Source organism: Hyla sarda, chromosome 6 (assembly GCF_029499605.1).
Source record: "Hyla sarda isolate aHylSar1 chromosome 6, aHylSar1.hap1, whole genome shotgun sequence".
NCBI classification, from domain to species: domain Eukaryota; kingdom Metazoa; phylum Chordata; class Amphibia; order Anura; family Hylidae; genus Hyla; species Hyla sarda.
Genome location: NC_079194.1, coordinates 44,938,333 through 45,049,507, shown reverse-complemented (window position 1 = coordinate 45,049,507; position 111,175 = coordinate 44,938,333). Strand labels below are relative to the sequence as shown.

Here is a 111,175-nt window from a genome sequence, read left to right as displayed (position 1 = left end):
GGCGTGCACTGCGCATGTCCAAACTGCAAAATCGTATTGTACAAACCGGATGGAACCACGCGCACATACGCTTCAGTACGGTTCCCATGCTCTCTTGTAGGTTTAGCTATTATATACCTCCAAATCACTTACAGAAAATATTTTGATTACATAATGTAAATTAAGCAGATCAAAAACATTCTATATTATTTAAAAAAAATTAAAAATTGACATACAAATATTTGGTGAATTTTTTTATTAAAAGAATGCCTTTTAAATACAATAGACAAAAAGATTTGCATAAATGAAGTGGTTAAACCAAATAAAAGTACAAAATAGACATGTTACATACCAATGCAATGTTTAGTCTAACTCTATCATTCAGAACACTCTATCCTACCATTGTATTGTCATCCAGAAACTCACACAATCCCTAACACTAAAATAAAAGTGATTTATGTTAAATCTGAACAAATAACTAAAGCATGGGAAATATTTAAAGGGGTACTCCGGATGGCAAAAATTCTAATTCAAACTGAAGTGAAGAAAAACCTGTCATCCTCTGTCAGATCTGTCTTAACCCCACCCCCTCCAACAGAGACAAAGATCATGTGACACTTTGTCCTGGATTTCAGTGTCCTTGCCTTGTAAGCCACCTCTCTTTTTGACACCGCACCGACAAGCCGCGCCCTCTAAGATCGTCTAACCAAACCACCTCCTCTATCATAGCGTGTCATGTTACGCCCCTTTTGACATAGCAAACCACTCCCCTTTCTACCATTCTCGGCAGTGAGGACTGCTGGGAAATGCAGTTTTAATGGGGTGTGCAGGAGGAAGGAGCAGAGAGAAATTGGAGCAGAGTGGGCAGAGGAGGACGGTGCATCAGGGAGCAGTGAATGGTGAAATAAGTCGGGGGACTATGCAATTACATCCCACACCATGGAGTACTTTTTTTTTTTTTTAATAAGGTCCCCTCTTTAACTGAGGCATTTTTTCTATGAAAAGAAATTTTGGCTGGCCATCTGATCAGGGGAGTGAAGGACGTTACAGCATGATTCATGTGGCTATTACTGGTGATTGAAAGTGGAATCCGCCCTTAAGACCCTGGCAGATCTTTAAGGGATACTCAATACTTTAAGATGTAAGCCCTATCTGCAGGATCTCCAGAATGGGGCCCCATTTCTCTCTGTGCTTGGAGGCCCATGTCAGTATGCGCTCCATGCATTGACTATGGCAGCACTGTAGATACACGAGTCCCCCAACTACCTCCAGAGCTCCCATAGTGTGCTGAGCGCGTGTGGATAGGGAATACGTTTAAAGTAGTGGAGTACGCCTTTAACTTTTGACATGTCAAAAGTTATTAATGACTATAACTCTTTAAACACAAGGTTACTAAAAAAATTTACATGTCCTGTAGGATTTCAATGACTTGAGAAATTACTTAACTTCTGACTTTAAGATGTCATAAAAAAGATGACATATCTTTATACCAAGAATTGTTCCTTCAATTTATGCAGAGCATTATGTATTTATCTCAAAGTATAATATATATATATATATATATATATATATATATATATATATATATATATATATATATATATTATACACACACACACACACACACACACTATACTACTGTAAATCCCATACCCTTATCCTATACAAACCAATGACTAAAAAAGTGCAATAAAAAATCAGCAGGATACGCACAGTGGAGCAGAGCACATCACGGCCATACTCACTATATGTATATGTTACAGAAGGCAGCAAAACAGTTTTGTCAGGTCACATTATGATATTTACTGTTAAAGAGATAACCAGAATGAATCCCTGGTGCCATCGGCTCATAGCCTTAGGTCCTATTCCCAATGAAAGCTGCATCCAGCCAAGCCTCAGATCAGGTATTACATTGTGGTCATTCAGATAAATAGGCGCACTTGTAGTACAAGGCCAGCTTGACTCTTTTAGAACGGGAGCCGCTCGTACAGAACCACTTTCCATTGTGGTCCATAGAGAAGGGGGCCATCCCTTTGTGATGTCTATGTGCCCAAATAGGGTACATGACAGAGAGGGTCTTCATGAGAAAACACCTTTAACCCCTTAAAGGGGTACTCCCACCCTAGACATCTTATCCCCTATCCAAAGGATAGGGGATAAGATGTCTGATCGCGGGGGTCCTGCCGCTGGGGACCCCCGCATTATTGCATGCGGCACCTACCTGTGTTCTCACCGGAACCGCTGGAGGGTCTGAGTCGCGACTCCGGGAACCCCGTGATCAGACATCTTATCCCCTATCCTTTGGATAGGGGATAAGATGTCCAGGGTGGGAGTACCGCTTAAGGACTAAGCCCATTTTCACCTTAAGGACTCAAAACAATTTTCGTTTTTGCACTTACGTTTTTTCCTCCTCATCTTCTAAAAATCATAACACGTTCAATTTTGCACCTACAGACCCATATATGGGCTTTTTTTTTGCGTCACCAATTGTACTTTGTTAGGACATTACTTATTTTATAACAATCTGCGGGGTAAAAGAAAAAAGAAAAAAAAACGCCATTTTTCAACTTTTTGGGGCTTCCGTTTCTACACAGTGCACTCTTCGGTAAAAATGACATTATTCTGTAGGTCCATACGGTTACAGGGATACCCAATTTATGTAGGTTTTATTTATTTTACTACTTTAAAGAAATTATAACTACATTCACCAAAATTAGTATGTTTAAAATTGTCATCTTCTGACCCCTGGTCTGTAGTTGGCTGGGTCGTTCCCCCTGTGGGCATGGTGTCTCTGAGGAAGTGGTCGTCGCCCGGCGCTACACCAGTGTTAGGTTAGGGACCCACTCTGACTAGGTGGCCTTGACGTGGCGAGTGGGCTTGTACTTTTTGATCACTATGTATACTTACAACCTGTTGGTTTTTAAAATTATGCTGAGAAGCAAGTAGATCAAAATACAAATGGTGGATGTGCGGCTTTGTTTTTCTATCTGCTTCCTCAATTCAAATCCCCATCCCAGAAGGTTGTTTTATAACAATATACTTTATTACATATGACAGGTTTCTAGTCCACACTGGACAATTCTTCAGATCGTGCTGACCTGAAGAAGAGCCCGATGTCGGTGTCTTAACATTGGATCTAACGAAATGGTGCTCCTCCCATTCAGCTCTCCAATGCGGGAGTTGCTGTATAATATACTTGACACATTTTTAGTCCACACACACACACCGAGCTTGACCTGAAGAAGAGCCTGATGCAGACTAGAAATGCGTCATACGTGCTTTGTGTAATAATTATTATACAACAACCTCCTGATTGGGAGAAGCACCCTATGGTTTTATCGAATTTCAAAACACCCATCGGGTTGCTCATCTAGTTTCCTGCATTCGCACCACTCTGGTTCCTGGAGATCGAGTGGATCAAAGTCTGTTGATCCTTCTCCGCTTTGAATGTTACTAATGGGGTTGTTCTCGGGCTGTAACACCCTCCAGTAAGTGTACAACTTACTGTCTCTTTGTGCCACTATTATTAACAATAATATACTGGGAGGCGTGCATACTTTTTTTTTTTTTTTTTTTGTCACCAAGTTATCTTTTAGGCCCCCAGGGGAAAAAAAAAAAAGTAGTAGTTCTTCTACAGAAGGAACAGTGTGTTTTGCTGTAGTGCCACCTATTGAAGGCAGCTTCCCTGTAAACCAATGCCTGACCCCAGGAAGAGCCTTAGTACAGAGAGGTAGTTAAGCAAGTCAGATCTAATGAACTAGTAAAGATTAAAGAGTGGTCTCCAAAATATGGCCATCCAGCAAGCGCAAAGCTACAACTCCCAGCATGCTGGGAGTTGTAGTTTTGCAACAGCTGGAGGGCCACAGTTTGGAGACCACTACTTTAGGATTACAGGTTGTGCAATAGACAATTTACTAAACTCCTTCACATATATTCATTTTTTTCTTATCATTCCCTGCAAGTGCGAAGTTTGGAAAATGCCAAAGTTTTTGTGATTAGTGACCGGATATTTTATGAAAAATTTAAAAAATAAAAATACCCAGACACTGTATATGCCAGTAAATCACTGGTCATGCAGATGACTTCAGAATATGGATGTCAGCAATTGTTCTGCGAGGCTGCTAAGCACAGGAATGAGATTATTTATTGCCAACATAGAGGATATAAATAGATAAAATACTGGACACGTATTCACACTACTTATAGCCTCTCCTCGCAGAAGAGATTCTAGATTCTAGATTTTTTTATTATAGTGGAGACTCTGTGATGGTGCTTACAACATGAGCATGCTCCGAGCCAGAAGAGGCAGAGTTATAGAAGGTATTGGTTTGGTTCTCGCGCTGCTCTCGGAGGAACGGAGGGATAGTTGCAGACTTTACATGCAAAATCCGCGTGTCCATGACTTCGCAGTCTATCTGCATCATCACTTCATATTCTTGTTCGTTGATCACGTTGTCTATAGAGAAATACACAACACGATAGGTTGTCAAGAAAAGGAAGACAATCCAGTAAGACCAAACAGTATATAAATAATAAAAGATCTTACCATTCACAATAGATGAAGTTCAGAGCTCAGCCTCCCCCTCCCTGTAGAATGACCTCTGTACAGAGCATGCCCAGAAAATGATCACATTGATGCAAATAGGGTCTGGACAAATCTATCCTGTTCATGGGGACATCTCTAAGGCTAGGTTCACACTACAGAATTCAATTTTGAAATTCTGGTGCAGCAGAGTCCCACTGCTGGCAATGGGATTCCGCTGCACAGCGTACACTACGGAATTTTAGTGGCGGATATTCCACCTCTAAAATGCCACTGTCAAAAGAATGGTCTCGTCCATTTTTTCGTCAGAATATGCTCCACAGACATGATCGTCTATGGCAATCTCAGCGTGGTCCTAGCACTGGCTGCTTTTTTGATTTAGTCAGCGCTGGTCGCAGTCGGAAGCTTCAGACAGAACTTCCTAAATGTGAAGCCAGCCCAAATGCTGTTAAAAACTGCTTAGGGAAGGTGGCAGCCCCTATAGTAATGTACAAAAAAATAAAATAAAATAAACAAAAAACAATAATAATTTAATATCTGTCTCTAAATGGTAACAAATAAATAAAATAAAAAACAAATTTCCATCTTGGCAACATTTACTTTAACGCCACTTCCTCCATTATTTCAACCTATAATATTTCTCAAATAAAAAGCCCCACCAACAGGAAACTGGGTCAAAAAATAAACTTGTTGCTACCAATATAGTGGAGCAGGGCTCCGTGCAGTGGGGACAAGCAGGGCTCCGTGCAGTGGGGACAAGCAGGGCTCCGTGCAGTGGGGACAAGCAGGGCTCCGTGCAGTGGGGACAAGCAGGGCTCTGTGCAGTGAGGCTCTGAGACACGCTTCCGGCTCACACATCAGGATGATTGACAAGCCAGAAGCCTGCACAGAGCCCTGCTTGTCCCGCCCTCACTTCCTCATAGAGGCACAGAGCTGCAGGGACAGCATTTTTTCACCCAAAAATATACACATTTTTTAATCCATGTATATTAGAATTATGTAATTGTATTAACAGTGCTATAAAGTATTCTAAAGGCCCCAAGCTTCATCCAGTTGGATAAAAAGTATATAAAGCTGGAATTCAATTTAATAATATCAGCTTTTCCTTGGATTAGGACAATGAATCAATTTCTGCCTCCACAGCTGTGGGACTCAAGGCTCATATCCAAAAGTCACAAAGCAACTCTATCCAGCTTCTGCCCAAGACCGGCATGTAATGATGAACGAAAGCTCAAAACTGGATCCTGGAAAGCAGCAGATACAACTAGGAAAACAAAGGAACCAGACGAAGCTTCCGTAACCTGAACATGTCCTCCTCATATATCCAGGAGCCGCAACCTGCCTCACCTAATAATATTCACGAACAGAAGATAGGATTACAGGGTTTGAAACAGTACGGACAAATAAATGCGGGTCCCTGGGACTGGCACCTATCGAGTTCAGAGGCCCCCACCAGCCTAGTTTTTGGTTGCCAGAGGTGGTTGGGAAGGCGAAAATGAAAAACCCTGATATACAGTTTATAGTTTAAGACATCAGTATAGTTGTGTCTCCACTCAGTAAAGAAAGGATAGGTAAAGCAGATCTGACACCACCTTTTCAGGTAGCTTTCCCTTAAAAGACAATATTTTACTTAAACTTGGAGTCTTAGAAACTGACTGGGAATTTATGCCAAGACAGAAATCTCTCCAGAAGGAGTGAGTACCCATTTTGCTCACAGCTGTTTTGGGGTTATTGCCCTTTGTCAGTACAGAGCAGGGTACTGGCTGGCTAGTGAGAGGCCTATCACCATCGGACTAAAGGGGGTAATGTTTCCCCTTAAGGAAAGCGTCAGTCGTTTGGAGACTTCTAGTCCATTGTGGCCCCACTGAGAATTCTGGGAAGAAAGAATAAACAAAGCAGCTCTCATGCCAACTTTTGCTTTAGGTAGCTTTCCCTTACAGTCAGTGTTTCATTCCAACTCTTAGAAACTGACTGGGAATATAGGCAAAGGCAGAAATCTCTCCAGAAGGAAAGAATACCCATCATTCTTTATGACACTTTAAAGGAGAAAAATGACCACTTTAGTTCCACAATGATAGGCCTCTTACTAGCCTGTCAGCATCTGCTCTGAACCTGCCAAGGGGAAATAACACAGAAACAGCTATCTGCAGATGGGTATGAGATTTCTGCCTTGGCATACTTTCCCAGTCAAATTCTAAGACTTTGAGTTGGAGTGAAACACTGATTTAAGGAAAAGCTACCTGGAAATCTGGTTTCAGAGTTGCTTTACATATCTTTTAATTTGAGAATTCCCAGTAAAGCATCAATGGCCTAAAAGTTTCCACACTTCCTTATGACACTTTCCCTAAAGGGGTATTTCATCATTTTTTTATTTGAATGTGCTACAGGGGCTGTAAAGTTCTCGTAGTTCACAATATAGTGTCTGTACCTGTGTGTGATGGATGGTCTCATAATTCTTATGTAATCTTTGCCCCGATGTTCATTTTAAGCAGATTACAAAATGAGTGTTGTCTCAGCTTCTCCCAGGTTGCAGAGCAGCCCGAGACATTACATCCCTAGTCAGGTGTTGAAAGGGAGCCTGTCTGCTTTAATGGGTGGAGTGACCGCTGGGTGGAAGGGAGATCATTCTCCACAGGGCTGCTGGGAATTGTAGTTGCAAACACAGCACGAATGAAAGGGAGCTCAGCGCTGCAGCACCGGGTGAAAAATGCCCACTCACCTAGAGAAAAGGAATCCAGGGACTTTTAGTTGGAGAAGGAGCTCCAACAGGAAATAGCCATTTCATAAAAGTATGCAGCATTATGGTGGACTCACCATTTAGCCCTAAGACGAGCATGAATCCTTCCTAAGCATGTCTATTACTGTCTGGCAGGTCAGTACTAAGATCACCTTAGGTTGAATAAATCATTTAAGGGGAAGCATAGCCCCTTTAGTTCCACTCCGTGCAGCACAGTTAAACATGGTACCATAAAGTTATCAAATAGCATTAGGGCCCATATAAATAGCCAGGCACATTATAAATATACTTATCAATGAAGCAGAGGAGCTCGTAAGTGAAACAAGAAACCGGCCATAACCATTCAGACATATGTCGTTTCTCAAGCACTCCTAAGCAGATCTGGCTCCAGTTGTGCCTGATGTGTGCCATGTTTCCACAAGTGTGAAATGGACCCAGGTTTCACATGAAAAAGTGGGCCAGGTTTCAGCTGGACCTTGGAGCCGGAGGCCATGCCTTTTAGAATTACATTTCCTGTGGACAGTTAAATCGCCCCAAAAACAATGCCCCACTATCCGATTATAAAGAACAGTTATGTTTTATTACAGAATCGCTAAAATATTTTCATTTAAGATGCAATAAATTAACTTATTGGCTGTAAAAATGGTGATGGGAAGCTTTACTTCTGACACACATTCTAGGAATGGTAATTGTGATTCAGCCATAGTCTGCATAGTTCAAAGAAAGACTAAACCAAATCCCTTCCAAGGGTCAATTTCTCAGGACTCAAAGTGCAGCAATCAACCCGGCAGAAGAAGAATGCGGCTCCTTCTACTCCCGAGGGGTAATAATGGTAATGACTGGAAGTCAGATTTTAGACAGTCTAGGTCTGTAACAAGATGCTGACATTCCAGACAAGTTTTTATACAAAACTGTAACTGTACTTCTCACATGCTACTTCCCCCGTTCAATGATTTTCTTTAGCCATAAATACTGGCCAGAATGATCAGAAATGATGGCTATGACCTGTTAACACCAAGGAGTCGTGATTGTTTAATTCCTCTGATCCAGAAATCGAAATATAGGCTGGAAATAATTTTTGGAAAGAAGTTCGAAATAATCTGAAGCCTAAAACCGGGAGAGCCAGAATACCGAGCAGTAGGGAAAACTATAATGCCTATGTAATGTCCGTATTCTATGCTGCCCTGTTTTCCTCTGAGTTATAACCTAATAACATTTTGGCCCAGATTTATGAAATGTCTATGGTAGAGCTATTTTCCCACCTTTATTTGGGTGGTGGGTTTGACTAGCGTGCATCTTATTTATCAAGAAGGTGCAGCAGGATGATGAATTTTGTGCAGCTCTGCTGTGGTGGGAAAAGCTCTACCACATACACTTTTTCTAGACGCTTGTGAGGGAGGGAAGTAGACACTTTCCTGGGTCCTGAATTTGGCAGGTTAGGTGTTTTTACTTACTTTCACAGAGCTACCAGGACATTTTTACTTGCATTTTAGATGCTACAATCAAATTTGATTGCGGTGTCTAAGGGGTTAAAGCCGGGCATCACAGTGATTAGAGATGGGTTCTGGTGGCCACCAGGACCACCCAACTGACCCACGCTAAGCTCCTGAGTGCGTGTCATAGAAGGTGAGCGGGACGCTATCGTCCACAAGGGGTTAAAGGTTGAATTGTGGAAGGTAGAAATTATTCTCACGCCTAGGCGGTGTAGCTTTGCGCCTAAAAAAAGTACCTTTGCGCACAAAATAGCGACTTTTGACAAGTCGCAAATTATAAATATTGTTACTTGAAACCAGATTTAACATACAATGTACAGACAGTCCAGATCTGCGAAACGTGTCAATGGCTGGAAGAACCGACCAATCAGAATGGACATTTCACAGGAAAAACCGCTGTATTACTGAAGGGCATGCACTGACTGGTGTCTGGTAGCGCCCCCTACAGTACAGGGAGGTATTACATGTTCTGTACTCTTAACCTGTGCCAGGGTTAGCTGCTCTTTTGGACACCAGGTGAGGGCGGCTCCATGTTACTTTATTAGGACATTGTGTTCTGTACAGGACCCTGAAGAAGCTCCTGTCCTCTACATAGACAGTGATTACAGCTCCAACAGATCTTTATTACTTTTATATGTAAAGACTTGCTTTATCTGTATTAGTTATCTACCCATATTTCCTAAATCCTCTCTTTTTTCTATTTTTGTACTTCAGAACCAATTACCAGGTTTCCATAGAGTTTTGTTCTCAATATACAATGGTTTTAACATACAATGGTCGTCCTGGAAACGATTAATATTGTAACTTGAGGGACCACTGTACAGTGAAACCACTTTGAGAATACCACTTAAAATTGCAATGAAAATTGGTCTTCTGTGGAGGGGGGGGGGGGGGGGGGGGGGTTGGGGGGGAGTCTTGTCAAAGAAAATGGCCATTATGTATGTATGGTGCTCTGAAAGGCAGTCACACGAAATCTAGTCTGGATAAGTGACAACATCACGCAGGTTTGATGAAGGGGGCTCAATCACGCTAACCTCAACCACAGGGTAAGTCAGTGTTTCCCAACCAGGGCGCCTCCAGCTGTTGCTCAACTACAACTCCCAGCATGCCCGGACAGTCTTTGGCTGTCCGGGCATGCTGGGAGTTGTAGTTTAGAAACAGCTGGAGGCACCCCGGTTGGGAAACACTGACTTACCTGGGGTAAGTGTTGCTAACCCTACGAATCACTAATACAGGGCTCCTGAGCCCACCTACTACTTTTCTTTATATGACTGAGAAGAAGTTTGTAAAGAGCAGTGGTCACACATGCTTTGCCACTTCAATCATTTATATGGGGCTGACCGAAACAGCAGAACACCAGAGTTCTTCCTTCATACTTTTCCTTTCTTGTCTGGCTATGACTTTATGAAACCACAATAGAAAGGCTGAGATGGTCTTTAGGGGGCTTCAGACATGACATTTTACAACATCGCTGCAGCCAGAGTTGAAAGGAAGTTGAAAGGAAGTTTGATGGCATTTGGGGACCCTGGGTACACCATTGTGACCCCCCGATGACTGATTCATAATTGCTTGCATGCCCTCAGTCTGTACTTGATGTGGTGTGAATGGCTTGAATATTGGGGATCTGTGATTGTGGCTTCACTCTTTTCTTTGCCCGTTCTTTTATCTCTATCCCTCTTTGGTGGCTTTGTTGGAGTACCTGTAGGTATCGCTTGCTGTGGTTCTGTGTACAAGGAGTGAGGGAGTATGCCCTTCGGGACCGAAGTTTATTTAAACCTTTAGTTGCTGCAAAGGGGAGAGACGGACTGTTTGTTTGTAAGGCGGGTGGGGTGGGAGGGATGGATGGAGGGGGGTTTACTGTTTGTGAACTGTTTCTTGTAAAAAACGTGTTTAGAACTTTAATAAAAAAATATCTGATTTAAAAAAAAAAAAAGGAAATATGAAAAGCCACATCTACACTACAGTTTTGGTTGTGGTGTTTTTCGGGGGGTCAGTGCTTGTTTTAAATGCAGCATGTATTACTATGGTGTTTTTTTTACCTAGTTAGGCCCCTTTCACACTGCTGGTATGCCACGTCAAATTTGGCAGTCAAACTCCCTTTTTTTGCAGTTTGGTCGGCCGTAATTCTGACGAGTCAAAACGGCCAATAACGGGTCCCGATGGACCCCATTATAGTCAATGGGGTCCGTCGGGTGCTGTTATTTTCGGAGAGAATAGCGGGAGAAAAAAAAGACGATGCAAGTGCTATTTTTTCTCCGGCTATTCTCGATCCTAAAATAACAGGCAGTGTAAATGTAGCCTTAGGGTATGTTCCCACTGCAGAATTCCGTGAGCGGAATTCCACGAGTAGAATTCCGCGCTGTGAAAATTATCATCAGTGTGAACGGGTCTTCCACGAGACCCGTTCACACTGCGGAATTCCACCGCTGAAATTGTTTGGTGCAAAGAAAGAACATGTTCATTCTTTGCGTAGAATTCCGCGAGTACTGCATAGCCGTCAATGGTGGTGGTGCAGTGCCCCGCGGTCCTACCCTGTGCCTGACGGAATTCCGTGAGCAGAGATTCCGCAGTGTGAACATACCGTAAGTGTTGTTTTTTTCTCTGTAAACCTCTAAAGGATGATTTCCTATATCCTCCCATTCCTCAGCAGAAATCATATACTAATAATACACACTATTTTGTGAGTAGAAAACCCCTCAAAAAAATTTAATCATGGAGGACAAAAAAAAAAAAGTGCAAAAAATGTCACGCAAACTCCAAGTGAACTACAAATCCTTATTAATCTAGTTGCCCATACTGTATGAATTATGTTGACATGGCTACAAGAGTAACTCCTAAACCCAGACATAACAGAGCTTTTAGATACAATGATGGAAATTTAGCGTGTTGCCATGTATTATTATCTTTTCCCATTTGTATGGAAAACATAGCAGCCAGTAAGGGCAAGGCATTTGCTTCAGGTCTATGGAATTTTATAATCAGTTGGAAAGATTTCCAATGGTTTCATAGTTAGGGGGTTGAAAAAAATAAAAAATAAAAAAAAGACCTAAGTTCACGAGTTCAAACTTTCATACAACGGAGTGGAAAATTTCCTCCCTACCAATCGGACTAAATTCGAGCACCGTGTTTGGCACCTACTGAATTGATTTAACCCCTTAACGAGGCAGAACATAAATGTACGTCCTAGTGCAGTGGAACTTTACGCACCAGGACGTACATTTACGTCCTGTACATGACCGCGAGCATCGGACCGATGCTCGGGTCATGTGTGGCACTTATCCACACCCCAAAATGCAACCAGACCAACAAGAAACAAGCGCTCCTAAGAACGTGCACAAAGGATGCGGTCTATCGTTAAGCGCTAAGGAGAGAGGCCCCCCAACAAACCTACCCTTCACCTCCGGGCCAAAAGGCACCTGCAAGGATCCAGGTTCAATGCCCCTTTTCGCCGAAGCTACTAAGGTGCCGAAAATGCTCCTGGCTTCAACCTAGGCGTTAGCCAAGGTATCAGCCGAGGAGCCGTATACTGATGGCATCTTGACCAAAGCCAAGATGCCCAGGGGTTGCAGGGAGGTGAGGAACCTAACGGCCACACACACCTCCCCTAGACCGCCAGGAGGGACACCCAGAAGGGCTACCGCATCCTGACAATCCTGTGTACAAAACAACACGTAAAAGTGGCACAGTGACAAAACACAAAAAATAAATAAAGTGGATAAGTGCAGATATACTGCCCGGTCATCCAGCCAGATCTATAAAAATTTCCCGGATCCTAGCCAGAAGGCCGGGATACCAAGGGTGAGTGCCAAAGGTGAAGAGTAATGGTGCAGTGCTTTCACTCAGTGAGTTTCGGCACCTCAGGGTCACCACTCCCCGAGGCACAGAAGTACCTCGGCTCTACACCCCTCTACCTCATGGTGAGACCCGGAGGAAACGGGTCACATCAGGGCAGCCGTCGAGCTGATTCCTCAGAACCAGCCCAGTAACGACCCGGTACACCTGCCCCCTCCATGCAGCACACATCCCGACCAGCCCCACACTGATGGGACTTCACCACCAGTATGAAACTGATAAGAACAGATACTACACTTGATCTTAGCCAAAAGGCCGAGAAGACAGACTTGTCCAATGTCAAAGAGCCTGCGACAGAAATCCGGCATTGCAGGGTGTAGGTTGTAGATTTGGAGGTGGTGGACAAGGATTAGCCACCATTCATTTACGCTAGGGGTGGGGAAACTTTTTTTCTTCCAAGGGCCATTTGGGCATTTATAGGATCATTCATGGGCCATACATAATAGTTCTGTCTCACACCGTACAATTCTAGGGTCGCGACGTCACTCCACGCCCCCTCAATGGAAGTCTACAAAATGTTCTGAACGCCCGGGCAGCGGAGTATTCCTTTGAATGGGCACTCATTAAAAATCATTTTTGATATTGCTCTCCTTATGGCTAATAAAAAATATTTCTAATGTACTTTGTTAAAAAAAAAAAAAAAGTTTTATTTGCGTTTAAAAGAGTTGCCACAAGATGTCTCCCTACTTGTCCAGAGCACATTTCCCCCCATCTCTTGCACAGACTTTGGACTCCTGCTGGCTTGGCTGAAGTCCAAAATCAGAAAATGCAGTCCGTAGTGCTGAGAGGGGGGGGGGGGGGAGCCTTATCCAATCATAGCTCATCTCACACTGAACTGCTCTGGTCTGTGTGTAGCAGAGTGAGGGAGGAAGTTCTCCCCTGTACGGCTTCAGATTATGTCACACCTGCTGGGGAACGCCCCTTCCCAGTCTGTGAATCTGACTGAGACTGAGCAGAAAATACAGAGAAATATCAAGGTAGAAAACTAACAAATAATAAAAATAAAGGCAGGGGGTGGTTTATCATGATGGGGCAGTGATCTGGGAGGATTATAAAATTTAACAAGATCATGAGAGGTACTCTTTAAGTGTCTGTGGGGCTCATCCTTCACTGAATGGGAATCCCGAACATCTTTGTGTAGGTTTGTGCAGATTGTGAAATAACATGGCTGACATCTGATTACTGTAGGCAAGGTATGACATAGCAGATTAGAGAGGATGACTAAATATGAGGGGAATATTTAACATTAAAGGGGTACTCCGCTGCTCAAACTGTTCCGAACACTGGAGCTTCTGACGGCATAGCCCTGCCCCCTGTGACGGCTGTCACACCCCCTGCCATAGACTTGCATTCAGGGGGTGGGGGATGACATCATGAGGGGGCGGGACTATGACGTCCCCCGGCACTGGCTCCAGCGTTCGAAACAGTTTGTTCAAAACACTGAGCAGTGGAGTACCCCTTTAACATTAGTCTCAACCACTATTTAGATGCTTCCAAGTGTCGATCGCTGGATTTACTGTACGTGTTTTCTGACTGCTGGGGAGAAAATGTGAGCTAATGCTTCACCCTAAACCACTTAAAAAAAATTTAAAAAAATCATATCCTAATTTTTCCCATATGTACTACTAAACTCACCATGTACATTTGTTGACGGCAAAATAATAGACATCTTTGGTCGGCTGGTTTTATTTCTGTTGGTTGCTGGTAACAGCAAGTGGTCCTGCAAAACACACAAACATCCAGAAAATAAATAACTATAGACAAAATTATAAGATCACCTCTGAACAGGCACCACATAACATAATGCAGAGATAGAAACCTTAGCAGATGCACAAATAGTCCCAAGTACTACCATTAGGCTACCTTGTGCGGTGTAGTGTATGTTAACCATCGTGCCAGGAACAATCCCAAAGTATAAGTCAAACATATCCCTCGCTTTCATCCAACTGAGGCCAAAAGTCTGATCTTCTAGTCCCTGTTAAAGGGGTACTCTGGTGGAAAACAATTTTTATTAAATCAACTGGTGCCAGAAAGTTAAACAGATTAGTAAATTACTTCTATATAAAAATCTTAATTCTTCCAGCACTTATCAGCTGCTGTATGCCCCATAGGAAGTTCTTTCTTTTTGAATTTCCTTTCTGTCTGACCACAGTGCTCTCTGCTGACACCTCTGTCCCTATGCTGCCCTGGACAGTTCCTGACATGGACAGAGGTGTCAGCAGAGAGCACTGTGGTCAGACTGAAAAGAAATTTAAAAAGAAAATAACTTCCTGTTTAGCATACAGCAGCTGATAAGTACTTGAAGGATTTTTAATGGAAGTAATTTACAAATCTCTAACTTTCTGGCACCAGTTGATCTGAAAAAAAATAAAAAAAATAAAAAATAAAAATGTTTTCCATCGAAATACCGGTTTAAGTCAGTATACCTCACCATACCCTTGTTTGGAGGATAGAACATAGCAGTGGATGGCAATATTCCATACAGAGGAATACAGTTAAGGAATAGTTATCGGTTAACAAGCGTTCTAATGATGCGTATGACCAGTCTTACTCAGATCAGTCATCTCTAGAGTCACCTCCACCCTCATTACACCAACATTACCTGATCAAATAACACATCAAACAACAGGTGTACAAGGGAAGAGGAGAAAGGACGGAACAAATACCAAAGGTTGGCAGCGTGCACAATGAACAAAGGGGGAAGGAAAGCCCGACATGAAATCGTGAAGCCATTGAGCGCAGGTTAGATCTATAGTATCAGATAAGTGCACAGAGGAAACAGAAAGGAACCAACAATTGGTCTAAAAGGCAGATACTAGTAAGATAATTTCTTCAATGGTTAATGAGCTAAATACATATAATTACAACAAAGAAAAATAGAGTTACTTGCTAAACAGATTACACATTCTTTATTAAAGGAGATCTGTAGTGTACATTTTTTTTTTTTTTATAATCCCGTGCCCAGGCTGCAGAAAGTAACAAAACAAACTTTAACTCACCTTCTGACGTTCCTCCTGTTGCACAAATATCAGTGACCTGGTCCTCTGGTGCTGGTCTTCTTCCTGGGAAAGAGGAGTCATACTGCGCTCAGCGTATGGACGGTTGCAGAGATGTCCCTTCTCGGCCGGTGATAGGCTGAGCACACGGTCATGTAACGAGCCTAAGCCCTGCCTTCTCCCTGATGTCTGGGCTTGTGTAACGAGCCCGGACATCAGGGAGAAGGCAGGGCTCAGGCTCGTTACATGACAGTGTGCTCAGCCTATCGCCAGCCGAGGCGGGACATCGCTCCGGCTGGCGATACGCTGAGTGCAGTATGACTTATTGTTCCCAGGAAACAGGAAGAAGACCGGCACCGGAGGATCAGGACACAGTTTTAGGCACAACAAGGGGAACCTCAGAAGGTTAGTTATAGTTTGTTTTGTTACTTTCTGCAGCCGGGGCACAGGGGATTATAAAAAAAAATTACACAACAGATCTCCTTTAAGACATAAAAAATTACAAATTAAAAAATTATTATTATTATTATTATTATATCCGTATTGCAAGCAGAAAATCAGACATCAAAAAAAGCAGTCACCGAATCCGCACAACAATAGAAATAACATATACAATAACAGGTCAGCAGAGTAAATATGTATAGCAAATAAGAAAAATATATAAAGCGACAACAACAAGACTGGCAACAAAAAGGAGATGTGAATTACACAAGTCCCTCAAGAAAAGTGCCCAATCCAGATAAGAGAGACCATAGAGCGAAGTGCCAGATTACATAAATGTGCAAAACCGCAAACCAAACAGACCAATATAGTAAGAATCAATTGATGTGCGATGATTGGGATAACGCCACTCCAAGAAGTTGTACTCCAAGGTGACGGTGTGATGTGCCGAACCGTGCGTTGGAGTGGTGCTATACAGTGGACGGTCCCACCATACGTGGAAGAAGTCTTCGAACCCAGCCTTACAAAGGGGGAAATTTATCAAATCCTGTCCAGAGGAGAAGTTGCTGAGTTGCCCATAGCAACCAATCAGATTGCTTCTTTTATTTTTAACAAGACCTCTGCAAAATGAACGAAGCAATCTGATTGGTTGCTATGGGCAACTTTTCCTTTGCACAGGTTTTGATAAATTTTCCCTAAAGAGTTTAGTATAGACAAGTCCATTATGTGGAATGGTAGAAGATTACAGAATACATTCATTTTTACCCTAGAATTCAATTTATTTTCAACTTTTCTGCAATGCTAAAATTTTTAGCCCAAGAGCATCTTACAATATAAATGAGAATAACAGGAACTATGATTCTACAAGACGACAATTCCTGGGACTCATTTAAGAGTTCAATAAATATTTTGCATCGCCTAAAAGAAACTAAACCCAATTACAATGAAGGCTCGGCCCTCACACAACACCCCAGGTGGTGCCTCATTACAGGCATTCACTGTGTTCCTTACATGTTAGGGAACTATCCGGCCCTCGTGTCTGCGCGCATTTAACGGTATAATTGGAAAATAAAGAACATGAAATGTGTTTTATTTTAAAAGGTTACATTTTTGGAATTTACACGGCCGTACAAACAAAGGCTATTGTCTCATGGGCTTGACATAACACTTGTCATCTGTGTAAACAGGAGTACTTGGGCATGGAGTAAGTACATGTTTAATGATGCAAATACTTTTGAAGTCATAAGTTTGCATACACCTTAGCTACATTCATTAAAAATCAGTTTAGGGGTAGGGTCACACACAGCGTGTTTCACGCTGCAGATGCTTCACTGCTGTAGCCCGGTAGCTCTGTGTGTCTGCTCGTGACTGCCGGCGGGTTTCCCGACAGCAGTTACGAGCGGACACACAGAGCTACCTGGCTACGTGCGTCCGGCTACCTCGCTCTGTGACTGCCAGCGGTGCACTCACGCTACGGATGGGCTGTGTGTGACTCAACCTTAAATGGGCACTCTCAGTAAAACTAAATTTTTGCTGTTGCACTCCTTATGGTAATAAAAAAAATCTTTTTAATGTACTTTGTTTAAAAAAAAAAATTGTGTTTACAAATACTGCCACTAAGAGTCTCCCTACTTGTCCAGAGCACATTTACCCCCATCTCTTGCACAGACTTTGGACTTCTGCTTGCCTGGCAGAAGTCCAAACACAGGAAATGCTGAGGGGGTGCAGCCTTATACAATCATAGCTCATCTCACACTGAACTGCTCTGAGCTGTGTGTAGCAGAGTGAGGGAGGAAGTTCTCCCCTGTATGGCTTCAGATGATGTCACACCTGCTGGGGAACGCCCCTTTCCAGTCTGTGAATCTGACTGAGCAGAAAATACAGAGCAATATCAAGGTAGAAAACTAAAAAATAATAAAAATAAAGGCAGGGGGTGGTTTATCATGATGGGGGCAGTGATCTGGGAGGATTATAAAATGTGTCAAGTTAATGAGAGGTACAAGAGTGTGGTAGGTGAATGTCTTTTTTAGAGATGAGAGAACTTACAGTAAATTCGATTCGTCACAAACTTCTTGGCTCGGCAGTTGATGACTTATCCTGCATAAATTAGTTCAGCTTTCCGGTGCTCCAATGGGCTGGAAAAGGTGGATACAGTCCTAGGAGACTCTTTCCTGGGACTGTATCCACCTTTCAGGAGCACCTGAAAGCTGAACTAATTTATGCAGGATAAGACATCAACTGCCAAGCCGAGAAGTTCGTGACGAATCAAATTTACTGTAAGTTCGCTCATCTCTAGTCTTTTTACCCCATTAATTCATGTGGTGGAAATTGATTAAATACACCAAATATATTACATTGTGCAGGGCAAGAGATAAATCTGGTGCTGATCACATTTCTTACATCAGTACTCCACTTTGTATGGTGCACCTCTGCAACTTTTTGTGCAACTTTTTATCCCGTGCGACAAAATGTGCGACTCTTTAATAATGCAAATGTATGAAGGTATATAAACGTAATTTATATAAAACCAGTCCTCAAGGCACAATTTGAAAAAAGAGAAAAGAAAAAAGAAAAGAAAAAGGAATATAAGAAATAAGAGTTGGTCCAGAAAAAGTTAATATGTGGTATTTATTGATTGCAACAATTATTTAAAATATATTATAATATAGGACAACCTATTAAACCTCAGGTTTAATAGGTTGTCCTATATTATAGGTTTAATAGGTTGTCCTGATACACAGGGGGGAGATGAAGGGACAGTACTAACTGACACACAGAGGGGAGATAAGGGGACAGTATTAACTGACACACAGGGAGGAGATAAGGGGACAGTACTAACTGACACACAGGGGGGAGATAAGGGGACAGTACTAACTGACACACAGGGAGGAGATAAGGGGACAGTACTAACTGATACACACGGGGGAGATAAGGGGACAGTAATAACTGATACACAGGGGGGAGATGAAGGGACAGTACTAACTGACACACGGGGGAGATAAGGGGACAGTAATAACTGATACACAGGGGGGAGATGAAGGGACAGTACTAACTGACACACAGGGGGGAGATAAGGGGACAGTAATAACTGATACACAGGGGGGAGATGAAGGGACAGTACTAACTGACACACAGGGGGGAGATGAAGGGACAGTACTAACTGACACAGGGGGGGAGATGAAGGGACAGTAATAACTGACACACAGGGGGGAGATAAGGGGACACTATTGACTTGTGATATGACATTACAAGCAGCATCCTGCCTCCTAACTATTTTATTTTTATTTTTTTGCTGGCTCCTAGATACATAAGAGATTTGTCTGGGCATCCATGTAAAGAAGAACACTGCCCGATCTGACAGGTTTGTAACCAGCACACCACTACCAAGTGCGATATTCATTAAAGCCGAAGTACTAAGAAGTGCTGTATACACTGTACTTTATTTATTAAGCATTCTCAGTAACTGTAGAAGCTGATAACTCAATTCTTTCCCTATTGCTGCCAGTCCAGACTAGTGACCTAATGCTGGCATGTGGGCATAGTGTCAGCAACAAGATTTTACTTTTTAAAGGGAACTTGTCACCTATTTTATGTTGCCCAAACAGCGGGCAGCATTATATAGGTGCAGAGAGCAGAGTTTTGAAACACTTTGATTTACCAACCAGGGTGTCGTCACTCAGCGCCTGCGGAATGGAGAGAAGCCATGAGAACTTCCCCCTCTCCCCGGGACTATTTACCCATAATTATTTTTTAATACAATGATTTCTCTGAAACACCTGAACATTTCAGAATAAATCATAGAGTAACAAGACCCTGCTTTCTGCACTTGTTTTACGCTGCCCACGTATCAGGCAGCATAAAAAGGTGACAGGTTCCCTTTAAAGCGGTACTCCGCTGCTCAGCATTTGGATCAAACTGTTTCGAATGCTGGAGGCAGCACCGGGAGCTCATGACGTCATAACCCCGCCCCATCATGACATCACACCCCGCCCCCTCAATGCAAGTCTATGAAAGGGGGCATGGTGGCTGTCACGCCTCCTCCCATAGATTTGCATTGAGGGGGCGGGGTGTGATGTCACGAGGGGGCGGGACTATGACATCATGAGCTCCCGCTGCCGGCTCCAGCATTCGGAACAATTTGTTTCAAGTGCTGAGCAGTGGAGTACCCCTTTAAGTAAAAAAAATACTAGGCTAATTGTGGACAATACGAATATATTAAAAATTATATATACATATTTTTTTATAATGTGTTTGCTATATTTTTATTGTACAAAATACAATCTCCCGGAGGCTCCGAGGCAAATAATAGAAAAACAAACTGAGGGAAAGAAAGCCCTCAGATAATATCCCCTATCTAGGAAACCCCCACCTTAAAATAGTGAATCAACTTTATTATACTCCGTGGAGTGTGTGACCCAAATAAAAGAAAACTTATTTAAAAGCACAGTGTGCTGCCCATATTGTGCAACTGCACTAGTAGTTACCGTATTTTTCGCCGTATAAAACGCACTTTTTCTTCCCCAAAACTGCATCTTATATGGCGAATACACCCCTATCGCGGTGGTCCCTGCGGCCATCAACAGCTGGGACCCGCGGCTAATACAGGACATCACCGATCGCGGTGATGCCCTGTATTAACCCTTCAGACGCGGCGATCAAAGCTGACCGCCGCATCTGAAGGGAAAGGGACACTAACCCGGCTGTTCAGTCGGGCTGATCGGGACCGCTGTGATTTCACCGCGGCGGTCCCGAACAGCCCGACTGAATAGCCGGGTTAGTGCTCACAGGACACCGGGGGGGACCTTACCTGCCTCCTCGGTGTCTTCTCCGTTCAGGGATCCCCTGTATGGCCGGCATTCTCCTTCCTCGTCATCACGTCGACGAGTACGTGCGTCGGCGTGCGTAACAACGTGATGGCGGCGACGGAGAGCGAGGATACCCGGCCGGCAGCAGAGACGTTCTGGAGCGACGGGGACACGGCGACAGCGATGGAGCGACATCCAGGGCAGCGGTGACTGGTCCGGAGCGGCGGGGAAATGTGAATATTACCTCCTATGCAGTGGTCTTCAATCTGTGGACCTCCAGATGTTGCAAAACTACAACTCCCAGCATGCTGGGAGTTGTAGTTTTGCAACATCTGGAGGTCCGCAGGTTGAAGAGCACTATTGGGTTCAAAATCTTTATTTTTTTTAGATTTTGCACCTATAAATTGGGTGTCTTATACGCCGGTGCGTCCTATAGGACGAAAAATACGGTATATGAGACTGCATGCAACTCCGTTCATTTATATGTGACACACTGTGAGCATATCCATTTATTAACAGCGGTCACAGAGGAGATGCATCCACAGATAAGCATATGCTTTAGTATGTTTATGGTTCGGCACACTGCTTATTAAAATAGCATGATTAGCCTGTCCAACGTTTCGCCGATGGAACCGGCTTTGTCAAGGGCACAGAGGCTACTGCCGGCGTTCACGTCTGCTGGCTCTTATAAAGCCTCGGTTCTGCGTCATGTCCTGATCGCAAACTGAAAAATCAGGACCCACTTACTGTAATCTCGTAGTATCTCGCGCATGTCAGCAGACTTTGATGCGATAGATTCCGTGGTGTCCGCATATCCCGCGCATGTCTGTGCACTTAGATTACATTCTGTAACCCGTTGTTTCATGCGCATGTCTTTAGACTTAGAAAAAGTTTGGTGTTATATTATTGCAATTATTCCTGGCATTAAGGGACTCATCTGGAGTTCTAATGTAAGTATTGCTGGACTATAAGGAAAGAAAGGAAAGGCAATAGTTACCAGTAACCGGTATTTAGTTATTACCTTACTAGGGGAAATTTTTGGTCAATATTAAAAACCCCTTGTTACACTTGAGCTCATTCTTATATTAACTCTTTAGATCCTTATTACTTAAGTCTGTGTTTTACATTATAATATTAGTCTTAGGCTGAATGATAGTGTTATATGAAGAGTATCCTTGTCTATTATGTAGTCTTAGTGGGCCATATGCCATAATTACCGGTATAAAGTTGCCTATTGTCACCTCACTTGGAAATACATTTTTAGGGTAATATTAACCTATTGTAAGAATGAACTTTTCCTTATATGGTTAACTCTTTCGATCCCTATAAGTCCAGTCTATATTTTTTACATAATGATATCAGTCTTGGACTGTGTATTGATGGACTACATGTCATAATTGTAAAGTATCCACTTAATGCTCTGTAATTAACACTCAATATAGGATTAATCTACTTGTATAGTGTCTTTATGGTGGTAATACTTGCTGTTATTTTGTTTTCCTAATAGTATCACCAAGAGATGTATCCACATGTCTAGAGGTATGGTAAGTATTATAGGAATATTAGTTTTCTTATTTCTTATTCATTTTGTTCGATATCTGCCCATAATTGATGATATTATGGACATTAGACGCAGGGTTGTAGGCTTTCTTGTTTATTTGTTTAAAAAGTATTAATTCTAAAATCAATAAGGCCTGCAGTTCTTTTTTATTTGGGTAAGTAGAATTGAATTTCAATAACAGTGTTTATTCCAAGAATGCCGAAAAAGAGAAGCCCTCATTTAGTCCATGTGGATGTCTACTGTTGAGTCGGTAAATCCATTTGGCTTCTTCTTTGAGCAACATTTTGTCCATGTTCCTTTTTCTTGGGCCATATGTCATTTGTCTGAGGCCCCAAAATTTCAGGCTTTCAATCTTCTGGTGTTTCAGTCTCACATGCTTTGCCAGGGGTACATCTATTCCTGTTCTTATAGTACTAATGTGTTTGCTTATACATTTTCAGAGCGCTTGTATTGTTTGCCAAAATATATGAGCAGGCATGAACACATTGCCAAGTAAATTACATTTTTACTACTACAATTCATAAATTGCCTAATCTCATATTGTCTGCCATCTGGTGGGTTGGTGAAGCTCTTGGTTTTGGACATATATTTGCAGGAGGCACAATGTCCATATGGATATGAACCATTCGGTGGTTTTGGTAACCAAGTGCACCAGTAGGTCACGGAGGTTGACCCCTCTTCTGTATGTAATGTTCGGGCCCCTCCCTAGTAAGGCTGGGTTCACACTACGTTTTTGCCATACTGTTTTCAATCCGTTTTTCTAAAGAAAACCGTATGGCAAAAAAACGGATGGAACAGTATGGAAAAAAGTAAACCGTATGCGTTTTTAAACAGTATACTATTTTTAAAAGTGCATACAGTTCCGTCAGTTTTTATAGAAAAAAAAAAACATACGCTTTTGAAAATTGTCCATTTTTAATGGGAGGGGTCTTGGGTGGGGACTTTAGAATTCAAATGCGCATGTGCAAAGTAAAAACGTATATGTTTTTCCCGTATGGAACAGTATACATGTGCGTTTCCCATTGACATCCATGTTGAAAAAAACGTATACGGTTGCAGTACGGTTTTTAAACCGGAGTCAAAACCGTGGTTGACCACAATTTTGTCTCCGGTTTAAAAACCCGTACTGCAACCGCATACGTTTTTTTTAACATGGACGTCAATGGGAAACGCACATGTATATGGTTCCATACGGGAAAAACGTATACGTTTTTACTTTGCACATGCGCATTTGAATCCTAAAGTCCCCACCCAAGACCCCTCCCATTAAAAATGGACAATTTTCAAAAACGTATGGGTTTTTTTTCTATAAAAACTGACGGAACTGTATGCACTTTTAAAAACAGTATACTGTTTAAAAACGCATACGGTTTACTTTTTTCCATACTGTTCCATCCGTTTTTTTGCCATACGGTTTTCTTTAGAAAAAAGGATTGAAAACAGTATGGCAAAAACGTAGTGTGAACCCAGCCTTAGCCATACAGGTCTGGGTCGGATTTGAGAACATGCCAATGATTTCTTAATATTTGTGTTACTCTATGGGCATATCCATCATAGGTTCCAATACATCTTATGACTTTATTTGGCTGAGATCTCACTTGATTGGAACTTAATAGTTCAGACCTATTGGAGTTAGCTGCTCTGAAGAATGCTCTTCGCATTTATTTTTTGGGGTAACCCCTTTCTATGAAGTGAGCCATAAAGTTATCACTTTCCTTCTTAAAGTTTGTATCATCAGAGCAGTTTCTCCTGGCACTTAAATATTGCCCTGTGGGTATACTTCGTTTGAGTGCCAACTTTTCCAGTGAAGTAAACTATTAGTTGATGTAGGTTTCCTATAGATGTTTGTTTGGACTCTTAGGTTATCATCAACATAGATAGATAAATCTAGGAAGTTGATGGATTTTCCCCATTCTTCCACAGTGAACTTCATGCCAATGTCATTGGTGTTAAGTTTCGTGACAAATTCCCGAAATAAAGCCATGTCCCCATCCCAAAAAATTAAAATATCATCAATGTATCTCCCCCAAAATGAAATGTGCTCTGTGTATTCAGAAAAAATTCACCAAAAACTAAAGTGCTTTCCCACCACCCAAGAAATAAATTAGCAAAAGTAGGTGCACATGTGGTCCCCATAGCGGTACCCCTTATTTGTTGATAAAAAAAAATAGTAAGTACAAAATGAAGTAAGGAAGTGACAAAGTGATTGTGCTTCTCAAATGATTTGCTACGTGCGTCTGTGTCCTAGGTCTTTTTTTTTCCTGTTTGACTGCTTGTCAGGTTCACACTTCTTAAAGTGTTACTGTCATTATAAAAAAAAAAAAAAAAAAGCAGCATAAGACAGACTCCATAGACATCGACTCAGCCGAGTGCTTCTCTTGCTGCTGCAGAAGACGGAATCTAGAGAAGGTCTATGCAGAAAGCACTTATCGCCCCTTGTTCGAGCAATTGTTGAGCAGCAAAAGTTTTATTTTTCTCAACAGCAACATTTTATACACCTACACTTGGGTATATAAGAAGTATACATAGGCATACCTTTCTGACAAATACCCTTGAACGTTGCCCACTTAAGTGTCACCCTAACCTTACTAATTCATACATTGTTATTTGCACATATCGTCCAGTCTGAGTTCTGTGCTGGTTGCATTTATACTACAGTTTACAAATATAGTTCAGATAAAATAAAATTACTAAATTCTACATAATGTTTTTCATTTCAATAATTTTTTTTAAAATACTTACCCTACGAAAAGACACAACATAAAAGGTGTCTCCCCTTCTACGGATGGCTTCCAAAAACTCCTGATAGCTTCTCGGTGAAGAATAATAGATCTGTAACTCATTTACGGAGTTCCTAGGAAAGCAAAGAGTGAGGAGAGTAAATGTTTGCTCAGCACACTGCTCATCAGGAAGCTAAACAAAATCTTGGCAAAGATCCCATGACGTTCCGACTAATTTACAACGTCCATCATGGACTGCTGTGCGCTTATTTAATGAGAGCTATGGGAATTTCCTTCAAACTGGGGATAGATAGTCCTAAAGCTTTTCTCACATGATACAATCACTTTAGCCTAGACCAGTGTTTCCCAACCAGGGTGTCTCCAGTTGTTGCATGCCTGGACAGCCTTAGGCTCCACTTCACTCCCCCGCTGGCCAAGACATCTGTCCTTTTATCTGCATAGAAGTCTATGCAGAGATGTCCTGATCTCTAGGCAAACAGAGGAGCGAAGTGCAATGTCGCCCGCTTCCCCGACTAATAACTAATGACCACAGGGGGTCTCAGCCCCTGTGTATTCAGCAACTTCTTTCATGTCTGATCAACATGTCAAAAATAGTTTTTAATGACAGTAATGCTTTAGTAAGGTTAAAGAAGTCTCATGCTCGACAGTACAGAAAAGTTTTAGATCGCGGGGGGTCCGAGCACTGTGGCCCCCCGCGATCTTCTGTAGGCTCTCCCACAGAGTAGCACGTTATGACCCCTGCCCAAAGTGGGGGCTGCCACGCCCCCTCCATATATCTCTATGGAAGAGCCAAAGATTGCCGAACGGCTCTCCCGTAGAGATATATGGAAGACAATGGTGGAACCTGGTTCGGGTGGGGGTCATGACGCACCACTCTGTGGGAGAGTTGGGGCTCCGTACAGACGATTGCAGGGGGCCACAGCGCTTTGACTCACCGCTATCTAAAACTTATCCCTATAGGAGATAAGTTTTTCTGTACTGTGAGGTATGAGACTTGCCTTTTAATTTACAGCCTTTCATTGCTGATTACATTACTACTTCGTTCCTGATGCACCCACCACACAACATTAATTCACCCACCTCCGGTCCGTTGGACATCTGTCTATGCGCTTCTTACTACTCCAGTGTTTGCCAACCAGTGTGTCTTCAGCTGTTGCAAAACTACAACGCCAAAGTTGTAGTTTTGCAACAGCTGGCAGCACTCTGGTTGGACAACTGTACTACTCTTACTTTCTCCTCTCCCATGCTGGCATTTTAAAAAACTTTGTATCACTCCCTCCTCAAGTTAAATAATGCCTTCTAAACCCATAGGAGCCATCTTTGTTCCTTTACTATTCAGTATTATTGGTAAAGTCACCCAATCAAAGATAAGCATAAACACGATATGCAATCGATATTAGTGGAAGAAAAAGGGGAGATGGACCGTAGCATCAGTATCAATAGACTGTTGGTAAAGTAAATAAAGTTGCTTTCTAAGTCTAAAACAGCTGCTTGGTGAGAAAGTTTTAGGTATTGCAAAACCCCTTTAACTATAGGACGACAGCTGCAATCCAAAGAATAAAGTGTGGTTTGCGATCCTGTAGGCCGCAGCTGCTGCTCTATAGTTAAAGTCAATCAGTGGTGCTACGAAGTGTCTCTGTGTAGACCATAAAAAAACTTTAGCCACTATGTAAGGCTGGGTATACATACGCCCAGCCGAAAACTCAACTGATGGTTGCATCAGTTGTTTAGCACCCGGCGTCCACTATTTCTGAATGACATACGGGGTAACAAAACAAGCTGTGTTCCCCTCTCCGGTGCCCTCCGATTTGTCCAACCATTTGGTGTTCAAACTGAGGTGACGGATGATTGTGAACTGACCCATTCGGATGAATGGGATCAGTTCTAGCATCAGTTTTTCTCCGGTGCTTTTTAGCAAGCAACGGAGGGAAAAGATGGCTTTGCACTGCTGAAGGTAGCTTTGAGACTTTTAGGTAGAGAGGAAATGCACTGACTGAGTAGGACAAGTTAAGGGATAAAATGTGGTGCCCCTTAGAATTTGGTAGGAACATAAACAACATGGTCCCCAAAACTATCTCCTTCCCACCACCACCCACCCCATACAACCAGTGTGCCCCGGTTTTAGCACAACAGAATTCAGTCTTAGAGATTTACTTACTTTAAGCTGGTCTCCGTGTATTGCATTGTCACTAGTTGTGTGCCATCTTTACCATCGGATTTCTGTAATGTAAAGAGGAGATTGTTAATTTGTGTATCACAATCTGGATTCTCCTATAGTAGGGAGAAATGTTCAGGATGACAGATGGCGGGCAATAGTAATAATTTAAAGGGATGTGTCACCAATTCATTTTTTTTATAAATAAAATTATTTTAACAAGATAAAGCATTTTATTTTTGTATTTAGTTTTAGGACAATTTAGTTTTAATGGTATTTATTAATGACGTTTGTACTGGGGGCTGCCATTACTGTGGCCTCTGTGTGGTGTGTCACTTCACAACACCTACACAGTTGCTTTATGGCAGGCACAGGGCATAAAAAAGTTACGACTGAAAGAGTCTCATAAAAAAGCATTGACTGCTTACTGCACACGTGCATAGCACAGGTTAGGTGGAATGAAAGGGGGAACCACCACCATTTTCTTGAAGTTCCTGAGGAGCAGTGACCTATCAATGGAGCAGCCGGGGAAAGAAAGAGCCGGCAGAGAGCATGGGGAGGGGCACCACACTGTCACCATCGAAATGGCGACAGAGGAATTGAAAAAAAACTACAATACCCCCTCCTCCCTCTTCTTTTGCATACAGACAGAAGTGGAAGGTAGACTAGCGAGGCCAGATTTGCAGCACTCTGTTCCTTGCTTTCACCAGATTCCTCATGTTAGCTCCCTCTGCTGGTCAACAGTGAGCGATATGAAAAATTATTATTTTTCATATTTTGTGACAAGTACCGTATTTATCGGGGTATACCACGCACCGGCCTATAACACGCACCCTCATTTTACCAAGGATATTTGGGTAAAAAAAGTGTGAGAGAGGCCGTCGCTGCCCGCTTCTCTCCCCCTGCCTTTCCTGGGGTCTAGAGCGCTGCTGTCGGCCCTTTTCACCCCCTGGTTATCGGCGCCGCTGCCCGTTCTGTCCCCCTGACTATCTGTGCCGGCGCCGATAGCCAGGGGGAGAGAAGCGGCGCCGACAGCCAGGGGGAGAGAAGGGGCAGCGGCACCCATTGCTGGCGCCGCTGCCCCGTTGCCTCCCCCCATCCCCGGTGGCATAATTACTTGAGTCGGGTCCGCGCTGCTCCAGGCCTCCGTCGTGCGTCCCCGGCGTCATTGCTATGCGCTGAACGGCACGGCGCTCTGACGTCATGGCTCAGAGGCCATTGTATGTTGGAATTATCGTATGTGGGGGCCATCGTAGGTCGGGGGGGGGGGGGGGGGTCACTGTATTTTCTGCAGCAAAATACAGCAGGTGTGACCCTACCATTACAATGAAAGGTGACAACAGTAGAAAAAGAAGACAATGAAGAGATGAAGCTCATAGATCAGCCTCCCCACCCTGTGGAGTGACCTTTTTAAAAGGTCATAGGAGTATGTCCAGTAGCCTTTTCCATTCATTTCAATTAGACACTAGAGATAACTCACTCAAGAAACATGTCGGATGCCTTTTTTTCCTGATCTCACCTGCACTGCCCTTGTTTTTTGGGTGCTAAGTGTTCGTCTAGACTTTGTCCGTTCAACCTCATGTCTATGAACCCAGCCTCGAAGCTGTTGGTTTAGCCTTAAGAAAAGAAGAAGAATATTGTAAGTAAACACTATTTAAAAAGAAAGAATAAAAACATTAAGAATATCTGCCTTTTGCACACAGTTTTAGGTTTCCTTTTATTGTAGTGTTTCCCCAGCCAGGGAGCCTCCAGCTGTTGCAAATCTACAACTGCCAAGCATGCATGGACAGCAGAACAAAGCCTAAGCCTCTAAAAGTCATCTATAGTAGAGTTTCCCAACCAAGGTGCCTCCAGCTGTTGCAAAACTACAACTCCCAGGATGCATGGACAGCAGAAGGCATGCTGTGAGTTGTAGTTTTGCAACAGCTGGAAGCATCCTGGTTGGGAAATACTGATGTAATTTGTACGTGAGCCTTATGAAGGGTCATCTATACAGAATTTGATTTTTTTTTTTTTTTTTTTAAGTAGGTATAGAAGCCATCACCAGCAATGGCCATCACTGTGTATATTTGGGGATAGGAAGATGGAGTGGTCGGGTGATGGTTATCTGAACTTTATGGCCAGCTTAAAGGAGAACTCCAGAATATAAAAATTGTCCCCCATACTGCTGGCAGAAAAAAAAAAAAAAAAAAAAAAAAAAAAAAGATCTACATACCTTCCTCCGCTCCCCCGGGGCCTCCGGTAACCGGCTCTGGTCTCCGCCGCGATCCTCTTCCTGGTTGCCGTGGTCGGAGAGTCATACTGCACTCAGCCAATCACCGGCAGTGTGACATTTTCGGCCCCGGCAGCAGATGCCGGTGTAGTGAAGAATTTTGTGTCCTGAAGTGTTCTCACACTGCCGCTCAGCCTATCGCCAGCCGAGTCGGGACTTCACTGCGGCCGGTGATTGGCTGAGTGCAGTATGACTCGCTGACCACCGGCAACCAGGAAGTGGATCGCGGCGGAGACCGGAGACTGTTACCGGAGGCCCCGGGGGAGCGAAGGAAGGTATGTACCAGTTTATTATTTTTACTGCTGGCAGTATGGGGGACAATTTCTATATTCTGGAGTTCTCCTTTAAAGAAGCACTCTGGGTTTCATTTTTGCCCATATCATGCACACTCACCATCACAATCCTACAGCTGTTTCATTTCAGCACATCTGCACTCATGCTCTGCATAACTATTACTGGGTCATGTGATCACCAGCCCGACCCAGAGAAAAAAAAGTGTTTAAAAACTGGGCAAGCTGAAAGTTGTAGATTTGCAACAGCTGGAAGCACACTGGTTGGGAAACACTAATTTAGGTAATCTCAAGTTTTCCCGGGGGTGGGGGGGGGGGGGGGGGGGTCATGCTGCAAAAAATACAATGGAGGGACTTCTATCTCTCCTTATTGCAACTACTACTTTGTTTCTCGGCTTTAAAAAAAAAAAAAAAACTGCATGTGTGAATTCAGCCTTACAGCCTTAAACTTCTCACATCTCGAGCTGAAAGATGTATGGCATCAATCAGACACAGTTTACACTATCCCGCTCAAGCAGTCTGCTACTTATTTGCCTGTTCCTGTTATAATTTCACTCTTTTCCAGACCTGGCCGAGCTTCAGAGGACTCATACTTTACATTTCACATAATCCATATGTAATTATCACTGAAAGGCTCGGTAAGATTTAACTATACACATATATATATATATACACACACAATAGTCAATTATTTCCCTTTGTACAGTTGCTGGAATGACTTATGTCATATGTTTTATTACTATGGTGAGGTAAGGAGATTTTCAGATTATAAAATCTAAATACTCTACACCCAAGTATGAAAGAGAAACAACTGAAGACACGATATACAGCGATCAAAAGAATCTGTGACTATGGGTTATCAATCTTTGTCATGTAACGCTCTGGATTTTGCAAATGAGCCGCATAAAAAGGATCCGCTGTCAACTTATAGGAGACAGGATTCTGAATGTTCCTGCTTAGGATGGGATGTATGCAATGGAAAACTTGGAAGAACCCCCCCCCGAATGATAAGTCAATCATAACTCTGTACAAGAGGAAGGGGGAAAAAAAAGGCGTCCGCATCCAGACTGCCAGGGAGAGAAAAGCTTTTGGAGCTCGGTTTGGCTAGAAGCTTGTGCTCGGCTTTTGTCTATACAAACATGAGAGATCTGGCGAATCTGAACACTCCATAAATTACAGGGATGATCCAAGAATAGCTCAGTACATTCCCAGTCACTGATGGGAAAGACTTGGAAGTGCATGTTTCTTACCGCTGCAGAATCATGTAGAACAAGCTCATAAACCCGATACGGACACACAACCACCACTACTTACAAGGGTGTCCATGGCTTTAATAGTGATGGGCTATGCTTAGAGAGGACCACTAGTGTCTGATCCAACTCCTAGCGCCCCAGCCAACCCTTCACCTGTTTGACACAGCACCTGCAATACCAGGCTCAGCCACTAGGGAATGTATGGCATTACAGTGATCCCTCAACTTACAATGGCCTCAACATACAATAGTTTCAACATACATTGGTCTTTTCTGGACCATTGTAACTTGAAACCAGACTCAACATACAATGCTATGGAATCTGCGAAACGTGTCAATGGCTGGAAGAACCGACCAATCAGAATGGATATTTCACTGGTAAAACCCATATATTCCTAAAGTGTATGCACTGACTGGTGTCTGGTAGCGCCTCCTACAGTACAGGGAGGTATTACATGTTCTGTACTCTTTACCTGTGCCAGGGTTAGCTGCTCCTTTGGTCATCAGGTAAGGGCGGCTCCATTTTACTTTTTTTTTTTTTTTTTTTCAAGGACATTGCGTGTTCTGTACAGGACCCTGAAGAAGCTTCTGTCCTCTACATAGACCAGTGTTTCCCAAAGAGGTTGCCTCCAGCTTTTGCAAAACTACAACTCCCAGCATGCCCGGACAGCCTTTGGCTGTCCGGGCATGCTGGGAGTTGTAGTTTTGAAACAGCTGGAGGCACCTGGTGGGGAAACACTGACAGACAGTGATTTACAGCTCCCAGCAGATATTTCTTACTTTTATATGTAAGGATTTGCTTTATCTATATTACTTATCTACTTATTTATCTTTAATTCTCACTTTTTCCTATTTTTGGATGACATTTTGGTGGCTACAGAACCAATTACCAGGTTTCCATAGAGTTATGGTTTCAAAATACGATGGTTTCAACATACAATGGTCGTTATATTGTAACTTGAGGGACTACTGTACAGCTAAGACCCATTCACTAAAAAATGTATGGATTGGGGTCTGTCACCTGCCAAAACCACTGGCAGTATAAAAAAGGTGCAGCTGGAATCATCCCAGAACACTATAATTTACTCTAATGAGCTCTGGCATTTTAGAGACATCATAGTTAAAAAGAAAAAAATCGGGACCTGGGTAACTAATCAGAGGGCCAGATCCCAGCCTTCGCCCCTCCAGAAATGGGAGACTCTTCATTCCATATCTGTGTAGATCAGTGTTTCCCATCCAGGATGCCTCCAGCTGTTGCAAAGCTACAACTTCCAGCATGCCCGGACTGTGATCTCAATGTGACAGCTTCCCTTTAAAGTAATGAGATATCCCTATAACAAAGAGTCTCATTCCAGCAAAGGGAGCGTTCCCATGTCAAACACTGATGGCATAGCCACAGGAAATGTCAAAAATGTGTGACAGGTGCTGCTTATGTGCCATATTATGTGTTTTGCTGGTGTTTGAGACAGCATTTTTGTGGTCACGAGACACATGCCCAGCCCTCCAGGCACCGATGGTAGGGGGCGGGTGTGTGTGTGTCAGCCAATGGAGCTGTCTTAGCCCAGCACTGGAAAGTGCTGAGCCATGTAACACATTCTATGGCAAAACACATAATATGGCAAATGACCGGCCTCACCTCTGGGACCAGCACCTAACTTGAGATCAAGGCCTTCGACCTCTGTGGTTTGTTTGAAGTGGTTGGGGGTGGCCAGGATTCCAAAAAATAGCCAAGCGAGCTGTTCTATGCAGGTAACTCCAACAGATGTTAATGGTAATTGCAAAAACAAGGTAGTAGCACCATGATAGGTTAAAGAAAAGGAGTTCCAGCTCCCAGATAAAAATGGAAATACAGTGATCCCTCAACTTACAATGGCCTCAACATACAATAGTTTCAACATACAATGATCTTTTCTGGACCATTGTAACTTGAAACCAGACTCAACATACAATGCTACAGACAGTCCAGATCTGTGCAACATGTCACAACCGGAGGAACTGACCAATCAGAATGGGCATTTTACTTGTAAATTACCTGCATTAGGCTGGGCTCACACCACGTTTCGTTAAATACGGTTCCCGTATACGGCTGGGAGGAGGGGGGGCGGGGCTTAATCGCGGCGCCCGCGCTCAGCCGTATTCGGGAACAGTATTTAATGCATGTCTATGAGCCAACCGGAGTGAACCGCAGCCTCTGGTCGGCTTCGTTTTCGGCCGTATGCGGTTTCCCGACCGCAGGCAAAAACGTGGTCGACCACGTTTTTGCCTACGGTCGGGAAACCGCATACGGCCGAAAACGAAGCCGCCCAGAGGCTGCGGTTCACCCCGGGCGGCTCATAGACATGCATTAAATACGGTTCCCGAATACGGCTGAGTGGGGGCGCCGCGATTAAGCCCCGTCCCCCCTCTTCCCAGCTGTATACGGGAACCGCATTTAACAAAACGTGGTGTGAACCCAGCCTTATTGAAGTGCATGCACTGACTGGCTGTCTGGTAGCGCCCTCTACAGTACAGGGAGGAACTACAAGTTCTGTACTACTCCTTACCTGTGCCAGGGTTAGCTGCTCCTTTGGACACCAAGTAAGGGCGGCTCCATTTGGGACACTGTGTGTACTGTATAGGACCCTGAAGAAGCTCCTGTCCTCTACATAAACCATTGTTTCCCAACCAGGGTGCCTCCAGCTGTTGCAAAACTACACTGCATGGCTGGGAGTTGTAGCAACAGCTGGAGGCACTCTGGTTGGGAAACACTGAAATAGACAGTGATTTACATCTCCCAGCAGATCTTTATTACTTTTATATGTAAGGACTTGCTTTCTCTCTATTTGTTATCTACTTATTTTTGTTTAATTCTCACTTTTTCCTATTTTTGGATGACATTTTGGGGGCTTCAGAACCAATTACCAGGTTCCCATAGAGATATGGTCTCAACATACAATGGTTTCAACATACAATGGTCATCCAGGAACCAATTAATATTGTAACTTGGGGGACCACTGTATTACTTTAAAAGTGAATCCAATAACATGAAAAATTTGAACGGTAAAACCCAAATGAAACGCCATGAAATAATATGTACATGCAACAAGTAACATAACTTAATTCTGAAATAATTTCCTGCACAATTGGAGTGGAGTTTTCTGCTGACCTGAGGGATTCTGTTAGGTTGACATGTGGTCGGCAGGGAGGAGGAGGAGGAATGTAAATCACCGGGTCCTCTTTCACGACCATCAATGCCTTCTCGCTCGAGATGTGATGTTCAAGTCTAGGAAGCACAGAATAAAAAGAATGGTGTATCAGTCACAATGGATAAAACTGGAAAAAAACATGAAAAGACAAATGCATAAAAGACACAATCTAGTATAGCATGCAAGCATTCACAAATTTGTCAAAAGGGCATAGGCGACATGAAAAACGTGGCACATCTTGTTACACACATTTATTTTTTTTGTATGAAACATTAATACAATTTATGTTTTAATTCTTCACCATTTTGAAGGTTTGTGCTTGCTGTCAATGAATGAGAACACTTACATATTCAGAGGCAGCAAACCCTGTACACAGCTAGTCCTGAATCCAGCTGCGAAATAGATACAACTAGCCGAGTACCCGACCTTTCTACCTAAACCTTGTAGGAGGGAAAAAGCAACGCAGTCATTTTATTTTATGTATTTTTTGGGGCTTTGATTGCACTTGACCTACAGCTTTACATTTTAATGGAGACATTTCCCACCATTTTTTTTTTAAACTGACTGTATTGTAATGTATATGTACAACTGGATCGCAGACAATATAAAGCATGAAAAGGGTCATTGTGTAATCCTGAGCGGCACATCAGGCGGGATGAGAAAGTGCAATAAAAGAAATTAACATACCGTATATACTCGAGTATAAGCCGACCCGAATATAAGCCGAGGCCCCTAATTTCACCCCAAAAACCCAGGAAAAGTTCTTGACTCGACTATAAGCCTAGGGTGGGAAATACATCATCCCCCCCATGTCATCAACCCCCCCTATCATCATCCAGACCCCGTCATCATCACCGCCTGTCAATCCCTTTATCAGTGGTCTTCAACCTGCGGACCTCCAGATGCTGCAAAACTACAACTCCCAGCATGTTGGGAGTTGTAGTTTTGAAACATCTGGAGTTCCACAGGTTGAAGACCACTGCGGCCTTAGTTATCATTCAGACCCCCCTTTAGTTTTCTACTCCCCTCCCCTCGGTGGGAAGGAAGGGTGAGCTGGTCTGGGCCATCTATTCTACAGGGACCGCCCGGAAGGGAGGGTTAGTCGTTCCACGCTGTCCATCTTCACCGGGAGGCCCCCTTCTCCGCTTCGGCCCGGCCCCGGACTAGTGACGTTGCCTTGAAGACGACGCATAGGGACGTTCATGTGCAGGGACATAATGGACGTCTGCTGCGCACGGACGTCCCTGTGCGTTGTTATCAAGGCAACGTCACTAGTCCGGGGCCGGCCCGGAGCGGAGAAGAGGGCCTCCCGGCGAAAATGGACAACCCGGAACGACTAACCCTCCTCACCGGATGGTCCCTGCAGCATAGATGGCACGGACCAGCTCACCCTTCCTTCCCACCGAGGGGAGGCGAGTAGAAAACTAAAGGGGAGTCTGGATGATGACGAAGGCTGCAGTGGTCTTCAACCTGCGGACTTCCAGGTGTTGGTGACAGGTCGGGTCCAAACAGATCTACCTGTGAAGTTAAGGGAGTACATGCGAGTAGTAAATGGGAGATTACAACGGGGGGTGTTCAGCTGATCCCTAAAAGTCAAGAAGCGTGAAACAGTGTAGCTTGCCTGTGGAGAAGCACACCATGAAGGCTACATTTTATCAAATATAGAGCTTGTATACAAGATATTCATAGTTCACAGCTGTGTTAACCAGGGCAGGAAGGGTAGGGGTTCTAGGATCCATCCATCGCAGGACTATGGCCTTGCGCGCCAAGAATAGTACTTCCCTCAGGAAAACAATTTCATAGTGTGTCCACTGAAGACCCAGTAGGCACGATATAATATCCATCTGAATTGGGCGATTCGCCAAGGTTCCTACAAATTGTACAACTTCACACCAAAAAGCAAAGCACTAATGGCTGGGGAGGACCACATCATATGCAGATAATCCGACTCACCCGCACCACATCGATAACAGTTTGAGGTCGGGCGTCTACCCATTTTGACAAGTCTAACTGGAGTAAGATAAGACTGGTGGAACATGTATAATTGGATGAGATTGTTGTTAACAGAAATGAGAAGATAGAGCATCGCTCCACTCCTCATCAGTTAAGTCGGGAAAAAGGGCTTTCCAGCATAGCTCCAATAAAAGGGGTTCCCCTTCCATCTTGGCGCTTAACAGGGTAGAATAGAGAGCAGAAATGAGGCCCCTAGGGCCTTGCGATTTGAAAACATCTATAACTGGGAAGCGGAGGAAGGCTGCAGAAGAAGCAGGGAATTGTAGAGAGAATGCGTGTCTGAGCTGGAGGTATTTATAAAAGGACTGTCGCGGGACGTCCTTATTGACCTGGAAATACTGAAAGTCTCGAAATCCGGTACCGTACTGTACGTCATCTACAGTGAGAACCCCATGGGACCTCCAGAATGGAGGGTCTAATACTGTGGAGAAGTGGGGCAGCAGGGGGTCAGATCACAGCTGTCTATCTAACATTATGTCGGTATATGTGAGGAGTTTCTTCGAGGCAACCCATACTTGGGATGCTAATCTATGTACCACCCACACCTAATCTACCCTTCAGAACTGGCCACAAATGGGTTAAGTGCAGTTAATGAGCCTGGTGGTGTTTACTGTTAAGGAATCAGGATGTAGTCACCCAATACCTAAGGTAGCGAAGTTGTCCTGCTAGATAGTACAGGTGGATATCAGGGAGCGACATACCCCCCGCCATCTAGAAAGCTGTAGTATGGACAGTTTGAGTTTGGATCCATTACCGCCCCAGATACTGTGAGCTGCTAAGGCCTTCGAGGTAACAGGAAACAAGACAATCCGTTCTGTTCTGGGATCAGCAGTCGGAAGGAGAAAAAAAAGACCTCATGCACATTCAGACGCTGCTTGCTCCAAAGAAGGATTCCAGAATACTCCAAGGGTGGTGGAACACCAGTGGTGCTAATTTATTTAGTAAAATTTACAGTGCAATGACGCGTTTCGAGGTACTAACCCTCTTCCTCAGATTGACTACAAACTACAGGTCACAGCATGCCTTATATGCATGTTAACATAGAACATGAATACCAGTTAGATAATGGGTAGAGTTACATCATAATTGTATCATGCCATAAGTGAATTATTGTTTGACATAGTTATTAAAAAAATGACAAAAAAAAATGACCAAAAAAAATGACCAAAAAAAAAAAAATGACAAAAAAATGACAAAACAAATTACCTTATATCCTGTGGCGGTAGCTCTTCGTCCTTTATTTCTATATTTCCGGGTGAAAATTCAAGCAAGTGTCTACTGCTTGGGCGAAGAGGGCTCACCTCCACATCAAAGGGACCTTGGTTAAACTCCAAGATACTGAAAGAGAGAGATAAAAAAAAAAAAAAAAAGTACAACGTAAAACATTTCTTTAAAAAAAACACCTTTATTTCGATCAATGTTTCCCAACCAGGGTGCCTTCAGCTGTTGCAAAACCACAACTCAGCCAAAGGCATGCTGGGAGTTGTAGTTGTGCAACAGCTAATGGCACCCTGGTTGGGAAAAACTGATTTAGATAAAAGCAATTAAAGTATTTAAAGGGGTTGTCTGGCGAACAATTTCGTACCCTCTATTCAAAGAATAGGGGATAAGCATCTTATTGCAGGAGATCCAACTATGGGAGTGCTGGGGACGCACAAGAGCCGTACACTAAACCTAGAAATAAATGATAAAAGTAAACAGGACTTATATGTGCCTCCTCTGTTTACCAGTCTAAACTATTTTCTGACAGATCCTGAAACAAACAGGGAAATATTCAGCTAAGAAACAGCTGAGGGTGGAGCTTAAAGGGGTACTCCGCTGCTCAGCGTTTGGAACAAACTGTTCCGAACGCTAGAGCCGGCACTGGGAGCTTGTGACGTCATTGCCCCGGCCCCTCAATGCAAGTCTATGGGAGGGGGCGTGACGCTGTCACGCCCCCTCCCATAGACTTGCATTGAAGGGGCGGGGCGTGATGTCATGAGGGGGCGGAGCTATGACATCACGAGCTCCAGCGTTCGGAACAGCTTGATCCAAACGCTGAGCAGCGGAGTACCCCTTTAATATTCTGTGTGTCCTGCAGAAGACGGGGAAGGGGGGGAGGGCTCCTGGTGCCGTTTGTCTACCAGACTGATATAAGATAAAAAGGAAGAGGAGACATGGCTAGTCTCCGGAGACAATTATATTTTTATTACGTTTAAAGTGTACCAAAAACTTTTCACGTGTCATAGTGACAAGTCAAAAGTATTGGTCAGTCAGGGTCTGGGTGTTCAGACCCTGACCAATCACTAGAATAAGTGGGGAGAGAAGCACATGGTGGACAATCCCATAGACTTGCAATGTAAGTTTGTCCGACTTTGCGTGCTCTTTTCCCAGCTGCTTCTAGTGATCAGTCAGGGTCTGAACACTCAGACCCCAAACGATCGAAAAACAACAGGTCGACCCCATGGAATATATCGCTGCAATAATTTGGTCAGGCTGCGAATATAATCTTCTAAAACTTGTCTTCTCCACCTGGCTAAGATTTGTCTCATTACTTACCTTAGTGGACTAAAATTCATCATTAAGAACGCAGCCAGCATCATGAGACACACGGCTCTTCGCTTTGGAGCAGTCACTTTGAGCTTCTGATTCTGCAGAGATAAAACTTTAATGTGAGAATATTTACAACTAATAGGCTAGATATTGAATTAGCTATTATCTCTATTATGGGGGAAAAAATATCATAGGTCATCACTGTGAGCAGCAAGGATCTTTATAAGCATCTTATAATATAACAAACTGGGTGGAAGGAAGGCTCTGCGCCAATCCCTGGGCGCCTCATCACTGCTTCTACACCAGACAGGAGCCACCGATTTAAATGGACTGAACATAGTCCGATAGTGACAACTAGAGATGAGCGAACTTACAGTAAATTTGATTCGTCACAAACTTCTCGGCTCGGCAGTTGATAACTTTTCCTGCGTAAATTAGTTCAGCTTTCCTGTGCTCCGGTGGGCTGGAAAAGGTGGATACAGTCCTAGGAAAGAGTCTCCTAGGACTGTATCCACCTTTTCCAGCCCACAGGAGCACCTGAAAGCTGAACAAATTTATGCAGGATAAACCATCAACTGCCGAGCCGAGAAGTTCGTGAAGAATCGAATTTACTGTAAGTTCGCTCATCTCTAGTGACAACATCTGGTTCATTTTTGAACATATACTGTTTTCTTGACTTAACCCCTTAAGGAACTGGGGTTTTTCAGTTTTTGCATTTTCATTTTTTCCTCTTTACCTTTAAAAAAATCATAACTCTCAATTTTGCACCTTAAAATCCATATTGTAGCTTATATTTGGCTTATTTTTTACTTTGTAATGACTTCAGTCATTTTACCCAAAAATATACGGCAAAACGGAAAAAAAAAATCATTGTGAGACAAAATTGAAAAAAAATAAAATAAAATATAAAAAACGCCATTTTGTAACTTTTGGGGGCTTCCGTTTCTACACAGTACATTTTTCGGTAAAAATGACACCTTTATTCTGTAGGTCCATACGATTAAAATGACACCAGATGTTTTATTTTGCTAATTTTAAAATATTATAACTTTTTGTACCATAATGAGTAGGCTTAAAATGGTCCTCTTCTGCACGTGGGCTCTTATTTTGTGCTGTGATCTGTAGTTTTTATCGGAACCCTTTTTGTTTTGATGGGACTTTTTAATTGCTTTTTACCATTCTTTTTGTGGTATATATGATGCAATCAAAAATACGCAATTCTGGACTTTTATTTTTGACTGGTATTTTACGGATACCCCATTGACCGTGCTGTTTAATTTATACATTTTAATAGTTTGGACATTTACGCACACGGTGATACCACATAAGTAAATGTTTATTTTTGTTTACATAATTTTAAAAAAATTGAAAAAGGGATGTGATTCAAACTTTTATTAGGGAAACTGCTTATTCATATTTGTAAACTTTTTTTTTTTTTTACACTTTATTACAATTACCTGTAATCTTCGGATTGCAAACATTGAACAATGCTATTCCATAGAACAGCACTGATCACTTATCAGCGCTCCACTACAACAGCCTGCAATGGCTGGCTACAGCATAGGAGCGCCGATCGGATGGCAGGGAAGAAGGTAAGAGATTTCCCTTCGTCCTTATAGGTGATCGGGACATAGCGGTTTTACCAGCTACCGTCACTAGGATTTGGCACTTTTAGACGCGGTGATCATCTTTGATCGAGGTGTATAAAGGATTAATGTCGGACACCAGCAGGATAGGCATTAGCCACGGGTCTCATATAAAGACGGCATTCTGCGGCGAGGAGTTAAAGTGGCGCTCATTCTGGGCATCCGGGATGCGAGTCCTGGATCCCCGAGCAGCACCCTCATCCCTAGGCGATTTAGGGATACAGTTTTCCTCATTACAGGTGCCCTGGCTCTGCGTTGCTGAAGCAGGAATAAAAGCCTAAAGAATTCACCTGCCCAGCGCCCAGAACTGCATGTCCTGGGCGTCGGGCGATAGGATTTCCCCATCCCTGGATAAACTTCAGAGTTCAAAAAGTATGCTAGGTTTTTCGTTTAAGTGGTCTTCAGGATTTTAGGACAGGCCATCAATATCAGATCGATGGGGCTCAAGCGTCGAAGCATATTACAGGGCTCATGATGCTACAGTGGGCATTGGGGCCGCCGCATTGGTTATTAGGCATTTTGAAAAGGAAGCATTGGATGGACACTGATCTCTTTGATCAGCTGATCAGTTGTGGTGTTAGGAAGGGGATGGATAGATTATCAATAATAAACTCCTGGAGCAACCATTTACATTTTACGGGTTTGGAATAATGAATGTCCTTCAGAAAAGCAGCTCAGAAAGTACAGTACAAATGTTGACAATAACAGGATATTCTTTAAAAAAAGAAAATCTGAACTCCAATAAAATGTGACATCTGGATTTTAGCCCCACATTAAGCCTTTTATACCTAGTGACCCCTTTTAAAAAGTGACATTTAATAAATCTTTGAAAAGTTAAATCTCATTAAAAGTGGGTCCTGCATAAGGGCGTCTCTCCATTCTCAAGTTTCAGGCTATCAATACTCCATAGTGTTGTCTCTGCCAGAGGGAAGGTGCATTATGGATCTTTTCCCATGCTTCTTAGCTGTCTGTCAGTACTGGATTGTATAATTAAAGGGAACCTCCGGTACATAACCTCTTATCCCCTAGCCAAAGGATAGACGATTAGTGTCTGATCGCAGTGCATGGGGTGATCTTTGACTACTGTACAAATAAGTGATCAACACGCCACCTCCATACATGAACCCTGTACTATCTGTATCTATATCTGGCTCTCCTGTGCATGGAGGAACCCCCCACAATCAAACATGTATCCCCTATCCTGTGGGTATGGGGATAAGAGGTTATGTAGCGAAATTCCCCTTTAAGCCAATCTTTGTTACATATTCCAAAAACATTGGTGTTTTTCCCCAAACATCATCAGAGAAGTGGATCAGGATCACGACATACGATGATTTACTCTGAAAAGCTGGGGCCTTTCATTTAATTTTCAAAGCCACCAGCAACAGGGTAAGGGCGAGTTCACACTGCCTTTGTGCTACAATAGAGCGCCAAAGGTCAGTCCATCAGAAGGAGGGGAGTTGAGCAGAGGGTCCATTTGGCACAAAAGAACCAACAGTGGACCGGAGCACAACAGCAGTGTGAATTTAGCCTAAGAATTCACATATGGCGCTCCCCCAACTGGCTATGAGTGATGAGCCTCCCCTTTTATACACATAGGGAGAGACACGTCAGTCAAGGCTGGCTGCAGGGAATAGCTCCCGGGAACCACCATAATTACTTGTTGCCCTACCCCGTTTCACAATGGATCCCAGCCGTGATCAAGCTTTCTATCTTTTTCATGCTGCCTGTGGTGTGGTCGCATGAAACTGCTGACAGGTTCACTTCAGAGGGAAACTGCCATCACTTTCAAGATGCCTGATCCTCAGATTATCGGTGACTTCTTCTGGCCACATTAGACTTTATTAAAAGTCTCTACTTGTTTGGTTATAGGGCAGTCTTTCCCAACCAGGTTGCCTCCAGCTGTTGCAAAACTATAAACCCCAGAATGCCCAGTCAAAGGCTCTCCGGGCATGCTGTGAGTTGCAGTTTTGCAACAGCTGGTAGCACCCCGATTGGGAAACACAGGTATAGGAAGAGATCCATCAATCAAGACAGAAGCAACAGGGGCTTCTGTATAGGGGATAAGAGGTTTTCCGGCGGAGTACTCCTTTAAAAGGAGCCAGTTGTAATACCACACATAACCTGACAACAGATGCAGTGCTGTTTTTGGAAGAAATTTGCTCTTTTTTTCTGTTCCTGGACAACCCCTTTAAAGGAGAGGTATCATGCAAGAAAACAAGACACGGCAGCCAACATGCCCCCTTTATGTATCTCTCCCATAGATATATATGGAGGGGGCATGTCGGCAGACACACAACATCGTGTGGGGGTCGACATGTTTTGCTCCTGGGGACAGCCAGGGCCCTGTGCAGGAGATTCTCTCTCCCCCCAACGCAACCTTAAACTTTTCCCCTATCCTTTGGACAGGAGATACATTTTCTTGCAGGACACTTCTTTAAAGAGTGGATGGAAGTTCAAGTTTATAGGTCTCCTTGATAGACGTAAAAGTCTCAACCTGCACAAACATGAAGTTGTTTTTTTACCTCAGACACCACTTCTTCCAGGAGTTTTTGCAAGGACCCATTTTCCTTCTTGAGCTTCTCATTCTCAGACAAGGCAGCTCTCAGCCGCATCTCTAAACCTTGCATGTATTCCTTCTTCTTCCTTCTAGACTGAAATGCAGATTCACGGTTTTTGATCATTCTTTGTTGCCGCCGTATCACGTTCATCTGTTTGAACAATGTTTACATTAAGTAATTCAGACGTATGTAAAATAATACAAAAAACAAATAAAACTTAATTATGCTACACTTCTCCCCCCCTTTTTTTGTTGTGTGTTCCCCTTGAACACATACACACAACAGTTAAATAGGCACAGTCAGATTCAAAAGCTTTTTATATGTTGTACAGCTTGGCAAAACATTGATTTTTTTATATACTTCATAAAATATGTTTTCTTTTTATAAAAAAAAATAAAAAAAATAAAAAAAAGACCATTAGGGGCCCCAATACCATCCAGAACATAATCCTGTCCATCTGCAGTGATTGGATGAAGAGACACAGCAAAGCACAGCAGACTCAGGGAGGAAGTGAATGCATGGTGAGTGAGGGCAGGCTCTGTGCTTGCTTAGAACACTCCCCTTCCTGAGCAGTGGATGTTAGAATGAGCGAGCAGCAGAACAGAGGGATTTATAAAGCTAAATACAGAAGTTAGACACAAACAACATATACTACTTTTCCTTTGTAATACAGACCAAACAGTCATAAATAGATTACATTTAGCCTATGACAGGGATTGGCAACCCCTGGCACGCGTGCCATGAGGTGCTTTTGAGTGGCACGCGGGGCTCCGCTCACTCCTTTAATGGGGATCCCAAGGCGAGCGAGCACCACTTTCAGCTGGAAGGACAGTGCAGGTGAGGGGGGGGGGGGGGTGTTGCAGGTGAGAAAGAGGGGGTGCAGGTGACAGGAAGGGGGGGGGGGGGGGTCATGATTTGGATGTGGAAGAGCTACTTCCCTACCTGCTACCTACACAACTACCTGCCTGGCTACTTACCTACATAGCAACCTAATTACCTAGCTACCTACTTGCTACCTACCTACCTATCTACCGAGGTACCTACCTACATACATACAGAGCTACCCATTTACCTACCTTGCTACCTACCTATGAACTTGCCTCCATATCTACTTACCTACCTGTATAGCTACGTACCTACTTTGCTACCTACCTACCTATATCCAAGGAAAATCGTAGCTGACCAAAGTATATAGAGCAGAATTCAGTGCAGTTTATTCCATTTCAAACAGTGTAAGGCTGGGTTCACATCATGTTTTGTACTTACGGTTCCCGCATACTGCTGGGGGGAGGGGGGGGCGGGGGAGAATCGCGGCATCCGTATTCGGGAACCGTATTTAATGCATATATATGAGCCGACCGGAGTGAACCGCAGCCGCCAGTCGGCTGCGTTTACGCCCATATGCGGTTTCCCGACCGCAGGCAAAAACGTGGTCGACCTCACTCCGGTCGGCTCAGACATGCATCAAATACGGTTCCCGAATACGGCTGAGTGTGGGCGCCGCGATTCCCCCCGCCCCACAGCCGTATACGGGAACCGTAAGTACAAAACGTGGTGTGAACCCAGCCTTACAGAGCAGGCTACGTTTCCTTGCCTCTCGTGCTTGACAAAGGTGAAGACAGGTCGCTGAACGTAGCCTGCTTTGTAACACTGTTTGGAATGGAAAAAAACTCCACCGAATTCTGCACTTCTGAGGAGTGCACTGGAAAAATGCAGAAACTAAGATGTTTGTCCTGCAGTGATGGGTCTTGGCTGGAAGAAGTCATCATGGTGGACTGAGCTAAATGGAGAACAGAAGGAAAGAGGATGATGCTGATCGCAAAAAACGTGAATTGTGAGTCAGTTAATGTAACTGTATGTATATGATTGCACAACACGACTGGGGTCTGTATTATGTGTGGGGGGGGGGGTGTATTATGGTGGGGTCTGGTTCTGAGGTCTATATTATGTAGGGGTCTGATTCTGGGTTCTGTATTATGGTGGGGTCTGATTCTGGGGTCTGTATTATGGTGGGGTCAGATTCTGGGGTCTGTATTATGGTGGGGTCTGATTCTGGGGTCTGTATTATGGTGGGGTCTGATTCTGGGGTCTGTATTACGGTGGGGTCTGATTCTGGGGTCTGTATTATGGTGGGGTCTGATTCTGTATTATGGTGGGGACTGATTCTGGGGTCTGTATTATGGTGGGGACTGATATTAGGGTCTGTATTATGGTGGGGACTGATTCTGGGGTCTGTATTATGGTGGGTGGTGATTCTGGGGTCTGTATTATGGTGGGATCTGATTCTGGGGTCTGTATTATGGTGGGGTCTGATTCTGGGGTCTGTATTATAGTGGGGTCTGATTCTGGGGTCTGTATTATGGTAGGGACTGATTCTGGGTTCTGTAATATGGTGGAGTCTGATTTTGGGGGTCTGTATTATGGTGGGTGGTGATTCTGGGGTCTGTATTATGGTAGGGACTGATTCTGGGGTCTGTATTATGGTGGGGACTGATTCTGGGGTCTGTATTATGGTGGGTGGTAATTCTGGGGTCTATATTATGGTGAGGTCTGATTCTGGGGTCTGTATTATGGTGGGTGGTGATTCTGAGGTCTGTATTATGGTGGGGTCTGATTCTGGGGTCTGTATTATGGTGGGGTCTGTATTATGGTGGGTGGTGATTCTGGGTTCTGTATTATGGTGGGTGGCGATTCTGGGGTCTGTATTATGGTGGGTGATGATTCTGGGGTCTGTATTATGGTGGGGACTGATTCTGGGGTCTGTATTATGGTGGGGACTGATTCTGGGGTCTGTATTATGGTGGGGACTGATTCTGGGGTCTGTATTATGGTGGGGACTGATTCTGGGGTCTGTATTATGGTGGGGACTGATTCTGGGGTCTGTATTATGGTGGGGACTGATTCTGGGGTCTGTATTATGGTGGGGACTGATTCTGGGGTCTGTATTATGGTGGGGACTGATTCTGGGGTCTGTATTATGGTGGGGACTGATTCTAGGGTCTGTATTATGGTGGGGACTGATTCTGAGGTCTGTATTATGGTGGGGTCTGATATGGTGGGGACTGATTCTGGGGTCTGTATTATGGTGGGTGGTAATTCTGGGGTCTATATTATGGTGAGGTCTGATTCTGGGGTCTGTATTATGGTGGGTGGTGATTCTGAGGTCTGTATTATGGTGGGGTCTGATTCTGGGGTCTGTATTATGGTGGGGTCTGTATTATGGTGGGTGGTGATTCTGGGTTCTGTATTATGGTGGGTGGCGATTCTGGGGTCTGTATTATGGTGGGTGATGATTCTGGGGTCTGTATTATGGTGGGGACTGATTCTGGGGTCTGTATTATGGTGGGGACTGATTCTGGGATCTGTATTATGGTGGGGACTGATTATGGGGTCTGTATTATGGTGGGGACTGATTCTGGGGTCTGTATTATGGTGGGGACTGATTCTGGGGTCTGTATTATGGTGGGGACTGATTCTGGGGTCTGTATTATGGTGGGGACTGATTCTAGGGTCTGTATTATGGTGGGGACTGATTCTGAGGTCTGTATTATGGTGGGGTCTGATTCTGTATTATGGTGGGGACTGATTCAGGGGTCTGTATTATGGTGGGGACTGATATTAGGGTCTGTATTATGGTGGGGACTGATTCTGGGGTCTGTATTATGGTGGGTGGTGATTCTGGGGTCTGTATTATGGTGGGGTCTGATTCTGGGGTCTGTATTATGGTGGGGTCTGATTCTGGGGTCTGTATTATAGTGGGGTCTGATTCTGGGGTCTGTATTATGGTAGGGACTGATTCTGGGTTCTGTAATATGGTGGAGTCTGATTTTGGGGGTCTGTATTATGGTGGGTGGTGATTCTGGGGTCTGTATTATGGTAGGGACTGATTCTGGGGTCTGTATTATGGTGGGGACTGATTCTGGGGTCTGTATTATGGTGGGTGGTAATTCTGGGGTCTATATTATGGTGAGGTCTCATTCTGGGGTCTGTATTATGGCGGGTGGTGATTCTGGGGTCTGTATTATGGTGGGTGGTGATTCTGAGGTCTGTATTATGGTGGGGTCTGATTCTGGGGTCTGTATTATGGTGGGGTCTGTATTATGGTGGGTGGTGATTCTGGGTTCTGTATTATGGTGGGTGGTGATTCTGGGGTCTGTATTATGGTGGGTGATGATTCTGGGGTCTGTATTATGGTGGGGACTGATTCTGGGGTCTGTATTATGGTGGGGACTGATTCTGGGGTCTGTATTATGGTGGGGACTGATTCTGGGGTCTGTATTATGGTGGGGACTGATTCTAGGGTCTGTATTATGGTGGGGACTGATTCTGGGGTCTGTATTATGGTGGGGACTGATTCTGGGGTCTGTATTATGGTGGGGAGTGATTCTGGGGTCTGTATTATGGTGGGGTCTGATTGCCAGGCCACACCCATATTGCCAGCACACCAAGTGACTCCGAAAAAAATTTGGGTACAGCACTGCCAAAAGGTTGCCTACCCCTGTCCTATGAAATGTTATGGCTGTGCCATCAGTGCACAACAGTATACATCAGAATACCATTTTAATGGTATCCCAACAGATAAAGCCCTGACACAATATGAATGGGTGAATCAGTGTGAAGGGGAAATCAGTGTGGTGCTACTTTTATAATATTCTTCGTTTCGATCTAACCTACGGCAAGCAGAACTCACAACCTACTTGACAATCAGGACACTGAGAAAGTGTGTTTAGAGCTCAGCTTTTCTTAGGTCATGATCCCCAGGACTCTCCGACGCAATAGAACATTAAGACATACAAGTAGCACCGAGAAGGTAGTGAATGGCAGAACGTCTTGTTACTGACAACAGACTTGTTGACAGCTGCATCAGGGAACAACAAGTCGTAATGACCTGCATATAGTAACAATCCTGTGTATGTTTATGACAAGTCATGGAAGGCTGTGTCTGAACGTCATAAACACCTACAGGAAATGTTCTGAACATCATAGATTAAAAAAACAAAAACAGGTCTATGAGGTCATCTTCAGCCTTCTGCTCAGCATGGTCCAAAGCTGGTCATGATCACCCATCTGGACATGGCAAGCCATGAGCGCATCTGACTATGTCTATTCATGCTCAAAGCCAAGCAAGGATTTATGCCTCCTAATCCATTCCAAGCAGGATGATCTCAAAAAGTCATAAGCTCAAACTTGGATAGCTAAACACACAGAAGAGGAATTGATGAATATGTTAATATAGAGCAAGTCATTGAATCGAACCTGTCAGTGATTTTTATACGAGGACTAGATAGGTGATGAGGAAAGTGTCGACATAGCAGTGTTGATGTTCCCAGTTACAGCATAAGCCAGAAAAAGATCTTTATTCACTCCCACAACATGAATCCAAGTGTCCATTTTACCCCTAAAGTATCCCAAATTCTGCTCATCCTAAGTGTGGGCTCTAGAGGTCCTTGCATCATAGAACTTGCTAGATCCCATACTTCGGCAGAGACACAGGATTTTCCTAAGGCACAGGACATTTGCCATCTTGACATTATATAAACATTTGCCTGGGTTATGCTTCTGGTACGCAGCCAAAAATATTTCTTGTGAAGATAAGCATTAGAGCCCTGTGCCAGATTTTAATTTTTTTTTAAATTAATTTCAATTCAATAAATTTCTGAGCATTACCGCCTGCTCCTGTAACATGTGTCCAATCCCACCTGCTCCCGCTAACATGCGTCCAATCCTATCCGCTCCCGCAAATGTGTGTCCAATTCCCCCTGCTCCACTAACATGTGTCTCCAGTCCTGCCCCCTCCTGCTTACATAGGAATGTACAGACATAAGGGTTCAATGCTTTGCACCCACCTACCCCTCATATAGAAATGTACAAACACTATGGTGCAATGCTCTCCACCCTCATATAGTAATGTATATACATCAGCAGAGCGGGTTATACAGCAGGCAACCTGCAGTTACCTGCTGCCCACGTATGTGCAAACCGGGCAAATACGGGCAAGCTCCAGAATGGCCATTGCATGCCAGTAGGCGGGGGTAGAAGACAGCAGGACAAGAGGCTGCACATGCGCATTACACCAAGCATGATGCCGGGTTAGCTTAGCTTGGACTCAGGACCGAAGAGCGAGACCTAACTTCTAGAGGCAGTGTCTCCGGTGCGGGATCTGTGCCTAACCACCTGCTCCTGCCAGCAATGACCTCATTACCGCCCGCAAGTTTTGCATTGGGTCCTGCAGGATCCAAATTCCAATGCAGGGCTCTAATGGGCATCTCCTACTTTATTGCTCCAGAGTCTGCTGTCCTCCAAGAACTACTAATGCTAAGTGCTAAGATTACATTTTGTAGAATTCTATGTCCTGGCACTTCTTGCAAATGGACACCATGCAGTGGTGGAGGTACATTAAAAGTGTTGGCTAAAGAGTGTGTGTGTGTGTGTGTATTACAGTAGTCCACTACATCTTAACACGGCTATAGTGAGACCATCATGGAGAAGAGAGGGTTAACAGTTATGGTCAGTAATGGAGACCAGATGTCCAGGCATTAGGGGTTGCATGACTCACCTCAAAAGAAAGTTTTTCTTAATATTAGTTCAAGTTGTTTCAGATGTGTTATACATTACTGTTTTTATGTTGTTTTGGTCTACTTGAATTCTTGCGTGTGTGTATTTTGACCTCCTCATGGTATAGTGCCTTGTGGAGGCAAGGAGGTTAGTGTAACTTTTTAATGCACACAGCTAGGTTGCCTGGAGTTCATACTTCTTTCATGATCACCTATTGCATTACCAGAGATAAGAGACTATGCTTTCAACCTAAACCCAGCACAATATATAAAAGTGGTTGCGTCTTCCAGACAGAGGTAAAAACAGAAAAGGAACAAACATCAATCCAAACGTAGATGGAAATGGTAAATTGGAATTTATGAAACCAACAGTTCAACTAAGATTAAATATACATTGGTTTAAAAAAAAAAAAAAATTAAAAATAAAGAGTATTAAACATTTTTTGGATGAAAAAAAATGCTGTCTCTTCAACTATTGCCTGTTTGTCTCTGTGAGGAGTCCAAATACAGGAAGTGAGGGCAGGACAAGAAGGGCTCTGTACAGGCTCCTGGCTTGTCAATAATCCTACTGTGTGAGCTAAGAGCATGTTAGAGTTTCGGCGCACAGTGCCCCGCTTGTCCTCGGCGCACAGAGCCCCGCTTGTCCTCGGCTCACAGAGCCCCGCTTGTCCTCGGCGCACAGAGCCCCGCTTGTTGAGTCATGGTGAAAAAAAAACATATATCTTATTTAAGTTTTTATTGTTACCATTTTTGGCTGGATATTTCCTTTAAAAGTTATTCCCTAACCACTGAATAGGCAAAAACTAGCTAATTGGTGGAATCCAACCACCAGGACCACCAGTGATCATGAGAAGGAAGGTTAATTGTACCATTTGGGAACCGTCTTGATGGAACTTCAGAACATCGAACTCACCTATGTTCCAATGTCCCATAGACAGTAAAGGTAAGTACCCTGCTGTGCCATTCACTCAATGGACAATTGACCTTTATTCCCGTAATCAGAGCTTGAGCAGTAAAGCTCAAAAGATCAGCTTGTTATACCCTACCCTGTGTAACAGGGGATAATTTCTAATCTTGGGATAATCCCCTTAAAAGGAATTTATCTAGATTCTAAACTATTTTTCTATTCTTTTACTACAGAAGTAGAATGGAGCTAATACGCGTGGGGATAAAATAAAAAACATTTTTAAAAAGAGAAGATCAGACAGGTTAGAATCCAAAAGTCTGACCCAGTAAGGCGATCGCTTTACAAACTAAATTAGCAGTGAACCCTGTACAACATCATCAGATTCTACTGACAAATCTAAAGCAAATGGAAAACTTTCCAAGGTGTAAAAATGGAATTAAAACACTAAAATAATCTTTCCCATCTGCTTAGCCCTGCAATTCTTCATCAGGAATAAAGAACATTCCTGCAGGAAAATGGTGATGTGGCACCATACCAGGAACATACTGGAGAGACATGATGGCTTCATCGGGGATATGAGAACTGAGGCAAGAAAACGGTGATGAACATAACATAAGGCTCTAGCTATAGTGAGGTTTCCGTCAATATACACATAAATCCACTTACCACCCTAATATACTGTAATACAGCACTCATCCATAGTAATGCAAACGATAAAGCATTACATAAGCAAGGGGGAAGGTGAGGGAGCTAGTTTTTTCCTCCCCTTCACCACTGCTCATGTAAGGTTTGATTGTTGAAATAAAGTCTTCATCGCTTGCACTACTACCCTTTAACTATATTGTTGTACATCAGTTTCCACTATCTATTATTGGAAATGGCTGCAGAGTGCAGAGACTGTCCTACTATCTTCTATACTGTGAACAGTCATTACATTTGCAAATAATTTCTATTAAAAAAAATCTTCACCCTTCCAGTAGTTATCAGCTGCTGTATACTACAGAGGACATTGAGTTGTTCTTTTCAGTCTGACCAAAGTGCTCTCTGCTGACACCTCTGTCCATGTCAGGAACTGTCCAGAGCAGCATATGTTTTCTATGGGGATTTTCTCCTGCTCTGGACAGTTCTTAAAATGGACAGAGATGTCAGCAGAGAGCACTCTGGTCATGATGTCAGCAGAGAGCTCTGTTTTCCAAAAAAAAAAAGAATTTCCTCTGTAGTATTCAACAGCTTATAAGTAGTGGAAGGATTAAGATTTTTTAATAGAAGTAATTTACAAATAACCCTTTAACCCCTTAAGGACTCAGCCCATTTGGGCCTTAAGGACTCGAAATCTTAAGGATTTTATTTTTACATTTACTTTTTTCCTCCTCGCTTTCAAAAAAAATCATGAAAACTTTTTTATATTTTCATCCACAGACTAGTATCAGGGCTTGTTTTTTGCGCGACCAGTTGTCCGTTGTAATGCCATCACTCACTTTACCATAAAATGATTGGCGCAACCAAAAAAATACTATTTGTTTGGGGAAATTAATAAGAAAACCACAATTTAGCAAATTTAGGTAGGTTTAGTTTGTTTGCCGTACAATTTATGTTAAAATGACGTGTGCTTTATTCTTTGGCTCAATCCGATTAAAAGGATACCCATGATAAACACACTTTTCTAGTACTGTTGCGCTTAAAAAAAAAAAAATCGCTAACTTTTTTACAAAATTCGTACGTTTAAAATCCCCCTATTTTGAAGACCGATAACTTTTTCATTTTTCCGTATAAGGGGCGGTATGAGGGCTCATTTTTTGCGCCGTGATCTGAACTTTTTATTGATACCATATTTGCTTATATAAAACTTAATACATTTTTTATAAAAACATTTTTGAATAAAATGTTATAAAAAGCTGCAATTTTGAACTTTTTTTTACGTTCACGCCGTTCACTGTAAGGTATCATTGACATTAACATAATACTGTTCAGTGCTATGCATAGGACATAGCACTGATCAGTATTATCGGTCATCTTCTGCTCTGGTCTGCTCGATCGCAGACCAGAAGACCCGCGGAAGGCAGCAGAGGCAGGTGAGGAGACCTCTGTCTGCCGTTTTGGATGATCGGATCGCCGCGGCACATTTTAGTGTCCGCAATGCTGCAGATGCCGTGATCTGTATTGATCATGTCATCTGAGGGGTTAATGGCGGACATCCTCACGATCGCGGATGTCCGCCATTACCGGCGGGTCCCTGGCTGCTAACAGCAGCCGGGACCTGCCGCGCATGACCCGAGCATCGCTCAGATGCTCGCTGTTATGTATAGGGTGTAAATGTACGTCCTGGTGCGTTAAGTACCACCTCACCAGGACGTACATTTACGCCCTGCGTCGTTAAGGGGTTAAAAACGGAAGAATCACTTGGTGCCTGATTTATTCCACTGCTAGAGGTGACACAGGAATCACATAATAAATGTTTTTCATTGGCTTTTATCTTATAGGCGATCAGTATACACACACACACACACGTTACTGTAGCCTGAAGTATAAGGTGAAGCCACATATGAAAGGTAAAGGAAGGACACCGCAGACATCCATCACCTTTGTTTTCTTCTGTCCTAAGATGGAAGTGCACTTCACCAATGTATAGGAAAAAGTGAGCAGCACTTCTGGTCTGGAATCTCATTCAGCTGTGAGAACATTACTTTGTACATTTATTCAACTGGCACAGTATTTGGGGTATGCTGCCAACTATTTTATGCTTTGTAGTGAGATTATTCTGATGTCTTTTCCATACCTCAATGCTTAGAATGAATATAAATAGCGTATAGATTTTGCACATGGAACACATTACTAGGCCAACTCAAAACGCCACATCATAAAACAATGAATATCAAATCCAACTAACAAAATATTCTCTGTACCTTCATAAACGCAAGGATTTTATTATTGTTGCTCTAATAAGATCAGAACAATACAGTGGTCCCTCAACATACCATGGTAATCCGTTCCAAACGGACCATCGTATGTTGAGGGATCCGTGCAATGTAAAGTATAGGACAGTGGACTACAACCTGCGGACCTCCAGATGTTGCAAAACTACAACACCCAGCATGCCCGGACAGCCGTTGGCTGTCCGGGCATGCTGGGTGTTGTAGTTTTGCAACATCTGGAGGTCCGCAGGTTGTAGACCACTGTTAGAGGAAGTTGTACTCACCTGTACACGCCGCTCCGGACCGTCACCGTTCCCCGGAATGTCGCTGTCGCCGCATCCACGAGGTGTCCCCAACGTTCCGGCAAGGCCTCTGCTTCCTCGGTATCCGCGCTCTCCGTCGCTACGCACGCCGCTCCTATTGGATGACGGGACGGCGTGCGCAGCGACGCGATGACGACGATGGAGAGCGCCGACGATGCAGGGGATCCCGAAGAGGACGCACCGGAGCCCCAAGGACAGGTAAGTCATCGTCAGTGAACCACATGGGGCACCATAAACAGCTATCCGGTGGCAGCTGAAGCAGTCGGAGCTGCCGGATAGCTGTTTATGCGATGGCCCAGAAATAAAAAAAAGCATCGTATGTTGATGCTGCCTTCAACATGCGGCGGCCTCTGAAAGGCCATCGATTGTTGAAATTATCATATGTCGGGGCCATCGCAGGTCAAGGGGTCACTGTACTGTAATGTAATTAGTAAAGGCCACATACAAGCTTCATGTAAACCACTGGAAGCTAGAAAATTACATATATATTAGTCCATTTAAAAAACCACCAAATAGAAAAAGTGATAACCAAAAGGTGTATAAGAGACAAAAAGAAATTCAACCTTAATAAGCTCGGTCGCCAAACTCTACTTAAAGGGGTACTCCGGTGGAAAACGTATTTTAATTTTTTATTTTTTTATGAACTGGTGCCAGAAAGTTAAAACAGATTTGTATATTACTTCTATTTAAAAATCTTAATCCTTCCAGTACCTTTTAGCAGCTGTATGCTACAGAGGAAATGCTTTTCTTTTTTAATTTTTTGTCTTGTCCACAGTCCATGTCAGGAACTGTCCAGAGTAGAAGAGGTTTGCTACGGGGATTTGCTTCTACTCTGGACAGTTCCCGAGACAGGTGTCATCAGAGAACACTTAGACAGAAAAGAACAACTCAACTTCAGCAGCTCATAAATACTGAAAGGATTAGGAATTTTTTTTTTAATAGAAGTAATTTACAAATCTGTTTAACTTTCTGGAGCCAGTTGATAATATTGTATTGGCTCTTTAAAGGGGTACTCTGGCCCTAAGACATCTTATCCCCTATCCAAAGGATAGGGGTTAAGATGTCTGACCGCGGTGGTCCCGCCACTGGGGACCCCTGTAATCTTGCATTCGGCACCCACCTCACAAACTGCCAGATGCCAACCACGGGGCCGGAGCATTGTGACGTCATGACTCCGACCCCGTGTGAAGTCACGCCCCGCCCCGCAAGTCTATGGGAGGGGGTGTGACGGCAGCTCAAAGAGGTGGGTGCCGAATGCAAGGGTCAGACATCTTAACCCCTATCCTTTGGATAGGGAATAAGATGTCTTGGGGCCGGAGTACCCCATTAAGTAGAGTTTGGCGACAGAGCTTATTAAAGTCGAATTTCTTTCTTTGTCTCTTATACCCCTTTCGGTTATCACTTTTTTCTATTTGGTGGTTTTTAAATGGACTAATAAATATGGAATTTGAGGGACACCCCCTTTTTTTCTTGTAAATTTCTAATAAGATCAGTAAAGGAGATTGATTGGAGCCAAAAGGATTTCAGCAGCTTTTAGATAAAATCCAGTGTAGTGTGGACACAGTGAGGCAGTGTTCACACATTAAGGATTTTAATTGCAAATATTAAATACAAAGCCAGGAATGATCTGAAGAGAGGAGAAGTCTCCTGCTTTCCTCTATACGTGCCCTCTATGTATGATCTGGCCTTGTATTCAATCATTTCCTGGGCTGAAACAACTAATCAATTATGAGAATAGTCGTCAACTGTTTTCACAATCGATTAATAAGTTGGTGGATTTCTTAAGTTCACATACATTTAGCGATTATCACTATGTATATATACAGCTGTCGTCCTCCGCAGTCTGTTTAGTGAAGAGGGGGCCCAGCACCCACCATCTTCTGCTTCCTGCAGCTGACAGGCCAGAGACTCAATAGTTTCAGATAGGGCTGGGCGGTATACCGGTTCATACCGAATACCGACATTTTTGTGCTGTACGATATGAATTTTAACCCATACCGCAATATCGGTTGGGCCCCTCCCCCTCGGGAATGAATAAATGAGCCCAGCGATGCGCTGTCCCCACATCGGGGAACTAATCACAAGTCACCCATGAGCGCTGTACTGCCCCCCCAATTAATTATCAGCCCAGCGCTGTCCCAATCGGGGTAAATACTGATATGTCACCCGCATGCGCTGCCCTCCTCATCCTCACGTTTGTTGCGGCCGCCGGCGCTGACACTCTATACCAGTGGTCTTCAACCTGCCGACCTCCAGATGTTGCAAAACTACAACTCTCAGCATGCCCGGACAGCCGTTGGCTGTCCAGGCATGCTGGGAGTTGTAGTTTTGCAACATCTGGAGGTCGGCAGGTTGAAGACCACTGCTCTATATTGTGTGGTATCCCTATGCTCGGGCTGCAAAAAATAAACTTTAACTCACCTCCCGTTGGTCCAGTACCGGCCTCATCTGCTTCCTAGGGAATGGAACGTCGGGCAGCAGTCAGCCTATCACCGGCCGCAGCGATGTTCCGCCTCGGCCGGTGATAGGCTGAGCCCACTGTCATGTAAGAAGCCGCCCAGAGCTCTTTACATACAGTGGGCTCAGCCTATCACCGGCCAAGGCGGAACTTCACTGCGGCCGGTGATAGGCTGACGGCTGTCCGATATTCCCGGCCCTAGCGTAAGGCCGACGTCGGAACATGCGCAAGTTTATTTTGTTTACCTTGTGTCTGCGCCGGCAACAAACAGCACGAGGAGGGCAGCAGGTGACATGTGAGTATTTACCCCGATGGGGGCAGCGCTGGGCTTATAATTTTTTTTTGGGGGGGGGAAATACAGTTATATACCGTGGAAAGTTACAAAAATACTGTGATAGGCAGATTTGGTCATACCGCCCAGCCCTAGTTTCAGAGAGAAGATACAGGAAGTAGAAGATGATGAGTGTTGGCCGCCTCTTCACTAAATGGGCTGCTGGGCACATAGGATGGACAACTAGGAATGTGCTGCCCCTATCAGGCCACAGGTAAGAAACAGGCAGGGAGTATGGCCCTTACAAGGAAAAAAGAAAAAGAAAATTATAACTAAAAGAATATAAGTATTTAAAAATATAATAAAAAGCTCCTCCTCTCAGCCTCCGCAAAGATCAGCATCTAGTCGACCCCACAAGTCTCTCCTAACACACAATGCATCCCTTGCCTAAAACACACAGAAGACCTTTAGTCCGATACCCCCCCCCCCCCCAACTCACAAATGATCTTTTGCTCCACTATGGTTATTTTTATCCGATTAGTGAATCAAAACAATTGGCCAACTAATCCATTATGAAAATAACCATTAGTGGCAGCCCTTATAATTGCACATAAAAACCTAAACGTGTGAACAGAGCCTCAGGGTGCATTCACATCACGATTTTGCTATACGGTTGCAGAATAGGTTTTCAACTCAAAAACTGTATACAACTGTATAGAAAAACTTATAAATTGACCTACCACACAAAAACTTACACAATTAGATGTATACGGTCGTGTAAGATTTTGCATGTGTATGGTTTTTACATTTGACTCCGCTGCGGTACTTTTACTCGTCCACCACCCGCAACCCCCCCCCCCCGCTCCAGAAGTCTGCGGGCTGTTGGGAAAACTAAATTAGCGCTTGTACTACCACGTTGGTGGTAGTAGTACACGGGCTGGGGGATTGATTGCATCGGATCTCAATTCTGAGACCCGCTGCCATCATAAGTAATTAACAGGGGAGCGGGCGGCATGTCATGCCGCTCCTCTCTCCAGCAATGTATTTTGTAAACTCTGCACTTCATATTCAAATACCCCAACGAGAGCCCTGAATGGCCGGCACAGAGTGGCCATTTACGGCTCTCGGCGGGATTATACAGTGTGGCTCAGAGCCAGTTGGGGATCACGGTGCAATTTTGCATACAGATTTGTCAGTTTTTGAAGAATATGTTTTTCTTAAAATAAAAACGGACTCAAAACAGTATGGCAAAATCGTTATGTAATGCACCCTAAAAACAACATTCAATGTATGTATAAAACTCAACGTGTGTGTGTACGTACATGTATACACACACGGGGATATTTCCATTTAAATTTGGTACACATTATGTATATGTCAAATAAAAATATAGCAAAGTTTAGAGATGTCCCAATACAAAAAATCTCTGCGGCCTGAGAGTAAAACAATCAGGAGATATACTGGCAATTGCATGGGACTTCCAGGTATAGCACCTGATCGTGGTTCTTTTGGGCTGTGGAAATTGCCCAGTCTTTTTAAACATCCCGCTGCCGGACCAACGTCATGGTGAAGTATGATTTCACTGTCTGGCAGGCAGGTGCATAAAATAGTCAGTGTGGGGTAGGAAGAGGGGAGTATCTAATAAAAGAACTGCCCCGACATGTTGTGCGTCACCCCAAAATTATGATTCATCAACAGGATATGTGACAAGCATCTTAACTGTTGGGGTCCAACTGCTTAGACCCCCACTGATCATTAAATTGGAGGTCCCTTGTTCTCTAATTAAACTGCGGATCAGCCCACATGCGCAATGGAAACTTCATTTACTCGCATGTGGATCAGTGAGTTATAATCGTGGTATAAATCCTTTACAATTAATGTATAATCTAGATTTTTTTTTTTTTTTTACTAATTAGGATAGGTTCACACTGGTGTTGTTCTCTAACCTGTTCAGGGTCCGAACGGATCTCATCGCCAAGGTGTCACACAAGACACATCTCATGATGGGTAAAAGTGAAGAGCCGTCTCAAGATCTTCACAACCTAATTGTTGTAAAACATAACAATGGCGTTGGTTACAGGCGCATTTTCTAAGCTTCTGAATGTCCAGTGAGCTCTGTTGGGGCCATAATACAGAAGTGGAAAGAATCATTTCACCATAAATTTGCCTCGACCAGGTGATCCTCACAAGATTTCTGACGAGAGAGTGAAGAATGATCAAAAGAATTGTCCAGGAGCAGAGGACACTTGTGTAGAGCTTCAAAAAGACCTGGAATTAGCCGGTAGTGTTGTCTAAAAGAAAACCGTAAGTAATGCACTCTGCCGCCATGACCTGTATGCACACTCACCACACAAGACTCAATTGCTGAATATAAAACACGGTGAAGGTTGGTTAAAGTTTCCTGCACAATATTTGGAAAAGCCAGTGAAATACTGGGAGAATATAGTGCGGTCAGATGAGAGCGAAATGGAACTGTTTGGTGCCATAACACACCATGTCTGGAGGAGAAATGACTCTGCACATCACCCTAAAATGTCATACAACAGTGTTAATGGAAGGAGGGGCCAAGAACCCAATGGCTGCTGCTCGGTCTCCTTCTACTGAAGCTATGCCATTGATCTTAAAGTTGCAACTTGAGATGCAAGTAGCAGAAGCCCATTTACTAGTGACAGCCGGAAATCCTTCTCAAATAGAAGAATTTTACAGCCAAATTATCTAATCTGTGAGACAGACAGTGAAGGGATTGCCAAGAAAGGAAGGAGAATGGATTTGTCTTGGATTTTTTTATTTCTTTAAAAGAAAAGTAGAACCAGATCTCCGAGAGGGAAGAAAAATAAATATATTCATGGGGTGAAGATTTGCAGAAGAGAAATTAAAATGTTCAGTTTTTAATTAAAACATGTTCCTAGGGTTTACAGTAATACAATAAAGTATTAGAATAAAGTCAATGCCAATGATGACTCACAATAGTGTGCTGAATGATGGGGTCAGGCTCTTTGGAATCTACGGGATATTAGTCGCCTTACAGCTATGTCGAGTCTGAACACAACCAAATCGGAATAAAGATCATCATTAACAAATAGATTATACAGAAACTTGTATTTGTATGGATTTTGGGGAAGATTTATCAAAACCTGTGCAGAGGAAGAGTGGTGCAGTTGCCCATAGCAACCAATCTGATCACTTCTTTCATTTAATTAAAGGGTACCTTTCAGAAAAAAATAAAAAAAACTTCTGATATATTATAGATTAATGTATGCAGAATAACTTTCTAATTGCATGTTATTAAAAAAAATATGCTTCTTTCTATTTAATTTTCCACTTTGAAAAATTGACCACTAGAGGTCTTCCTACCAGTCCTGGCCGCAAGCCCTTTTTATAGATTTCAGACTCATGCTGGAGTCCTAAATCTCAGACTGCAGCCGGGACACAGACAAGCTCAGCACTGCTCCCTGCCTGTCAATCAGACAGGCAGGAGCCAGCACTGTGTTCATAGAACAGCAGGGCATACACCTGACTCTGCCTTACTGCATGCCCTCATTAATTTTACTATCTGAGCTATGATCTTTCTTCTCTCTGCACATGCAGTTGTAAACAGAGAGGAGAAGATTCAGAGCTGCCAGCTGAGCTTGTCTGTGTCCCGGCTGCAGTCTGAGATTTAGGATGCCAGCATGATTCTGAAATCTATAAAAAAGGGCTTGCGGCCAGGACTGGTAGAGAGACCTCTAGTGGTCATTGCTTCAAAGTGGAAAATTAAATAGAAAGAAGCATATTTATATTAAATATTTTATATACATATTGTAATAATATGCAATTGGAAAGTTATTCTGCATACATTAATCTAAAATATCTCAAAAGTTTTTTTTTTTAATGAAAGGTACCCTTTAAAAGAGGCCTGGTCAACTTTTCCTCTGCACAGGTTTTGATAAATCTCCCCCTTTGTCTTTGGTGATGCTTGCTAGTTGCTGCAGCTTCTATCATACACTGTAGATGAGCGTTTCCCAATCCGTGTGTCTCCAGTTGTTGCAAAACTACAACTACCAGCATGCCCGGACAGCCTCTGTTTATGATCATCTTTTGTTTGACTGTCTGAATGTGTTCAGAGGCTATCCAAGCATGCTGGGAGTTGTGGTTTTGCAACAGCTGGAGATGCGATGGATTAGAAACAATGATGTACAGTATATGATAGAAACTGCAGCAACTACATTACCAAAGACAAAATCCACACAAAATAGAAGAGTATCGAAAAATCTGTTTATGATTTATCTGTTTACTTGAAATCTGTTTAGGATTATCTTTTATTCAACTGGACGCATCAGAAGAAAAGAGATTTTATGAAAAACTTCTATTTGTATAGATTTGTTTCCCAAGCAGTGTGCCTCCAGCTGTTACAAAACTACAACTCTCAGCATGCCCGGACAGCCAAAGGCTGTCCGGGCATGCTGGGAGTTGTAGTTTTGCAACAGCTGGAGAGACATTGATAGGAAAAAAAATTACGCCACGTTTGTGGATATTGTTTGACTTGTTTCCAATTGATGAACAGGAAATTATAGTTTCACCCCAGAATATACACATTGGTTTCAAAGGTTTATATTAACATTACTTGTAGAGTTGTAAGACCTTCTTTGTAGATGAGGCCATCTAGTGACCATAAGAGCAAAGTGTTTAATATTTAATATAAAATATAGTTTTTGCTGTATTTTAAAACAGATGTGGAAGAATCTAAAGAGAGCCTCCATTGCATCTTTTATTACATCAGTTAAAGATATAAAGACTTGCAGCCATTTAGAAGATTGCAAACTTACAAGTCTATAGCGACATGTACATCTGTATATTTCACTAAATGTATATTGTGCCATCTGAAATACATAGAATGCACAACTCATCACCTTTAAAAGGGGTATTCCGGGCAAAAACATCTTATCCCCTATCGAAAGGATAGGGGATAAGATGTCTGATCGCCGAGCTTCCGAGACGGGGAAGTGACGTCACACCACGCCCCCTCCATTCATGTCTATGGGAGGGGGTGTTGCGGCCGTTACGCCCCCTCCCATACAAATGAATGGAGGGGGCATGGCATGACGTCACGTCTCTGTCTCGGAAGCCCGGTGGTTTACGAAACTGCAGACGCAGCTACACATAGAATGCGGGCTGCTGCAGGGAGATCGTGGGGGGTCTCAGCGGCAGGCCCCCCCGCGATCAGACATCTTATCCCCTATCCTTTCGATAGGGGATAAGATGTTTTTGCCCGGAATACCCCTTTAAGGGGACACTGCCATCCAAATGTTGCACTTTTAACAAGCAGTATGTATGTGACTATTATATGTAATAAAAATTAAAAAAAATTAATAAAAATGAAATAAATAATGGGTATCATAATTACATAGTTTTTTTAAAAAGTCACACAATGTAAACTCCTTCCTGTCTCGTGTCTTTAACCTGTTAAGGACGGCGGGTGTATCCATACGCCCCTGTTTTAAAGTCCTTAAGGACTGAAGGCATATGGATACGCCTGTGGGATTTCCGGTCCCCGCAGCTAGCCGATTGGGGACCAGACCTGGATGCCTGCTGAAATCATTCAGCAGGTATCCCGCAACATCCCCAAGGGGGTTCCTGAGACCCCCCATGTCAGCGATCGGAGAAAATCACATGTCAATTCAGACATGCGATTTTCTCCTATTCCAGGCTGATTGGGTCTCTAGTGACCTGATCACTCGGAAAATAGGGATGATCGGAGCTGTCAGTGGCAGCCCCGATCATCCTGAGGGATAGGAGCGAGGTGCTGCGATCTCCTCCTATCCCCTGCCATTGGTCAGAACTGAATTCTGACCAATGGCAGCGCATGACAGTGACAATGGCAACCCCCCGTTCTGCCCACCCCTGGATGTTGGGCAGAACGGGGGGAGAAGATGGAGGACTTTACCTGAGGACCAGATTCGATGGGGCACGGAGATTACGGCGCAGGTAGGGAAACGACGGGGGGGCATGTCTGGGCATGCTGGGAGTTGTAGTTTTGCAACATCTGGAGGGTCACAGTTTGGAGACCACTGTTACAGTGGTGCCCAAACGGTAGCCCTCCAGATGTTGCCAAACTACAACTCTCATCATGCTTAGACTGCCCAGGCATGCTGGGAGTTGTAGTTCTGTAACATCTGTCCCTTCAGATTTTGCAATTTTCATGAAATTTTTGAAAATTGCTGCTCTACTTTGAAGCCCTCTAATTTTTTCAAAAAGTAAAAATATGTCCATTTTATGATGCCAACATAAAGTAGACATATTTATGGACATCTATCAACGGCTTTAGTCAGGTTTTCTTTACTATAATTGTCGCAAAATTGTCGCAACTGCGACTACGCAATTTTTCGTGCGACATTTTGACTGGAAAGCGAGAAAAGCAAGTTTTCCAAAAATTAACTATGTAGTAATAATTTTAAAATGGACTACGGGTAGTCAGGTATTTATTAACTGCGACAGTCGCAACTGCGCAAAAAAAAGTCGCAACAGTGTTAAAAATTGACTAAATTTACTCCAGCTCAGACATGGAGCAGAAAAAGCTACTACCAAAGTAAAAAAGTAAAAATTGCTTACGTGAAAGAAAATTATCAACAGGCTGAAAGCAGTTGATAAATACGTCACACATAAGCAAAACAAAAGTAAGAAAAAAAACTACTAAAAAAGAATACATAAGCAAACATTGATAAATGTATTTATGAATAAAAAAAAATGTGGGGGAATATCCATTTTCCTTACAAGCAAAGAGCTTCAAAGTTATAAAAATGCAAAATTTTCATGAAATTTTGGGATTTTTCACAAAAAAGGATGCAAGTAACGACAACAATTTACCACCAAAATAAAGTAGAATATGTCACGAAAAACAATCTCAGAATCAGAATAATCGGTAAAAGCATCCCAGAGTTATTAATGCTTAAAAGTGACGGTGGTCAGAACTGCGAAAAAGGGCTCAGTCCTTAAGGTGAAAAAGGGCTCAGTCCTTAAGGGGTTAAAGGGGTACTCTGGTGAAACATTTATTTTTTTCCAAATCTACTGATGCCAGAAAGTTCTACAGATTTGTAAATTACTTCTCTTAAAAAATCTTAACCTTTCCAGTACTTATCAGCTGCTGTATGCTCCAGAGGTAGTTATGGAGTTATTTCCAGTCTGACCACAGTGCTCTCTGCTGACACCTCTGTCCGTGTCAGGAACTGTCCAGAGCAGGAGCAAATCCCCTTTACAAACCTATCCTGCTCTGTACACTTCCTGACATGGACAGAGGTGTCAGCAGAGAGCACTGTGGTCAGACTGGAAAGAACTGCACAATTTCTAGCTGATAAGTACTGGAAGGATTAAGATTGTTAAATAGAAGTAATTTACAAATCCGTATAACTTTCTAGCACCAGATTTGAAAAAATAATAATAATTCCGCCAGAGTACCCCTTTAAGGCTAGGTTCACACTTACATGCAACCCATTTTCCCTCGAATCGAACGGACCCTGAAATGGGACGGATGAGAACAGCTACTGTGGGGTCCTGATGGACCTCATTCACTTACAATTAATGTTACAGGAGTTTAGTGGCAGCTGCTGACAAGGCCAATAAAATCAATGCATGCAAAAGAGACAAGGAGAGAGTTTTACCTCTATATAAATCACTGGCCAGACCACACATGGAGGATTGTGACTAATTTTGGGTGTCCATATTTAAGAAGGACATAGATAGATTTGATGTAGAAGAGGGAGACCAAAAACAATTGAAGGGGATCTGTCGGGGGGGGGGGGGGGGGGGGGGGGGGTTCGGTCACAACTAGTCACGGGACCTTTTTGTACAATTAAATGACCCGTAAAAGAACAACATTATAATATAAAGCACCCAGCCAGCGGGAATAATAAAGAACACTTCAAGAAACGCCTCACAATTTCCATTCTGTCTCGAGCCAATATGAGTCCACGTCAGGAGCACGAGGTTAGTACTGTATAAAAAGAAAATCTTAACACTATAAAGGGGTATTCCATGATTTTTTTAAATTTATTTTACTATGCTATAGTGTATGTACCTGTGTGTGATGGTTTTCTCACAATTCATATGTGATTTTCAACCCAATATTTATTTTTAACAGCATAAAAAATTACTCAGGTCTCAGGTTTTCCCAGGTTGCAGTGCGGCTGAGACCTGACTCACTAGTCAGGTGTGCAAAGGGAGCCTGTGCTGCTTCAATGGGTGGAGCGATCGCTGGGTGGAAGGGAGATAATTCTGCAACTAATTGTATTTTTGCAAGAGCTTTAGGAACCCTGGTTAGAAAACACAGGTCTAGTGTTCACAGCTCAGCATGGAAGGCAGGTCACCTGTGTTTCAATAGGTGGGGTGGCTGATGTGTGGGTGAGAGGAAAGTGACCTCACACTTACAAATAAAGAACCATGGGATTTGTAGTTTGAAAGAAAGAACTCCAACAGGAAATGCCCGGTTCACAAAAAGATAGCATCAGCGTTATGGTAATCTCACAACATTTAGCCCCAAGGCAAGCGCGGATCCTTCCTAAGCATGTCTATTACTGTCTGGCAGGTCAGTACTAAAAATCCCCTTATGGTGAAAAACCTCTTTAAAGGCCAAACTGCACAAATGTGGTATGAATGCACCCTTACATCTGTTAATGCGCAGAGGAACTAAAAAAAAAAACACTGGTTTGTCAGCTGATCACTGTCCCTTTTATAAAGGATTAAAACATTTTTCTCTATTAACCCCTAAAGAATGACACCTGTTTTTATCTTAATTTCTGGCATTTTTTTTATTTTATTATTTTATATGGCATTCACTGTATGGTAAAAATTATGTTGTTATCTTTATAATGTGGCACGATCATGGCGATACTCAAATTATCTAGCTTTATGTTCTCTTTACTTTTCTCAACAAAATCCTTTTCCCCCTGGATGTGCCACTAGGAGGCTGACATTAGGCAAAAAACAAAAGAAAGTCGGCTCCCCCCTGCAGGATATACCCGCTTCCTGGCTCTGAGCAACTCAGTTTAGTCCCAAAGCAGGAGAACTGACCAAAAAAGAAATAGTCCGAACAAAACACCCAGACAAAAGAAGGGAACCGACCACAAAAGAAAAAAACATATCCCTGCACCACAGCAGCGGAAACTGGCTGGCCACAAACAAACCAACGGGCGGGTGCTGTGTCCCCAATAGAAGCTCAGAGAAAGAGAGAGATTTTAAAGTATGTATAAAAATCTACTTTTCTCGAGCGCTTCATTGGGGGACACAGGACCATGAGACATCCTAAAGCAGTCCCTGGTGAGGGAAAGACCAAAATCCCAGCCAGAAAAGAACTCAGGCGGATGGCTGAACTGCCGCCTGCAAAACCCTGCGACTGTAAAACTTGGCAAAAGTATGCAATCTCCTCGTTCAAGTGAAAGGAAGTCACAACCTTGGGCTGAAAAGCGGGTACTGTCCGAAGAACCACCTTGTCTTGGTGAAGCACCATAAAATAAGAACAGCAAGAGAGGGCAGCCATTTCCGACACACGGCGAATGGACGCGAGTGCAACAAAGAAGGCCACCTTCGGGGAAAGGAAGCGAAGGGAAACTTGTCCGAGAGGCTCAAAAGGAGTTCCCGGACTAGGTTGAGGTCCCAAGGTGCAGTAGACCGGAACGGAGGTACCTCGCGAGCCACACCCTGCAAAAAAGTGCGCACATAAAAAGGTCAGACGCAAGAGGACAGAAAGTGCTGAAAGCTGCCTCTTGATGGAACTGAGGGCAAGGCACGTTACCAGCCCCGATTGCAAAAGGGACAAGAGATTCAGCAAAGTAAAAGAGGTGGGAGAGAGCGAGAACGAGCCTCACACTAGCGGCAATAGGCTCGCCAGGTACGGTGGTAAATCCTGGTGGATGAGGGCTTCCGGGCACGAAGCATAATCCGGATCACACGGGTAGAGAATCCCCGAGCCCTCAAAATCTGCCGTTTCAACCGCCACGCAGTCAAACGCAACAGAAGTAAATTGGGGTGGCAGAGGGGTCCTTGGTAGAGGAGGTCGGGACGAGCCGAAAGACGGAAGGGTACGTCTGCCACAAGACTGACCACGTCCGCGTACCACATGCGACAAGGCCAATCTGGGGCCACCAGAATCGTCAAGACGCCCTCCGCCTTGAGCTTCCGGACAACCCTGGGAAGACGTAGAAGCAAAGAAAAGAGGTAGGGGAGAGCGAAGGAGTCCATGGGACCAAGAGAAAGTCTACCGCCAGTGCCAAAGGATCCCACAACCTGGAAAAGAAGAGAGGGACTTTCCTGTTCTGGCGTGACGCAAAGAGATCCACGTCTGGAGTTCTCCAGCGGTGACAGACTTGAGTGAAGACCTCCGGGTGAAGGGATCACTCACCCGAGCCGGCGGTGGAGCGACTCAGAAAGTCCGCCTCCCAATTGTCAATCCCAGGAATGTGCACCACTGATATGGTTGGAACGTGAAGTTCCGCCCAGGAGAGGATCTTCAACACTTCCTTCATGGCCGCCGAGCTGCGGGTGCCGCCCAAGCAATTGATGTATGCCACGGGAGTGGCGTTGTCAGTCTGCACCCGCAACGGAAGGCCCTGAAGCAGGCGACTCAAGTGAAGAAGGCACAGGAAGATTGCACGGAGCTCTAGGACGTTGATGGGGTCCAACGGCCCTGGACCGTTTTGTCTCGGAAGACACCACCCCAGCCAAGGAGACTTGCATCCGTGGTCAGGACATGCCAATGGAGAGGCAGGAAGGAGCAACCCTCCTGGAAGAGAGGTGACCAAAGCCACCAAAGGAGGGAGCGGCAAACTCAGAGCAGAAGCTGGATCCTGTGGTGGAGATACAAGGGGGGGATTTGTCCCACTGAGAAAGGATGGCCCACTGGAGGGGACGGTACCAAAAGGGACGGAGGTAAAAGGGGGAACATACTCACCCACATTTTTAGAGCATACTCACCCATGAAGTCTTCCACACGCTACCTGTTGATACCAAGCTAAAACTGAGTTGCTCAGAGCCACGAGGCGAGTATATCCTGCCGGGAGGAGCCAACTTTCTTTAGTGGTTTTTTTTGCCTAGTGTCAGCCTCCTGGTGGCAAGCAGCATATACCCATGGTTCTGTATCCCCCAATGAAACACTCGAGAAATAGGGTTTTATTGGGAAAGAAGAATTTATTTTTATTTATTTTTTTACACTTTATTTATTTTAATTTATTTTTTTACAGGTTATATTATGCCGCAGTACATCTGTACAGTATAACTGTCAGTATACACTGACATTCAGCCTGTGCAATCCAGACTATGGCTGGAACTCACAGGCTGCCGTACTAGGCAGACAGGAGGCCATCAGCTGGCCTTCTGCTGCCATGGCAACCAACAGGATCCAGCAATCGCATCACAGGGTTGCCATTTGTGAACAGGGGGAGCCCCCCTGCCAATCCCATAGATTCCGTGATCAGGAATGATCACGGCATCTATGGGCTTAATACCGCAGAGACCAGCGTGATCTCGGTCCCGGCAGCTGTGGCGGGACCCCGGCTGTGATTGACAGCCGGGACCCACCGGCAATCTCCTGCAGTACTTCGCACTGAGCATGATATTGCCAGGACGTATGCATTCATTCAGTTGCGTTAACTAGCTAACAACTAGGACATATGCATACGTCTCAGGGCAGGAAGGTGTTAAAAGGGGTGCCTTTTATCAACTGGTGCCAGAAAGTTATAAAAAAATTAAAAAAAAAATCCTAATCCTTCTGGTACTTTTCTGCTGCTGTATGCTCCACAGGAAGTTGTGTAGTTATTTTCAGTATGATCACAGTGCTCTCTGCTGACACCTCTGTCCATGTCAGGAACTGTCCAGAGCAGGAACAAGTCCCCATAGCAAACCTTTTCTGCTATGGACAAAGGTGGCAGTAGAAAGCACTGTGGTCAGACAGGAAAGAACTACACAACTTTCTCTGGAGCATACAGCACCAGTTATACAGATTTTTTTTATCCTCCAGAGTACCCCTTTAAGATGGAATACTAAAGACTATAAGTATTGCTCCCATAAGGGTCCTCTTTAACATCTGCTAAAGTCCCAACATGGACAAGTACTATATGGCCACACACACACGCCGAGGTGACATTCATTTCCTGTTGTCATGTTTGGAAACCATAGAGCAGTGGTCTCCAACCTGCGGACCTCCAGATGTTGCAAAACTACAACTCCCAGCATGCCCAGACAGCCAAAGGCGTTGTAACTTTGCAACATCTGGAGGTCCGCAGGTTGGAGACTACTGCCATAGAGGATTAAACAACACCAAAAAACGATTTATAACCACCGGACTGAAGAGGACGCCCCTGTGAGTTACATTTATGGGGGATATTTTAGCTTTTTTAGGTGGAAACGTTCTTTTTAACAAGAATGAAAAGAAATGTTTTTACTGTAATATTACGTAGTGATGCATTTCATTGCATTTTAATGAGGTTCTATCGCTTGAGAAGAAGCCAAGGCTTTCATCAGAGAGACTCATGGAGTTTTGTCACAGCATAGACTGAACACTAAGTCATGCACGGCCTTATCCAAACCATGTGTCTGGTCTAAGATGCTCACTCCAGGCACAACTCATTTTGGCACTTCAAAGTGAGAAGTGTTTGGAACAGTATGGGGGCTGGAACAGCTTTATGAGGCAGTGCCACATAGTCACAGATCTATGGAATGTAACATGCTGGCACAGCGCCCCCAACGCATTCCCCACCATTTACAAGGAACTCAATCAGAACATAGAAACACATTTTCTTTATTAATTAATAGCAAAACCCAGGAATTAATGTTTGCCCTAACGCATTAAGTGTTTGAATAAACTTTTGACATGTTGTCCAGACATGTCAAAAGTTTAGACTGCACGGGGTCTCACTCTTAACCCCTTAAGGACCCTTGACGTACGCGTACGTCATGGACAATTCCGGTCCCTGCCGGGCGGGGATCGGACCGGGTTGCCTGCTGAAATCATTCAGCAGGCATCCCGTACAAACGCCCAGGGGGGTCATTAGACCCCCCCCCCCCATGTCGGCGATCGCAAAAAACGCAAGCGAATTCACACTTGTGAATCGCTGCGATTCCGGTGACCCGCTGACCCGGAGATAAAAAGGTGATCGGGGGTGCAGGATACACCCCCGATGACCTCCTGTATCTATGGGGAGGTGGCGATTTTGTCACCACCCCAGGATCGCGCCCCCCCCCCCCCGGACCCCCTAATAGGTCCCCAAGGGTCCGCCGCAATTTTTCAGTGTGACCCGGGCCCTATTAGGGGTTCAGGGCGCTGCATTTGGCCCCCCATTTTTTTGGGCCCGCAGCGCTTTCCCCCCCCCCCCCCATACAGTTTATAGTTACACCAATCACACGCAGTACATACTCCCCCTCCCCCCTAGACCCCACCACCACCCCCCGCCACCGTACAAAAAGGCGATGGCTCGCCAGACATTTTCAGCGGCGGAGGCTTTTCTTGCCTCCGATTCCGAATCTGCCAGTGAGGATGATGAAGATCTAACATTCCTGTGTTCTTCATCGTCCTCCTCATCATCTAGTAGTGATGATGAGTCCCCTGTACAGAGGCGGAGACGCCGCCAGGCGAGGCCACGCTCCCCTCATGATAGTGGCCCAGTGGCCGGCACTAGTACAAGCGACAATGCCGCTGGTACTATGAGTCCGACCCCCCAGACAAGTTTACCTTCCGGTGAACCTGTCTGGAGACCCCCAGAGGGTTATCAGCCACGGGTTCCGGAATCCGGATTGACACGGCTGGGTTCACTGAAATTGACTATTTCAGTTATTTTTTCAGTGACCGCATGGTCAATCTAATGGTGGAGCAGACGAATCTGTACGCCAGGCAGTTCATCGCCCACCACCCAGATTCTTTTTTGGCCAGGTCCAATGAATGGCGCGCCATTGATGCAGCAGAGATGAGGACATTTTGGGGCCTCTTGCTGCATATGGGCCTGGACAAAAAGCCTAGTGTCAGGCACTACTGGAGCAGGGACGTCCTATACCAGACCCCGCTGTACAGTATGGCCATGACACAGAAGCGGTTCAAGGCCATTCGGAAATGCCTTCATTATGCAGATAATGAGGCATGTCCACCCCGAGGTGATGCCGCCCATGACCGGCTTTACAAAGTGAGGCCGGTCATCGATCACTTTGGGGCCAAATTTTTGGAGGCCTAAGTACCGCTCAGGGACCTCTCGGTTGAGGAGTCTCTTATCAGTTTTAAGGGGAGACTCATCTTCCGCCAGTATATTCCCTCGAAGCGGGCGCGATATGGCATGAAGCTCTATAAACTTTGTGAGAGTACCTCCGGGTACACTAACAAGTTTAGAGTGTATGAGGGACGAGATTCCCGTATTGAACCCCCAGATTGTTCCCCCACTCTGGGTGTTAGCAGGAAACTCGTTTGGGAGCTTGTGCATCCATTGCTGGATAAGGGTTACCACGTGTACGTGGATAACTTTTATACCAGCATCCCTCTCTTCACATCCTTTGCCACCAGATCCACGTCCGCTTGTGGGACCGTGCGGAAAAAGCAGAGAGGCCTCCCTCTAAAATTTTCGGCAGACACCTATTCCCAAGGGCGAGTCCCGTGCCCTTGCCCATGAAAACCTGTTGTTGGTCAAGTATAAGGATAAGAGGGATGTCCTTATGCTGACCACTATTCATGGCAACGGCAGCTCACCTGTCCCTGTGCCAGGTACCACAACACCGGTCCTCAAGCCCGATTGTATTCTGGACTACAATCAGTATATGGGGGAGAGTTGATCTTTCTGATCAAGTCCTCAAGCCATACATGGCCATGCGCAAAACACGGGTATGGTACAAAAAAGTAGCGGTCTAGATGATACAGGTTGCCATGTACAACGCTTTTGTACTGTCCCAGCACGCTGGCAACACAGCGATATTCCTCCAGTTCCAAGAAGAAGTCCTAAACGTCCTGATCTTTGGCGACCGGGAAAGAGCAGGCCGGACTTCCCAAGGAACTGGAGTAATAGCTGCCAGGATCGTCGCATGCAAACACTTTCCAGGTGAAGTCCCCCACACTGGAAAGAAGGGGCGAACCCAGAAAAGATGCAGAGTGTGTTACAAGAGGGGGATACGGAAGGATACCACCACTCAATGTGACACTTGCCCCGATCATCCGGGCCTCTGCATTAAGGATTGCTTCAGGGAGTATCACACTTCCATGGAGTACTAAATTTTCCCTTCTCATATTAATTTTCCATAATTTGACCCCAATGTACCAAGTCTAGAGTACATTCCAAGTTTTAACCCCATAAACCACTAAATTGACCAAAATAATGTTTCATCTGAAAAAAAAAAAAAAAAATGATAAGACCTCAGGGGGTATTTTTATTTTATTTTTACAAAAAATGGGTCATGGGTCACTGAGTCACTATCATCAGGGACTTATGTTGCCTCAAATGCGCAGCGCTCTCTCTCCACCTGAGCGGGGTGCGCATTTGAGGCAACAGGTTAGGGACGGCCACACACATCACATTCCCAGAATGATGATTCAGAGCACAGGGTTTGGGGTGGGCATATTTTTTAGTTTTGGCTATGCTCTGGGTCATCATTCTGGGAACATAATTTATAATTTTATGTCCCACTGCACCCCATTTTAGTTATTTAGTGTACCCCAGTTATTTACCCCATGTAATGCCCCTTGCGGGGGGGTCCCACTGTTCTGGCTCCATAGGAGAAAGCCAAAGCTCAAGAACCCTGACTGATCTCCGGCACCTCTGAGACCGGTGTGCATGCTGTTTGGGGTAACCCCAGCATTTTAGTGTAAAAAAATCTAATTTTTCATTTTCACATCCCACTTCATGAATATTTATCAAACACCTGTGGAGTGTTAAGGCTCACTGTACCCCTTGTTCCGTTCCTTGGGGGGTGTAATAGTATGCCATTTTTTTTTTTTTTTTGCTGTCTTGGCACCGTAGGGGCTTCCGAAATGCCCCCCGATTTCAACAAAATTTGCAAATGTGACTCCTTTTCTTCTGAGCATTGTAGTCCGCCCGCAGTGCACTTGACGCCCACACATGGGGTATTTCCATACTCAGAAAAGATGGGGTTACACATTTTGGGGGGCATTTCTCTTATTACCCCTTGTAAAAATGTAAAATTTTGGGAAAAACCAGCATTTTAGTGGAAGAATAAAAAAAAAAATTTACACATCAAAAGTCGTCAAACACCTGTGGGGTGTTAAGGCTCACTGTACCCCTTGTTACGTTCCTTGAGGGGTGTTCATTTCCAAAATAGTATGCCATGTGTTTTTTTTTGCTGTCCTGGCACCATAGGGGCTTCCTAAATGGGACCTCCCCCCAAAAAAAACATTTCAGCAAAATTTACTTTGCAAAAGCCAAATGTGACTCCTTCTCTTCTGAGCATTGTAGTGCGCCAACAGAGCACTTGACGTGCACATATGAGGTATTTCCATACTCAGAAGAGATGGGGTAACAAATTTTGGGGGGCATTCTTTCCTATTAACCCTTGTAAAAATAAATTTGGGGGAAAACTAGCAATTTAGTGAAAAAAAATAAATCATTTACACATCCAACTTTAACAAAAAGTTGTGAAACACCTGTGGGGTGTTAAGACTCACTGGACCCCTTGTTACGTGCCTTGAGGGGTGTAGTTTCCAAAATGGTATGCCATGTGTTTTTTTTTTTTTTTTTGCTGTTCTGGCACCATAGGAGCTTCCTAAATGTGACATGCCCCCCCAAAAAACAATTTCAGAAAACTCACTCTCCAAAATCCCACTGTTGCTCATTCCCTTCTGAGCCCTCTACTGCACCCGCCGAACACTTTACATAGACATATGAGGTATGTGCTTACTCGAGAGAAATTGGGCTACAAATACAAGTAAAAATTTTCTCCTTTTATCCCTTGTAAAAATTCAAAAATTGGGTCTACAAGAAAATGCAAGTGTAAAAAATGAATATTGGGAATTTTCTCCTTCAGTTTGCTGCTATTCCTGTGAAACACCTAAAGGGTTACAATGCTGACTGAATGTCATTTTGAATACTTTGGGGGTGCAGTTTTTATAATGGGGTCATTTGTGGGGTATTTCTAATACGAAGGCCCCTCAAATCCACTTCAAAACTGAAAAATTTCAATTTTGAAAATTTTGTGAAAAATTGGAAAATTGCTGCTATACTTTGAAGACTTCTGATGTCTTCCAAAAGTAAAAACATGTCAACTTTATGATGCATTCATAAAGTAGACATATTGTATATGTGAATAAATATATAATTTATTTGGAATATTCATTTTCCTTATAAGCAGAGAGCTTCAAAGTAAAAAAAAATGCAAAAATTTCAATTTTTTCATCACATTTTGGAATTTTTCACCAAGAAATGATGCAAGTATCGACAAAATTTTACCACTAACATAAATTAGAATATGTCACGAAAAAACAGTCTCGGAATCAGAATGAAAGGTAAAAGCATCGCAGAGTTATTAATGCTTAAAGTGAAAGTGGTCAGATGTGCAAAAAATGGCCTTGTCCTACAGTGAAAATTGGCTGGGTCCTTAAGGGGTACTCCGGTGAAACTTTTATTTTTTTTTATTTTTTCAAATCAACTGGTGCCAGAAAGTTAAACAGATTTGTAAATTACTTCTATTAACCCCTTGGGGACGGAGCCCATTATAACCCTAAGGACGGGAGCATTTTTTGCAAATCTGACCACTGTCACTTTAAGCATTAATAACTCTGGGATGCTTTTACTTATAAATTTGATTCCGAGACAGTTTTTTCGTGACATATTCTACTTTATGGTAGTGGAAATTTTTTGTCGATACTTGCATCATTTCTTGGTGAAAAATTCCAAAATTTGATGAAAAATTTGAAAGTTTTGCATTTTTCTAACTTTGTAGCTCTCTCCTTGTAAGGAAAATGAATATTCCAAATAAATTATATATTGATTCACATATACAACATGTCTACTTTATATTTGCATCATAAAGTTGACATGTTTTTACTTTTGGAAGACATCAGTGGGCTTCAAAGTTCAGCAGCAATTTTCCAATTTTTCACCAAATTTTCAAAATCGGAATTTTTCAGGGGCCAGTTCTGTTTTGAAGTGGATTTGAAGGGCCTTCCTATTAGAAATACCCCATAAATGACCCCATTATAAAAACTGCACCCCTCATATATGCAAAATGACATTCAGTAAGTTTGTTAACCCTTTACGTGTTTCACAGGAATAGCAGCAAAGTGATGGAGAAAATTCAAAATCTTCATTTTTTACACTCGCATGTTCTTGTAGACCCAGTTTTTTTATTTTTACAAGTGGTAATAGGAGAAAAAGCCCCCCAAAATTTGTAACCCAATTTCTCTCGAGTAAGGAAATACCTCATGTGTGTATGTCAAGTGTTCGGCGAGCGCAGTAGAGGGCTCAGAAGGGAAGGAGCAACAATGGGAACTAATCCCCTTTCCTTTGGATACGTTTTGAATTTAAAGGGGTACTCCGCTGCTCAGCGTTTGGAACAAACTGTCCCAAATGCTGGAGCCGGCAGCTCGTGACATCATAGCCCGCACCCCCTCATGATGTCACTTGCATTGAGAGGGCAGGGTATGACATCATGAGGGGGGCGGGGCTATGATGTCATGAGCTCCCGGCGCCGGCTACGGCGTTCGGAACAGTTTGTTTCAAATGCTGAGCAGCGTAGTACCCTTTTAAAATACCCATTTGAGGACTATGCACATGTACAGTATCCTGCGTAGATTTGATGCGCAGGATTTGAAGCAGTGTTCAGTCACTTAGTTTACATTCAACTACTCAGCATAAAATCCTGCGTATCAAACATGCACAGGATACTGTATGTGTGAATATCTTCATAGAGCTCGTTCACACAAGCAGATTGTGTTTCAAACTCACAGAGTGTTTCCTGCAGCAAGTTTGAAAGGGGCGGCTCGCTACGGGCCGCCTGCAGAGGATTTTCAGTGGTGGAATCTGCACTGCGGAAAATCCGCCATAGACCCCACTGAGTCGCTGCTGAAAATCTGCTGCGAACAGATCTCCGGGACACGTCATTCATGCCGAGAGCCGAGGCAACGGGCAGAAGATCATGGGGGTCCCAGTGGTCGGACCCCACGGCAATCTGACACTTCTCCCCTATCTTGCGGGTAGGGAATACTTTTTTACACTGGACTACTCCTTTAAAGTAATAAAAGTTTCCAACCTTTCTTTTTTATATTCTTCTGGACTATGTTGCATTTTTTTTGAATGCTTCTTTTGATGGTTTTTTGTTTGTTTTAGTTTTTTTTGCATTTTTGGTTCTTCAAAGTGCTTTTACCAAACTGGTCTTGGTAGACACTTTTGGATGAAGCGGTCACTAATTTATAATTTGTGAACAGGGATGTCCCGATACCATTTTTTTTTTAAGACCGAGTACGAGTACCGATACTTTAATTCTAGTACTCTATACAAAGTACGAGTACTTTTATTTTAAAGAGAATCTGACAGCAGGGTGACCCGGTTTCCAGAGCTGCTTACCGTATGATATGTGGGTTCATTGTTGTGCGCAATGGAGGCGGCTGCTGTATTATGAGCCAAGATTTGTCTATTTTCCATTGGGCAGAACAAAAAAATTTTAATTGGCGGCAGAACCATGACCACATGGTGAGCAGCGGTAGAAATCGGGTCACTTGCACTATCTACCTATAAATTGAAGTTAGTGCAGGTGACTCTGCTGTAAGATTGCCTTTAATAGTAGGTAGTAGGGATGGACAGATATAGTTTTTTTTAGGGCCGATACCGATAATCGGTGGAGGTTAGGGCCGATAGCCGATAACTTATACCGATATTCCGGTATAAGTTATCGGCTATTTATCCCCCCGCGACACTGCTGCAGATCATTGATTTAGGCGCTTTAAATCAATGCACTGCAGTGGCTTTTGCGGTGCCATAGGCTGCCGCTGCCACCACCCGCTTCTCTCCCCCTACCTGTCAGGGTGGTCCGGGCCATCTCCACCATTACAGGTAAGTTCAATTTTCTTTATTGACTCGGAGGGTGGAGGAGGGGCCCGACCGGTATAGCGGTATGGGCAAAAATCCATACCGTGGGAGAAAAAAAAAAAACGGTATCCGGTTCATACCGGTATACCGCCCAGCACTACGGTGGGGGGTGCGACGCGGTGCGGTGGGTCGGGGGGGGTCGTTCGCGGTGTGTGGGCGGTACGGGGCATTGTCGGCTTATCGGCAAGGTAATTGCCGATACCGATAATGCCCAAAATCGTGATTATCGGCCGATAATATCGGCCATACCGATAATCAGTCGATCCCTAGTAGGTAGTATCCCCCTGTAGACACTAGCAGAAACCCCTTGAAGACATTAGTAGCAGCCCCCTGTAGAACGCAGCCCCCCCCTTTGTAGAAAACAAGCCCCCTTGTAGACAGCAGCCCCCCTTGTAAACAGCAGGGCCCCCCCCTTTAGACATTATTAGCAGGCCCCCTGTAGACCGCAGCCCCACCCATTTCAACAGCGCACCTGCAGCTGTCCTCTGACGGGTGCTGCTGCCCCGCTCTCCCGTCCGCATAATGGCGTTCTATGGAGGAGCATGTGACATACACATCACTCTGCTTCTTCCGTAGCGTTACGCTGGGCGCAGTGGAGGAGGTGGAGTGACATGTGTCTGTCACGTGCTCCTCCATGGAACGCCATTATGCGAAAGGGAGGCTGAGAGAACGGGGCAGCGGAGCAGCAACAGGTATAGGATTTGGTATCGGGGACACTGAACCAGTCACAGATACCAGAAAATGGCTAGTATCAGCCCCGATACCAATACTAGTATCGGTATCTGGACATCCTCATTTGTGAATAAATCAAAAAGTTACTATTTTACACTGGAAAGCGAGAAAATAAACCACAAGTGTAGAGCACCCTACGTGGTGCACTAGAAACCTGCTTTACCGCATGACAAATGCTGTTAATAATTTAGTTAGTTTTGGCAACCGAGCGCATTATTTATCACACATTGCAAGACATATGAGAAATGATGTGCATGTACTCAAAAAAAAAAAAAAAACAACAAAAATAACAGTGACAAACAACTTCAGCGATAAATCCCCCTCCATCTAATCCACATAATCCTTATATTGTAAAAACATTATGAATTTGGAAATTGAAGATGTGGTATTTAAGACATGGGTTGATTTATCTAAACTCGTGCAGAGGAAACATTGACCAGTTGCCCATAGCAACCAATCAGATCGCTTCTTTTACTTTTCAGAGGACTTTTTAAAAATAGAAGAAGCGATCTGATTGGTTGCTATGGGCAACTGGTCAATGTTTCCTCTGCACGAGTTTAGATAAATCTCCCCCATGGACCACACATTCTGCACACGACTTACGTCGGCTCCTACATCCGTAGTCTGGATCGATGGCTGTGACATGGGATGGACAGGTGAGGTTTTCCCATTCGGAACCGCCGCGTGTGACAGCAGGTTAATGGGCGGTGTGGACAGAGGGGCTGGTGCTCCATTGACAGCGAGTACAGGCTGCGAAGCTACTATCCCGGGGCGAGGAAGTTGTACGACAGTAGAAGGAGTAAGAAGAACTTGCTGAGCTGTAGAAACCAAAAAAATTGAACTAGTCACCAAATAAAGCACAGATAAAAATTCCATATACAACTGACCAATTAGTAACCATTTCACCATCAAGTGCATGCATAATACTCCAAAAGTAGACTAAGAGTGTTTCCTAACCAGGGTGCCTCCAGCTGTTGCAAAACTACAACTCCCAGCATGCCGAAGGCTTTCCGGGCATCCCGGGAGTTGTAGTTTTTCAACAGCTGGAGGCACCCTGGTTAGGAAACACTGACTTAGAGTCTACTTTTGGTAGGACTCTGTATGCTGAGAGTTGTAGTTTTGCAACAGCTGGAGGCACCCTGGATGGGAAACACTGCTTTAAGCCTAAACTCACATTTCGGACATGGATGTGTATTTACAAGTGCCTCCTGTCCACACAAGGCTCTGCCATGCTCTACTCTGCCTGCTTCTCTATAAGCAACTGGCAGGAACAGGTAGCGAGCTACTTACTCTTGCAGATTTCGTTCTGTGCAAAAGCATGTGAATGGGGGCTGGGGATGAAACGATCACTGGACTTCAGTGCAGAACCTGTCTTACATCTGACACATGTAAACGCAGCCAGACAGATAGAGCAAAGGGGGAAGACGGAAGAGAAGCCATAATTCCTCGTTCCTTTAAAAGGGGGTTATCCAGGAATAGAAAAACAGAATTTCTTTCAAAAAAAGCTCCCTGTCTGTCCCAAGTTGGCTCCATTCACTTCAAAAGAACGGAGCTGCAGAACCACACCAAACCTGGAGACAGAAAGAGTTTTTTTTTTCTTAAATGATCTTCCTGGACCCCTTAAGGACCAAGCCCATTTTATATTTTCATCCACAGACAATTTAGTATGAGGGCTTGTTTTTGCGCAACCAGTTGTCCGTTGTAATGACATCACTCATTTTACCATAAAATGTACGGTGCTACCAAAAAATTACTATTTGAGTGGGGAAATTAAAAAGAAAACCGCAATTTTGCAAATTTTGGAAGGTTTCGTTTTCCCGACGTACAATTTACGGTAAAAATGACGTGTGTTCTTTATTCTGTGGGTCAATACGATTAATATGATATCTATGATTATACACTTTTCTATTATTGTTGTGCTTAAAAAAAATTGCAAACTTATTAACCAAATTAGTATGTTTAGAATCCTTCTATTTAGGTGACCTATAACTTTTTCATTTTTCCATATAAGCGGTGGTATGAGGACTCCCTTCTTGCGCCATGACCTGTACTTTTTATTGATACCACATTTGTGGTTCTAAAACTTTAATGAATTTTTTTTAGAATTTTTTTAAAAATTTTAATAAAATGACAAAAGCTGAAATTTTGCGCTTTTTTTACGTTCACACCGTTCACCGTACAGGATCAGTAACATTATATTTTAATAGTTCGGACATTTATGCACGCGGCGATACCAAATATGTGTATTAATATTTTTTTTTACACTTTATGGGGGTAAAATCGGAAAAAAAGGACATGTTAAATTTTTATATTAGGGGAGGGGATTTTTCACTTTACCTTTTTTTTTATTTTTTTACTTTTATTACTTTCATTTTTACACTTTAATAGTCCCCATGGGACACTATCTATAGCAATCGTTTGATTGCCAATACTGGTCAGTGCTACACAGCACTGATCAGTATTATCCATGATCTTCTGCTCTGGTCTGCTCAATCTCAGACCAGAGCAGAAGACCTCGGGAGACAGCCGGAGCCAGGTGAGGGGGACCTCCGGCCGCCATGCTGGATGATCGGATCGCTGCGGCAGCGCTGCGGGCGATCCGATCATCCATTCAAAGTACCGCACTGCCACAGATGCTGTGATCTGTATTGATCACGGCATCTGAGGGGTTAATGGCGGACATCCGCACGATCGCAGATGTCCGCCATTACCGGCGGGTCCCTGGCTGCTGATAGCAGCCGGGACCTCGCGCGCATGACGCGAGCACCGCTCCGGTGCTCGCGGTCATGACGGAGCGTAAATGTACGCCATGGTGCCTTAAGTACCACGCGACCATGACGTACATTTACGTCCATTGTCGTTAAGGGAGATCTGCAGCCATAGACACTAATCCTCTATCCGCAGGTGTCTGATCACAGGGGATCCGAATGCTGAGACCTCCATGATCTCCTGTACGGGGATCCCGGCTCTTCCATGCAGAAGGCGTGTTGGCCACAACATAATGCCGCAGCCTACACGCCCCCTCCATGTATGTCTATGGGAAAGGCGGAGATTCAGCGTTCGTGCATCCGTCTCTCCCATAGAGCTGTATGGAGGGGGCGGGTCGTCGACCTCAGTGAGGATGACTGAAAGGGTATTAGCTGCACAGAGCCGCGGCAATGCCGGGTCCCCATACAGGAGATCGTGGGGGGTCCCAGCAGTCGGATAGGGGATGTGTCTAAGACTGCAGAACTCCTTTAAGGGTATGTTCACAGGGCGGAAAATGTGTGGAATGGCCACCTGGAAAGCACGGGCAGACATTCCGCACATTTCATTGTTCCGATAATAGGACCGGTCGGAAATGCACAGTCTCATAGACACTGTGCAAAGTGGAGCAGAATCCTATTGAAATCAATGAAACATCCATGATTCTCACCTTTACTGATCACCTCGATCAGTGTTCCCCAACCTGCGGCTCCAGAGCTGTTGCAGAACTACAACTCCCAGCAGTCCCAGAACCCCCGAAGGTTGGGGAACACTGACGCAAGTTATTTCTTTCTTCGGTTTTGGTGACTTTAGTAAAGGTGCATGCCAAGTCAGTTTTAGCTACAGAATCTTTTTCTGAATTTTTACAAAGCAATAATGTCTGATGGAAACATGAAGACGCCCAAGAGAGTCAAGTGTTGATAGATAACTATCACATTGTGAAAGTGACAATGTTTACAATATATACGGGTATGGAGGGACAATGCAGATATTTATTTTAGAATGCAGGTAATTTTGTTTTTTGCTGGTGTCCAAAGTGTAAAAATTGTCCTACTGGCAGCAAAAGGGTTAAGGAGAAGCAACAAGGTAAATTTTCAGAATAAAAGGAACAGGAACACAAGACACAAGGATATACTGAGCTAAAACTGCGTACCATCTACTGTATGGCCTCTTTCCAGGAGACTAGATGGGTCAATAGCTGCTTACATTAAAAAGAAAATACTCTTTAGAACTATTACATCCATCGTTGAAGAGCAAAGCTCTAATTTGTTGGTGTTATTGCGTTTCCTTTTTTTAGTTGTATGGACATTTTTTGGCTGGAGCAGTACATTGTGGGAGCTCACAGCTAAACATGGAATTAAAAGGCTGAATTTTCTGTATTTAAAACTCTAAAACACAGCAGTATAGATGTGTGCACTAGAGGTGACCCTCAGCAGGAGCGAGCACATTTTAGGTTTTATCATGCTGTGCTATGAAATGGTATTTGCTCCCTTCCATATGTCCCATATTGGTACGTATTTCATAGTGACATTAGGTACCTGATCATCCATTTTCTATGACCTTAAAGAGTCATTTTTCTAAGACCTTAACGAGCGATTTCTATGGAGATCAAGAATATTTATGGCTTTTGTCTCTTTTCCCTTCTTAGTAATATATAAAGAGTAAACAACCCTAGTCTAACTGTATTTTTTCATGTAAGATTAACCCCTTCTAAACCAGACCAGTTTCCCTCCTATATGACTAGACGCATTTAGTTTTATTTTTTTTGTTTAGTTTTTTTTTTTATCGGGGTATACCACGCACCGGCCAATAACACGCACCCTCATTTTATCATTGGTAAAATGAGTGTGCTTGTGTGTGCGCGCATGCGTATACCCCGATACACTGTATTTGACCCCGCAGAAGCCCCCAGGAAAGGCAGGGGGAGAGAGGCCGTCGCCGCCCGCTTCTCTCCCCCTGCCTTTCCTGGGGTCTAGAGCCCTGCTGCTGCCGCTTCTCTCCCCCCTGGCTATCGGCGCCACTGCCCCTTCTCTCCCCCTGGCTATTGGCGCCGCTGCCCCATTGCCTCCCCCATCCCCGATTTTATAATTACCTGTTGCCGGGGTCGGGTCCGCTCTGCTTCTGGCTCCGGTGTGGCATCTTGAGTCGTTGCCATGCGCTGCGAGACGCAATGACGAGTGATGTCTTCAACGTGACGTCACTCGTCATTGCACCGCGCATAGCAACTACGCAGGGGACGCCACACCAGAGTCAGAAGAAGCGCGGACCCTACCCCGGCAACAGGTAATTATAAAACCGGGGATGGGGGAGGCAATGGGGCAGCGGCGCCGATAGCCAGGGGAGAGAAGGGGCAGCAGCGCCAATAGCCAGGGTGAGAGAAGCGGCGGCAGCAGAGCTCTAGACCCCAGGAAAGGCAGGGGGAGAGAAGCGGGCAGCGACGGGAGGTCTCTGCACCTGCAAAAGCCACTGCAGTTTATTGATTTAAAGCGGCCGAGAGTGTGGAACCTTTTGTTTTTTTAACAACAAGTGAGTGTGTGTGTGTGTAATACATGTATACACACACATTATATATATATATATATATATATATATATATATATATATATATATCCACACACAGTACAGACCAAAAGTTTGGACACACCTTCTCATTCAAAGAGTTTTCTTTATTTTCATGACTATGAAAATTGTCGGTTCACACTGAAGGCATCAAAACTATGAATTAACACATGTGGAATTATATACATAACAAAAAAAGTGTGAAACAACTGAAAATATGTCATATTCAAGGTGGAAAGTGTCCCCAAGTGCAGTCACAAAAACCATCAAGAGCTACAAAGAAACTGTCTGACATGCGGAGCGCCCCAGGAAAGGAAGACCAAGAGCGCCTCAGGATAAGTTCATCAGAGTCACCAGCCTCAGAAATCGCAGGTTAACAGCAGCTCAGATTAGAGACCAGGTCAATGTCACACAGAGTTCTAGCAGCAGACACATCTCTAGAACAACTGTTAAGAGGAGACTGTGTGAGGCCTTCATGGTAGAATATCTGCTAGGAAACCACAGTGTGAATCTACAATTTTCATAGTCATGAAAATAAAGAAAACTGTGAATGAGAAGGTGTGTCCAAACTTTTGGTCTGTACTGTGTGTGTGTGTATATTATATACACATATGTGTATATATATATATATATTATATATATATATATATTCTATATATATATATATATATATATATATATATATATATATATATACACACACACACAAAAAAATATATAATTTATGTATATTTACGTGTATATTTAAAATGTATATGATTTATTTATAATTTTTTTTATTTGCTTTTTTAAATTACGCCCCCCCCCCCCCCCCCCCAATAAAGTTATAAAAGACCTTTAGAGGGCATTTTAACACAGTACAATGCTTTTAGTTTTATTGCAGATTTCCCTGTAGCTGAGGCTGACATATTAGTCCTAGTAATTGTGGGGGGGGGGGGAATAAAACCTCCTGACACTCTCTGCAGGTCCCATCTCTTGCAGCTACCCGGCAATCACATAATCACATGATTACCAGGATGGATGCAGGAAGCCTTATTTTTTATTCTTTTTGGAGCATTGTGTGTACAGGGATCAGGGATGGTGCCTCCTCTGTGGAGAGCCAACTATCGCTCCCAGCCAGGCTCTCTCCTCCAGTAGTGTCATGATTTCTGTGCTGGAGACTTTACTAGGACACTCAGGATTATCCTTGCAGAGGTAAAAAGGTAACAATAATGTTGTTGTGGCAGCAGAATGTGTTTAAACTCCTGGGAACCAAAGCGTAAATTGTTCGCTTAGCAGCTGGCTATGGAATTGCCGGAGTTTGGATGTATATTCTGCTGCCACAACAATATTATCTTTACCTTTAACTGCAGATTGCCAGGATGTTTATAGTCTTGTCAGCACTGTGGAAACTAAGAAATATAAAACATACAAAAAAACACTAAATTAAGAATTGTAGAACACTATACAGAGGTACCACAATGAGTTGAGCTCAGTCTTTACATTAACCTTCCCTTACCGGCCTGTGGTGTTGGCTGAATTGTGATTAATGGCTGTGGTTTTGGCAGCAATGTTGCCAGAGGCTGAAATAAAACAGTTTTGGGGGCAATTCCTGAGGATGATGAGATGTCTGTGGAGGTAGGAACCAGGATAATTTTCGGTTGTATGGATGGCTTAGGCACAACTGGAGCAAGCTTTCTCAGCTTGGTAGAAGAGTTACCTGTAAAGAAGGTATAAAGTACATAAAATAAGATACAAATGAAAAACGGTTAAAAAAAAATGGTGCATAGAAAAACTAGCAAGTATGACTGAAAGGAAAGATGGAGTGCCTTTCCGCCGGCCTTAAAGGGTTGCTCCGTCCCTAGACATCATATCCCCCATCCAAAGGATCCATCCAATTACCTTGCCGATAATGCAGGGGCATTAAATCAATTAACTGCAGTGGCTTTGGCGGGGCCAGAGACCGCTGCCGCCGCCGCCCGCTTCTCTCCCCCTGCCTGTCCTGGGGTCCTGAGTCCAACCACCGCCGCTGCCCCATTGCCTCCCCCATCCGCGGTTTTATAATTACCTGTTCCCGGGGTCCGTGCTACTTCTGGCTCTGGCGGCTTCCTGCACTGTTGCTGTGCGCTGTGCAATGACGTCCTCAACGCGACGTCACAGTCAGTGGCCGGCGCACATTGACAGCTCAGGACGCTGCCGGAGCCAGAAGTAGTGCGGACCCTGGGAACAGTTAATTATAAAACCGGGGATGGGGGAGGCAATGGGGCAGCGGCAGCGGTCTCTGGCCAGAGGATAGGCAGGGGGAGGCAATCGGGCAGCGTCGGTGGTTGGACTCAGTACAGGCAGGGGGAGAGAAGCGGGTGGCGGTGGTGGTCTCTGGCCCCACAAAAGCCGCTGCAGTTCATTGATTTAAAGCGCCCGCTTTAAATCATTGATCTGCAGAGGCTTCTGAGGGGCCAGAAACAGTTTATCAGGGTATACCCGCGCACACACACACACCATCATTTTACCAAGGATATTTGTGAGGGGGGGGGGGGGGGGGAATTAAAATGCACGGAATATCGGTATGAGTTATCAGCTATGGACCTGAAAGTTCACAGATTATTGGTATCGGCTCTAAAAAAAAATAATATCGATCGATCCCTACTGAAAAGCGATCCTGGCGACAGGTGATATATAGATAGAGAGAGATAGAAAACGTTGCCTATTTTGTAACACTTTTGAAAAAAGTTTTAATCCATCACTTTTTTAAACCTTTGAGTGCTGCATTGATCTATGATAATCATATCTCAATTTATTTTATATATATATTGTGTTATTTTTTTTTAAGCTGCCTCCAGTACTTAAAATAAACCACTGGGGGCCGCTATAGAAGCCCAGTCAAGAGACTTTGACAATTAATTTCAGAGGACAACAACATTTTACTTTTACCCATTGAAGCATGTAAAATAGTCTACTGTTTAAAAAGGTTTTAAAAAGATTTTTTTGTACTCCCCGTAAAATCTCTTTCCCGCCTTCATTGGGGGACACAGATACTGATGGGTATATGCTCTTGCCACTAGGGAGGCGCTGACACTAAGAAAAAAAAGAGTTGTCTCCTCCCTGGCAGGATATACCCGCCCACTGGAAGTGAGGGAATCAGTTTTGTCACAAAGCAGTAGGAGAAGCCAACAAAGAGATATGTCCAAAGGACCCTAGAAAGGAATCCCAGATAAAAACTGGAAAAAATTATCTGGACAAAAAAAATGAAGAAATGGGTGGGTGCGGTGTGCCCTAATGAAGGCTACGAGAAAGATTTTACGGTGAGTACAAAAAAAATCTCCTTTTCTCAGTCGCTTTTCATTGGGGGACACCTTACTGATGGGACGTACCAAAAGCAGTCCCCTGGGGGGGGGGGGGGGGGGAAGAAAACCCCCAGACGAAAGGCTCACAGATGAGAACCTGGGCCAAAAGGCAACAGAGGCCTGGAACTGAGGAGCCGGCAGTCCCCACCGTCCATGGAGATAGACTAGGACACCAAGGAAGGGACCGTCCTTTAAACCAATAGGCCACATAGAAAGACAAGAAGGGGGCATTTCAGAAACCCGATGGGCCATAACCAAGCTGGAAGGAGGTAGCAAACCAACTCCAAGAAGCACAGAATCAGACAGAAGGAGAGCCCTGCTGACAAACGAAAAAATAAAAAAATAAAAAGGAGAAGGGAACACCATACCGAGAACCAACCGAAACCAGAGAACATAGTGAGAAAACGCCAGGGAGAGCTGCGAAACAAGCACAGTCAAGCTGAAGACCAGAAACTTCTGGAAAAAGAGGAAGAGAGAAGGGAATAGTCTCCAGAAAGGCATGGTGCAGAAGATCGAAGACATGAACCAAAAGACCGTAGGCTCCAAAAACCACTGTCCCAGAGGCACGGCGTGAACACCCGGGAGGAAAGCAGACTCAGAGTATGACACAAGGCCTCCACACATAAGCCAAAATTGGCCTGACTGGCAAAATCCGGCAGATCGGATTGCCTTCCATCTCTGGAGTACATGGACTTCAAAGAAGGAGACAGAAAGTAAACAACAACAACAACAACAAAACAAAACAGGAGCTGAACGCCCTGAGAATGAGCATCCTGGAAAAACCAGAGTGGCTGACATGGGAACTGGAGGCGCCCAAGTCACCTGGAGGGTCTACACCTGTAGGGGGAGCAAACCCAACAGCCACGAAACGCTCTGGGAGACATACCTCTACTATACCTGAAGTAGTCCATCAGCAAGTAAATTTATGCAGGATCCCGCAGTCCTCCCCTCTCTCACCACAGGCAGCCATATAAAGTATGTGGAGAATATACCATATTCTGTTTTGTGAAAAAAAATTCTTGAAAAATTATTTTGAACCATAGAACCTTCAGGAATGGCCCACACCCCATCTCTCAATGGTGCAACACATCAGAACTGTGGTCACAGACGAAGAGATGAAGGATGCATGTGGTGCAAGAAACATGCAGACAGTGTCTGGCTTACAAGCATAAAGGTCCAATGAACCCACAGTTTTTATTTTTTGTTTTTTTTTACTGCACATTGAAAGTGAGGCATCGGACTTCAGCAGCAGGAGCTGCTGGAATGGGGGAGGTGATTGGTGGATTATAAAACCATGCAGACATAGTCTGGTTAATTGACAAATGGACTGTGGACACACCGGGTCCCGCATTCAGAACCACACACTGAAAGTGGGTTACCAGCCCTCAGCCGTGTGAGCGGCAGGCATGTGGAGAGGGACCTGGGAGAGAAGGGAACGCTGCAAACCACTATGTGGTGCATTTTATAAGGTCCATGGAGCAACATGGGGTCACTCACACGGAACCAAATCTTGGCAGTGGGTTACCTGAACTTCTGCTACGGTGCGAGCCATGTATGGTAGGGACACAATGTAGTATTAAACCAGACAGACAACTGTCTGGCGGACTGGTATAGGATTCCTGAATGCACAGGGCACCACTTCGAACCCTCCAACAGAAAGGGGGTACTGGAGTGCGGCTGATCCAATGGGCGACCTGGTGGTGTAGGAAACCATGCAGATGAATGTCTGGCTGGCATAATTGCTGTGTTCTTGCAGAGACCCTCGTCCAGAGCCCTCCCATCAAAAGAGAGGTACGGGAAACCCCAGCCATGCACATGGCCGCCCAGTGGATAGAATCCCCACCACCCTGGGAGATCGGGGGAGGCTGAGGAGCCCTGGATTGCATCCCTGTCGCCCTGAAAAGGGTCGATAGGACACGCCGGGACAATTCTTTGGACACCAGGCCCTAGAAGTTGAGCGCCGTAACTCCAGAAGGGTGACCTAGAGGTGTAGAAGACCATGAAGACCACTGTCTGGATTACTGGCACAAGGTCCCTTGTACCTATAGGCAAACTCTTCTGGAGTCCCCACATTAGAAGAGGGGTGCAGGAACTCCATCCAAGCACGCAGCAGCCCCATGATGGGAGACCGGTGGCAGCAGAAACCATGCAGACAACAGTCTGGCTTATCAATAGAGTACACGCCTAGGTGCTGCCGATAATGGAACAAAAGCCCAGATGAAATGACACTGTGCCCCTTTGTCACATATGGAAGGGCGGGGAGGTGAAGGAGCCATGGATAGTATCCCCGCCATCCTGGGAGATCAGGGGAGGCTAAGGAGCCATGGATTGTATCCCCGTCACCCTGTACAAAGTCTGTACATGCCGGGTCAATCCTTCAGACACCACTCGTTAGCAATGGGGAGCCAGAATTCCAGACGTGGATGTGGGAGCCATGTGATGAGTGACTGGCGGCAGAGGAAACCACGCAGACCACTGGTTGTGGTATTGGGTCAAGTCCATGTAGGGACATGTTCTCGAAAACCTTGAACTAGAAGTGGGGGGTCCAGCACACTAGCCACAGATGAGGAAGACCTGTAAAGACCTGCGGGAGGAAATTGATACCACTGTTGTGGTTTCCCAGCATCCTCCCGGGAATAAAGGCCACATAGTGGGCACTTGAGTCCCAAAGACACAAGAGAACTAGACATCTAGGAAGACCCTCAGCTAAGGTCAGGGATGCAGATGCATCTGCAGGGGCATCCCACCACTGTCTTGCCCCGGGGTAGGGGCTTGAATGCAGCTGTGGGCGATGCATACATGCCATGGCAGAAATGCCACGCACAAATACTTGAGCTGGCAAAGAGACCTTTGCCTCTTTAAGGTCATCAAACAGGATGGTGTAAGCAAATAGTAAAGCGGACCCCAAAAATAACATTTAGTATATGGTCCCCAGACCGGAAACCAGGCAAGTTTAAAACAGGTTTAAAAAAAAAAAAGAAAAAAAAACACAAGACATTACAACAAAAGGCTGTAATAGCTGTCTGCCATCACATGGGAAGCACACAAAGGACCAGAAAGCAGAGACTGCAATCTACTAAATGGTCACAAGAAGGGGGTAAGAACATGGCTGAGAAACGAGACTTTTTTTTTTTGTAACTAAAGAAGAGCGCAGGAAGCACAGACCCAACGTCAACCGAGGCCGGTACCTGCCAGACCCCCGGGAGATAATGGAAGATCTGCTGACAGAGTGCCCTGACCCCAACAGCGCGCACAGTCACCGCAGAACAGGGAGCTGCCGTCGCTACACGCGCGGCGGGGAGATGCCAGAGCCGACTGGCGGGCCCTGTTGTCCGGGCGCTCGGCCTCCCATCGTCCCGGAACACAATGTGAGGAAGAGGGGCAAAGCAAAATATTGTGCAAGGCGCATAATGGCGCCAATGAAAGTGCAGGAAAAAGCCGCGGCAGCTATACAGGGGGCCATCAGGAGAGCAGAGCCGGCTATCTATAATTCTACAGTACCGCTCTGCGGCGAGAGAATGAGCCGCCCCACAGCCCTCAGAGCCCCCACTTAAATATGTCAGGGATATCCCCCAGCTAAATCCCCCAATAATCATTAGGATTATCCCCTGTATCAGGGTAGAAGAGGAGGGGGGGGTGAAGGATTGCTGCAGGCATGGCTCCGTCGGTAGCGTGACCCGAAGAACCCGAGGGGTCTGGCCCAGCGCAGCCACGTGTAATAGCGGCTGAGGAGCTGGCACTGGAAGGAGAAGGAACCCCCGGATAGCCAGGAGAGAAAACCAAGCAGAGTACAGAAGGGGGAGGGGGAATGCTATAGATACTCACCTGGACTCCATCTTCTCATACTCACCCAGGAGTCTTCAACCAGCTTATGGTCACGCTGCATCATGCCAGGCTGCCATAGAGAGGCGAGCAGGAGCAGTGGGGGATCGGGACCCTGGGTACAACCTCCAAGCGCTGGCCGTTGGCGATAAGGGGTTGATGGCTCATACTCTTATGTTCCGTGCCCCTTTGTCGCATATGGGGGAACAGGTGGCGCCATGCTCCTGAACCCCACCTGAAAATAGGAAACAAAAGGGAGGAAAAAAACTCAACTAAACAGCCTTACTAGAAAAACAAAAACGACCAAAGCTGGGGAGCTCCACACCCGTGTCTTGCCTCCTACTGACACTAGCTAAAACTAATTACCTCACTTCCAGTGGACGGGTATATCCTGCCAGGGAGGAGCCGACTTTTTTTCCTAGTGTCAGCGCCTCCTAGAGGCTAAAGCATAAGAATTGTTAGTTCTGTATTTTTAAAGTTTCATGTTACTATCTATATTTTGAAAAAATTCTTGGAGTCCAGGCTGCTGGAAAGTAATCTGTATGGCATTACAGTAAAAAGGTGACACCAGTTGATCGAGAAGACATTAGATGAAGCTCACAGCTCAGCCTCCTCCCAGTGGAATGACCTCCTATAAAAGGTCACAGAGCACGCCCTTTGCCATACATGTGAATGGGACAGCTCCAGTCTATTATTGCCTATGTTTATGTTTCAGTATCGGTCTCTTATCACAGGGAGGAGGGGGGGGGGGGGGGTGGAGTAAAAATAAAAAAAACTAGGAGACAAAATTCCTTTAAAAAAAAGAAGAATACAGCAAATCAAGTTAACAGTGTTTTCCAACAAGGGTGCCTCCAGCTGTAGCAAAAGCTGGAGGCACCCTGGTTGGGAAACACCGCTTTAGGTTCACAGTCTTTTTACCGGTTAGTCATCAGACATTGCTGCAATCCACCTGAATGAGGTATAGCTAGACTGCCTAAGGCAGTGGTCTCAACCTGTGGCCCTTCAGATGTGGCAAAACTTCAATTCCCAGCATGCCTGGACAGCCAACTGCTGTCTGGGCATGCTGGAAGTTGAAGTTTTGCCACATCTGGAGGGCCACAGTTTGAGACCAGTGGTCTAAGGGTACATTAAAGGCAAATCTTCAATGTACAGCCAGCTTTATGTGTATGAACAAAAACAATATTCAGTTACAGACTTGAGGCTCTTACTTTACTGTCCAACTATAACAGGGCGCCACCAGCTGTTGCAAAACTAAAACTCCGAGCATGCCCGGAGATGCAGTTTTGCAACAGCTGGAGGCGCACTGGTTGGAAAACTCTGAATTAGAAGGAAGGGGACAAAAGGACTATACTGACATGGGGAATTTATGCACAACTATTTAAAAAAAAAAAAAAAAAACACAACACTTTGTTAATTTAACATTATAGAATATAAGAAACATTTCCTTCTTTCTCAGTAGAGAAAAGTATGAGGAACATACCCGTGTTCAGTGGTATTGTGATTGTTGGCTTCTCTTCGGGTTGATCTGGGGATCTAGGACTTCTTGCTGCTTCGGAGTACAGTGAAACAGGAGACATCTGAGAACTGGAGGAAATATCGACCTCTTCCTGTTGTGAATGGATCGGAAACAAAACTTCCATTAGAAACCGCAAAACTTCAAGTATGAAACACCCCTCCCTGGCGTTACGCATTTTTTTTCATCAGTGGATTTTGGAGGGGCATCACTTTTTGTTATTTACAGTAGAGGTAGTTTTACGAGCACTCTTTTTGCTGAATGTGTTGTAGTTTTCATTGGCATATAGCACTTTAGGCCCAGTCACATCATGTATCACAATCTGTCAAGAAGGCTAAAGGGAAATTGACAGGTGAACCTGAATATACGGGATTATAATGCGGCTGACCATCCTTCTAACAATCATTACCTGACTAAAATCCATTCAGTCTTTCAGAACAATAAATTTACTTATGCAGTAAGAGCGGTATCATAGCCATCAGTTGTTTTAGCAACTTGTGGTATAATTATCCTTTAGTATTTTTTGATCCCCCGCTTCCAGGTAGGAGTAAGGGTATGTTCACACTACGGAGTGAACGGAATCTCCGCTCGCAGAATTCCGCGAGCGGAGATTCCATTCTGGGGGCCGCCGCCGGTGGTGGTAGGACCGCGCAGCACTGCGCCGTCACCATTGACAGCTATGCAGTGTTCGCGGACTTCCGCGCAAAGAATGAACATGTTCTTTCCTTGCGCGGAACAATTTCAGCGGCGGAAATGTCCGCTGCTGAAATTCCGCAGTGTGAACGGGTCTCGCGGAAGACCCATTCACACTGATGGTAATGTTCACAGCACGTAATTCCGATCGCGGAGTTCCACTCAAGGAATTCCGCAGAAATTACGCAGTGTGAACATACCCTAACCTGAGGAAGTGCCGGGAGCGGCACAAGATAGCCATCGTTGCCTTACACTCTGCCTGGTGTCCTGCTGGAATATATTGTCAATTGCACCTTTGTGAATTAAGAAGCGAATACCTGATCACCAAATTGTGAGTGCCCCCGGGTTTCTTTGTTACATACTACTTTGAGATTGCCTTTTCTCTATCTGGACGGAGCACCTGCGGGATCGGGAGCTAACCTGGAGCATGTCACACTGCATATAGAGACTGTCTTGCTGTTCAGCTGGTACTTTACCAGTGCCAGAGTCTATCCTATTGTGACTTTAGGACTTATAGTTGTTTTAGCAATGAGTACGCCTCCATCTTCCCCCTTCATCAATATTTGTCCCCTCCAGCTGCTGCCGTCATTTCTATGACAAGCCAGTGCGATAAAGTTTACTGCGAGCTAGCAGTAGGGCTGGGCGGTATGACCAAATGTGTGTATCACGGTATTTTTTTAACTTTTGACGGTTCCACGGTATATAACGGTATTTATATAGTTTTGGCATTTAAAAAAAAACTATTTTCTAAATGGAGTACTATTTTTGTGGATTGAGGGGCTTACAGGCCTTAGCCTAACGCTGTGTGCACTAATTTAAGACATCCTACTGTTCTGGTACTGCCGATTTCTTTGGTTTCCGCTTTATTTCTTCACTAGTCCCGACAGCATTGTATATGTAGAGTAATAGGATAGTGCAGGTGTTGGTAGATGTGACTGCGACATCCTTGGCAAGTGTTTGCCGTAAGGAAACGCTGACGTCTGCTGTAGCAGCCTAGGTTGGAGATCTGTTCCTGCCTGCTTAGCCCCTATGTGGTTTTGAAAAGAGAGGCTGCTCCTTCACTGGTGGCCCAGCCCCATGACACAATGAGCCTAAAAAAATCCCCCTCCTTATGCCCACACTGCCATTGATATAATGGAGCTCAGTGCTTTGCTACGCAGTGCTTACAGGTTTGGGACGTGATGTCACAGGCCAGCTTAGCCTATCACTGGCTGTTTCAGCGTCCCACCTCAGTCACTGATTGGCTGAGCAGGAGGCCTGTGACATCACGTCCCAGACCCCTGAGGTAATCCCAGCAGTGGACTAGGAGTAGAGAAGGTAAGTCTGTGGTGAAAGACATGTCTAAAGCCTAAAAACAAGACGATAATGGTAAAAAGTAATACATAGGCTTCATGCATGGAATTGTACTCCAGAACAGTGTTTCCCAACTAGTGCGCCTCCAGCAGTTGCAAAACTACAACTCCCAGCATGCCCGGATAGCCTTTGGCTGTCCGGGCATGCTGGGAATTGTAGATTTGCAACAGCTGGAGACTTACTGTTTGGAAAACACTGCAGTAAAAGAATATTTTTAGAAGAGAATTAGTCAGCAATATGGAAAGCAATGGAATGTAACACCTTTATTTCCTCACTGACTCTATATGGAAATGTAAAGGCTATGGACACCTTTTTGCTGCTTTTTATATTGCTCATTTGTTTTCTGAATGTAAAACCAAACAACTTTCTAAGTAGTTTCTATTAAAAATGTCCTTCTATTTAGCTGTTGCTAAATAGATAAGATAAATCTATCAGATGGACTTTCTACTCTCTGTGCCAGAAAAAGCAGCAAGGAGGAGAAGGTGGTGATATAGCAGCTGAGATTGTGGATGCTAGAGCCATTAAATGGGCACTGTCATGAAATAAAAAAATTGATATGTTGTAGTTTTAGTACTACAACATATCTCTAATATACTTTAATTAAAAAAAAAGTGATTTTAAACCAGTTTAAAATCACTTTTAAATTCAGCCACTAGGGGTCGCCCTCCTAGTGGCCGAATGCATTCGGCAGTGACGTCACTACAGAATTTCGACTCATTTCAGCCTGGCAAATTAGTCGAAATTCAGTCACTGCGGTGCTCGCTCCCACCTGTCAATCAAACAGGCGAGAGCAAGCACGCTGATAGCTGGGGCTGCGCGCATTGGCCAGCTCCACTGGCCTTGCGCGTGGCCCCGTTACCCTGTCCGGAGGCAGCGCGCGCACTCATTGCTGCGCTGATCCTCCGGATGGGTAAGTCTGATCTGAGGTCTTATAATACTTTATACAACTCCCAGCATGACCACACAGTCATCAGCTTTCAGGGCATGCTGGGAGTTGTAGTTTTGCAGCAGCTGGAGGCACCCTGATTACACGAGTGTTTCTCAAACAGTGTGCCTCCAGCTGCTGAAAAACTACAACTCCCAGCATGCCCTGACAGCTGTATGGGCATACTGGAAGTTGTAGTTTTTCAACGTGCACGGCAGGCCGGCAATGCTCCTCTACTCCTCCTCCCTGGATAGCACAACAGGGAGGAGGAGACCCCGAAGCTGCCTGCCGTGCTATTGGCAGATCATCTATGCGCGCTCCTGACAGGAGCGCTGCATAGACTATATGAGGGCGGAAGCAAGCGCCCAGCAAGGAGTCAGTGACGTCGCGCCTGTTGGGAAGCGCTGCTTCCTGCCATGCTTTATAGAGCAGATTTAGAAGCACTAAATCTGCTCTATTAAAGCGATCTAAAAAATGTTTGAAGCCATGTAGGGGGTTAGGGCTAGATTACTACTAGGTAGGGACGTATTAGATTATATATTACTTGGTGGGAGCTACCCTTTAAGGTAAGGGCCAGGAAAACTCTCAGTGCATGGAAGAAGAAGCCCCTCTCTTTGAAACTTCCCTTTAAAAACACACCTTTGTTATGACATCAGTTGCACAATGAGGAACAGTAAGAGTCTATAGATTTCTTTGGGTGTCTGAGAAATTCCTTACCGGTACATATTGATAAGAGGAGGCCAAGGAGTCAGAAGACATAGGAGACTGCACAGAACAGCTGGAAGACGCGGGTGATAAAGGTTCCGGTTTTATGTCTCCTAAAAAAAAAAAAAAAAAAAAAGGGGGGCATTAAAATAAAAAAAACTTAAAATTAAAGTGTACCTGTTGTAAACAAAAACTTTTGTTATAATGTAGATAATACCATTATATGTATATTTGTAATATACACATATAAATATAGCACCGGCGCACTAGATGTCTATTTTCAGCAGCCCAGATACAGGGATCCACCCTGCTGTATCTCCACTCTAAAAAAGGGGTTATTCAAACTATAAAAAGGATGTGTATCGGCGCTGTAGAAGGTGAGAAATTTACATAACATAGCACTTACTTGGGTTTGATGAGAAAGTTCATATAGGATTCAATATTAGGAATAGGGCACTTCGTGATCCACTATCTTGTTGATGTGGAGTTGTGGACAATCCACTAACTTCTAGTTCCCCTATGATGGTTCCGGGTGTTAGACGGAGCCTGAGTGAAGACCCATGACACATGTGGGGTACCGAGATGGCAGGGAGCCGAACGCCAGGAGATCTGCCCCGGCCGGAAGAGTATCACCGGCTAGCTTCCCTACTAATACAGCGCTAAGACGTGACCCAAAAAGCTACTAGTGACGTCACTACTGCAAGAGCCTAGGGCCAAAAAGGATCTGACACGTTTCGGAAAGTACGCTTTCCTTCCTTAGGATCTCTGAGGAAGCAAAGTGTACTTTCTGAGAAGCGTCAGATCCTTTTTGGCCCTAGGCTCTTGCAGTAGTGACGTCACTAGTAGCTTTTTGGGTCATGTCTTAGCGCTGAATTAGTAGGGAAACTAACCGGTGATATGCTTCCGGCCAGGGAAGATCTCCCGGCGTAACTGTCATCAACAGGAGAGGGGATCACGAAGTGTCCTATTCCTAATATTGAATCCTATCTGAACTTTCTCATCAAACCCAAGTAAGTGCTATGTGATATACGTTTCTCACCTTCTACAGCGCCGATACACATCCTTTTTATAGTTGTAATATACACTGATGAAAAAATATGTCTATTTTTTGGTGAAAAAAATGCTGCCTCTGCATCTATTGCTTGTGTGTCTCTATAAAGAGTCCTCGGTGCACAGAGACCCGCTTGTCCTCAGTGCACAGAGCCCCTGTGGGGGCCGGCAGCGCCCTGGGGGCTCAGCCGACGGGAGTCAAGGGCTCTGGCGGCGCATGGCCGCCAGTCTTCTTCCCGAGCCAGCGCGCCCAAGGAGACCAGACTGTGCCTACTCTCCATTTTTCAGGGGGCTATGGCGACACGTGGCTCCGCCCTTCTTCTCCCCCTGAGGGCGTGCTGAGGACAACAGCCTGTAATGACAGATGTTCTAAGCGTAGACCGTGAAAAGTTATGTAGAAAAAGAAGGGATTCATTGTATGCAGTATACAAGCAAATAAAGAAAAACATACCTGTAACGTGCTGATCAGGACCGTCCCACGGATAAGAATTCCATGACATCAGGTCAATTGTAAAATCAAGATTATCAAAATTTGTCTCCTGCAAGTACAAGAAATAAGACCAAGTTGCCCCTATATCCTAACTCTGTGTATGCCAGTGTTTCCCAAGCAGGGTGCCTCCAGCTGTTGCAAAACCACAACTCCCAGCAAGCACGGACAGCCTTCGGCTGTCCGGGCATGCTGGGAGTTGTAGTTCTGCAACAGCTGGAGGCACCATGGTTGGGAAACACTGGTGTAAGCAGACAGGCCCATACTAAAGAACACGCTGAATCAGCCTTACCACAAGTTACTGTGATGTCCCAGTATGGGATATGGTCCCAAACAGTACTTAGGCCCTGTCAGGTTGAGTCCCTCTCTGTCCTAGGGGCTCTCCTGTAGCGTTTCCCCCATAGTGTTATATGTATTATGTATAAAGGACCTTTGAGTTAGTCACATGATAATGTGGTCACATGTTCAATTCACATGTTTGTTACCCAGAGAGTACCAGCTAACTAGGTGATCTGCAGCTTGACCTATGAGCTCCTTGCACAGCCCCTTTTATAAGCAAGGGAGGAGCTGTAATCTCTCTCTTAAAGGGGTATTCCGCCCCTAGACATTTTATCCCCTATCCAAAGGCTAGAGGATAAGATGTCAGATCGCCGCGGTGCCGCTGCAGGGGACCCCGGGGATCGCTGCTGCAGCACCCCGCTATCATTACAGCACAGAGAGAGTTCGCTCTGCACGTAATGATGGGCGGTACAGGGGCCGGAGCATCGTGATGTCACGGCCCACCCCTTTCAATACAAGTCTATGGGAGGGGCGTGGCGGTCGTCACGCCCCCTCCCATAGACTTGCATTAAGGGGACGGGCCGTGATGTCACGAGGGGCGGAGCCATGACGTCATGCTGCTCCGTCCCCCGGATCGCCCGTCATTACGCACAGAGCGAACTCGCTCTGTGCTGTAATTATAGCGCAGTGCCGCAGCGGGGATCCCGGGGGTCCCCAGCAGCGGGACCGCGGCGATCTGACATTTTATAGGGGATAAAATGTCTAGGGGCGGAATACCCCTTTAAATCCTGAGGTCAAGTTCAGTCCAGACGTCTCAGAGCCAGTGTCCAGCACACCTGGAGGCCTCAAGCCTACCTACAGCCACAAATCAGTAGGTCAAGTCATCTCTCTCTGCTGTCACTACCCTCAGTCAAGTCAAGTCTATTATAGTCAGCGTGGTTGTCCTAAAGTATGTCAAATCACTGCAAGTCCCAGCAAGCTGCAAGGCCCCTCCGTGTTACTGGTTACCCCTCTGGGATCCTGGCCTAGCTGTATAGACTGTACCATCTGTCTACCTCAGTAAATCTACCGTTAACCCTAACCTGGCCTTGGACTCTTATTTGCCCTGCCTAACTAGGACTAATGGTACTACAGTTCGGGGGGTTATCGGGAAAACTATGCCCTGGCATCACGAACATTTAGGGGTTAATAACATCTGCCCCATACACCTCACCTTCACACCCCGTGTCTCACCACATTACAATATGAGATTGTTCCTGGACAATCACTGTATGGTCATGGCAAACGCTCACATTTCATGCTGGAATAGCTTATCAGTGGCCTGGTCACCTGGTACAGAGCGCCACTCTCTCCCGCAGCTGCCATATGGGACAGTAGTGCACACGGGTGACCCATCGCTCCATTCTATTGGGGGACCCAGGTTCCCATTCTCAAAACAGCAGGGAATTTTTTGCCCTTACTATAGAAAACATAGCTGAATAAGCTTTCAAGGTTTGACAGGGCCAAGAAAGAGGGAATAGGAAACAAGCTGAACTATACTTACATAAGCATCGCATTTCCCATCTCCGAAAAAATCATCAACACCTACTAAGTTGCTCAGTTCATCAAACAATGAAGAATCTGTAAAAAAAAAAAAATACAAATAAAAAAAAAAACATCTGTTACCAAAGAATCAGCAATAGAATCCGCCACTGTACAGTACAGTCATTCGAGAAATATTAAAGGGTACCTTTCAGCAAAAAAACTTTTGAGATATTATAGATTAATGTATGCAGAATAACTTTCCAATTGCATGTTATTAAAAAATATGCCTATTTCTATTTAATTTTGCACTTTGAATAAATGACCACTAGGAGTCTCCCTACCAGTCCTGGCCGCAAGCCCTTTTTATAGATTTCAGACTCATGCTGGCGTCCTAAATCTCAGACTGCAGCCGGGACACAGACAAGCTCAGCACTGCTCCCTGCCTGTCAATCGGACAGGCAGGAGCCAGCACAGTGCTCATAGCACAGCAGGGCATACACCTGACTCTGCCTTACTGCATGACCTCATTCATTTTACTATCTGAGCTCCGATCTTTCTTCTCTCTGCACATGCAGTTGTAAACAGAAAAGATTCAGAGCTACCAGCTGCTGTGTTCAGAGCCTCTATGCTGGGAAACGCCCCCTTCCTCTCTCACACTAGGACGGCTGAATGAGCAGCCAAGAAGACAATAAATCAGGTAGAAAGAGGGGATTTGAATGAAAAGAAACACAAGGATAGTGACAGTGAGAGTCAGGGACAGATTGGGGGTGGGGAGAGTTTAGATCATGATAGGTATTCTTTAAAAAGGGTTATACAGGATTAGACAGAGCTAATTTCTTAATTTCTTGGGGAAAATCCATAACTTCGGTGACATACTGTGATTTTTAACCCCTTCCTACCATAGAACATATGCATAACTCTCCTGCACATTGCGATGCACTGCAGGAGATCGCCGGTGGGACCCGACTGTCAATCTCGGCCATGATCCCACCGCGGCTACTGAGACCAGGATCAGCATTAACCCCATAGATGCCGTTTTCAATCCTGATCACGGCATCTATGGGATTGTCAGGGGGAGGGGGGATTCCCCTGTTAACAAATGGCAACCCTTTGATGCGATCGTGGGATCTTGTCTGTTGCCATGGCAGCAGGAGGCCAGTGGATGGTAAGGCAGCCTGTGAGGTCCAGCCATAGTCTGGATTGCACAGGCTGAATGTCAGTGTTTACTGACAGTTATACCGTACAGATGTACTGCAGCATAGTATAACCTGTGAAAAGTAATAAAAAATAAAATGTTTTATTGCCACATTCGTAATGACTTACATGTAATGACGTACAATAAAATAACGTTAGTTATTCCGCACTGTGAAAAAAAAAAAGGCCAAAGTCACTAATTTTTAGTTAAAACGTGGAATAAAAAAAGAAGGTGGCATGAATCACAAAAACGGTCCCAATAAAAAGTACAGCTTCTCTAACAAAAAAATAAACCCCTTTCCTCACTCCCGCCGTCTGTTTCATCCTGGCTTCAGGAAACATCTCATCTACACAAGATGGAGGAATTGTTAGCAGAGTCTAAACCCCTGGGTGGCATTCTTGTCCAGAATACGAAAACATCCATCTTGCCAACCGATTGTTGGCAACAAGGGCTCCCCCAATCTTTTCTGTAATGCACATTGGTCGCCTCTCACCAAATCGCATTCTCTCTCGCCTCCATATGATCTTCCACATCTAGTCGCCATGAGAGCCCGGAGTCGGCTCCACGAGGTACGTCTCACAAATCCAAAATATGTGTCGTTCAGTCCTTTTATTTTTTCCTCCTTTGTTTTCTGATATTCCTCTCCCTTCACTCCCTCCCATTTCTTATCATACCTGACTATTCTCAATGCTGTCATAACATTCTTCCCACTGTATGGTCCCATTAACGTATATTTCTTTACGTTTATTTCAGTTGCTGTTATATTTTTATTGCCTTATGCCTCTTACTTTTGACTGTTTCTGATAAGGACCATGGGGGGAGATTTATCAAAACCTGTCCAGAGGAAAAGTTGCCCAGTTGCCAATAGCAACCATTCAGATTGCTTTTCATTTTGCAGAGGCCTTGTTAAAAATGAAAGAAGAGATCTGATTGGTTGCTATAGGCAACTGCACCACTCCTCCCCTGGACATGTTTTGATAAACCTCCCCCCATGTTCCTATTGTAAATTGCTACTGATGTGAAGTTTTCACACAGTATTGTTCACTGGTTTTCTACACCTACCTGAAAATTGAAAATTTATAAAAAAAAAAATGTTTATTTAAATATATATATATATATATATATAGACAAAGAATAAGTCAGCCAGCACTTTAGTTGATACCAAACTATTATATGGACCTGGCCTACAGGTGCACGCTACTAGGCTAAATATACAGCAACAGAAGAATGCAGCAGCACACTGCCCGCACAAGGATATAGGTGAAACATGAACATGCAGTTAAAACATGGAGAGCTATACAGCTATGGTGTAATAGATGCAAATGTGAAACTATGAAATAGTGAGGCACTTAGCTCGCAAATTTGTCTCCGCCGGCGGTCAAATAGCTTGGACCGTCCCACCGCGATAAGGTAGCCTCCTTGGGACGGACCCTACACTGTGAATATGCCTCTGTGTGAACAGTTCAGTAAGCATGTAGTAAGCGGCGGAGACAAATTTGCGAGCTAAGTGCCTCACTATTTCATAGTTTCACATTTGCATCTATTACACCATAGCTGTATAGCTCTCCATGTTTTAACTGCATATTCATGTTTCACCTATATCCTTGTGCTGGCAGTGTGCTGCTGTATTCTTCTGTTGCTGTATATCTAGCCTAGTATCGTGCACCTGTAGGCCAGGTCCATATAATAGTTTGGTATCAACTAAAGTGCTGGCTGACTTATTCTTTGTCTGTATTGCACATACGGGGGAGTGGCTACCTCCATGTTGGCCTTGCACCCCACCCACCTCTATCAGGTGTGTATATAAGGTGTCTTGGATGTTCCAGATCCTGCCATGCTTACTGAACTGTTCACACAGAGGCATATTCACAGTGTAGGGTCCGTCCCAGGAGGCTACCTTATCGCGGTGGGACGGTCCAAGCTATTTGACCGCCGGCGGAGACAAATTTGCGAGCTAAGTGCCTCACTATTTCATAGTTTCACATTTGCATCTATTACACCATAGCTGTATAGCTCTCCATGTTTTATCTGCATGTTCATGTTTCACCTATATCCTTGTGCTGGCAGTGTGCTGCTGCATTCTTCTGTTGATAGATATATATATATATATATATGGCTGTCAGAACATGGCAACACAAAAAAAAGGGAAAAAGAGGATTTTGTTGTGAAAAGGAAACAAAAATATAAAAAGCTATATAATTTGGGGGGTATCACTATAATTGTGCCGACCCACATAATACAAGCAATATCATTTTTACCACACAGTGAATGCCATAAAAAAAAAAAAAATAATAATAATAATAATGAAAGAAATATGCCAGAAATTTTCCAGTTTTTCACCGATAAAAAGGCAAATTTTCAGTCTTTGGCTATGTTCACACGGTAGAATTTTACAAGCGGAAATCCATGGGAATATTCTGCTGCAGCAGAGTCCCATTGATTTCAATAGGATCCTGTTGCACTGTGCACACAGCAGAAATCCCGATTCCACCATCTGCAAAAAAATAAAAAAATAAACATGTCTATTCTTCCAGCGGATTGCACTAAAAATCACACTGCCGTCTAGGCGCATTTCCAGGCGATCCTACCATCCGCTGGTAAATTGAAATGTGTAGAATAAATAAAGTGACCTGTAACAGGTTCTGTCATGGTGTCCACTGGTATAGTGGTGCATGCTGCGCTCCTGTCAATTAAAAGGGTGAGAACAAGTGTTCTCAAATCAACTGGTGCCAGAAAGTTAAACAGATTTGTAAATTACTTATTTTGAAAAATCTTAAACCTTCCAGTACTTATCAGCTGCTGTATGCTCCAGAGGAAGTTGTGTAGTTCTTTCCAGTCTGACCACAGTGCTCTCCGTTGCCACCTATGTCCGTGTCAGGAACTGTCCAGAGTAGGAGCAAATCCCCATAGCAAACCTCTCCTGCTCTGGACAGTTCCTGACAAGAGAGGTGGCAGAAGAGAACACTGTGGTCAGACTGGAAAGAACTACACAACTTCCTCTGGAGCATACAGCAGCTGATAAGTACTGGAAGGATTAAGATTTTGAAATAGAAGTCATTTACAAATCTGTATAACTTTCTGGCAACTTCTGCAGCAATGTTTGAAAACATTTTTCCCCCATCACAGTACCCCTTTAAAGTCAAATCTACGAACAGGTGTGAACAGAGACTAACACTGCGATCCAATAAATATAGATTTTTCCTACTTCCATGTGTAGCGAGTTTTAAAATTACCCAGATATGGCAGATTGTGGTTATATTTAGTTATTGAGCCAGTGAGAAAAAGATACAGCACAACAGCTGTTTAATCTTCATTACATAAGAGCAGTGTTTCCCAACCAGGGTGCCTCCAGCTGTTGCAAAACTAGGTACTCTTAAAACAAAAATAAAGAATAGTTATGGTCCAGATTGGTCACTCTGCCTCAAACCAAAACGGTCTGTTTTTGCCCATAATAACCAATCACAGCTCAGCTTTCATATCTCAACAAGCTCTGGTGAAGTGAAAGCTGAGCTGTGATTGGTTGTTGTGGGCAAATCCAGATGGTTTTGGTTTCAGGCAGACTGTTTCTTTCAGCCACGTATGGAGCAGGCTCAGCTCCTCAGCCTGCTCCATACTCTCCTAACATAATAGGGGCATTAAGGAGTTAAATCAGAATGGTGACAGACAATTATCACATGACAGTGACCAGAATAGCAGAAAATTACCGGATCATAGAGTAATGACTGAACTAATAAAAGCAAGACAAAGCTGGAAAACAAATGACTCATATTCAGATCATACAAATCATATATGTAAATATATATATATATATATATATATATATATATTCACTTTATAAGGGCTATGGAGCAGACATACTAAAACAGTGTACTTAGACAAGTGTTTTTGAAATCATGTGCCTCCAGCTGTTGCAGCTAGACATGTTGGGAGTTGTAGTTTTGCAATAGCTGGAGGCACCCTGGTTGGAAAACACTGACTGAGATGGTCTAGTGCCAGTGTGCACTGTGCAGCGGAATCCCATTGACAGCAATGCTGCTCCGCTGCACAAGAATTTTCCCACTCGAAAATCCCTTGGTGTGCATGGGCCCTAAGAAATCACCAGATTTATCACAGCAGCTCCGGCTGTATGATACATTTAGGTTGAGATTTAGTGCAGGCTATGCCCTAAAGGCTATGGTCACCTTAAAAATGTTTTTTTTTTATTCTTGACTAGCTGAGTATCCGGCGTTGCCCGGTTTTTCCTTCCTCATCCTTGTTGGGGAGAAAAATCAACAAAGGAGGAAGCTTTTGACTTCAAATCCCATCCCCATATATTGTTGTCATATCCCGTCCTCCTACCCGGTCCTCCCATCCCGTCCCCCCATCCCGTCCCGTAATATGTGTACCAGGTACTGAAATATCTCTAGCCATACAGAAGTTATGTGGGAACATACATTTCCCATTGATTTGCATGGGACTTTAACCAGTTAAGGACCAAGGACGTTCTGGAACGTTCCCGCACCCTGGGCTTTAAGGACTAAGGACGTTCCAGAACATCCTGGCGTTTCTCCGGTCTCTGCTGGGCAGAGATCGGAACGGCATTCCTGCTAAAAACCTTCAGCAGGCATGCCATGCACACCCGGAAAATTGTGATGATCTGACCTGTCAGTGACAGCCCAGATCATCCTGAAGGGTAGGAGTGAAGTCGCAATGCTGCGATTTCCTCCTATCCCCTGCCATTGGTCAGAATAGATTCTGACCAATGGCAGGGCAGGACAGTGGGTTGCCATGGCAACCCCACGTTCTGGCCACCCCAGGATGTCGAGGGGATCGTAGGAAGAAGATGAAGGTCGGTACCTGCAGGAGAAGATGCCTGGAGACCCCGATCGTTGCTGGAGACTGCTGGATCCTGGGTCAGGTAGGGAAACTACTGTGGGGGAGGGGGGAATTGAAAGTGAAAGTAAAGTGATCTTTACTGTGGCAACCACTAGGTAGGCCAAACTGCAACTCCCAGCATGCCCAGACAGCCAAAGGCTGTCTGGGCATGCTGGGAGTTGTAGTTTTGCAACATCTGGAGGGTCACAGTTTGGAGACCACTGTTACAGTGGTGAACAAACGGTAGCCCTCCAGATGTTGCCAAACTACAACTCTCAGCATGACTACACTGCCCGGGCATGCTGGGAGTTGTAGTTCGGTAACATCTGTCCCTTCAGATTTAGCAATTTTCATGACATTTTTTAAAATTGCTGCTCTACTTTGAAGCTCTCTAATTTTTTCAAAAAGCAAAAATATGTCCATTTTATGATGCCAACATAAAGTGGACATATTGTATTTGTGAATAAAAATAACATTTATTGGGAATATCCATTTTCCTTCCAAGCAGAGAGCTTCAAAGTTAGAAAAATACAAAATTTTCATGAAATTTTGGGATTTTTCACCAAAAAAAGATGCAAGTAACGTCGAAAATTTACCACCAAAATAAAGTAGAATATGTCACGACAAAACAATCTCAGAATCAGAATGATAACTACACGCCCGCCCCCTCAATGCAAGTCTATGGGAGGGGGCGTGACGAAAGTATGAGGGGGCAGGGTGTGATGTAAATATGCAGCAAATCCTGTACGTGTGAACGTACCCTAAAGCAGTGTTTCTTCAACCAGTGTGCCTCCAGCTGTCGCATGCTAGGAGTTATAGTTTTGCAACAGCTGAAGGCCCATCTCTAGGGGAAACACTGCTTTTAACCCCTTAAAAACACCCGCTTTTTCCACTTTCGTTTTTTCCTCCTCACCTTTTAAAAATCATAACCCTCAATTTTGCACCTACAGACTCATATGATGGCTTTTATTTTTGCGCCACCAATTCTACTTTGTAACAACATCAGTCATTCTACCCAAAAATCTACAGCAACCCCCCCCCCCCCCCCCAAAAAAAAAAAATTATATATATATCATTGTGCAAAATGATTGAAAAGAAAAACGCCATTTTGTAAATTTTGGGGGCCTTCGTTTCAACACAGTACATTTTTTGGTAAACATGACACCTTCTCTTTATTCTGTAGGTCCATACAATGAAAACGATACCCTACTTGTATAGGTTTGATTTTGTCGTACTTCAGGAAAAAAAATCATAACTACATGCAGGAAAATGTGTAAAATTGTCATCTTCTGACCCCTATAACTTTTATTTTTCTGCATATTGGGGCGGTATGAGGGCTCATTTTTTGCACCATGATCTGAAGTTTTTATTGGTACCATTTTTGTTTTGATCGCTTTTTATAAATTTTTTATGGTATAAAAAGTGACCAAAAATACGCTATTTTGGACTTTGGAATATTTCCATGTACGTCATTGACCGTGCGGTTAAATTAACAATACATTTTTATAGTTCGGACATTTACGCATGCGGCGATACCACATACCGCATGTTTATTTTTTTCTACAACTTTTTTTTAAAGGGAAAAGGGGGGTGATTCCTACTTATATTAGAGAAGGGGTTAAATTATCTTTAATTAACTTTTTTTTCACTTTTTCTTTTTGCAATGTTATAGCTTCCTATAGGTCTATAACATGCAGTAAATTGATTGCCAGTACTGTTCAATGCTATGCCATAGCATTGCATTTATCAGTGTTCTCAGCACCCGATTGCTCCAGCCTGGATCTCAGGCTTGGAGCAATCATTTGCCGATCGGATGTCGAGGAGGAAGGTAAGAACCTTCCTCGTGTGTCCTCAGCTGATGGGGACACCAAGGTGGTCCTGACCAGCCTGACTGAGGTGCTGGGATGTATTTTTTTTTTTTTTTACTTTGATAGCCTCATCTAAAGGGTTAAAGGAAAACTGTCACCTATTTTCTCCCGCACTATCCACATGTACTGGTGGATAGTGCGGGAGACGCTGATTAAAATGAGCCCTACCTTGGTCTGATCCGCGCCGCAGTTCGTTGTAGTTTTAATCTCGGTGTATATCCGGCTGCAACTGGCAAAGGCGGTGCTTCTGCGGGCCGCTCATGAATATTCATCCCTCCCTCTGGTTAGGAGCGGCGAAGAGAGGGTGAACAGGAGGGATGAATATTCATGAGCGGCCCGCAGAAGCACCGCCTTTGCCAGTTACAGCCGGATATGCACAGAGATTGAAACTACAAGAGCGGGCGAACGGCGGCGCGGATCAGACCAAGGTAGGGCTCATTTTAATCAGCGTCTCCCGCACTATCCACCAATACCGGTGGATAGTGCAGGAGAAAATATGTGACAGTTTTCCTTTAATACCAGACATCACCGCAATCGATGATGTCCGGTATTAGCCACGGGTAATGACCCATCATTATACAGCGGGCACAGGGCATACAGGTACGCCCTGAGTATTCCAGCACAAAATAACTTATCCCCTATCCAAAGGATAGGGGATAAGTTATAGATCGCGGGGGGTCCGAGTGCTGGGGCCCCCAGGATCTCCTGGACCGGGCCACAGCAGTCTGCAGGAAGTGAAGTTTCATCCCCAGCAGAAAGCTGCGCCAGAAACGCCCCCTCCACATATCTCTATGAGGTACATGGAGGGGGCGTTTCGGCCACCGCGTCATGCGGGGACGGAACGCCCACTTTCTAGCATACTGCTGCAGCCCCGTCCAGGAGATCCCGGGGGCCCCAGAGCTCGGACCCCCCGCAATCTATAACTTATCCCCTATCCTTTGGATAGGGGATAAGTTATATTGCACTATAGATGTCCTTTAACCCCTTAAGGACGCAGGACGTAAATGTACGTCCTGGTGAGGTGGTACTTAACGCACCAGGACGTACATTTACGTCCTAAGCATAACCGCGGGCATCGGAGCGATGCCCGTGTCATGCGCGGCTGATCCCGGCTGCTGATCGCAGCCAGGGACCCGATGGCAATGGCCGACGCCCGCGATCTCGCGGGCGTCCGCCATTAACCCCTCAGGTGCCGGGATCAATACAGATCCCGGCATCTGCGGCAGTTCGCGATTAAAATGAACGATCGGATCGCCCGCAGCGCTGCTGCGGGGATCCGATCATTCATAACGCCGCACGGAGGTCCCCTCTCCTTCCTCCGTGCGGCTCCCGGCGTCTCCTGCTCTGGTCTGTGATCGAGCAGACCAGAGCAGGAGATGACCGATAATACTGATCTGTTCTATGTCCTATACATAGAACAGATCAGTATTAGCAATCATGGTATTGCTATGAATAGTCCCCTATGGGGACTATTCAAGTGTAAAAAAAAAATGTAAAAAAATGTAAAAGTAAAAAAAAAGTGAAAAATCCCCTCCCCCAATAAAAAAGTAAAACGTCCGTTTTTTCCTATTTTACCCCCAAAAAGCGTAAAAAACATTTTTATAGACATATTTGGTATCGCCGCGTGCGTAAATGTCCGAACTATTAAAATAAAATGTTAATGATCCCGTACGGTGAACGGCGTGAACGAAAAAAAATTTAAAAAGTCCAAAATTCCTACTTTTTTAATACATTTTATTAAAAAAAAAATTATAAAAAATGTATTAAAAGTTTTTTATATACAAATGTGGTATCAAAAAAAAGTACAGATCATGGCGCAAAAAATGAGCCCCCATACCGCCGCTTATACGGAAAAATAAAAAAGTTATAGGTCATCAAAATAAAGGGATTATAAACGTACTAATTTGGTTAAAAAGTTTGTGATTTTTTTTAAGCGCGACAATAATATAAAAGTATATAATAATGGGTATCATTTTAATCGTATTGACCCTCAGAATAAAGAACACATGTCATTTTTACCAGAAATTGTACGGCGTGAAAACAAAACCTTCCAAAATTAGCAAAATTGCGTTTTTCGTTTTAATTTCCCCACAAAAATAGTGTTTTTTGGTTGCGCCATACATTTTATGATATAATGAGTGATGTCATTACAAAGGACAACTGGTCGCGCAAAAAACAAGCCCTCATACTAGTCTGTGGATGAAAATATAAGAGTTATGATTTTTAGAAGGCGAGGAGGAAAAAATGAAAACGTAAAAATTAAATTGTCTGAGTCCTTAAGGCCAAAATGGGCTGAGTCCTTAAGGGGTTAAAGGAGTACATGTCACCAAATAAAACTTTTAATATAGTGTTCCTTGTGTAATTAGCAGACACTTTCCCATTCACTTGCTTTTAAAATCATCAACATAAATATGTTTAAAATGTAATATAAAAAACAGCCACTAGGTGGCTCTGTTCTGTTCCCTGCCACAATTAATACAGTGATTTCGGTCTCCTCCCGGCCTGGTAGGAGTCCGAACTCAGGAAGTGTTTCTCTGCACAGAGCTTGATTGACAGCTGCACAGAAAGTGAAAGCTCCACAGATTCTCACAGAAAGCCACACAGACTGAAAGCTGAAGGAGAGCCTCACTGATAGCAACACAGACTGAAACATGCACAGAGCTTGAGGTCTTCTATTCATCACAGCGCTGCAACAATGTGAGGGCAGAAGTGGTCCCCCAGCAGGCTTCAGTGATGTCATGCCTGCTGAGAAATTGAGCAAGAAGGTAAGAGACACAGCTTTATATAGCTCTGAGATTGTTTTTAAGGACAGGATGAGTGTTAGGAGTAGTTAGGGAACATAGCCTGAGGTAGTATAGAATAGTTTATTTGGTGACAGGTACTTTTTAAGGGTCACTGTCACTTTAAAAAATATTTTGCCATGTCTCAGAGCAGTGGTCTCCAACCTGCAGACCTCCAGATATTTCAAAACTACAACTCCCAGCATGCCCGGACAGCCAACGGCTGTCCGGGCATGCTGGGGGTTGTAGTTTTGCAACATCTGGGAGGCCCGCAGGTTGAAGACCACTGTCTTAGAGAGAAGTCAGAAGTTTTGACCAGTCAGGGTCTCAGTGCTGAGACCCCCACCAGTTTACACTCAATGATCTTTGTCTCACTGCCCCATAGACATATAATAGAGCAGGAAATAAGTCTCCCTGTTCATTCTCCCAATCGGTCGGGGTCTCTCTGCACTGAGACCCCAACTGATCAAAATTTTTGACATGTTAAAAGTTTTCTTAAAGTGACGGCGCCCATATAAATCCCCCGTTTGTGGCCATCATTGATATCCTTGGCCTTAGAAGAAAGATTTCTCACATAAAACCCATCTATTATCTCCAGACAGAGACTGCCACGAAAAAAAAACAGAGAAAAGTCCCTTATTATGGTCATGATGTCATATAGTGACATCACTGGTAGCAGGTGACGGCTCACACTATCACTTATGATGACGTCACGCTGTAAACAGTTCACTATCTACACTAGAGAAAGCAATGAGGCACTATACCTCACACTATACAGAGAGACACCTCTATCCTCCATAGTAAGACACATAACACCGGCCATGACAGCTATACTCACCCCAGTCTAGTGTATCCAATGACGGGGCACCGCCTCCGCCCGGCCCGGGGCCCTGGACCCGGCTGAACATTCTGTTCTGGACCTCGGTCGTCATGTCTCCCTATTTCCTGAACACTACAACTAAATACACGTCTGTCTTCTCCGAGCAACATTGAATGACGAAACTACGAGTAACGCGCAGGGTCAAAACAGGGAGCGGGCACTGCGCATGCGCCAGAGGATCTCCTTCGCGTGAGTCACAACGTGAGGCTTTGGGGGGGGGGGGGGGGAGACGTCACTGTGTGGGCGTGGCATAGCGGAGCCGCTCTTCTGTGATTGGCCGAGCTGTAGTTGTCACGTGACGGCATGCTGTATACTATTGAAAGATAATAATAATAATCGGCGCTATAATATGGGTATGTGTTATAATATAAAAAAAATATATATAAAAGTATAGAAGTATATAAATATGCTAAGTAAAATCTGTATTGAATAAATTACAATTAAACGGCAATAGTTGAGATTACCTGTTTTATTTCACAGGATATGGGAAAAGGGTAAAGATGAAAGGGTAGTTGGTCGGCAAGAAAGTGCAATGTGCTGAAAAAGAGATATACAGTGACCCCCCCGACCTACGATGGCCCCGACATACGATCATTTCAACATACGATGCTTTTGTATGTCGGGGCCATCGCATAAACGGATATCTGGCAGCGCAGACTGCTTCAGCTGCCACCGGATAGCCGTTTACGGTGCCCAGTGTGGTCCGCTGACGATCACTTACCTGTCCTCGGGGCTCCAGACCGTCCTCTTCGGGATCCTCTGCGTCGTCGTCATCACGTCGCTGTGCATGCCGTCCCGTCATCCAATAGGAGCGGCGTGCGTAGCGACGTGATGGCGGCGACGGGAAGCAGAGGCCTTGCCGGAGCGTCGGGGACACCTCGGGGACACGGCGACAGCGATGGATGGCGACATCCGGGGCAGCGGTGACGGTCCGGACAGCGGGGACAGGGGAGTACAACTTCCTCTAACAGTGGTCTACAACCTGCGGACCTCCAGATGTTGCAAAACTACAACACCCAGCATGTCCGGACAGCCGTTGGCTGTCCGGGCATGCTGGGTGTTGTAGTTTTGCAACATCTGGAGGTCTGCAGGTTGTAGACCACTGTCCTATACTTTACATTGCACGGATCCCTCAACATGCGATGGTTTCAACAAACGATGGTCCATTTGGAACGGATTACCATCGTATGTTGAGGGACCACTGTATAGAATTATAGGTTAGTGGTGATGAGCTTTACAATGAATAAATACTAGTATGTAAATGTTCTTAGGATCGGTACCTTGGTATTGTAAGGCTGGGTTCACACCACGTTTTGTTAAATACGGTTCCCGTATACAGCTGGGAGGAGGGGTGGGCGGGGCTTAATTGCGGCGCC

General features: G+C 44.3%; 1 protein-coding gene and 1 pseudogene across 1 annotated transcript; both read right to left on the bottom strand.

The window, feature by feature from the left end:
- Positions 1–226: 226 nt before the first annotated feature.
- On the bottom strand, positions 227–109,981 carry ATF6 (activating transcription factor 6). Its single transcript, XM_056523567.1, has 16 exons — positions 109,758–109,981; positions 98,242–98,318; positions 96,384–96,471; positions 94,895–94,995; positions 91,174–91,300; positions 84,047–84,247; positions 77,848–78,062; positions 43,019–43,204; positions 38,854–38,945; positions 37,522–37,653; positions 34,263–34,379; positions 28,823–28,919; positions 27,307–27,368; positions 25,150–25,261; positions 14,240–14,324; positions 227–4,435 (listed from the first exon to the last, which is right to left on the bottom strand). Exons 1-16 carry the CDS (start codon positions 109,849–109,851, stop codon positions 4,227–4,229), a joined length of 1,995 nt encoding a protein of 664 aa, XP_056379542.1. The 5' UTR covers positions 109,852–109,981; the 3' UTR covers positions 227–4,226.
- Positions 12,763–12,871, bottom strand: LOC130277856 (U2 spliceosomal RNA; annotated as a pseudogene).
- Positions 109,982–111,175: the final 1,194 nt, after the last annotated feature.

What these genes read in the sequence shown, in the direction of transcription:
- ATF6 (XM_056523567.1), bottom strand. Translation starts at nt 109,851, where the DNA reads ATGACGACCGAGGTCCAGAACAGAATGTTCAGCCGGGTCCAGGGCCCC. An exon ending in ATTGGATACACTAGACTGGG is followed by an intron (nt 98,319 to 109,757) that starts GTGAGTATAGCT and finishes TTTTTTTTACAG; the next exon opens with ATTCTTCATTGTTTGATGAA. An exon ending in TGGAAGAAGTGGTGTCTGAG is followed by an intron (nt 38,946 to 43,018) that starts GTAAAAAAACAA and finishes TTATCTCTGCAG; the next exon opens with AATCAGAAGCTCAAAGTGAC.